Source organism: Argopecten irradians, chromosome 2 (genome assembly GCF_041381155.1).
Source record: "Argopecten irradians isolate NY chromosome 2, Ai_NY, whole genome shotgun sequence".
In the NCBI taxonomy this organism is placed as follows: Eukaryota; Metazoa; Mollusca; class Bivalvia; order Pectinida; family Pectinidae; genus Argopecten; species Argopecten irradians.
Window position 1 is genome coordinate 4,857,668 of NC_091135.1, and position 129,070 is coordinate 4,986,737.

The 129,070-nt window shown below is 34.4% G+C and overlaps 6 protein-coding genes across 16 annotated transcripts; 3 read left to right on the top strand and 3 right to left on the bottom strand.

The window, feature by feature from the left end:
• Positions 1–5,287: 5,287 nt before the first annotated feature.
• Positions 5,288–12,235, top strand: LOC138314209 (uncharacterized). 2 transcript variants are annotated; one of them, XM_069254421.1, is made up of 5 exons: positions 5,288–5,851; positions 6,941–7,500; positions 7,810–8,004; positions 8,894–8,992; positions 9,262–12,235. In XM_069254421.1, the coding sequence occupies exons 2-5, from the start codon at positions 7,084–7,086 to the stop codon at positions 9,544–9,546; spliced, it is 996 nt and encodes a 331-aa protein (XP_069110522.1). In that variant the 5' UTR covers positions 5,288–5,851; positions 6,941–7,083; the 3' UTR covers positions 9,547–12,235. The 2 variants fall into 2 exon arrangements, with proteins under 2 accessions (XP_069110522.1, XP_069110523.1); XM_069254422.1 differs by lacking the exon at positions 5,288–5,851 and having other exon boundaries at positions 6,689–7,500.
• LOC138314208 (uncharacterized) lies at positions 11,825–29,612 on the bottom strand. 2 transcript variants are annotated; one of them, XM_069254420.1, is made up of 4 exons: positions 29,375–29,612; positions 16,918–17,387; positions 16,200–16,394; positions 11,825–14,756 (listed from the first exon to the last, which is right to left on the bottom strand). In XM_069254420.1, exons 2-4 carry the CDS (start codon positions 17,347–17,349, stop codon positions 14,373–14,375), a joined length of 1,011 nt encoding a protein of 336 aa, XP_069110521.1. In that variant the 5' UTR covers positions 17,350–17,387; positions 29,375–29,612; the 3' UTR covers positions 11,825–14,372. The 2 variants fall into 2 exon arrangements, with proteins under 2 accessions (XP_069110521.1, XP_069110520.1); XM_069254419.1 differs by lacking the exon at positions 29,375–29,612 and adding an exon at positions 22,701–23,100.
• Positions 29,613–34,556: 4,944 nt separating this feature from the next.
• LOC138314210 (uncharacterized) lies at positions 34,557–46,534 on the bottom strand. Of its 2 annotated transcripts, XR_011207346.1 has the most exons (5): positions 46,475–46,534; positions 44,286–44,855; positions 42,855–43,049; positions 36,958–39,805; positions 34,557–36,882 (listed from the first exon to the last, which is right to left on the bottom strand). XR_011207346.1 is itself a non-coding variant. In XM_069254423.1 (4 exons), the coding sequence occupies exons 2-4, from the start codon at positions 44,700–44,702 to the stop codon at positions 39,422–39,424; spliced, it is 996 nt and encodes a 331-aa protein (XP_069110524.1). In that variant the 5' UTR covers positions 44,703–44,855; positions 46,475–46,534; the 3' UTR covers positions 34,557–39,421. The 2 variants fall into 2 exon arrangements, 1 of the variants encoding a protein (XP_069110524.1); XM_069254423.1 differs by having other exon boundaries at positions 34,557–39,805.
• A 4,158-nt stretch (positions 46,535–50,692) lies between these two features.
• On the top strand, positions 50,693–77,294 carry LOC138314211 (sterol regulatory element-binding protein cleavage-activating protein-like). The gene is made up of 24 exons (XM_069254424.1): positions 50,693–50,808; positions 53,953–54,127; positions 54,723–54,864; positions 55,086–55,246; positions 56,216–56,353; positions 57,311–57,390; positions 58,114–58,228; positions 58,513–58,694; positions 59,295–59,421; positions 60,254–60,366; positions 61,101–61,195; positions 61,822–61,920; positions 62,299–62,589; positions 63,390–63,703; positions 64,066–64,507; positions 64,968–65,094; positions 65,523–66,092; positions 66,603–66,739; positions 67,297–67,382; positions 67,663–68,026; positions 68,335–68,415; positions 69,150–69,362; positions 69,908–69,970; positions 70,292–77,294. Exons 2-24 carry the CDS (start codon positions 54,018–54,020, stop codon positions 70,472–70,474), a joined length of 4,233 nt encoding a protein of 1,410 aa, XP_069110525.1. The 5' UTR covers positions 50,693–50,808; positions 53,953–54,017; the 3' UTR covers positions 70,475–77,294.
• A 1,180-nt stretch (positions 77,295–78,474) lies between these two features.
• LOC138314212 (zinc finger CW-type PWWP domain protein 1-like) lies at positions 78,475–88,566 on the bottom strand. Of its 6 annotated transcripts, none has more exons than XM_069254428.1 (13): positions 88,518–88,566; positions 87,296–87,372; positions 86,708–86,832; positions 86,100–86,359; positions 84,986–85,160; positions 84,249–84,438; positions 83,590–83,900; positions 82,896–83,051; positions 82,356–82,462; positions 81,521–81,681; positions 80,405–80,512; positions 79,863–79,991; positions 78,475–79,495 (listed from the first exon to the last, which is right to left on the bottom strand). In XM_069254428.1, the coding sequence occupies exons 2-13, from the start codon at positions 87,345–87,347 to the stop codon at positions 79,356–79,358; spliced, it is 1,914 nt and encodes a 637-aa protein (XP_069110529.1). In that variant the 5' UTR covers positions 87,348–87,372; positions 88,518–88,566; the 3' UTR covers positions 78,475–79,355. The 6 variants fall into 6 exon arrangements, with proteins under 6 accessions (XP_069110529.1, XP_069110531.1, XP_069110530.1 ...); XM_069254430.1 differs by having other exon boundaries at positions 80,405–80,488; positions 84,249–84,441; XM_069254429.1 differs by having other exon boundaries at positions 79,863–79,985; positions 84,249–84,441.
• Positions 88,567–88,782: 216 nt separating this feature from the next.
• Positions 88,783–116,436, top strand: LOC138314214 (transmembrane protein 98-like). 3 transcript variants are annotated; one of them, XM_069254431.1, is made up of 6 exons: positions 88,783–88,937; positions 107,664–107,876; positions 112,617–112,745; positions 113,155–113,364; positions 113,724–113,844; positions 114,201–116,435. In XM_069254431.1, the coding sequence occupies exons 2-6, from the start codon at positions 107,731–107,733 to the stop codon at positions 114,324–114,326; spliced, it is 732 nt and encodes a 243-aa protein (XP_069110532.1). In that variant the 5' UTR covers positions 88,783–88,937; positions 107,664–107,730; the 3' UTR covers positions 114,327–116,435. The 3 variants fall into 3 exon arrangements, with proteins under 3 accessions (XP_069110532.1, XP_069110534.1, XP_069110533.1); XM_069254433.1 differs by lacking the exon at positions 88,783–88,937 and adding an exon at positions 102,817–102,837 and having other exon boundaries at positions 114,201–116,436; XM_069254432.1 differs by lacking the exon at positions 88,783–88,937 and adding an exon at positions 102,906–103,050 and having other exon boundaries at positions 114,201–116,436.
• The last annotated feature ends 12,634 nt before the right edge of the window (positions 116,437–129,070 follow it).

The window sequence follows — 129,070 nt, forward strand, 5'->3', positions numbered from 1 at the left end:
AGTGTGTTCGTTCTTGTTAACTAACAATGGTATATATGACTACTTTATTGTCGTCAGCACATAGCAAAAATGTCATTAATAAATATATTGAGATGGAGGGGACCTAATTTTGAACCTTAAGTAACCCCATAAAGATACTACACCAGTTGCTTCAGTTGGAAACGTCTGTTACCGTTAGTTGGTTGGCTAGTCTTAATGTTCAACAACCACGGCTAAGGACGGTCTACTTTGTATGAAATGTGTAATGTGTGTGGATGTCTGCATGTTTTGGGATACTGGGGTATATTCGTGTTGTCGCCTTGAAATAGTGGGACTTTTGCCCATTTCATGCTGAGCGGCAAGCAGAACAAAAAATACTACTGTTCTTTACTAAGCTTATGATGTGATTCGGCCAGGAAACCCAGACCCTTCCCCAGGTCGTGTGAAAGGCAGTCAAAGGACCTGATCAAGTTATTGAGTATCAAAGCAACGGTAACATTCATGTCGATCCAGAGGACAACAGGAAGAATGCACCAAGAACGTAAAAGCGGCGGAGATGGAGAGCCAGGGAGCTTGAAATCGGTTAGAGACTTAAGAGGAAACTAGTCTGGAAATTCACTCCCATGTACGCTTCAGTTAATCCCGAGGGCTATATATGATGTCTTGTCACCAGAAACAAATCTACATAGATGGGGACTGGTTGACGACCAGATATGCCAGCAGAGTGACAAGACTAGAAGTCTAGGAGTAATAGAATCTTACATGGGTCTGTCAAGTGGACAGGGATATCTCAACCCGAGTGAAAGATTTTGGCTGGTCAACCCGGGGCTTGCCGAGGGTTGACGGCCAATATCTTTCACGAGGGTTGAGATATCCCTGTCCACTTGACAGGCCCATGTTTGATTCTTTTTCTCCCATACTTAGTAGAAAGGACACGAAATTCCTGTTTGATTCCAGCTGTTTCGTTGCGCCATTATGCAGGAACGTCGTTATGCGCCAAAATTGATGACGTCACCTACAATGCACGCCGCGGTTACGACGCATGTATTGATGACGTAACGTCATTGTATAGCGCGTGTGAGCTGTCTTACACCCCCCTGTGTAAGACAGAGTTATCTTTTCCCTAGCAACCGCGGGATATCCCTGTGAAGTATGGGAGAATACACCATTTGTTCGTGTGAAGTGACACTGGCTAAAGGGCATTCCACATGGAAGTATGATCAGGTGCGTAGGTAACTACATCCTGAAGAGGATGTAAGGAAGGTGTACATTCAGAGGGAGTGGCAATGCAACAATGAACACGAATCTGGACATTTTGGGTCGTTCAGATGACTGGGAGATACGCGTGGTTCTCGGAGGGAGACAGCAAGTCTTCCCAGAGATGGCAAATACCACACTATGACCGGATATAGTGATGTTATCTCCTAGTAAGAGAGAACTGGTAATGCGTCCTGTGAGACGAGATGTGAATCTGCCCACGAGCAAAAGAAGACAAATATGCTTAGTTGACTTGTGAATGTGGAAGGAAGGACTGATAGGCATGGACCTTCCCTGTGGAAGTTTGCTTCCGAGGATTTCTCAACCAGTCATACTGGACTAGAGAATTTTCGGAGCACTTGGCATCACAGGAAGTGCAAATAGGAAGACGTCAATACGAGGGTTGGGGAAGGAGCCAGAGAAGTTAACTCAGTGGGTGTGATAGAAGTCGGATGCTTACCATCTAAGAGTAAGGCCTTTTCACACTTACTGTCACGTCACCCGGATAAAATAAGGGTTGGAACCCTCGAAGATAGATGGATCTGGCTGACGTCGACAACGAAGGTTGCTCAGCAATGCCAACAGCTGTATTCGGGTACTAGGTAATCCATAGTGATACTTGTATGAGCATTCCCCTATCTTTTTAAAGCAACAGTTTGAACTAGGCTTGTTTCTACATCAAGTAGGCTGATATTTTAGAGCAGTTTAAGCTACACATTAGCCAAAGTGGTCTTTATATACAGGTAAATTGTGGTATAAGTGACCATTTGGGACCATTGTTCTTTTTCTATGAACGATATGCCTGAACCATACCAATCAAAATTCTTGTATTTTGAATGGTTGAGTGATTACATTAACGTCCTAGTATTAACAGCCAAAGTCGATTAAGGACAGTCACATGTATGCGACGTGTGGCATGTTTGATGTGCGTGTGTATTTTGAGAGGCTGCGATATATTTGGTGAGTCGTTTTGTTAAAGTAGAGCTATTGCCCTTTTTTAGAGTGTTATCTTACTGAAGTACGCCCACAAAGACACCGAACTAGCACATCCCACTCTAGACTGGCCACCAGTCTCTAGAATATCAAAAAAAAAATCACTAAAATTTGATTTGATTATTTTTGTCTCTATTGCATGTCTGATTCTGAATTAAGTTTTAAACTAGGGGGGAGACAATCTAGTAAAGAAGTCTTATCAGCAACTAAGGGTCTGGTGGCCAGTCTAATCCCACTCAGTCACATGATACTTAATTATAACCGGGCGAAATAGTCGCCCGCCCCCTTTATGCTGAACGCTCAGCCGGAGCAGAAACTACCACTTTCATAGCTGACAAGTGTGTCTCGGCTAACTGAATAGGTTAAGAAGAAGAAAGAAAAGACGGCAGAAAAGAAAAAAACATAATAACAAAAATAGTCGCCTTTTAAGATAATGCAATAGGGGAAGTAGGTAAATTCTAACCCCCTTCCTGCAGGGAATTAAAATTCATTAAGCATGCACAGGAATATGTTATTTGTTTGGTATATTAAGATATGTTGATGCATTATGGAGCCTAACAAACCATTCAATATTTTCATAATAACATTTTCGAATACTGATTGAACTATTTTATGGTCCTTATAACTATTGCACATGCTACTGTAGCCAGCATAGTTAAACAACAATTAATCGATAGTCCAACATTACTAAAAAAAGTGGAAAAGGAGGGGCCAAATATTGATCCTCTGGGGAATTCTTGTAAAGATACCATAACAAGTTGCTGCAGTTACTGATACTTATTACGGAGATAGATGCACATATTCCCTACCCAAACCATATGCATTAAGCTGCCTTAGCAACAAGTGCAGAGGCCAGACGAAAGTCGTAGTTATATGGCAGCTTGTTGATCCACATCAATATTCCATGCATCTCAACTTGTGTGTTTGACAGCCAAATCCTTATACAAATGATGAATTATTGCGAAGAAAATTCTGGAATTCTGGAAGTTTGTCAAAGGATGTTGTTTTCTAAAAAAAATTGACATATAGATTAATTTTCTAATGAAATATCTGGAGCCATAGAACGTAGACATTCTAGATATAGAAGAGAGAGTGCGGACCTAATTCAAACATTTAAGTGTGTGTGAGGTGTGAGGGGGTGTGTGTGTGTGTGTGAGAGAGAGAGAGGTTGAGGGTGGGTGGGTGTGTCATCAATGAGTATAACTTATTAACACCTTTAAGTCACCACTGAGGTAGCCACTGTAATCATTGGATTGGTGATTGTAAGTGTGTGTGTGTTGTGTGTGTGTGTCATCAATCGACTATACACAGTGAAATTAGTTAAATGTGTGATAAAAGTGAATCCACTTATTTCTATTACGTTATTTATAGGATGATAATGGTTTATTCTCACATACTTGACAGGGTTATCCCGCGGTGGCTAGGGAAAGATTACTCTGTCTTTTTCCGGGGTAGGGAAAAAACAGCTCACATGCACTAGATAGTGACGTCATCAATTTTTCACCATTTCTCGTTAAAGTATGGAAGAAAAAGAATCTTACATGGGCCAGTCAGGTGGACAGGGATATCTCAGCCCTTGTGAAAATTTTTGACAAAATCGGCAAGCATCGGGTTGATTAGGCCAAAATCTTTCACTCAGGTTGGGATATCCCTGTCCACTTTACAGACCCATGTAAGATTCTATTACTGATGATTAGGACTCAATACAGGATTAGCACATAAAAAGAAACTAACTAGCTTACAACGGTATCAACTGGCGAGACCTGAGTAAAATCATTTGTGTTCCTCACACCTCTACAGACATAACACTATTTTTCAAACCTACTACAAATCCAGAGAGGAGGGGTATATGACAAAATTGCCGCAATAATGTAGGTCAAAGATAGATACATGTAATGATGTCCTCTGTAAAGTATAGCAGGCTGGGTACGTATATTCGTTCTATTAATAAACCTGCTACAAGATCTTAAATTAAAAAATCAACACCAACGTCTGCACATCCTTCATCTATGCCGTTAAAAATATTTGAGATTATAAGTGATTGTATTTGGTTGATGAAATACTAGAAAGGAAAATCGCAACGGTATGTAATGACCCACTCCGACCATTCATGTACTTTAAGCTTTATCATCAATTCATATTTTGTAGTTGTCATTGCAAATAGAACGCTTTGTTTGATCGAACGAAATTATGTGAATAGTATGGATAGGATTATAGTGTCTTTGTCATTGTAAAAAGAAAATGATTTATGTATTTGCAACATTGCAATTATATTTTTGTTTTCATTTTGGTTGTTTGATTAATCAGCGAGAAACAGCCCGTTTGTTCAAAGTATGATTAGCTTAATCACGTGATTAGCGAAATTTTCATTTCTCATTGACTGCGAAATTGGTGATTGTATTTTCACCCAAATTAACATGCTGGTTAAGAATGAAGTTCTTAAGAATCTTATAAAATTATGCATTTTCAGAAATGATTTTATCTTGATTTGAAAATTGTTGATTAGCCTAATCACCTTTTGAACAACTGGACCTATATCTTCCTTTTGTTGTGTGAAGTCATCGTACCATATGAAATATCACTATCACAGTCTATCACAGTGCTTCGATTGTAATTGAGCTATCAGAGAATATCTTCGTGTATTAAAACACAAAGGAAAATAATATTTCTGCAAATCACCGATTAGTTCTCTACGCTAATGAGTGTTTCAACAACAGAGTCATGATCAGAATATATCCATCAGTTAAAACGATATCTCTGGTACGTTGTCATCCTTCCTTTATCCGATATGCTATTATCAGACAAATGCGTTTTATCACTATCACATAACTGGTCCGTCCAGCCATGCCGTACGGCCATGTCGTAAGCACTACTACGACATCATGTGGTTTCGACGTCATAACATATGACATCACATGATTGTTTCAGTAGACGGAAAAGACACATCCGAGCCGGATTTCTACTGTTTTATATAGAGACAATTTTAAAGTTTTACTAATATGTTTTTTAATAAAAGTTATGTGATAAATAGACTCTTACACTCTTGACTATGTGATATAAAAGGCTCGCCGTACAATATCAAATATTGAACTCATTTAATAAATTTCATATCACATCATCTATGATCCTCTAATTATTGCATCTAATATAATTGCACGAATCAACGATTTCTGATAGCTGAATAACATGATTATGTATTAGAAATACATGTTTTCGTATTCCTCGTGTCGTTTTGGGACGTATTGTGCGTAAATGGTTCTCTTTCTTTACTGATATAGTTATATAGAGATTTTAATGCTACATCCTATCATAGTTATGGTATATACAATACACCAGTAGTCCATAAATGTACACTGGGTAATCAGTTAAAATATCTAGACTACTATAAATACACGTACAGTGACTTGATCAAGCACCTATGTGGGTAGACAAAACATGCTGAGACAAAAGAATAGACGATATATGCTGTCTATAACAACGAGTATTCGATCCGTGACAGTGGGCACGTTATATGGCTTAAATATACACTTGTGTATCGGGTACCATTATACGTTAATACCGTGTAACAATGTGTAGTATGCTACATAAAACCATTGCAGACATTGAGACACAGATATCACAGGTAAAACAACATTGGTTTCAGATTCCATAGTTCATTTCTGTTTCACGACATACGGTCAAATATATGGCATTATTTGATACATTTGAATATTGAAAATGAATTGAGCAGTTTAGTTGCATTTGGGTTTCAAGTGCTGTTAATGTATTTGTTTGACATTAATTTTAAACTGGTGTGATTGAATGTTTATTTGAGGAACAAAAATTATTATATCGATTTAAATACGTTGCATAAGTTTGCTTTTATGTTGTTCTTTAGGTTCAATTTCAAATTATTTGGTTTTTGTGTCGAACACAAAATATTATAGTAAACATACAACACACAGTACATACATGTCCACACATCGGTATAAAATGCTTTCAGCCAGAAACATATTATCACAGTTTCAATAACACCAAATAAAGCTCTTAGTTTGTAAATAGGTCAGTCTGACAATGTTGTAAGCCATTTTCTCCATGAATGGCCGTCCATTTTAAAATAGACATTATTAAGAGCATATATTATACAACATGGATGCATGTTTTTGCATTAAATGTTGCAAAGGAAAAGGTGCGTATGAGGCTGATTCGACAAACTATGATTTCTCCCTTGAAGCATTTTGTCGGTGTATAATATTCCCGCATATATAGGACATTTCACTAGCTATGTTTTTTTTTCATTTTCGGTAGTTTTATAGTTTTTTATACAAAACAGTATTATTTATCATATTACACATTCTGTAATTAATATTCGTGAAATAAATGAATTCTTTTTGTTCGAAGATATATTTTGAAGTTCAACCTTTCACTTGAAAGTCTGATATCACAAATTATTAACAGGGGTACTGTATGTACATTATAAATAACCGATGGATCTTCACAAATATGAAGTAAAACAAATGTGTTTAGCAAATGTCTGGATATACCAAGATTTTTCATTTCTAATACAGTACAAATACACTCTCGGTTTTAATCAGTGTATCAAAGTACTGAACATGGAAAATAACTGTTGACAATACTTCCTTGACCCAAATACTGAAAATAATTGATATATACAGATACGTCTTAGTTTATTTTGCCTATGTGTAATACTACCTCTGTTCATCTATTTCAGACCCTGGGACAAAGTATTGTGTCTCGAAAAACCTGAACACATTTTTCATTTAAAAAAAGATAAAAAAAAATTAACCAATTAATTTACATGTTTCATGGGATTCCTGAATTGAATTGACCAATCAAATAAGACTTTACATAATAATGAAGATTTCCATGCCATCATCGTTGTTTGTGGTCACAGTGGCCTGTGTATTGTCAATTATGACTATAACTTCATTTCTTGTCGACCGCAAAGATATAAACACTATTCAAACAGATGTTATAAAAAACTGGGATAGGTTTTTCCCTTTCTCCCAAGACAAGAAAGTTGCAGTTCAAGCTCAGCCATTCAATGTTTCCACGTTGAAACAACTCTCTAATGCATCCTTCGATTATAAAGTGTCCATGGCAGCTCTCAATGATGCTAAAGTGGACCAAGCAGACCCTAGATTAGTCAAACTAATCAGTAATTATTATATAGAGCCGCCATCTTTGGAACCGTACCACCTGGACCATCCAAATAGACTGGAATATTCCAACGGGCAAACCCCTCTTGTCGACAGCAGGCTTAATTATATGGTGAGTCATCATTACGGCAGACGCATTAATTCTCTGAAAATCGTAGCTCGACCTGGCGATTGGTTGATGTTTTTCACTGGTTTGTACTAGAATTGGTACTATGATGCAATACATTTTAACATTGAGCTTCAATCTTTGCTTTAGGTTACTGATGGGTGTGTATTGTGTTCTTAAGAATGTTGTCTCCTCCTCTTTGTGATGGTTATACCTAAATATGTTGATAAATGAAATCACGAAAAATATTTTCAAACTAAAAGTGAAATACGACTTTGAATCTCTCTAACGTCTTTATGCTTATCTTTTCGACAGGAAGGTGGGTTTTACATTGAATGTGGAGGACTCGATGGCGAAAAGGGTTCCAACACTCTTTTCTTTGAGAAAGTAAGGAAATGGAACGGACTCTTGATCGAAGGAAATCCGTCAAACTACGCCTTGTTGAAGTCCAAACACAGAAAGGCGTTCACCATGAATGCTTGTTTGTATCCACAAACTTATCCAGCTCTGGTAGGTAAACCACACACAGAAAGGCGTTCACCATAAAATGTTGGTTTTTACGTAAACCACACATAGAAAGGCGTTCACCATAAAATGTTGATTTGTACGTAAACTACACACAGAAAGGCATTCACCATAAAATGTTGGTTTGTACGTAAACCAAACACAGAAAGGCGTTCACCATAAAATGCTGGTTTGTACGTAAACCACAGACAAAAAGGCGTTCACCATAAATGCTGGTTTGTACGTAAACTACATACAAAAAGGCGTTTACTATAAATGCTGGTTTGCACGTAAACTACACACAAAAAGGCGTTCACCATAAAATGTTGGTTTGTACGTAAACTACACACAAAAGGCGTTCACCATAAATGCTGGTTTGTACGTGAACCACACTTAGAATGGCGTTCACCATAAATGCTGGTTTGTACGTAAACCACACTTAGAATGGCGTTCACCATAAATGCTGGTTTGTACGTGAACCACACTTAGAATGGCGTTCACCATGGATATTTGTTTGTTATTCTGCTTCTGTCACGTCCCTTTTAATACTCGGCAGCGTAACATTTTGGGAGAATATACCTTCACTATCCATAACGACGATAATTCAAATGCAGCATATTACCTGTTTTTTAAAATGAGCGTTGGCTCCTTTTTATTTTTTATTGATGATTTGAGTAGTTCCATGATTTCAATATTCATGAATTCTTTACTAATTCACCCATTAGAAGCGTACGGTTTCCTGAACATCTAAAATGAAACAGTACAGACTCTTCGAAATCCTTAATATGTTACCATATGTGTCTTGTTCAGTTTACTTTTTAAATTAACATAACTTAAAGAAAACATTCAATATTTTTCTTTCGGAATTTTTTTGGTTATCTTTTTTTGTATTCAGGTGAACTTCCATAAGGCATTCAACATAGGACGAATCATGCACGCAAAGTCAGTAAGCGAATGGAACAAAAAGAACCGCGCTAAGGCTGACCCCGCCGAGGTACCTTATCTTTCTTTCTCCTTCTCTTACTCTTTCTTACTGTCAATGGAATTTCTTATTTGCAGTTATGTGAATTTAAAAAAAAATACTTTGACCCATCTTTAATGAAAGCCGAACATGTAGAAAATGAAAACTGGAGGAAAACTGGTAATTACGAGAAACTATAGCGATGATAATCATTTTACCAGATAATTTTCTCCTCATTACCTTATTACCTTATTAATACCTCGATGTTCTTCCCAATGTAATGTATGCTGTTTATGTTACAGGTGCAATGTTTCCCTATCTATTCCATCCTTCTTGCCATCAATCGTACAACAGTCGACTTTTTCAGTCTTGATATCGAAGGAGACGAACTTGGAGTGCTAAAGACGATTCCATTTAAAAAGGTGAATATCAAAATGTTAGCTGTTGAATACTCTCACGGCAAAAATGGACCAACTGGATTACAACATTTCATGGAACGAAATGGATACGAAACATTGCTAAAAGTGTCACGTGATGACTGGGGCGTTAATGACTTAATATTCCGGAAGAAAGGACTGACACATTGACACACATCATCAATACATGTGTACTAGTATCTGATGTTTTTTTAAAAGAAATTGATTACGTCATCTGTTTTTAAGATTGTCGTCATGAATCTGTGAAACGAAGGCTCAAAAGTATGTAAGAACTTAAGAGTGCCAATGACGATTCCATTTGAATTTAAAAAGGTTAATATCAAAATGTTAGCTATGGAATATTCTAACAGCAGAAATAGACCAACCTCGAACATATTAAATACTTAGTAAATATATGTTTGAGCCATGAACATTATCATCCATATTGTCTATTCAATTTTAATGTGTTCAGCTTATCCCGTTTACTTCACTTAAAGTTATATATGCCGTAACTGGGCGAAAATTTTGGCATGTTGATTTTTCTTCGTTAATCTATTGAAAATCATAAGGTTTGATTATAAGCCGTGAAAATCATTTAAATGGCTTCAAATGCCTTATAAACGTTAGTTACAAGACAGAAATTATGTACTGGAAAATTGTTGTTTTTTATGCCTTATGTATATTTAAATGGAAACTTTCCTGCAGAAATCACTTTATAATTACTAATAACATTGTAAAAATGTGAAATGAAATTGTTGACCACAATTTGGCTTCATGGTCTGACCGTAGGTAGTCATTTCGCTTTACAATAGATGTAAATATAATGATTTTTGGCAGTACTGTTAAAAATCATTTTCTACTCTTATATATAGTTGTGAAATTAAAACCAATGCATTGAAAGTACTGTAATTTTCAAAATGTTAATAACTTTTGGTGCAAGGCGTATACACATGAGGCAAAACATATATTTTATTAAAATTAAAAGATCTTGTGATTTTAAAAATGCTGCACCGCTGACCAAGAGCAAGCGAATTAGTATTTTTCTCCAGTTAAACCAGTCACACACTTTACATCATCTGAACAATAAATGATAAGTATCGTTTATGCTCTGTCGGCGGTGTAGCATCTTTAAAAAAACGTTATTGCTAATTAAGTGTCTTAAAACTACATCAAACAGTGGTCTTTATAAAAAGATCAATTATAAATTTCATTCTTTTTTATTCATTTTAGCTTTTGATATCCATGGAATAACATTGCTTGAACTCTTCACATAGAGACTTGATACATGGCCTGTGTAATAACCAGGCAGTCATGGTTGACAGAACAGAATAATTCATATGTTGTTATACTAAACACCAAATTAAAACCTCAGACTTATGTCAGATCGCCAAATATTAACTTTCATTTTTCATCGCCAACTATTACGACCGCAAAAATTCCCAGCTATACGGTATGATTTAATGAATTCATACACAACAGGATGACAATATATTTACATATGTTAACTTTGGAGAGGGAGAAATAGATGGAGGGAGGAATGAAGGCGGTGGCAGAAAACAGGAAAAGTAAAAGTAACATATACAGAAAGGCGCGGGGGGGGGGGGGGGGGGGGGCGGGGTAGAGAAGGGGAAGGAAGTTTCGTTACCATTTTTTAAAGATATGATTTACTAGAATTACACTCTCCGATGCTGAAAACTGAAGATTATTATATTTTGTTATGTATCTTGGTGTTAACTCTTACAAACTAGAATAATTTATGAAAAGTTGAACTCATTGTTTAATGTCAACATACAGTAGTTAAACTCTATAACACAATTTGCATTTCTACCGAAACTGGTTCTATACAATATAGCAAGGTCAATTTCGATTTGCAATATTAATGAATGTAGAAGCATTTATGTAACGCGTGGTGATAAATCAATAATGTTGTAATAAACGTGTGGGTGGATGGATGTATGCATCTGTGGATCACTTAAAGGCCCACTACCTTTGCGGAACAAATCATAAAGGTTTCTTAAACATCAGAAAAAATATACCGAGGACCTAAGATGAGGTTACAACACCCAACATATGCAAGATTTCTTGCGTTATACAAAAATTTATATGATAACTGTGGAGAGTCATTTCGCTGTTTTGCCGTCTGGCGCAGTGATAGTCAACTACCGGGCGGTATTTAAGCCGACGGCAGGAAACATAAGACGACCCGCGTTATGGAAATTAATATATCTTTTATTTTAATAAAATTGTTCAGGTGATGATACGTGTAGTATTAACGGTAAGTTAAGAACCTTTACGACTACAAAATTATCGATCTCGGTTTTACATTCCCATTTTATAAATTAAAAGCCGTTTCGGAAAGGTAGTGGGCCTTAAATATTTATACTGGTGGCACGCAGTGCCTGGATTGTTTTCTTATCTTGTTTAGTATGATAAATGACAGGGATATCGATTCGAACTTTTTAAGTTTTATTACATTTGACATCGACGATTTTGCATCATGATAATAAAACCCAGAAGCATAAAATTACAATTAACCTATCACAGGTGACATAAAAATGTGACGTTTCCAGTCGCTTTGTTCCAGAACTGTTTAAATGACAGTATTTACATGGTATTGTTGACTAATTATACATACAACATTTTGAAATACAATACAAAAGTACGCTTTTAACACATGTACACAAGTACACATGCTTTACTTTGCCATGTCGCCGTTGCTAATGTAACTAGCACCATATAGTTTATCAAATATCCCTTAGTTACAACTATTACACTGTAGAACTATAACACTGTAGAACTATTTTACGACTAACAAATCAAACCACATGTTCGTTGTTTCTGGTTCTTTTAAACAAATTTTTGCTATCAAGTTCACAGAGGCCTACAAAGTTCATATACCCGGGTTTTCTAACAATAAAGCTGGTCGAAGAAGTAAAACCAGCTAGTGATGTTGTCGATTCAGCTTTCGTCCAAACTATCACGTGGGCTGAATAAATTTCTACACCCAAAGTTCAGAAAAAACAACAAGGCAATACAAATGTGCGATTTGTCAGTAATTGATTTACTGTTATTTCAGATACTATTAGTAATTAAATTGTCGTCATATCTCTCTGCTTTACCTTATCCTGAAACCAGATTTGTTAATGATTAAATCAGGTGTTTGACCTGTCTAATGATTCTATATTCTAATCAACAGGTTAACAGGCGAGAATATTAACCTTAAAAGTGTTTTATAAAGTACGTGCCATATGCAGTAACTTGATAGAATCGTTAATAAGGTTAAATCATTAGATCCATTAAATACTGTATACGTACTTATTATGGTACAACAAAATTTTAGTACAAATCTTATTTTGAACAATTTAGCGAAATGTTGAATTCGCGCATTAGCAGTAGTTGACGGCAAACTGGATATGCTATTAGCGTTGGGAATATACATAATTGTGTAGCGCAAGTGATTTAATGCTAAAACCGCTAAAATAGAATTCTCGCTAAAATAAGTACGTTTTCAGTAGGTAAATTTGACCTTATTTTTTACACAACACAAAACTGTGATTTAATAATAATAATAATCAAACATACAATACAATAATTTATTAATTTCCTTAAATTAAAATTTATTCCTTAGATAGGAATGACCATGAAGCAGTAGCTATGTATTGATTTGTTGAATATAGAAAAATGTTGGAATGGTTTTTATTTTATGTTAAAGACAGGTCGCTCAATTTTCGTTCTTTGAACATTTTTTAAGTTTAATTAAGGAACTCAGTGTAAATATCAAATTTGCAAAATATTTTTCAGTTAAAGAAATGGAGCTTAATTTAACTATTTTTAATATTAAGTATGAAATAGTTCTGGAAAAAATTAGTTATGTAATAAATTTGGTAATAATAATGCGAAGTTCATTATACAACATAGAGAACATACAATTATACATAAATATTATATACCTTGGAATTGAGCGCATATATCCAAGAATCCATTATTAGATGGCCGATTGGTTAATTCCCATTTTCTATACCTTCTAAATCTATCATGTTCTTAAATAACACTAGCTGACCACAGGACGTGAAACCAATCAAACCGAACCAAGTGCTTTTGTATAAAAAGGAATTTCTTTTCTCGTGTAGTCACTTGATTCCTTCTGTCATTGTTTCAGCCAATCAAATGTGACGTTACAAACTATATCATATTTTTTCATATGGGAGGAGAGAGCAATTTGTTATGTCAATGAAGGGAAATTGAAATTCTGTTATGATCGTATGCAATTCGAATGATATCTCTATTATGGCAAATATGATAAGGAATGACAAAAATTATTCATGCTAAGTTGGTTTTTTTACAATATAGTTTCGATGACAAAAATTATTCATGCTAAGTTGGTTTTTTTACAATATAGTTTCGATGACCAATGCATTGTTACACTGTAACTTCCACCTACATTCCTATATCATATCATTAGTAATGTAACAAAAACCTCGATATAAATTGGTCCATATATGACAAAAGTCAACAACGTCAAGAAAATAGATCTCGTGCTTTTGCATGTTTAAAACAGAGATATAGTTAAGAGAAAGGCACTTGACATTTCAAAGAGACTTAGCGTTCGATGAAAATGCCCTGAGTAGTAATATTAGTAATGCTAAAGATGGTTTTCTAATCATGGTCTGGAATTATTGATGGGCGGTATAGGTATCTCATAATCATATATCACTAGGAATTCCGTCTTTGCACATTACAGAGTTACCTCCCTTGCGAGTAGGTATCCATTGTGACGTCATTGTTATGTGAGCGATACTCACGTCGTTTTCTCAGAAAAGTATTACGTTATGCTCGCAAACACATGACGTCATAATCAATACCTACCTGTAGGGGCTGATAACTCTGTGATATGCAATGACGGAATAACAAGGTGTACCATTGTAAACAAAATAACAGCAAACATTCTTATATTTAAATCATATGTAAAATATAATGATAACATTTTGAAATGTTAGTTAATGCGTTAGTCCCTTTTTTCTAAATATAAGGTCGTTAACGCCTCCATCATCTCTGGACACCTTTAGTAGCGTATCATAACCTTTATTCTCCATGAATTTCTGAACAGCATGGCTACCTTGTACGCCGTGCGCTACTTCCACTGTTAGCATTTTTATGTTGACCTTGTCAAACGGAATCGTCTGCAACACATCAAGTTCGTCTCCTTCGATGTCGAGACTGAAGAAGTCGACGGTTGTCTGGTTTATGGCTAGTAGAATGGAATACAATGGAAAACATTGCATTTTAACGATGTCTGGTTTGAGATGTTGCTGGTGCATCCAGGTTTTAACTTTATCAGCGTGTACAGGTCGTCCCCTGTTGAATGCCTTGTTGAAGGAAACCTTAAAAGAGGAGGAAATAAACGAATTTCAAAAAACAGTTAAGCTTTGTGATGTCGAATTTGGATAACTCGATGACATGTTTTCAATGAAAATAACTGTTACGTCATTATTTTGTTAGCGCAATTCACGTCGTTTTCTCCGAAACGTATGACGTTACGCTCGCAAACACGTGGCGTCACAATCAATACCTACTTGCAAGGGCAGATAACTCTGTAATATGCAAATACGGAATAGCTCCTGCTTAACATTATCAAATTTGAAATCCGTTGAAAATTAAAAAAAAAATCATTAGTATGAAATTGTGCAAGTATCCTTGACAAAAACATATAGTATATAGCTAAAGATAGCAATACCAATATTATGTTTGCAAGAGCCTAGATGTTGTACATTATGTATCATATGCCTGAATGCAATGAAACGGGAGAAAATAATATATGAAAGAAAACCATTGAATTATTCGATAGTTTGTTATTCAGGAGATGAATGACGCTATTCCGTCACCATGACCATTTTATCGGGTTTATGAGTCTGATGTCGACCATGTTTTACAGACACAAGTTGAAATTTAGGTAGTTTTTCATATAAGATTGATTTTTGACTAGTGTTGAGCAGGTGTTTGATATGTTTGTAGCCTTTGAATCTGGTCGTGTGATGTTTTACGAGCACTTTTCCGAGGAAAATGATGACACCAGAGATTCTATGTCTATTATTTGTTCGTTAAACCGGAAAATAATAACAATAAAGTCGAGTCAAATACAGAAAATTGATATTAGATTCGCAATATTAAAACCTTTATGGGAATGTCTGTACTTCAATATACGAACAAAATCTTTATATTGCAGAAGAATACATACAGACAACAGGCTAATTTACATAAATCGAATATAAATTTTTACAGTTTTTATCATTGTTGTTGTCGTTCCTTCCACTGACTATAAATCCAAATCTGGGAGACTGGAGAAAGTCCATATTTTAAATTATCCTAGTCTAGTGTCGGAGGCACATGGGTATAAGAATTAGTTATGTACAGTTTATACATGTATGTACGTGTATAGTATTATATTTACATTTACTTGTCACTTCTACTATATAAACTAACCAAGGCAAAGTAAAGTATATGACGGTATAACTGATACTCAAAACGTGACCATTGTGACGTCACTAAAATGGCTGTTCTATCTTGTGGATTAAATCGTCGTTGATAAATGTTTTCGTGGTCTAGCTTTAATAATGTTAATGCAGAGACCCTAAAATGAGTTGATGATATAAATATAAGCATCAAACTCTCTTCTATGGTCTATATACATGCCATAGGAAGATAGTTTAATGCTTAAATACAGAATTCAAATACGCTAAAACGTCACTTCTCGTTATTCTTCATGTTTATAATAACCCTTTTAAAGAGAAAACACTTTCTGTATTCAACTAATAGCAGAGATTTACCTCGGCAGGGTAGGTATGGGGGTACAGACAAGCATTCATGGTGAGTGCCTTTCGGTGTTTGGATTTCAACATGGCGTAGTTCGTTGGGTCTCCTTCAATCAATAACCCGTTCCATTTCCGTACTTTCTCAAAGAAGAATGTGTTCGAACCTTTTTCACCATTCAGTGCTCCACATTCAATGTAAAATCCGCCTTCCTGAAAACAAAAGTTTTAAATGTCATAAAATAAAATCTCGTTTTGTCAAGGCATGCACGAGATTAAGTCTGGTTAACATCGTATCTATTGTTTCTAAATGTTATTTTTGTCTATTTATGAGAAGTCTGCATAACAAATTACCAAGTCGTAAAATGTAGTCTAGTTTTGCATTTTAATGGGCCTAATCTTATTTTTAATGGGCGTGATATTATCTTAATGGGCTTAATCTTATTTTAATGGGCTTAATCTTATTTTAATGGACTTTATCTTATTTTTAATGGACTTCATCCTATTTTAATGGGCTTATTCTTATTTTTAATGGATTTAATCTTATTTTAATGGACTTAATCTTATTTCAATGGGTTTAATCTTATTTTAATGGGTTTAAATCTTCTTTATAAAAACGCCTTAGCTAGTCACCAAGTACTAAGATAATTATTATATATCAACAAATGCAACATATTAAAATCACCTTGAAGTTTAAAGTCTACATTTGTCAATAGTGATTTAGCTCAGTACTTACCATGTAGTTCAATCTGCTATCTACAAAAGGAGTTTGCCCGTTAGAATATTCCAGTCTGTTTGGATTGTCCAGGTGGTACGGTTCCAAAGATGGCGGCTCTATATAATAATCCCGGATGAGTTCCACCAACCGGGGATTGGTTTGGTCCACTTTAGCAGAGTTCAGATCTGCTATTTCTTTTTTATAGTCCACCGACTGGTCTCGATGTGGTGTGAAAGTTAACGGTTGGAATGGTTTCGGTTGTTGACAGTTTCCAGTCGGTAGATTGACTCCGTTGTTTACTCTACTGAGTTTATTAAGATTTGCTGCAAAGTACATGTCAGACACAGGCGATTCCAATGGTATAACATTAGTGAAATAATGTATAAACAGGTAACACACTACAGCACCTAGTACTCCGACCAAAGTCAACGATTTCCAGCTGGCTTTCATAGTTGATATTCTTCAGATCATCGACTCCGGATTTCAAACTGTAGGAAAAGGAAAAGGACCATTTACATATTAGCTGTGATTTATAACAACAACAACTGATTATGTAAAATGTGGCAAATATAGAGAAAGAAGGCGCCTATTATGTAATTAAAGATGTGGATCACTTTCTTTGGAAATCGAAAAGGGTCGGCATATCAGGCCGATAGTGCCAGTAAACAATAGGATTTGTAAACTTTGTTTATCAAATGAGGATGAAGACGAGGTTCACTTTTTAACACAATGTGAGTTTAACAATGATTTACGATGGCCTCTTTTAGTTGATGCTCAAAAATACGTTGATTTTAATAGTATGGATAAATTTCAACCAATTCGAATACCTCATTGATAATTCTCCTCCAAATTTACTATAAAACAACTTAATGCAATGTGGAGAGGAGAAGTAACATTTTGTAAATTTACAATCCTGTAACATAACAATACAATACAATTGAGATATTGAAAAGTAATTTATAGTAAATATCCCGAAAATTGTTCAAATCTCATATTTTCTGACAAAAATCACATGACTGTTAGATATATATTCATCAGTCTATCCACCAAATACAAAAGAATGTATGACAACATTAATTTTCATTGAACTAGTCTCCTGTGCGCAAATCAGGCTTTTCAAACTTCAAACTTTATTAGTCTCTTTACAAAATACATTGTGTAGAGAACATATTTACAACAGTCAAGAAATGCAACATAGAAGGTAGACAAATTATGTGACTTTTTTTTACATAACTTTGATAAATTTACATAAATTTCTCATTATTTTTATATTCTTTGAGTTCAGAAGCTGTGAAAATTTTATGATATTTGGTCTGGTGTAATAGTACTCATTAACATATAATTTCCTTTCTAAGGTCAAAAACGGACACTTTTATAAATAATGGAATTCATCACAAATATCATTGGTATCACAATAAGTACAAATTCTATCTTGATAATTCAAATTAATCCATCTACCAGACTCCACAATGAATTTATGATTACTTGTTCTAAATTTTACACATTAAAATGCTTTCATTATCATTTAATATATCAAAATATTTTTCAAAATTACATTCGTTTTTGTTTGTGCCGTATTTTTCATACTCACGAATCAAGATGAGCTTTTAATATGTTATTCATTACCAAAAGTAACCATCATATTGAGAATAACACTACTTTCAATCCATAGGTTTTTATTTTACAAGCACATATAAGAGGTGAAAATGATTTTTGGCAGTACTGCCAAAAATCATGATATTTACATCTATAGTAATTGAAATGAGTACATACAGTCAGACCATGAAGCCCAATTGTGGTCTACAATTTCATTACACATTTTTACAGTGTTATTAGTAATTGTAAAGTGATATCTGCAGGTATGTTTCTATCTAAACATACATAACGCATAAAATACAACAACTTCACAGTATATAATGTATGTGTTGTAGCTAATATTTATCAGGCATATAAAGTAATTTGAATGACTTTCAAAGCTTAATTCATCAAACCTTGTGGTTTTCAATAGATTAATGAAGAAAAAATAACATGTCAAAATTTTTGTCCAATTACGGCACATATAACTTTAATGTTGTAATACAATACCATTTATTAAAGCGTCAAATGTCAATTACATAAAACGATGAATATGGATCGTTTTAGATATGATTAGATATTAGGGAAGTATGGCTTACGACACATTTTTGTTTGTTTGTTTGAGTTTTACGGCCCATCGACAACTAAGGTCATTTAGGGCCAAATACGAGACATTGATAGTTAGAGTGATATACATATTCAATAAAGGATACGTTTCCTATAAGTAAGTTGACGAAGATAATGTTTATCTGTAAATTTCATGGCTATAATAACTAAGTAAGTCGGGTCCTGCAATTGACTGAAAAAAACGTATTTTAATTGATGTATAGCCAGCAAAAAGCCGGAACTTAAAACAATGAGCCGTTGCGTGTTTAGCAACAAACATGAAACTACACTTCAAGTAGTGACATCCGCTGTTCAGAGATTATACTTTAAAACTCATTCACCCCTGAACACACATTTAGACTCTTCAAAATTAAACACTAGTCCAGTCCATTATGAAAATTCAGGGGTGAATTAGTTAAGATCAATAAAATTTTCAATTTCAAGGAAAACCAGCCTATATTGGTCCCATAAATATTGGAGTCGTCTACGTTGCATGTGATAAGTGACTAGAAGTTGACATATCTGTTTTAAATTCTACCCAGATTCATGAACGTTCTAGTTTAACTGTATTAGATTAAATAGATATGATACTTATATGTATCTACAATGATTATTGTTTTCAAATTATAAGCAATACATAAAGCGCAATCATACTAACAAGTATACTGTGTCTAGAACTACATTCTGCATTTAGTTATCAGTATATATTTTGTTTTAAGGACATGGTAATAAAATGCCTTATAAATTTTATTTTTATCTATATTATTTATTCATTTATTGATTGTCAGATATGTATTTCCGAAACCATTTGTTTACCATTCCGTGATGCGATTGGTCAGTTAGGGTCAGAAAGGTTATTGAAACCCGATTTTGAGATTGGAACAGAAAATGTTCATCTATAATGGTCTACAAACTTGACCTAGGGACAGTGGGACACCATTGGTTTACTGAAGAGAATTTAATTATCAACATTACTCTATTTTATCACGTATGTACTGTCAATGTGGTGTAAAGTACCCATATGCATAACATATATGCAATTGTCACATTAACAAATAACTCTGGCGTTTTCATTGAACCATTTAACGATTTGAGACACATTTTAACAGACCATATATGTGTGTGTTTGAAACAATTATGCAAACTTTTAATACATAATTAACAACTTTAGCCAATATCTCATGTAATGAAACATTTTAAATGATGTAATATTTACCCCCAATTTCATACATGTTAGAACGAATATACGTACCCGGCCTACTATACCTTTCGGTCGGCTACGAATGTGTCGTAGTGGAGCACTGCCTTCGAAAAAATCACTCGGGCACAGTTTTCTATACTTTTTTTGTAGGTTTCCAATCATTTTATGCGTATACATGCATTTACATATTATTTTTGTCCAAAACAAACTATCAACTATCACCGTACCGCTCGTCATATTATTTCTGGACCTTGCCGTAAAAATCCCTTTCAGAAACGACTTCATATGTACTACGTTAAATAAATAATGCCTCGGTGGGAATTTGATAATCTATGTGGTTCAGTTTTATTGCCTAGTAAGTAAGCGATATCGAACAAGTAAGATAAAATGCAAATAAACGTTTTATAACGGTTTGCATTATCATTACTTTGCTCCATTAGCAGTAATAGGGAACAATTGTAGCTCTAAAGACGACACCATTTTCTGTCTAAAAGTCTTTTGAGCTACAATATTGCAGCTACGTACATGTATACAAATGTATAAATGATAATCACGCGGTGTCATACATGATTTAACAACCATTATCAGACTAGGAACGTCCGTGTCAGTGCATGATGATGCAACGACAACATGCTATCATCGGCACTACATTTTATCCCCGCTTTCCCCTGAAGCTAGTAGTACACGTACGTGACATTACTAAAACAATCAACATTGAGATCAATAATTTTGGATTTTTTTATAAGAAATTTTTGATTATTTTAAGTAAAAATTTTTAAAGTAAAATGCTTTAAGAATTCATGAATGTCAAACACGGGTCTGATGACCAGTAAATTCGAGTGCACATATGCATACGATACAAGTGTACGTGATTGCAAGCTGACTAACCACAAACTCGTGTGCATTTCATTCAGTACACAGATAGGGAAGTAATACATATAATTTACAAGCGAAAGACGTTTATCACCGAGACCTGACCTACACATTGCGTGGCTTTGTCCGTCCATTTCTTTCCTAAATCTAGACTCTGCTCAACCAGTACGGGTCTTATAAATATATATATATATCATCATCATTTACATAGATACAGTAAAATGGCACGCATTCCTAACAATTGATCATGTAACATGTTACTAGTGTTCAACTGAACCAGAGTCGTGATCGATTTGCACTTTGGTTATTCACCATATCGTATCCTTCGACCTTTTTTATGATAAATAAGTGTTTTAGCTAGAGCTATATGTATACTTACTACTATATTGAAGGACTACTCAGCATCGAGAGGCCAGCCTATATATTAGGGCAGTCAAGTCCGCCATTCCCCGTGGATTAATATATCACATGTCGAGAGTACATGACACGTACAACAGAGCACTACCCCCAAGGTAATGCACAGGGACTTGGTAATTAGTTATAGCCACAGGCATTCGACTCTATAGATATTTCTCTCAATATACACTGCCCTCCAAAGGTTCTGTTACTTATGTTGCTGTCAATTTCCCTAATGAAAAAAACAATTAATTTAGAGAAGATAAGTAAGTTGATAAATAAAAAAGAATTATATACTAAGTTGATAAATAACATATATATATATACTGTATTAAAAAGGCTTACATATTTTGTACTTTAAGTATATTTGTAAATCTGCACGTGTAACAGAACTTTTGAATACTGACACAGTTTATGATATAGAGAGAAAAATATCCATAGAGCCAAACGCATGTGGTTTGAACTAGGCTTTAGATATCTCAAAGGCCCTTTAGAATAAGATTAGGACATATAGGCATATTCATACAATGTATATCATAATTACACATCGGGACTTGGGAATTAGTTACAGCCTAAACAGACACTGGTATTTGAAATAAGTACAGGGACCTGGCATGAATTTCTAACCAACAGTATATATATTTGTGTGTATTATAGTATCAAGGTATTAACTCTACTGAAGAGAAAAACGGACATATTTAACCCGAGAAACATATATTTATATATACTGTTGGTTAAATTCGTGCCAGGTCCCTGTGATTGTAAGTAGATTACGAAGCGTCTCAAACAGTTTATAAATATTAGGCCAGTGTACATGTCTAAATATAATTCGACTGAGACTAATATCCAGGCCCCTGTGCCATAACACAACCGACACATGTATAACGTTATACACGATGTAATACACACTCCAATGCAACGTTGAAACTACACATGCAGGCAGCATCAATTGAGCGTGTATTCACGTGTATTCACGGATATGGCAGATATTATCGCCAAATTCTGCGTAGCTGTATAATATAAACCTACATGATCTTGACATCTCAGAGATCGATTCGTCCACAACAAAACGAGAAAGAATGTTGTAACATTTGTGTTTTGGGAATTACATATTAACACTAAATTGATAGAAGAACCCGCATATACTTACATATACACTGTAGATATATATCTGTGAGCTCCATTATAACCTATTTCCTTGACAAGCCTCGATTTCCGTTACACGCACATGTATAAATAAAATCTCAGTAATTAGATCGTTGCCATGGAGAATAGACACTGGCCAACCACCATTCATGTGCTATTGACACAAACCGACCGGTGGTCTCCACTGGTCAGTGTATATATGTTGAGCAGGCCGACTGTAACGTTGGTGTGTGTCACGTACTCTCTTTGAGTTGATAATATCCACAGGAATACGTATGTGTGAGCCAGAATATCTATTCACAAGGGGAGGGGCATCCTCGATACGCCAGGGGTTACTATCACTGTCATTAGATATTCACCCCTGGATTATCTCACAGTAAAACTGCAGATAGTTCAGGAGGAACAGATATATACTTCTTCTGGAGATAACAGAGAGAGCGACCACGGGGATCTAAGAATTAGACGCCCATGTAACCTCTAAGCCGCATTCATAGGGGCGTGGTCAGGGTTGAAACAATGTGGATGTAATGTTATTCCTGCCGAATCAAAGCAACTTGTCCCGGAACAGTGGAAACAATCCAGGAAACCGGATCGAATTTCTACGACTCAGCTTTTGATATATTTTACAATGATGCAGTATAAAAAATCCAAATAAATACTAAAATTCAGAATTTCCTGCATTTTGTACACTTTAGTTTTTGTAGACAGGCGTATTCAGAATATAATTTTATTCGTGACTTAAGTTGATCGTAAAGATATAAATGTTTATAACACAATTAAGTATTGTACACTATTTAACAACAGTGATGATAAATACAGTGATGTTTTCAAAATAGTCTATACAACTTCGTTCTACTCATCAGACACCCTCTCTCTGATACTTTCATACGAAACAAAAAGGGACTCCCAAAGAAACAATCGCTTGTAGGTTTCCTATGAGAAGTCGCCTAGTTATACTATGTTAGGGACCTCCGATCCACCCACCGACCACAGGTACCTGGCTCGTTTTTTTATATTGACATGTTATAGTAATATGTACTAGAACATGTCATTTAAAAAAACGAGCCAGGTACCTGTGCGCCGACGTAAGCATACGGGAAGGCCAATTAGGGTAGCTTTGATTACACCTTGGTACGTTATGTACCTGTGTTTGAAAGAAGAAAGAAACATACCACCAGAATTGAACTTCAATATATATAGCAACTAAAATCGATCATTCTAAATATTAAAGATGCTCCACCGCCGACAAAGCATAAATGATATTCATCAGTTGAACAAAAATTGGTGTTTGATCATGTATATATATGTCTAAATTAACACAAAAAAATAATATAAAATAATTGGTGCATGCGCAATCAGTACTTCCTTCCATATAGGATATAGTGACACGGAATTTTTTCGGGATGCAATTAATTATTTTTCATATTTTTAACTTGAAGTAAAAGCTCAAACTTTTCAGTGGTGGTAATGGTGTAAAGTAAGTAACTTTTGTAACGGAAGAAAGATACGAAATCGTCTGCTCCTGTTTTTGAAAGTGAAAGTGTCAGCGGTGGAGCATCTTTAATATTTTTAATACACATATCTTTGCATCTCTGCCCAAAATTAACGTTTAACTATCTAACAACACATTTTGAAGTAAGTTTATAACATTTATAAATTAAACTGGATTTATATCGCCACTTACAAAGTGGAGTTGGGATATTTTTCATTTTATATTATTTCTTTGTGAAAGCAATCCCGGTAACTCTGATTTCTTTCTATTATACCTGTATACCCTTGTGATACTAGTGATTACCTTGATTTACATGTATCATAAACTGTTTCAAGAGGAAAGAGTATCAACGAGATAAATGAACGAATAATTACTCATCAATATACATTTATATAAACCAAAAAGCATTGCATCATGACACACATAAGTCTAATTTGTGAAATATAAATCAGTGATAGACTGATAGTAAAGATGAAAGAACGATTAAATAATACACCAAAGACATCAATGCCCATGATCAACAACAGGGATAATGAATGTGGTTGGTATGTCTGGAACGGTTTGCCAGACATCGGTCGTGAACGCAGAAACCACGAAAGTCTTCGAAATCCTGCTGGAAATCCATCTAAAGGACACCACGTATAGTAGTTACTAATATTAATCATCGATATTTATGGCATAAACTTTGGAAAAGTGGTATTAGAGGGCGATTACTTAATGTAATTTCATCAATTTATGATAATGTACGTTCGTGCGTGAAACTAAATGGTAAACTATCCGCCATGTTCGATTTGCATGTCGGTTTATTACAAGGGGAATCTTTGTCTCCCATGCTATATTCTTTATTTGTAAATGATATGGAAAGTGAATTTATAAACTCGGATTGTCAAAGTTACCCCTTACAGTTACTTAATCTTTTTATGCTAATGTATGCAGATGATACAGTCTTATTTTCCGAAGACGCTACTGACCTCCAGCATATGCTCAACTGTCTACAGACTTACACGGTTAAATGGAATTTAAAAGTAAACACAGATAAAACAAAAATTGTTATATTTAGGAAAAGGAGAAGAATATTACCTGGTGAAAAATGGACTTTCAATGATAAATCTATAGAAATTGTTGATAAGTTTTGTTACCTGGGTTTGGTTTTTAATTTTAATGGAAGATTTGCTGTAGCACAAGATACATTAGCGTCTCAAGGCAGGAAAGCATACTTTCAATTAAAAAGAAAAATGAAAAACTTTAGTCTTAACACAGAAACAAAAATATCCTTATTTGATACATATGTTACATGCATATTAAATTATGGTTGTGAAGTGTGGGGGCAAGATGTTTCGCCCCAAGTTGAAAAAATTCACCTCCTTTTCCTTAAAGACATACTTAATGTTAGAAAAACAGTCAATACATCTATGGTGTTTTTCGAAACGGGTAGATATTCATTGTATGTTCAACGTAAGACAGCTGTTATGAAATATTGGTTAAAACTACTGAAAACAAACAATTGCATTCTGAAATCTTGTTATGATGCACTAGTCGAATTGAATACCAGAAGACCTACTTGTAAAACGAATTGGGTCTATCATATTAAGCACGAACTTTGTAGTTTGGGATTTGGATATGTTTGGAAAAATCAATGTGTTTTAAATGAAAATCATTTTTTGCAAATATACCACCAACGTATTAATGATGTTTTTGTTCAAGAATTATATAGTGCGTTTGATGTATCTCCTAAATGTTATTTGTATAAACATATTGTTGATAATTTTTGTACACAGTTCTATTTAATTAAGCCTGTAAATCATAAATTCAAGAAGTTTTTAAGCCAATTCCGTATGCAATGTCATAGTCTTATTATCGAATCCGGACGTTATAATAATATTCCTAGAAATCAAAGGACTTGTTCATTATGTGATAAAAATGACGTCGAAGATGAAGTACATTTTGTTCTTCTCTGTCCGGCATATTCTGAATTAAGAGAAAAATACATTAACAGATATTTTTATCATAGACCAAGCGTGCATAAGTTTATAGAATTATTCTCTAGTAAAGATGTTAAAATTTTGAATATGTTAGGTAACTTTTTGTTTCGTGCAACAGAGAAAAGAAAAACTCTGCTCACAATTAATTAAATCATAAAATTGCTTTTTATTTGCCGTCAGCATCAACGTAGGTTCTGTTGTGATCACGTCTTTCATACATATGTAGCTTATTAGTATATTGAAATACTGAAATATTGTCCTCCGCCATCTTATACTTGTATACATTGTATGTCATATTATAATGATAATAATTGTACTGTTCCCTATATGCTTGTTATGCATTTGGATGAAAATAAAAACTTAACTTAACTTAACTAATACTTTTGGACCTCAAATGTAATTAACCATTCACAACATATGGACTAGAGGCTGACAAATAAGGGCGAATTCTATAGATAAAAAGTAACCAAGGAAAACAATACAATATAATGTATTCGGGAATACAAGTTCAATAAAACATGTATGGATGATTGGATAATGAAACTTTTTACATGTGTAGATCGATCTGCTATTCCAAGGACCCTGACAGATATATGTTACATTGGATGAGAGAGATCATCAGGGGTTCGAAAGCTGCAGGTGTATGAAGACAATACGAAAATTTAACGAAAAAATTATTAACATGATTTCATCGGAAATCTCTACATATTTTTCTTAGCAGCTCTTAATATATAATCAAATAAAGAATAATTAATTAATGGTATATTTTAGACAAGATTGTCTTGAACAGATAAGAACATCTTTAATAGGCTTCTTTTACTGATGTCGTGGCCAGAAATTTGGTCTTCAGAATTATCAATGATAAAAAAATATTTGGAATTTCGATCCAAAGAAATTTCGATAATGCTAATCTACATATCAATACATATCAATAAAATGCGTATATACACAACATATTTAAACGAGGTGGTGAGACATTACAGATGCCAGACAATATTAGCTTAATACATTTTGACATATCCTTATATTCATGGGGATTGTTAAAGGCCCATTACCTTTCCGGAGCAAAATTTAAAGGTTTCTTAAAAAAAAACATTAATAACATCAGAAAATGCATACCGATGACCTAAAATAAGGTTACGACACCAAACATATACAAGATTCCCTGCGTAATATATGAAAACAGTGGAGAGTCAATTCGTTGTTTTGCCGTCTGGTGCAGTGATAGCCAACTACCGCGCGGTATTTAGGACGACGGCGGGAAACATAATACGACCCGCGTTATGAAAATAAACATTTTATTTATTTTAATCAAATAGTTCAGAATGTGATGATAAATGCAGTATTAAAGGTAAGTTAATAATTTTTAAGACTCTACAAAATTATCGATCTTGTTTTATATTCCCATTTTAAAAATTAAAAGCCGTTTCGGAAAGGTAGTGGGCCTTTAAATAAAAACGGTAAAAAACATACAAATATATGTTAGAAAAGTAAAACTGTAGTTCTACGTTAAAGCAATATTCCCCTCATACCCAAGTACATTGTATCTGTGTGAATAACACATCAGAGCAAAACGACGTTTAAATTAATACATGTAATACTAAATAGGGATAGAAAAATATAACACATCTAGAAATACTATCTCCGTCAAACGGCCAAAATCCGGCAAATAGTTGCCTCCCATTTTTTCGGACATTACTGATTTATATTAACAATATTTAGATGTCAAACGTATTATTAACATTGCAAGCATATTAGTTTGACTTGCACATATCTACTGTTTCACTATAAACAATGGACTGAAATGGGCCATAAAACTAGCCCTACTAAGATCGGCTGCTCCCGGCTTAATTCGTAGATTTTATTTCATTCGGCAAACCTCGACCGATTCCGGTATCCTACATACAAGTATCAATCATTTTGACCAGCCGATTAAGTGAACCGATGATATTATTCATAATCACAACATGGCAGGCAAAACTAATTATTATAATTGCTACCGTTTCAGGAGGGTAACAATATATTTGTAAATTTTCAGATTCCTTAATTCTGTTGATATTCATCGAAGGACCAAACTACATGTACCATGGTCTCATCTGCTGAATACGGTTTTGCTATGATATAGGTCCTAGTCCAGAGATGGAAATCACGGCAGTGATAGTAACCCTTGAATATCGAGGATGAGTAGGGTTGTTGGTGACTACATAAGCTCGAAGTCTATGAAAAAAACATTATAATGAGATTTATTATGTCAGAACATTTTTATTTTATAATTTTTCCTGTAAACTTAATTTCATTTTTTATGTATAGTTAATGAATAAATAATGACACATCTTAATTCTCTGATTAGATAATTGTAATAATAAAAATTATGTAAAATATTACACATATGCCATTTGCATTGGTTTGTAGAGCCCGAATTTCGCAGAGGGACATGGGCATTAGTTACGTACAGTTTAGAAATATTTTGATATATATATTATTTGGTCACACGTAGACCTACTTAATGATGTATGTATGTAACATCAAATAATTAAAAGGATACCAGGATATAAGTTTAATTATTTGTAAACTTTAACATTACTTATCCGTTTGTCACTTGTGGGATTATTGCTGTTTTTTTGTTATTTTTTTCATTTTATCTGTCTTTTGTAAATCTCCCCAATTCCGCTGAACTCTGGGTCGCTCATTTGTATAATATCATGTGGGGCAGTTACCCCGTACCTATAGCAACTGGTAGGTGTTTTTTCACCGGCGAAGGCTTTGCTCAAAAATTTAAATCTGAACTTGGTTCTCAATATGATGTAAAACTAATCAATCAAAACCACATTTTAAAACCTAGGTGGAAACGTACGTACGTGTATATATAAACTAGTGATTTTTGTATGCCCATATGTCACTTCTTAGGTGTAGTTGAACATAACTGAGTTGATATCAAGTCTCTTGAGATATAGATCCGTCACCATGACTCGTAGATTGTTGTGTTGTTTGTAATAATTAGTGTAGGGACATTAACAGGTAAGTTATCATCTTATTTATGCTAAATGAGCGACATCAGCCATTTTACACGTGTATATATACAAGACGTTAACTTTCTGTTTGAATATATTTGCTGAATCAGTCTGATATAATCATTTGAACCAGCTGAGATGTAAACACACATCTGTATAATATAAGGAATTTTTGAAGTGAAACAAAACTTACGCTTCGATATTAGTAATTCCATCCACGTTTTTTGTCCTAAAACTGAAAACTGTTGTTCCTCTTAGTTTGACCTCAGAAACAAAGTGAATCATCAATTCCAATTGTCTTCCCTGATATATAAATGTTTTTGCTATATTTTTGTCCATTGTTGTCAATGCGCACATGCATGTTTGTGTACAGCTCGGCATGAACTATATATTAAGGATATTGTAAGGTCCGGCTTCGCTGTAAAATGTTTCTGTCACTTTTATAAACGTATGCCCTTGGTCCCGACACGGGGATCACTCATGTACAGTACGACGGAATGAGCATACCTTATCGCATAAATTATACGTGCAACATGCTTATACATAAAATCAGTGTTAATAGCATGTATACTGTAGATTAAGAACGAAGACAGTATTCATATAACTACTAGTTCATATTATAAATAAAAAGTGAAATTTTCCAATGCAACTTCAAATTGCCTTCCGTTCATTTTAACAATTCTTGTAACCGCTATAGATATTATCTGACATATTGACAAACGAGTTTACATCTCAGAACGTATATTGAAGGAGTGTCTCAAATTTTATACGCAGGTTCCCCTAGGGCCATATTTATTTTAAAAAAATTAGAAAAAAAAAGAAAGATTTTTATTACTTATAAGAGGGAAATGATACAATAAGTTGCCCTCACACAGGAGGGGATCCATTCAACTAGCAACTTTCATACTTATTTAAATTCAAAAGGCACATTGTAAAATTGCAGGGTTCAAGCAGAAGAAAAAATAAGTAAAAGCAAGAAAACTTAAAACTTCATAATACTGCATTTGTAATATCAGGCCTATTTTTAATTGAGGCATTTTAAGGGCCATAATTGTGCAAATTGCATTTTGAGACTGATGGCTGCCATCTTGGATTTTGATAATTGAAGTTTCAAAATGAGTTTGTCACCACTATTTCTAAGAAAGTACTGAAATAATCTTTCTTTAATTTCAAGTGTAGGTTCCCCTAGGACCCTAGTTATGCGTGTTGCATTTTGAGACTGATCGGTTCACAAGATGGCCGACAATCTGCCATCTTGGATTTTGATAATTGAAGTTTGTTACCACTATTTCTCAGAAAGCGCTGAATGGATCTTTCTTAAATTTCAAGTGTAGGTTCCCCTAGGACCCTAGTTATGCGTGTTGCATTTTGAGACTGATCGGTTCACAAGATGGCCGACAAGCTGCCATCTTGGATTTTGATAATTGAAGTTTGTCACCACTATTTCTCAGAAAGTACTAAAGGGATCTTTCTCAAATTTCAATTGTAGGTTCCCCTAGGACACTAGTTACATACATATTATATTTTGGTACCGATCGGTCGACAGGCCGTCATTTTGGATTTTGGTAGTTGAAGATTGTTACCGTTCTTGTTCAGAAAGTAACGAAGGGATCTGTCTCAAATTTCATTTGTAGGTTCCCTTGGGACCTTCATTGTACATATTTCATTTTGGGACGAATCGGTCGACAAGATGGCCGACAGATTGCCATCTTTGATTTTGATAATTAAAGTTTGTTACCGCTATTTCTCAGAAAATACTGAAGGGATCTTCCTCAAATTTCATTTTTATGTTCCCCTAGGGCTCTAGTTGTGCAAAATTATTGCATTTTGGGACCGATCGGCCGACAAAATGGCCGACAGGCCGCCATCTTGGATTTTGATAATAGAAGTTTGTTACCGCTATTTCTCAGAAAGTACTGAAGGGATCTAGAATAGGCTATGTGATCATGAATTATATTGATAGTTCATCAGGAGGGCAGACATCGTGGGTTACCCACGTAATCAGCCTACACTAGGCTGCGGTCTGATACGCAGCATGGGTAATTACCAAGAAACTAAACACAAAATTGACATGTAAACATGTTTTATTTATCTTTAATGGTCATTTTCAAACATAAAATACCATTACATGTATATGGAAATACAAACTTATTTCTCTACAAAAACACAAAAATGTTCATAAAAAAATTTTACATGCAGTAATAATGAGACAAAAATAATACAGTACAGACCCGACTTTCCTTCCCATCATATTCCATATCCCTACACAGGACATGGCACAACTTTTTAAACTAACAGTATACACATATATATATTATAGTATATGTATACTACTGGTTAAAAAATTTCGTGTCAGGTCCCTGTGATCCCTAGTGCTATATACTTTCTATGTCCAAAACAAACTTGTTAATTTAGTATGGATAAAACAAGTGAGGAGATTAACTTCCATATCTGGAGAAAATGGAAAAGGAAAGCCATGATAAAAGAACAGTCACAATAAGTAAATCATGTTGCATCAATTTGTTTAAAAATCTTTCAAACATTTTAATCTTTTGATTCTCTCTAAATGAATCTCACACAAAAGAGTAACTGGCAAGATATTGTTTGGCATTTAAAATGGCAACAAAAGTGTATATCATGTACATGGCACAAATATGTTACATCCATTATAAATACAATGACTGAATTTGTGTAATACTGTTGATAGTTATAGTGACAAGATTTAATTCTACATCAATACAGTGTATTATCATAAGATAACACATGAATGTCACATATAAATGTTGTTTTTCTAAGAATTCAAGAAAATTGTAAAAATTTTAAACAATCTTAAACAGTTCAAATAGACAAAAAAATCATTACAAACATGCATTTTAAGTGATAATTGTTTTTATACTTAACTAATAAAGTATTATCAGAGTTTCTTTTTAAATTTTTTTATATCTAAATGTATTTACTTATAGGTGTTGAAATCAATATTACTTCAACAGCAACTTAAACACTTATGGTCTTAATAAGTCATTACTCTTTTTTGGAAAAAAAAAATAAAAATCATTGTTTAAAAACCATGAGAATAGCATTAATTGATATTGTTATCACATTGTATGTAAAAATTATTATGCACAGAATACTCAATAGTAATCCATATAAAATTCTTTGATATTAAAGTAAACATGACATACATTGCATGTACTGGGAGAAAAACATACTTGTCAACTTATAAGCATTATATAGCTCTGTGCTCAGTAATGCTTTTGATCAGTTGCATTCAATAGATGAAATTTTTTCTTTTCCTTTAATGTAAATCTTTTTGGAAAGTTTAGAAAAATATTTTGAAGCTTAATTTTATACATTTACTAGCGTACAATACTACATTAAATAATAAGTCTAATTAAAGCGTTAAAACTAAATCATTTTGTCCAAATGCTGTATAGTTCCTTTTATCCACAGGGGAATGATCTTTGCTATAATCACACCCAAGTAAATCTTAGTGAAATATCTGATATTGATAAAAAAATTCAGAAATTTTCTCCTCATGAATCAGTATCAAAGAGGAAATCTCGAAATTTTCTTCCTTTTTTTTTTTTTTTACAAATTTTACAACCATACAGTTTACAGAACAGATCCATTAGTACGCAAGGCACTGTAATGTGTATGTATACAGTCTGTAGATAGCAGGTGCTACATTGTAAATCAAACTGACAGATTAGCACTCAGTAACTTTATACACACCCTCGATACCCCAGGGGTTACTATCACTGACGTAATAATATTAACATCAGTGATAGTAACCCCTAGAGTATCAAGGATAACTGTAACCTAACTCTGCGAAAAATCTTATCTTACCCAGTGTTTTCAAAACTATAACACTTTTCAAGAGTCGTTTGAATTGAAATGCTTCACGAATCCTCTTCTGTTGAAAACAGTCAAGCCTATACATAATCATTTTAAAGGATTCTTAAAGATGCTCCACCGGGGACGGAGCATAAACGATATTCATCAATTTAACAATAATTGGTGATTAATCGCGTATATGTCTAATTAACACAAAAAATAAGATGAAATTATCGATTTTGCTTTTGGTGCATGCGCAATCAGTACTTCATTCCAAATAGGACATAATGTCACGGAATTTTTTTGGGATGTGAATAATTATTTTCAATATTTTTGTCTTGAAGTAACTTAGAAGCTCAAACTGTTCAATTGTGGTAATGGTGTAAAGTAAATAACTTTTGTAACTGAAGAAAAATACTAAATCGTCTGCTCCTGTATTTGATAGCGAAAAATTGCCATTTGTCAGCGGTGGAGCATCTTTAAGATTTTTTTCTCTCCAAATGAAATTTAAAAAGATATGTTGAAATAATTAATAACAGGGGCAAATACTCATATTTATAATAAAAATACCTTAAGTTTGATAAAAGTTTAGTGGTCTCAGCAAATAAAATATAATCTACTTGGAACAAATGTTAAAATCAACAAAGGAAATGTATACTAACTAGAAAACCCATCATCACTAAAAATGGATATTTTACTAAAATACATATATAACAAGTACACATGATAACAACAACGTAAAAAAAATCCATTGTAATCATGCCATAACATATGTTTATCTCTTCATTTACATAGGTAATTTCTACAAAAGAAAATTCCTACTGAATCCTGAAGAAACAGAATTAAAACATGGTGAATTCATTTCGCAGGAAATGTGAAAATGCCTAACGTGACGCTACCCAAATTGGTACACTTTTTGAAGAAAATCGTTAAAATTTTCTTACATGTGCTTGAATCCAGATTTTTCTTTTAACATTCCAAAAATAGATGCCTTCAGCTTTAATTTCATGATTTGTTTACTTGCCAGCAGTGCATATATTTATAGATAGAGAGTTTTGAAGCATGACCGGTCCAGCCCTGTGTTTCAGCATGTTTGAGTACCCAAAATGGTACACCTCCTAAATTTGATATGATTAATAAATGTCTAGACATGATAAAAAATGTTTGAATTCATATCAGGAAAGTTCAAACAATTTTTAATTGATTAAAGCCACGTATCGGTCAAAAAAATTCCATTCAGCAATTGTTTTCTGTGTTTTAAAATATATGGTGTATTTAGGGTTGTCGCACGACGTCGTTCCCCAGATTTTTTAACAATTGCATTATTTTCATTTTTAACTAGAGTTAATATGCAACAGGAAAGAAAATGACATATAAAAATTTTCACAGTTACTGTTAATCACCTTAATTTTTGTTCAGGACAGTTATTGTCAGTTAAGAGTGTAAACTGAAAATTCTGCCTCATATATATCAAAAGTGTACCAATTTGGGTAGCGTACCAATTTGGGTACAATGACGTTATGTATGTTAGTTATATAAACACCCTCTTTCTCCAGAACTAATCTTGGAGACAAATTGGAACTACCTACAACAGTTGAACAATATTCTAATAAAAAAATTCCACTAATACAAGACTAGAAAAAAAAAAAACATGGCACAAAAATGAAATACATCCACTTCGGGAAAGCACCAAAAAGTAGCAAATGTAGACAATTGAAGCTATAGGAGTACAATCAGAAATATTAATGCTGAAATTTCAATGAAAGACTTTAACGCAGATCAAGAAAAACAAATTAATTTATCCCTTTTTGTGATGTGTATATGTATAACAAGTGAAACATATTTTTTAATAATTGTTAATCGGTAGCTACTTAGTTCTTTTTTCTAGTAGTGTTTACAAAATCAGCTGGAGTTAAATCAATTAAATATCGTATAAGTAGGATAATCTGTCATTTGTTTCCCTTCATATTAAGATTTATGAAACAAATTTAGAATTCATCACCATTGGTAAGCCTTTGTCGAGCAAAAAAGAAAATTTCAAAACCTGAATCCAATATGAAGGGAAACAAATGACAGATTCTATTTATCAAATTACTAACATTTACCTTTGTTCTTATTTTACCAATTAAAACTTTTAACCAGCTTACCGATCAACCAATAAATACAGTGCAAATTTTCTTAAAATGCAGTTCGTTATCCTCTTAAAACATGTTTAAGTAATTTATAAATATAGTGGCAAGCATACATGGCAACACACACAACTTTTTATATTGCAACATATTTCATGACATCATAGATTGATGTTTGGAGAGAAATACACTTGTAAACACTCACTTGTGGTTGCATTGAAAACACTGTAGTCATATAATAATCTTATTTTGGTAAGAATCATTAAAATACATGTATATTAAAGTTTTCTACTGCCTGTCAAAGAATGACAGTTGTAAAACTCTAACAGCTATTTTTACACAGTAATATCTCTACTATCTTCATCGAACCAGGAGAAACAACTGAATAATATAAATACATGTATGATATATCCCACACAAACATGCATATACTTATACAAAACACAAGATAATGCTTCATTTTCTTTACACAAATTTGACATATATGAGCAATGTATGGAAATTTACTCGCTCTTTAACAATTGAATAATACAATTATTTTGTTTTCTCATACCAGTCTTTTAAACATGTCCACATGCTAAAGATAATGTTTGATTTTACATTTTAATAGTCACTATAAGTCTTATTACAATAAAATTATCAGCGAAAAATGTCTGACTACTATTACAAAAACAAAATCTTCAAACTACTGTATCTGACTAAAAATTATTATGTAATGTATAAAACTGAATGTCTTGTTTAAAAAAATCTAAAATTCCTTTCAAAAATAATGTTACAGAGAAGAAACAGAGATATGAAATACACTCAATGTATATCATACACATCACAGGGACCTGGCACCAATATCTAACCAACTATAATATTTCATATATACATATAACTACTGTTGGTTAGAATTTCATGCCAGGTCCCTGTGATACACATCAGCCATTCTTGAACCTCAACAAACTATTTAGGATTTCATTTGCCTAAATTTTCCCAATTTCAAAAAGAAAATGTTATAAATACATACACATTTAAATCTCACGAACATAATAATATCACAGTACAATTTTTAAGTGATATTAGTACAGAATCTACAGATATATAATTTTGGCAAGAATATCAATAAATTACACAATGATTTACCTCACACTTAGCTCATCTTCACAGCTGACATGATGATATGGAAATCAACAATTAACCTGTGGAATGTTATATTTGATTAATTACTTCAACCTAGCTAATTAGCTTACATACCTGGTAATCTGCACCGACATTCATTCATTTAAATGTATTTTATCCATTTATCCAAAGTTTTTGCCTTAGTCAAAAAAAAGGAAATCGTGGTTTGCATTTACGCTGTCTCCATATACTTTTTAAGCATAGAAAATCAAAAGGACCTCACTTTTTTTTTTAAATTTTTTAAGGGAACTCCCATCCAATTACCTGGTACATTAGAGGGGTCCATTTTATGTGTGGAGGACTCCATTTATGGAACACCCCGCGCAATCCCTGGTAAATCAATATTAATATTGAAAATTTGTATTTCTTAGTTTGGCAGAATGCAGCTTTACATATATGGGCTACTGTACATGTCTGACCTATGTAAGACTAAACACAGGGGACCAATATAATAATTGAACGCAAAAAAAAAGAAAAAAAAAAAAAATATAGAGGGGAATACTCAATACCCTGGTACTTTTTTGGCGATGAGTTATGTCCCTTTCACATAAACTAAAGCACATACCCAAACTACCTCATAATATTTTGTGTCCTAGGCTCGGTTATAACCGGAACAAGGACGTTAAGCCCCATCAATCAATCAATCAACCTCATAATATTATGAATATTTCACCGAACAGATAGTGGCTTGTAAATATATCACTATAGACAATACCACAGCACAGACTAGTCTGTTTCTCCAAACTACTGTCTGCCTACCCTCATTCTTGCATATGTACTCAGGTATGAGACCTGATACCCATTGGATAAACTCTCTACATCATACCCTGTGTGTTAATCTCATGAAAACTAGAACAAATTCTACGCCGATACAGATCTAATATTTTAGCAAAAAACAATACCGGTATACATGTATAGTACATCATCAGATGACAGTATAAAAAAAAAGTTGATATAATCAGAGGTGTAGGCTTTCGGTCAATGACTAATAATTAAAAACAACATTATAATTATAAACAACAAAGTTTTTCAACCCCAGCACCTTATTATCATGTTAACTCATTGTACAAAAAATATTACAGACACAGAAACTGAAAACCATAAACCAACTAGGATAGCCTTCAAGTAACAAGCGTGACTGTTAACCTACATATGTGTATGATATCACACTCAACAAACACATATGGTTGTTAGGGGATATCCTGGGAAATACAGACAGTTCAATTACACTAGGGCTGGATCAATATATTGATATAACGATATGTATCGGTTTTCAGCAGTGTATCAAATACCGATACGCAAACTTGCTGTATATCGCTGTATCTTTTTAACAACTCACCCTACTGTTTGCGTTGCAGAAATAGGGATATCCAGGGAAATACAGACAGTTCAATTACACATGAACCATTCTATTCAAATTATGTCCATGCTAGATGAAGATCAATCTCAGTGTTTGGTTGCCTGTCTTTGTGTTTGCCTAGTATCTGTTTTTTAAGGATCTTTTCTTGTGAAGTTCTCCTTGTGGGAACGAATCTGTGTCAGGGGAGGTAACTCCTGGTTTGTTGCCAAATGACGTAAACTCGCATAGAAAAATATCAAATTTTTTATTTTATTTATGTCCTCTTTCATTAATAAAATACTTAAAATATCTGTAACGAATGCATACTTCTTTTTTTCTTCTTGTGCTATTATAATTTACAACATGCCGTCCGTCGGTCTATGTAAACACGTAAATAGCCTTTGCAAATGTAGGATTTTGCGTGATGTCATACGAGGACTTTGCGATGCATCTGAAAAAATTTTATTTTCAGAAACAAACCCGAAAAAATACCAAAGCAACTAATTGATACATCAATGTAGGTTAATTTTGCTGCATGCCGTATTGATAGTTCAGTACTGCGTGGAAATTAGGATGGCAGTGGGAAACATAAGACGACCCGCGTTATCAGAAATTTGATTCATCTATTTTAAGTTGATTGTAAGTATTGTTTTAACTGTAAGCTATTAACTTTTGGGACTCTATCAAAATGATTTTGCAGTTCTATTTTAAAAATTCAAAGCTATTTCGGTTAAGGTAGGTACAAAACCTATAATATCAAAACACAAATATTTTTACAAAGTTTGACTTAAAGTACCTGGCAAATAAATTGTGGAAAAACATACCACATGGATACTAAAATTTGATCAATGGACGGTAACAGATAGAAATCCTCACACATACATTATCTCAATCAGGATTTTCCTCATCAAAATCAATCGCCTTGTCCTCTTCAAAACTGATCAGTAGCTAAAATAATATTTTCAGGAATATTTGTCATTAACATGCATTCGTAAGAATAAGCAATCAAGTTTTTCTTCTTCATCTAATATATTATTACATTGTGTATTATAATGGTTTAAATATGATACCGGGACACTCATGAATGTGGCACTTAGGAATCTTGATGTTACATTATTTAGTCTTAATATACCAGTAAAGGATCACAGTCAGAAACTTTCAACTGTTACTAAATGTCCTTAAAGAGTAAAGAATATTTCATATCATAAACTATGGAGAGATAAGTGGTCAGCCAAGTAACCATAAAATATTCTTGTTCATGTAAATACATCATAAATAATGACTTTAGTCACAAGTACCTTAAGTTTTACACTGAATACTATGGTACATCTGATCGATTCAGATGAAGTTGTCTCCCTTGGGGACAAAAAAAGAAATATATCTCACAGCTCTGCATCAAAACCTTTTATAGTCTGCATGGCTGCAGAGAATCATCTTTAACTACTTCTTCTTGCAAACATTTACCATACTCCATAAGAAAACTTGTAATTGCCATTGATAAAATTAATTTGAGAAATGGATCTTCTTGAAAAGAGGTTATACTCAGGCAATCCTATTACTGCCGAGTGATTTCAGCATCCCGTTTTGAATATATGAAGAAATAATACATTATAATCTAGAGAACTATTTTCCCATGAATGACACATGATGTCTAACTTGCTAAGATCATGTTTGTGTGATGTTTTATGCAATGGTGCAGCATAATGCAGAAAGGGATAAGATCGCTCGTGTGTAAAAACTTAATGAAACACTCCTTTCTTTCTAAAAATGATTCTTAATGAAACAACCCTTTCTTTCTAAAAATAATATCATTTACTGAACCATCATCCCTTTGCATTCTGAGAAGGGTTTCGTACCCCTTCCCTTCCATATATGACTGCAACTGTGAAAATCGACCAGTGTCATGGACATACTCCACCGTTAACATCTTGATGTTAACTTTGTCGAAGGGAATGGTCTTGAGCACGTTCAGTTCGTCCCCCTCGACGTCCAGGCTGAAGAAGTCCACCGTAGTCTGGTTAAGGGCCAGAAGGATGGAGTAGAGTGGCAAACACTGTACTTGGACTGGGTTAGACTCGATGTTTTGTTTCTTGATCCAATTTCTCGCCTCCTGATCATGGACTACCCTTCCTCTATTGAAGGCTTTGTTGAATGTCATCTACAAAATTTACAACGTTAAACCTTCCATTAAATCATTAATGGAGACGACGAGAAGGATGATAAGACAACCATTGTGATATTGCGATATGACCTATATAATCATGATGAACAAGAGGCCCAGAGGGCCTGTATTGCTCACCTGGTTTGTAATGCCAAGTAATATTCTGGATACAGGTTCATTGTTTATTTTCTGAAGAAATTTGAATATTTACCTCTAATTCCCCTATTGGGCCCCACCATTCCTGCCCCCTGGGGGTCAGAGCCAAAATTTATACAAGCTCTGTTCCCCTTCCCCCAAGGATGTTTGTGGCCAAATTTGGTTACAATCCATGCAGAACTCTATGACAAGTAGCGATTTATAGGATTTACCTTTATTTCCCCTATTGGGCCCCGCCCCTCCTGCCCCTGGGGGGTCAGAGCCAAAATTTATACAAGTTCTGTTCCCCTTTTCCCAAGGATGTTTGTGGCCAAATTTGGTTACAATCCATGCAGAACTCTAGGACAAGTAGCGATTTATAGGATTTACCTTTATTTCCCCTATTGGGCCCCGCCCCTCCTGCCCCCGGGGGGTCAGAGCCAAAATTTATACAAGTTCTGTTCCCCTTCCCCAAAGAATGTTTGTGGCTAAATTTGGTTACAATCCATGCAGAATTCTATGACTAGTAGCGATTTATAGGATTTACCTTTATTTCCCCTATTGGGCCCCGCCCCTCCTGCCCCCGGGGGGTCAGAGCCAAAATTTATACAAGTTCTGTTCCCCTTCTCCCAAGGATGTTTGTGGCCAAATTTGGTCACAATCCATGCAGAACTCTAGGACAAGTAGCGATTTATAGGATTTACCTTTATTTCCCCTATTGGGCCCCGCCCCTCCTGCCCCCAGGGGGTCAGAGCCAAAATTTATACAAGTTCTGTTCCCCTTCCCCAAAGGATGTTTGTGGCCAAATTTGGTTACAATCCATGCAGAATTCTATGACTAGTAGCGATTTATAGGATTTACCTTTATTTCCCCTATTGGGCCCCGCCCCTCCTGCCCCCGGGGGGTCAGAGCCAAAATTTATACAAGTTCTGTTCCCCTTCTCCAAAGGATGTTTATGGCCAAATTTGGTCACAATCCATGCAGAACTCTAGGACAAGTAGCTTTTTATAGGATTTACCTTTATTTCCCATATTGGGCCCCGCCCCTCCTGCCCCCGGGGGGTCAGAGTCAAAATTTAAACAGGTTCTGTTCCCCTTCCCCAAAGAATGTTTGTGGTCAAATTTGGTTACAATCCATGCAGAACTCTATGACTAGTAGTGATTTATAGGATTTACCTTTATTTCCCCTATTGGGCTCCGCCCCTCCTGCCCCCAGGGGCTCAGAGCCAAAATTTATACAAGTTCTGTTCACCTTCTCCTAAGGATGTTTGTGGCCAAATTTGGTCACAATCCATGCAGAACTCTAGGACAAGTAGTGATTTATAGGATTTACCTTTATTTCCCCTATTGGGCCCCGCCCCTCCTGCCCCCGGGGGCTCAGAGCCAAAATTTATACAAGTTCTGTTCCCCTTCCCCCAAGGATGCTTGTGGCCAAATTTGGTTACAATCCATGCAGAACTCTATGACTAGTAGCGATTTATAGGATTTACCTTTATTTCCCCTATTGGGCCCCGCCCCTCCTGCCCCCGGGGGGTCAGAGCCAAATTTTATACAAGTTCTGTTCCCCTTCCCCAAAGAATGTTTGTGGCCAAATTTGGTTACAATCCATGAAGAACTCTATGACTAGTAGCGATTTATAGGATTTACCTTTATTTCCCCTATTGGGCCCCGCCCCTCCTGCCCCCAGGGGGTCAGAGCCAAAATTTATACAAGTTCTGTTCCCCTTCTCCTAAGGATGTTTGTGGCCAAATTTGGTCACAATCCATGAAGAACTCTAGGACAAGTAGCGATTTATAGGATTTACCTTTATTTCCCCTATTAGGCCCCGCCCCTCCTGCCCCCGGGGGCTCAGAGCCAAAATTTATACAAGTTCTGTTCCCCTTCCCCCAAGGATGTTTGTGGCCAAATTTGGTTACAATCCATGCAGAACTCTATGACTAGTAGCAATTCATAGGATTTACCTTTATTTCCTATATTGGGCCCCGCCCCTCCTGCCCCCAGGGGGTCAGAGCCAAAATTTATACAAGTTCTGTTCCCCTTCTCCTAAGGATGTTTGTGGCCAAATTTGGTCACAATCCATGCAGAACTCTAGGACAAGTAGCGATTTATAGGATTTACCTTTATTTCCCCTATTGGGCCCCGCCCCTCCTGCCCCCGGGGGCTCAGAGCCAAAATTTATACAAGTTCTGTTCCCCTTCCCCCAAGGATGCTTGTGGCCAAATTTGGTTACAATCCATGCAGAACTCTATGACTAGTAGCGATTTATAGGATTTACCTTTATTTCCCCTATTGGGCCCCGCCCCTCCTGCCCCCAGGGGCTCAGAGCCAAAATTTATACAAGTTCTGTTCCCCTTCCCCCAAGGATGTTTGTGGCCAAATTTGGTCACAATCCATGCAGAACTCTATGACTAGTAGCGATTTAAAGGAAATGTTGACGGACAGACAGACGGACGGACGGACGGACGGACGACGGACGACGGACGCCGCGCCATGGCATAAGCTCACGGGCCCTTCGGGCCAGGTGAGCTAAAAATTAAACCTTATTAATTAGTAAGTGACACAATTTTTAATGTCGTAGATGAAACTTTACAAATTCCGTCATGCAGTTGCCAAAAAATCAATCTTTCGAACTGATTTCAAAATCTTTAGGACATGTTACAAAATTTTGTTAGGACATTCTCTATTGGAATGATTAAAGATTTTCAAAGACATTAGGACATTTTGAAAGAGTACTGGCAAAATGGCCTAAATTTAGCCCCAATTTGAATCACTGAATAGTCATCACATGAATTTCTACAAAAAGCCCTTTTCTTTGTAGAAATTGTAGTGAATCATAAACATACTGGTCAGATATGTGTCATAAGATGCACAGCTCTTACCAGTCACCCTAGGTATTATAATCAAAGACTTACAACGTCAGGGTAAGGCTTAGGGTTGAGACAGGCATGCATTGTGAAAGCTTTCCGGTGTTTTTTCATCAAGGCGTCATAGTTAGATGGATCAGCCTCTATTAGTAGACCGTTCCATTTCCTCACTTTCTCAAAAAATAAACTGTTGGATCCTTGCTCCCCGTTTAGAGCTCCACATTCAACATAGAATCCTCCTTCCTGTGAAAATATCACATAGTAGCACAAATAATTATTTTTGTCAGTATTGTCAATAATAATTAATACATATAGTAATTGCAGGTTAATGATTACCGTTAAAAGAAACTACATATCTCAACATTCTACAGCTCGTACAGATATATAGGTCTCTATGTCAACTAATGGTCAGATTCAAAATTGATCCCTTGTGGCCATGAGGCAGTTATGAGGTACGGTAAAAGTTAGAAGGTTACTGCATCGATAGAAAACTTCCCCAGAGAAATCTAGCTTTCCATCATAAAGGATAATGCAATATAAAACAACACTAATGATTTGTCATCCACCAGTCTATTACAAAAAATACATTAAAGGTTTGATGAACAGTAGAAATATAACATATATTTCAATTCTCCTAGGCTTCAAAACTGTGATCATGTAAATATGTAGCTATAGATATAGAAAGTAGATGCATTCATGATCATGTTAAATGTGCAACTGATACTGTTCTGTAAAATTACCTGTTTCAGTTCCAATTTTTTTTCAAATGTTTTCCCCCTAATTTTTCAAATTTGTCTTTTATTGTTTTTTTCCATATATATATTTTTTTAACTTTCCCATTAATTTATTGAATTTTTTGCCATTCTTTGTGAGAAAAACAAGAGGCCCATGTGCCTTAACGGTCATCTGACTATTAGCACAACACAATGTTAGTTGTTTAAAGATTTTAGCATAATTGACCTCTGTGACCTTGAATGAAGATCAAGGTCATTCATTTGAACAAACTTGGTAGCCCTTCATCCCAGCATGTCACAGGCCCAATATCAGGTCTCTAGGCCTCCTAGTTATTCTCAAGAAGTCATTTATAGATTAACTTTTTTTGACCCCTGTGACCTTGAATGAAGGGCAAGGTCATTCATTTGAACAAACTTGCGTGCTGCAGGCCCAATATGAGTATCCTGGGCCATTTGGTTCTTGAGAAGAAGTCGTTGGAATGAAAAGTTTATGCACGGCGCACGACGACGGACGGTACATGATGACAATAGGTCATCCTGACCCTTCGGGTCAGATGACCTCAAAAAACAGACAAAAATTTTATTTCACTGAGCTTTCAAAGTTAGCTTTTAATTAAAACTATTTAATTTGATTACATTTATCAAATTTGCCTTTCTAATAATACAACAATATAATATCTCTTTTTAGACACATTTTAAATGCTAGACAATTTTTCATTTGGATTGTTACTGGTTTAATACTTACAATATAGTTTAAACGGCTGTCGATGAAAGGTGTCTGCCCATTGGAATATTCCAATCTGTCAGGGTTCTTAAGGTTGTATGTCTCTTTCGATGGAGGACTGATGAAATGATTTCTGATAATTTCGATAAGTTTAGGGTCATCCATTGCAGCATGATCGGCGTTTAGCTTGCCTAGCACTTCTTTGTAGTCGTAAGATTCATTTCGTCTCTGGACCATTTCTCGGGGCTGGAATTCTTGTGCACCAACCACATGTTTGCGTTGTTCGTTAAAAGGAAGACTGAAATCCTTATTAGAGTTATCATTGATAACAATAATTGGTGGACCAGATGACCTTTGACCCACGGTATGCAACATCAGTAAAATTATAATTACAATCCCTACCAAACTAACAACCATAAATGACAAGGAAAAACGCATGTTGAAAATGTTGTCGTATGTCTCTCTTCAGAAATGTTTCAATATCAAACTGTAATTCAGTATAATACAGTTGTTATTATGAATGTGCTGCCATTTGTATCCAAGGAAGTCTTTAAAATGCAATCCGATGTGCTTAATTTGTTTTCTGTATACCTGCAAAACAGAAATTATATAATTATAGATATAATCTTATAGTTGTATTTTACTCATTAATATTCCATCTTTAAATTTGCATATTACAGAGTTAGCTCCCTTGTGGGTAGATATCCATTGTGACATCATTATTGTTGTGAGCGCAATTCACATTGTTTTTTCCAAACAATATGACATAACGCTTGCAAACACATGAGGTCATAATGTAATCAATACGTATCCGAAAGTGCAGATAACTCTGTGATATGAAAATGCAAAATAAAACAAAACAAAATATATATACAGTACTATTTAAGGATTAACTTGAATATATTTTTTATGTTATGGAGATATAACACAAAAATCTGAGTGTACTCTAAATAAACCGCGAAGCGGTTTATGATGAGAGTACACTCAGATTTTTGGGTTATATCTCCATAACATAAAAAATATATTCAAATTAATCCTAATAATTCAATTTTCTAAAGATAATCTTTTCAATATTCAAAAATCATTTTGGGACTCTTTTGTCTATGAAATCATTACGCCTTCATCTTAACCAATCAGAAGCAACGTTATAAACGGCGACGCCATTTTTTCCTTAATGGGCTGATAAAGTAAATTTTTAAGCCAATGAAAATGCTCGTAACAAGCAAAATTGAATTATTTTTAGATACCGGTTATAGAAATATTATTATTATGAAGCAATGTATATATATATATTTATATATTTCGGTTTACATCCTTATAGCCACCACGGTCATATAAGGACGTGCAAAGTGGAAGGATGCCAATGCTACTTAGAACCTAATACACCTGGGAACTGCCCATGTATGATTTGAACTGGAAACCTAGAGATGGGGGGGTGGGGGGGCTGGCTTATAATTATATATTGTCTGGAACACATTATCTATTGCCATCATGGAAACCCAATAGGCCAAGTATATAAATTGATTGGCAATATCTCTCTACTTCGCCACTTTTCAACATCTTTATCAATGACTTTAAGTAAAATCAAATATTAAACCTAAACCTTCAAAATCTACGCAAAGTCACAGATGTTAAATGATATTCATAATCATGTAGAACAAAAAACATTTTTTAGGTCATCTGACCCAAAGATGCAGTGATGCACCGTCCGTCGTCTGCCATGCGTAACTTTTTATTCAAACAACTGCTTCTCAATAACTGCAAGGCTCAAAGTATTCATATTTGGCTTGTAGCTTGCTGGGATGAAGGGCTACCACAGCTGTGAAAATGAATAACCTTGACCTACTTTCAAGGTCACAGGGGTCAAATAGACTCAAATCTTTGAACGACTTCTTCTAACTAACCAAAAGGTCCTGGATTGCACAACACTACGCTACTCTTATCGCGTGATAAGTGTAGCGTACTTGTAGCGCTATCAATCGTGGATCAACGACGATGGACTTTTATTCATGATCAGTGTCATTGTACGTCAGAACATGCATTTTTGTGTAACGTTAGGCCTACTGTAACATGTGATGTGATGCCGGATGCGATGCAAATGTGATCCGAACCGGTGTGTCGGCAATTTGTACGTGCACTATTCGACCAAGTATCAGTTATGCAGTCTTATCAATACAAAAACATTACCATAGTCAAGAAGCGATGCTTACCAGTGTTTTGCAGTCCACTCTTCAGATGCAGCTCATCTAGATAAGTACGCATCCGGTTTGCGCGCGCATCATGCATTGAAAAACGAAAGTTATATCATATCAAAGTACTGAGAGTTCTGAGGTAATGTTGCCCATCCCGAGAGTCGTCTTACAAATGCATAGGTTTACTCAGGAATTAGCCTTTCATAACATTCAAACACTATTAAACATCTGACTTGTTTTACGAAAAATGATATTAATTTGATATATTTTTGGATCAAAACCCTGGTGTACTCCTTTCCGAAAAGGCTTTTAATTTTTAAAATGGGAATGTAAAACAAGATCGATAATTTTGTAGAATCACAAAAGTTATTAATTTACCGTTAATACTACACGTATCATCACCTTCTGAACAATTCAAATAAAATAAATAAAACTATGATTTTCATAACGCGGGTCGTCTTATGTTTCCCGCCATCGTCCTAAATACCGCGCGGTACGCAAAACAGCGAAATGACTCTCCACTGTTATCATTTATTACGCAGGAAATCTTGCATATGTTTGGCGTTGTAAGCTCATCTTAGGTCATCAGTATATATTTTCTGATGTTATCAATCTTTAAAGAAACCTTAATGTTTTACCCCGGAAAGGTAGTGGGCCATTGATAATTACACATGTAGCAATTAATAAAACTTATTAAGGTACGTGTATCTTACATATAGTACTACAAAAGGCCCCTGTTATTTGTTTGTGGGCAAAATTCCATGGTAGCTGTAACAGGTCCTTTCAGTTCTCTTGGGGGATTCAAGATCTTTTTTTTATTTCAATGAAATAGTTGCACAGACATTTCAGTAAATCAGTAGTGGATTTTCAAACGGTGACGTCATTGTTTTGTTATGAGATGATCGTATATTTCTTAAAGTCATATATATGGTGATACCCAGAGCAGGTTCAACAATTGTTCATAACATTAGAACAAAGTCTCTGGCGACATTTTAGCATTAAAGATGAGTTTCCGCATAATTGTGTAAAGTTCTATTTTTTCAAGATCATATTTCGTTTTCTGTATATTCCCTAATAGGGTTTTTAAAAGTACAACTCGAAGTATTTATAATATGTATACTATTTTTCTCTCAGAATTATCTCAAACTTATTTTAATACCAAATAATTGCTTAAAATGATTAAATGTGTAAATCCGTGGTTAAATACTTCTGTTTTCAATCAACGTGCTATTAGAATACACAGCGAAGAATCAATGAACGTGGACCAAATAGAAAATTAATACATGTATATAGCTCTTGCGTTTGTTTTTCTTCAGGAGCATAATTATTAAACCTATATATTTCTTCGTGGATTAAAATTGATTCATAATACGTAGTCACGAGTGTAAGATTCTTTTTATCACATAACTACATTGTACAATTTTTTTCAACGACAACTTTTTTCAATTAATTTCGTTTGCATATTCCGTATTTGCGTTCGTTTCGCTCACAAAATAATGACGTCACAATAGATACTTACCCGCAAGGGAGGTACATGTGACTCTGAAATTTGCAAAGACGGAATAAGACATGTGACGTTTCCGTTTATTTTGCGACGTTATAAATGTTGATTATGACGTCTGAATTACTTGTGACATCAAAAAAGTTACATTTATGATGTTGCCGTATGGTATGAGGCAGTCCTGAAAAGTGAGGTTAAAACAAGAGTTCAAACGTTCGAGTTTGACATTTCAGTAAATCAGAGATGGCTTTACAAACGGTGACGTCATTGTTTTGTTATGAGATGATCTATATTTTTTAAAGTCAATGGAAATGTTCTTTACAAAGAAAATTAAAATACTATGTCAGTGCATAAAACGTCCATGGTACATGTATTATATAATCATAGTAAAACTGTTCTTTACAAAGAAAATTAAAATATTATGTCAGTGCATAAAACGTCCATATTGTACATGTATGTGATCATCATACAAAATCACTTGAAAAGAGATAATAGGACAGGTACAGTGTACTTCTGATCAAGGATTTTAAGTTTCCCAAAATAGATCCTAGTTCGGGGGTTCTGGTGCATATTCGGGAAAACGTCAATTCAAGTTTCTTAGTTTGTCTGAAGCTATATTTCCGTATATAATTCTAAATACAATGTACCTTTTATATCAAATAAATGATGAAACAGCTACCCCTTGTCTAACCCCTGGTTGACAAGTTTTATTCACATTATATGGTGATACCCAGAGCAGGTTAAACAATTGTTCATAACATTAGAACAAAGTCTCTGGCGACATTTTAGCATTAAAGATGAGTTTCCGCATAATTGTGTAAAGTTCTATTTTTTCAAGATCATATTTCGTTTTCTGTATATTCCCTAATAGGGTTTTTAAAAGTACAACTCGAAGTATTTATAATATGTATACTATTTTTCTCTCAGAATTATCTCAAACTTATTTTAATACCAAATAATTGCTTAAAATGATTAAATGTGTAAATCCGTGGTTAAATACTTCTGTTTTCAATCAACGTGCTATTAGAATACACATTGAAGAATACTTCTGTTTTCAATCAACGTGCTATTAGAATACACATCGAAGAATCAATGAACGTGGACCAAATAGAAAATTAATACATGTATATAGCTCTTGCGTTTGTTTTTCTTCAGGAGCATAATTATTAAACCTATATATTTCTTCGTGGATTAAAATTGATTCATAATACGTAGTCACGAGTGTAAGATTCTTTTTATCACATAACTACATTGTACAATTTTTTTCAACGACAACTTTTTCAATTAATTTCGTTTGCATATTCCGTATTTGCGTTCGTTTCGCTCACAAAATAATGACGTCACAATATAAACTTACCCGCAAGGGAGGTACATGTGACTCTGAAATTTGCAAAGACGGAATAAGACATGTGACGTTTCCGTTTATTTTGCGACGTTATAAATGTTGATAATGACGTCTGCATTACTTGTGACATCACAGAGTTACTTTTATGATGTTGCCGTATGGTATGAGGCAGTCCTGAAAAGTGAGGTTAAAACAAGAGTTCAAACGTTCGAGTTTGACACCAGACTAAGGGCCAGAGTATTTCGGGCTACATGTTTGTTTGTGTATTTTTACGTCCTATTAACAGCAAGGGTCATGTAAGGACATGCCAGGTTTGTTGGTGGAGGAAAGCCGGAGTACCCGGAGAAAAACCACCGACAGCGGTCAGTACCTAGCAACTGCCCCACACGGGATTCGAACCCGCATCCCAGAGGTGTAGGGCATGTGGTAATATGTCGGGACATCTTAACCACTCGGCCACATTTGATGTAGCTTGCGTGTGCTAGGTTTAATTACCGTTTTCTTTTCTGAAGCGGATCGTCATTTCATGAGATCTCGTATTTTTTTAAGGATAGAAATATGTTTAAGACATTTCTTCTAAATCTGCCGTCCTAAACGAATGACTAGAAATCGTGAAATTGATTAAGCCTTTTTTGGCGGGAAACATAAAACGACCCGCGTTATGTAATATTCAGAATGTAATTATATATATATATATGTGAATGTAGAGTGAACGGTTAATTTAAGCTGATATTTTTGCGACTCTACAAAATACAAGTAGCTTAATTAGTCTCGTTTTATTTTAAAAATTACATTGTAAATGCCGTTTCGGAAATGCCTTTAAAGGCCCGCTACTTTCCCCAAACGACTTCTATTTTTAAAATGGGAATTTAAAATTCAACGAGATTGATAATGTTGTAGGGTCGTTGTAAAGTCGCAAAAGTTATAAGCGTACCCGCTTAAATAGTACCCTTATTGCATTTTGAAATAGGTTAAATGTTTGTTTGCCGCCGTCGTCCTAATTAAGTTAATTACGTATCACTGCACCGGACGATAAAACAGCGAAATTAATCATCGCTGGTTACATAATATTATGCACGGATTCTAGCACCTGTTTGGTGTTTTAATCTCCTCGTTACGCCATCGACATAATTTTTATTGTTTATATGAAACTTTTATCTTTTGTTTCGGAAAGTTATATAATTAGAATCTAGTGGGCCTTTAAATGCATATTAATTAATATGGAAAAAACTATCCACTATTACAACAAATGGAAATCCATCAAAGTGTATTTTTAGAATAAAAACATGGTACGATCCCGGCCTATGCGTCATCGTATTTTTTAACCAATGCGCTCAAACTTTTCAACCAATCAACTGCAGCCTTTGAAATGTTCGCCGTATGACCGGAAATAGAGATAAGTCCACTTCCTATCACATTGTTTTGCAAGCAAACAAATTCAGAAGTGATGTTTCTGTGTGAGAGAGCATACTATCTGGTCCATTAAGAAAAGGATTATTGCAAAGCGTATGTATATTTAGGCTTCATAACGGCGATCAGATAATAAGAATAAAAATATTCACTCATAAAATGACTATTTACATTGACGGTATTTGGACTCTTCGGCCCCCGAGACCGAAATCAACGCCTCGCATCTTTGATTTCTGCATCGTATGTTCTAATCCCCCATGGTACAATAGTGGGTTCCAATTGTGATTTTTACCATACGTTTTCGCTGAATTGTGAAGTTAGAGCCCTTATCATCTAGTGAAATTCTGTCTTATTTTTCCAAAGCGAGACAAACTTTTTTTTCGGTCAGAAAAAAAGTAAAAGGCCCAAAAGTAAAGATTCATGATCATAGTCCGAATTTACTGTCGATTTTTATATGAAAATATATATATATAACGTAAGAATTAACATCAGAATCACATAGATTATACATAATAAAATATATATATATATGTTCACACTATTTATAATTCATTTTGTGACAAATCACAATCTGATTCCAGGGCTTTTTCTCACTGCTTTGAGAATGGGGCCTGTGGGTTTGAATTTGGGAAAATGGAGTGCCAAAACCAAGATTTGGGAAAATTATGATATATGAAATAAAGCATAACAATTAATATTTTTTATTTCCAGTGTAGTTTTATATACTTTTTTGAAGCCAATTCACAAATATTTAAAGCCTCAAATAACCATCTATGTTCATGCAATATTTTTGAATAGTTTTCAAGAAACTTTGATTTTGGGAAATTTTAAGGTTGAATTGGGAAAAATTTAGAGGTTTTGCCATTGGGAATGTGGCTGATTTTCGGCCCCAAATCATGCTGAAAAAAAGCCCTGGATTCTATGGCATTCCTCTTCAGTTGCTCCCAATGAAAGTCACTTGAAGGGATCTTCTCATTTCATAAATAGGATAATTCCTTTATTGCAATTTATGGCTGATTAGAAAAAATATGCATGGTTTTGGATTGTCTTGGATTTTGACATTTGTAGTTTGCTGCAGTGCTGTATGTAGACTTTATGTGTAGTTTCCATGTATCAAATGCTTCAAAGGAAGAACGCATATAAAGATGTACGTAACATGCCAAGGCCGGGGCCCAAACCAACGGAACGGTTACCCATCCAATAGTGGGCAATGCTTACAGTTGCTTAACTATCATACAAAGTACAGACACTCATCCACACAGCCCTAAAATCTAGCACAGCTGAAATGCACATATCCATGTATCGTCATAATAGATGTTTCAGTAACCATTAATTATGCAATATTAATACGTTCACAGTTACGTATACATCCACTAGTGATGCCATTGCACTGCAAAAAGACCTAGACATTCTCGCCAGTTGGGAAAGCAGATGGAGAATGGCGTTTCATCCTGATAAGTGCCAAGTTCTGTCCATACATAAATCCCGCAATCCCATACTACATCATTCCCAGCTTCACGGCCAGGTGCTTAAGCATGTAGACCAGGCTTAGTACTTGGGCGTCACGATTACCTCTGACCTGAAGTGGGGGGCACATGTTGGTAATATTACTAACTGTGCGAACATTTCCCTTGGTTTTCTGAGGCGTAACTTGAAAATCTTCCCCACCAAGATCAAGGAAAAGGCCTACTTAGCCCTGGTCCGCCCGAAGCTGGAATACGCAAGTTCAGTATGGGACCCACATTTAAAAAAGGACATAGATCAGGTTGAGATGGTGCAGCGCCGGGCTGCCAGATTTGTAACCAGTCGCCACAGGAATACATCCAGTGTTGGCAACCTGCTGGACCATTTGCTATGATTCTCGTCTGACAACCATGTTTAAAATAGTTCATAAACAGATAGCCATCCACACATCAGACCTAAAACTACTCAATCGACTATCCAGACACTCTCACCCACTCTCTTTCCAAACTCTAGATCTCTCCTGTAAAACCTCCACTCGTAAAGAATCTTTTTTCCCACGCACCATATCCAACTGGAATTCTCTCCCTCTCGAATTAGCAACAAGTGCTACCCTCTCCTCCTTCAAGACTGGACTATCAAAATACAAATACAATTAATCTTTCACACACAAGCCTTGCCACACCCAACTTGCACAATCTTCATTCTGTTGAAGTAGGCAAGAACATGGTAGAACTAGAACTAGAACAATTCATGGTAATAACGGAGCCGAATTTTCTGTTTATTTTTTATTCATATATTCACACCTCACACCCTTATTTGAGAAGGAAATCCACATAAGAAAAGGAAGAAATTATTATTTCTGTAACAGATAATTCGTTTTTGGCCAGCTGATTATATTGGAATGTAGTCCGCTAAACCTGCCTATATAATTAGGCTTTTTTAATTTTTTTTTTGCCTAATATATATTAGGCAAAAAAAAAAAAAAAATTAAAAAGCCTTATAATATAGGCAGGTTTAGCGGACTAATTGGAATGTTGTCTATCACTTGAACGCTTGCAAATAAAGAGCAATAGGCATAGCACTGAGCTTCTGCAAGATGAAGATTATGTTTGTCTGATCATTAAAGTGTTTGAACTGCTTGATTATATAACGAGCTGACTTCAAAGCACCACATTCACGCTGATGGGATTTTTTACAGTGGGGAAAAAATGGGGGCTGCAAGTTGAAGCTGTCGGTGTATAGGATTGAATCTGAAAGATTGTGTTTTTCTTATATTTTCATGTATGTGTCACCTTAGAAGTGCTTCACACTTTGTGCACACGAAGGGCAGCGCCCTTATTACCCCCCTGATGGACTATGCGGCTGAAATGCCCGTGTCCATGTATCATCACAAGGGAAAAGCAGAGAAAAAAATCTTTTCCTTTGAATAACATATGATATAGTATATCTTTATGTAATCGTGTTTGTTTTGTATGTCTTGATAAAGGGGCAGATCGCCTCAATAATTTGACAAATTATTTTTTGTCCACACGGTTGGAATTACTTCCTTGTCCCATATAATATATTATCAATATATAATGTTGGATGCCCCCTTTGTTGTCAACAATAACAAGTCAATTCATGGTAATTCATGAAAAGTTACATAGTAAATAAACATTGTTTTGAATAAAATGATTCTAATAGGATGTTTGTTTGAGCATAATTTCATTTGCAGAAAAAATATTTGGGGTTGTGATTCTGGTGAGAGGTTAAAAAATAACGACCATTTATTTACAGGGATTGGAGATGTGAAGCTGTGAAGTAGTGTCTGAGGATTATATGGTTGGCGGTGATCTGCTGCCATGTCCCTACAGGATCGAGTGGGGCGGATATACTACACTCATGGCTTGTTCTGCGCCAGTCATCCCTACTCCATCCTCTGTCTTGTCATCAGTCTCATGCTTTTCACATTGTAAGTAAACATGATTATTAACACACACAGACAGGTCTGGTGATTTACAGGACACGCCTAGACGAATCTTGGACGCATGATTCCTGTGTGACTCACCAAAACATTTCGAACTGTCTATATTTTAAACATCTATATTTGTTTAGATGGTTTCTTTACTATGTATTTTACGGGAAGGGGAAATGTTTCTGTTTGAGAAATTACGGATACAGGTAATTAATGAATTTATATAGCAGTTTGAGCTATCCAGGGTTTTGTTAGTCATTAGGGAAACGGTCAGGACCATGCGATCACTTTGATGAGTGGGGGATTATTCAAGGAATATTGAGTTCGCATTGGAGGGATTATACTAGACATACACTTACATGAGTAAACGCCAATTATTGTTCAAATGATGAGTATCGAAACATGCTCTAGCTGTCAACAGTGGAGCATTATTAAATTAGTACACATATGATCTTTAAGACAAGTGAAAAGAATCTTGCTAAAGGTAACAGGTTTAGAAAATTGTACTCTGTCACACTTTCAAAATGCAAACTATTGGATGTATTCAATGATTAGATTACATGTAAATAAGGTTAATATTTCTAAATTGCAGCCTTCCCCTACTGTATGTACCGTTGCCAGGAAATGTACCGTTGGAGTACAGTGTGCCCCTGAGGGAAGATATTTCAACTGTCGATTCTGTACCTCCTAACATTAAAGACAACAACAATGAGGGAGAGCTGAAACCTAGATGGGTAAGATAAAGTATTTTAGATGCGGGTATAGGGTTAGGGGAAATGTATTATTGAATTTGAGTGGACATTTTACAACTAGTGAGTTAATGTTTGCTTGAAGTAATTCAAGTTTGCCTTATGGCAACATAGCTCAGCATGAAATCAATAAATTGTATCAATAACTGCATTGCTATGAGGATAAAAGTCCTTTTGTTGCAAACTCTACCATTCCACTTCTACAGCTGAGAGGACCACCTGTTGGCTATGTACAGCAAATTACTGTCCGAGCTGCGGTGTATCCATGGGCGTCTGACTTTCTTGCTCCGATGGATGCTTTTCGTACTCCACTGAGCAAGGTGTTTGATGTCATACAACAGCTGGACAGCTTCATTTTCTCTGACAAGTAAGAACATGAGACAACAATTTACATGAAGATGTCCTGGAATCATAAAAATAAAATATCTCTTGCTAGGTCTTGAATTCATGATAGATCTTTACATAACAGCCATGCTGCCCATCCTGCTGCTTAGGACAGCAAGTTACTAGTTTTCCAGAAAAGGCAATAATTGATCTTGTTGAATCACATTAATAAGAAATTAAGACTTCTCTGAAGTTGAATGTCAGTAAACATTATTTCGATTTTGAAGATTGTTTGAAAGATGTTGCACACTTTAAAATGCCATCCTAACTAGATAATAAAAGACATATACAGTATATTCATACATATTGCAATTGATTTAAGAAAGTTTTTCACATCAGCAAATGCTTTTAATTTAATAGTAAAGGACTAGATATGGCAATGGCTCTTTTTGGCCCCAAATCTACAAAATTTCAAATTAAGTATTTAGAAAATTAAGTTGCTGCATTTGAAATATTGAATACGCCCCTCATAAAAACTTAATGATATTTTTGTTGAAAGAAAGTATGTTTTTGCTATATAACCATGGAAACTTTGCATAAATTATGCAAATTTGAAAATTTGGTCAGTTTTGGCATATTTTTTCTATTAAAAGCAATAGAGCACAACCTAGAACAAACTTTATATTTTAAGGGAATTACCAGACACGAAGAATACATCATTTTGAGAAATATAAAGTTTGTTCTAGAATGCGCTCTATGTTAACTAGATGAAAAACTACATAAAAAGGCCAATTTTGATGAAATTTTCACATTTTGCATAATTTATGTATAATAAAAATGGTTGCCGTGGCAACTAGAACTGCTATATTACCAAATAGCACTATCAAATATGTCAGGTATGTAGTTAATATTTGAAATGCAAGATTAACATCTTAAAATAACATACTTAAAAAATAGCAGATTTTGGGCCCACAAAAGTAAATTTGGCAAACATAATCATATATTATTTCAGTGGCAAAGACGTGTCATTGGCTGATGTGTGTCTCCGTGTATCAGAGACAGTAAAAAGCAAGAAAGTCAAAGAGATTCTGCCAGAATATGCATGCCTGGAGGTGTCGCCTGCCAACTTCTGGGGGCGTAACAAGGAAAAGTGAGTATAAATTCCCTGAATATACTGGTCTAAAATATGTCACCTGCAAGCTTTTTGTGATAGCAGGGAACTGTGAGAAGTAAACCAGAGAAGTTACATGTAATTGTCTGAATATGTCAATTAGGATGCAGATTACTTCAGATTATAGTGTAGACAAAGAGAAAAATGAAATTATTTCTCGACAATCTGCTATTTAAAACAAAGGAGACATTTAAGGCAATTGCTAAAATGCTACATTTTCTGCTCTTTAGTCCAATATACAAAATGTATGGATTGTTCTAGAAACTTTTTTATATGCTTTGTATCTTGTTGATAAGTCTTTCGTTGCTTGACTATTTAGTACAGATAGATATTGGTGAAGAAACAATTTTCTCACATAGCTAGCCATGTTAGATAGAGTTGTCCCATGAAAGACAGCTATGTAAGATAAATCTATCATACATAGCTGTGATGGCACAATTGAAAAACAATGAGATGACGTCATATCAGGCAAAGTTAATGTCATTTTTCTTCTTTTTCGATTGATTTGCCAGATTTCTTTACCATTTCATTTGTTTAATTTGCATTTCAAACCGATTTACCTCAGATTTCTTGTTTATATTTTTTAATATAAACCAAACTTTGATGGGCTCTTTTGAATGGCGTTCTTATTTTTAAAATCGATTAATTATTCAAGAAGTTTAGATTTTGTCACAAAATGGCTGCCTCACCTTTCGTGTAAGTAATTCGACAAGCAATGTGAGAAAATAACTCTTTCATATGTAAATTATGTAGGATAGGACGATTCCACCCTCGGGTACAGAACTTTGGGTCAGAAACCTCGGCAAGCCTCAGTTCTGACCAAAAAATCTGTACCCTTGGGTGGAATAGTTCTATCCTACATATGTAAATATGAAAGAGTCATATATTATCTATTTTGTGTATTGTTAATAAATCTTTCGTTTGCTTGACTTACAGGTTTATGTCTGATGGGGACATCTTAAGAACAATTTTCCAGAAACGAGGAGAAACACTCAATACCTCACCTTATCTAAGAGGTTTGTAACAGAGCATCTATACCAACTAATGTTGACTGCATCAACTGTTTATCGATTTTTTGCTAGTTTTGGAATTTGTTATATAAGAGAGCATGATGTTCGATTTTTAGCCATTGAACTGATTAATAATGATAATTAGAATCTTTTGATTAATGGCATTACTGGCGCTTTAAATTCGTAGGGGTCTATATTTTGTGGTTTTGATAACAGAACGTATTCGCGAGGGATTAATTTTGCGATAATTGATTCTTCTAGAAGCAATAATTACAGATCAATTGATTGATAAGTTTTAATAGTTTTAACATTGATAGTAATGTTTTCTTTGTAATTAATTCATAATCGTTTGACAGTGGGACCATCTTGGATTGGATGCACAGTTGCCAATTGTTGAACAATGTTTTGCATAACGGTAACATAATGATAAATGTTTTTCTAGTGTTTAGAATTCGTGGATTTCAGTAGAGCTGCGAATATAGCAAAAATGGAACTTAATAGAAATTTACCCACTTTACAGCATTACATTTAAATAATTTGAATTATTAAAATTTCTTTTAGATGACCAAATTACTGATCTTTTAACATGTACAGTTTATTCCTTGGAACGATTTAGAATTTATTTAGAGATCAGATAAGGCATTATTTGTCTGATTATATTTTAGATAAGATCATAAACATTATGTGTAACACTTTATTTCCTCCCACAGTAAATTTCTTCCATTACAGATATTTTATTGGGAGTACCATACAAGAATACTGGGGTGTCACGATATTTCATCCGTAACCAACAAAGAACAATATCATTTGCTGTCACCATTGTACTGAAGAAAAATGATCAAAAGTAAGCTTAAACCAATTTTTGTTTAAATCACACACATAATTTTTTTGTAAATCACATTTAAACCTCATTTTCTCACATTTGATTAATTTGAAATCCCCAGTCTGTTTTGATGTAAAACTTAAATATTTTAATTAAAGTGAAGATGAGCCTTGTGGTATCTATACCTTTCGTACCTGTGATTTATGTTGTATATAGCATTGTGTCTAAACTCAACTTCTTACTTAGATTGGGGCATTTCATATCAAACAGAATGCAGCTGATTATTTACTTTCTCTTTTAACCAGGTTTATTGATGCCTTGAAGAACAAACTAGTGCTGGCGTTCACAGACACTGTGAAGAATGTGAACAATACTAACCCAGAACAGCTAGTACATGTACACTACAAGGAGAACCGAATCCTCCTGGAGTATAAACCTCTTATCCTTACCTACATTGCCCTGGCTATGTACCTCTACTTCTCTGTCCGTGAGTATGCAATCTTTTTATATTACAGACTTACCTCCCTTTGCGGGTAGATAACCCTTTTACATCATTGTTTTGTGAGCGAAACATGCGTATTTTTTCCTGAAAAGTATGATGTTGTGCTCGCAAACACATGATATTTACGATACTTACCTGCAAGGGAGGTAACTCTGTAATCGGCAAAGACGGAATAAAAACATTGAAATGAAACTCAAGGTCATCCATTGGAACTCACAAGACTTTGTTCAATTGATTGAATCCTTTTGACCATATTTGGTGAAGAACTTATTTCTTCTTTAATAGTGAAATGGAGATTGCCCACTATTAAATCGAAACAATGTTTACTCACTGGAAACTTTATAGGATATCTATAGCATAACAGCTGTTAAGAAAAACTTTCTTGAATAAAGGAAAATTTCCTAAAGTTCTTTGATGCTTAAATCCTTTGGACAGGTCTAAAGATTTTTCTTAAGTTAAAGAACTTTGTTGAAACTTGGCCCTGGTATGATCGTTGCATTTACACGACAAATTTTACACACTAATATGGATGAAAGACACTTATCAAGGATTCTTTTTATTAAAGTAATTGTTTGTACGTTCCAGGAAAGATTGAGATGGTGAAGTCTAAGTGGGGCTTGGCTCTCAGTGCTGTTGTAACCATTGTATCGTCTCTCCTTAGTTCTGTCAGTATCTGTACTGTATTTGGTCTGACACCAACACTAAACGGAGGGTATGTATACCATACTTATAGGATATTAAATGAGCGTCATTTCATAAAAACTCCTATAAAACGAACACAAATTTAAGATGTTTTTTATCAAATAACTCCGACAACCTACATTTGGAAGAAGTCAAAATGTTTTGAGAAAATCCAGGGAAGGCTGTCATTTTATCTGGCTGTCCTCAAAATCTTGGCGTCACATCATTTTTCCTGATGTCATTTTATTGTTTTAGTTATAACGTCACAATAAAAATTGCTCTAGGTCATATTACACTAGTGACCTTTGCAAAAGTATGACACGGGCAAAATCACTGGATATCAGGCGGTTATGTGTGTATGAACATACCGCATTGTGTTAATAAGATTTTATATGGATCGGTCAAGCGGACAGGGATATCTCAATGTGAGTGTAAGATTTTGTCTAGCTGAGTGTTGACCAGTCTGTATCTTACACTCAGGTTGAGATATCTATCCACTTGACTGTCCTAAGTTGGATTAATTTTCTTCCGTACTTGAAAAAATCTGAATCAAATTTCATGCCATCATCACAGGAACGTTATTTTGCATTAAAGTTGACGACATCATTGACAATGTATGCTGTGGTTTCACTGCATGTAGTGGTGACCTTATGTGTCTAGGGAGTATAAACTTCCCTCTGTAAGAAAGATAATATTTCCTTAACATCCACAAGATAATTGAAGTGTTGGAGAAAGTCTGGTTTTTTTCTGATAAAAAGCTTATGATCGGGCAGTTCCTTTTTAGAGAAAAATAATGATATATTTGATGATATACACTTATATTACCCTATCATTTGTCTGATACATTTGATGATGTTTTACAGGGAGATTTTCCCCTACCTGGTTGTACTGATCGGTGTTGAGAATGTGATGGTCATTACCAAATCTGTTGTGTCTACTCCTGTCGACCTGGAGGTCAAACATCGGATAGCCCAAGGTAAGTTTTTGCTTATAATTCATAACGGTACGAAGTGTCTAACATTTTACCACTTGTTTATAGTGGTAAGGTCATCCAACATTCTACCACTAGTTTATGTTGGTAAGTTCATCTGGTATTCTACACTAGCTCTGCACCTCTATATGCGGCTAACACATTTAAATATCTGAAGATTATATGTGATAGAGTTTTCCTGCATGCTAATGGTTCCTGAGGCTAAACCGGACTCAATTTGCCCTCTTCAGCTTCTAGAATACAACTTCCAATTACTCAATTTGTGGATCTTCTACTTCTGGAAGCTCTTTCATCTATGAGGTGGAAGATCTTCTGCGAAGACTTCTCTTAGAAGAGCACAAATCGGGTTGGCATCAGCACACATCAGCTGGATACTAAACTGTATGCAAGGGATTGAACAATCAAGTTAGGGTACACTACTGTATCTGCAATCAGATCAGTACCAGAGTGGATGTTTCTAGAATTCATTCTGTTACTGTTGACCTGTTCGTGTCCTAAGAAGTCTAAAATCAGTCAGCATTAACTAAATTCTTGAAGCTTTCACTTTGAAGCTGTTATGACTGCAGTAACAGTGATATACCCTGATTTTATATCTGAATGTGTGTGGTATAATTCTCTGAATATCCAAAGTAATGTTATATCTGGGGTCACGTCTGTGGTCTGACTTGGTCTGGCACTTACAAGTTAAATGTTACGTAGCAGTTGAACTTGTTTTACAGGTATCAGTAAGGAAGGATGGTCCATTACTAAGAACCTGGCAACAGAACTCATCATCGTCATTTGTGGCTTTTTCACCTTTGTGCCAGAAATACAGGTGAGACGATCCTAAAACAAAATATATACCTGGTACACGATTTAATCAAGATATGATTTTTATCAATGTTTGACTCTTCCCATGAAATAAATTCCTTATAAAATGTTTGTTTGTCTATTAGTCATACCACACTGACCATTTCAATACAAGGAATTAAAAAAAAAAATGGTGTACATGTACAGAAAAACTGGAATTATTGTATAACAACAAGCTTGTCAAGCAAATTACTTGTTATAGTAATATCTATTGTGTGAATCAGATGGGTAAGTGAAGTTCTTGTATATATAAGAGCAGAAACATATATACATATTATAAGAGTGAGAGTTAACATGTTGATAGTTATGATAATTTGTAAATTGCAATGATGAAAAACCTGAATAAAAAGAAAATTATAAAAAAGTCTGTCAAGCAAATAGTTTTAAAGCATATAGATATACAGTGCACAGATTGAAAGTTGAGGGTGTCCATGTTTTCAGTATATGATCTACTCTTTTTAAATGATTTTCTTTGAAGTATACATGATACCATTGACAATACTATAATTCTTGCATTATTTGTCTGTTGTACAAACAATTCTTTGATATAAATTGTTATAACATGTTCCTTGTATGGTGCCTCTGTTTTAGGAATTTGCTTTGTTTGCCTTGGTGGGTCTTCTCACGGATTTCTTTCTCCAGATCGTTTTCTTTGTGACCGTGTTGTCAGTGGACATCAGAAGGATGGAGGTAAGCAACTAGTAATACCAGGAAATGAAGCCATAAAAGGTTTAGGTTATTTGGAGTTGGAACTTTTAAAAGTTCATGTATGTCAAAAATTTCTTGAGTTTCAAATTTATATTTACTGGACTCAATTTCGAACATTTAACCTTCAAATGTTTTTCTGAAAATCAATAAATTTTGAAATATCAGCAAGTTTATATGGGTTGAAATAAATGATGAGAATAAAGTTTAACTTGAATTAGTGAAAAAAAAACCAATAACATTTCCATATTGCTAGAATTTCTTAAAAAAAATCATTTTATAATTGTAAATTTGATAATTTCCATTTGCTTTATAAATTCTGAAAAATAAAACAAATACAATAATATTTTGATTACATTGCAGCTGTCAGACTTAAATAAACAGCCGCTGAACTCGTCTGTGAGTACTATAGAGAATGAACAGTATGAACCCCTGATCCGGTGCCCAGTGAAGGCCTATATGGGTGACACAAGAAACCCACACATACAGAGGACACCAAGTACTTCCTCTATACAGGATGTGCCCAGGTCCCCTGCCACCACCCCCAGGGAAATCGACCAGTTCTTTGAAAATGCAGCCATTAACATCCAGTCTCGCCGACTCCGACTGCTGTACTTCTGGGCGAGCACCAGAATGGTCCAGAGAATGATCATGGTGAGACTTAAATTGAAAGCAAGGCCGTTTTCGATTATGCGGTTTGACTGGTTGGACCAAGTTGTTGGTTTATTAATTAAAGACGGACCTGGTGATTTTATATTGTTTTTAGACGAGCCTTGACAAAACCCTCAAAGGCCTGTATCAAAAAATGCAGGTCCGTCAGGATTTATACTTTAGATAATGACTTTAACCAACGGTCGAACCAGTTGTTCCGAATAAACGAAAACGTCCCTAGATATCCATATTTCTGTTACAGATTATGGTCTGTCATTCCATATGCTGTAGAGTTATCTCCCTTGCAGGTAGGTATCCATTGTGATGACATTTTTTTGTGGGCGAAATTTATGTCATATTCTCTGAAAAGTATGATGTGACTCTCGCATGTACATGACATCACAATTTATACTTACTCCCAAGGGCAGATAACTCTGAAATATGGACATACATAATTCCAATATTATCGTTTTTACTTTACTTGGAAACTACTCTTTGTTGAATTGTCTTATTCTTTCAAGAGCTTAAATGCCTGTGTTTGCCATACAGATATTGAAATTAATTGGATTTGGCTGAATATTCTTATTCTTCCAAGACCTCACACACCTGAGGTTTTCCTTAAGATATTTATGCACAGGTCAAATAATGTTTGAATGAGTCATTTAGTACCCGACAAAAGTGGTCATATTAGGCAGATGGTCGTTATATAGAGGCAGTCTTGATATAAAGTTGGTCACTAAGGCAGATTTTCCTCTAACTACTACATTTTGTTTCGCTTTGTGACATGTTCTTTGATATTGTAGGTTTGCACTATTATCTGGATCTCCCTCATCGTCTATAAATCTGGTCTAGTGGAACACCTCACCAACTCAACATCGGTTATCAACTTAACATCAGCACCTTTTGAAAATCTGGATAAAGGGAGATTACCCAGTCAACACAATCCACAACAAAATGGCCACCAAAGGGATGATGCTGGGATAGGGTGGTCATGGCGACCAGGCGAGGAGGAGGATTCTCGACCTGTAGAACACACACAGTTTGACCTGTGGAGACAGTTGAATTATAAACATTGGCCTACTCTATTTAGTTACTACAACATTACACTGTATGGAAAGTAAGTAATTTTCTAAATCAGATATTGATGTTTATGTTAGAAAAGTTATATAATATTGTTTATCGCAGATTAATCAGCATTTGGAATGTCATATAATTGTATTGAGAAATCCTCCTTCAACTTCCTGTTACAGTTAGAGTATTTTCAATCTTTAATCGATAAAAGTTCACTAAGATGAATCTGGATATAAAATTAAATATTGTCCATAAGTGTGGTTAACTTGTAAGGAAACTAATAATTATTTAGGACAAAACTTATTCTCTTCAGTATATATTTGCCTGTATCTAGCTAGAACAGATTTTGCATGAGCTTCTGTGATAACCTTGTTTGAAATTAATATCTCTGAGTACTTCCTTTTCCAGATTCATCAGCATCTTACCCACAATCCACCTTTCGATGATAGTTGACCCACAGGAAGCCCTTGATAAGCGTCATCCATCAGAACAAGATGGCAGCCCATCTAAGTCCATCATTCCACAATTTGACAAATTTCAGGAATCATCTTCTTTACCTGTAGATAAAAATGAGGTTCCAGACGAACTCTCTGCCTGGTATTTACATAATTACGCCGATCCAGAAAACATCAAACAACTGTATCCTAAATCTTATCGTGAAGTTGTCATCACAGTCTTCATCGTACTTCTTGGCTTCATCTGCATCAGTTACTTCATCGCTGCGTGTTATCACAAACTATGTCCTCGGGACTACGGGCGCCGTAAGTCTAAGAGCAAGCACAGAAAGAAAGGAATGTACTATAAACAGATTAAGGAGTCCGTCCCTAAGGTTCTACATGGACACGTACAGGTAAAACACAAAGTCTCAAAGCAGTTCAAAACTTAAAAAATTTGCGGTCCATTCCAAATATCGATACCCTACTCAACTTTATCCTTCGATAGAACCACCAGAAAGAGACTTTAATCATTAATTACGTCATTATTTTGTGAGCGCCATTCACGTCATTTTCTCCGATACGTATGACGTTACGCTCGCAAAGACATGACGTCACAATCAATACCTACCCACAAGTGCAGATAACTCTATATTATGCTAATTCGGAATAACAGTCAAAGCTTGTTCTATTGCGGTCGACAGCACCATGGTAGATTTTTGATGAATTTTTTTAGTAGTCTGCATTTAAGATATAATTGTAATGACAATTCATTTGGACCCAACAAACTGCATTGTACTGTGACTTTAGCAGGGTTGACTTATATGAGTGAGGTATTAAAAATTTCAGCTGCACTATGTACTTGTCATTTTGTAGGAGATCGAGTGCGTTGTGACTGACGGCCACTTCATCATCAGCTCCTGTTTGGGTGGTCAGATCCGGGTATGGGACTCCGTATCTGGTGACTGTCTCATGTCTATCATCAGGAAAAGGTGGGTATCACATTGTAATGCTGAAAGCTTTCATTGTAGATGTAGTGTAAGTACAGTAGAGTTAAAAACGATATTTCATTATATCATGTGTAGTGCAGATTTGTAATTGCATTAGAAATTGTACTTTTCGAATACAACTCCCCATATCGTGTTTGTGCACCAGCAAAAATGGATCAGTTGGCAGTGTTTGTAATTTAGACATTATTTAATTATTAATTAAAAATTGTGTATCATATATATGGATGATATATATCAACTTTTTCTTTAATATGAAATGAATTATATTTTTTGAATTATTTCTTTTGCCATGTTTTGATGATTTTTATTCACTATGTCCTACAGATTCATCACTATGTCCTACAGTGCTACTCATAGCTCACAGCTTAAATTCACTATGCTACATGCATGGACTCGAGAAAGAACCACTGCCTCGTGCAACCGATAAAAAGAAAGCCTTGTGTTGGCCGTAACATTGAGGACAGTGACGCAGATTTATACGACGAATACCATGGTGACAGCAGTGCAGTATCCACGGACACATCTCTTTATCAACAGGATGGAGGGGACATTGGCGGAGGTCCACGTCACCGTGGGCGTAGTAATGCCAAACAACCAGGCGATGTGTGCCGTAGAAATATCTTCAGTTTTGAACCTGATTTGAACAGCACTATAGATACAAACTTTTCAGCATTAAACTCGCCAGAAAATACACATAGACAGTCCTCCTTGCCAAAGGGAGATAACTCTAATTTAAGTTCTGGTAGTTTGTCATCTGTGTCTTCTCTCCGAAGTCCCAGTAGTTCCTCCCCACTGATTCCTGGAGGTGATGCCCCTGTGTATACCCCGTCCCCTGGGGGCGGAGTGAACACTCCTCAGGCGTTTGACTTCAGTAGTAGATTTGATCCAGTCTACAGGGACCATAGACAGTTAGTGATGGAGAGTCGTTCAGGGATGGCAGCCAACAACTCTTCTATGTATGAGGACAGCAGAGCACGGAGCTGGAGTGCAGGTAATACATTTCTGAATTAATGACAAGTGTTAATTAGTCTAAGAAATAACATGCATGCTGTCTGTTTGATATGGCATCCTACCACATATTTACAGAAGTATAACTGCCACTTAGTGTTGTGATTTTGATTTCCAAGCCATAAAATATTTGTCACATTGTTTCCAATTTCTGCTGTGTCACATCAGCACCAGATTTCACATTGAAGCACAAGCATTTAGATCTAAATTTTTGGTCTTACATGTTTTCAATCTTACATAATCTAATATATTTGTGGTCATTATGTATTTCATCATTCATGTTTTACGGGAGAAGACGGACTATAAGTTATTCAACTTGTGTCTGATCCCATTTGTATATATGCAAATAAAATATGTTTAAATCAATCAATCTTATGTTGTTGGAGATAGAATTTAGTTCATGTCATTTTTCACGATAACATTTTATCCATTATCTCAGAGTCTATGGAACATAAGAATTTATGCCATGTTAACCTCTGACCTTTGTCCCCAGGTGACCTGCCCCTGACTCAGCAGCATGATGCCAGTCTGTTTGACTCTGGTTTCCAGGACAACCAGGCTCCTTCTGTGTGGTGTATGACCTGTCATGACGGCCTTATCATCGCTGGCTGTGGCAACGGAAGGATAGAGGTCAGAAACAGGGGGTCAAAGTGGAAAGGGTTAAAGGGCAAAGGGTTAAAAAGCTAAAGGTCAAATTTTATAGTACAGATCAGTTGTGTTCAATATCTTCAGTACAATTTTGGTGTGTAAATAGGAGTGAAAGGATAAAATCATAGACAAGTAGTGAAAGTCAGTTATCGGAAAGCTATCGGGGGCATGTCAAGAATTTACCTGTTGAAAGATTGACAACCATTGCTTCTGAACAATCATGTAGAGATGCTTTGCTGCTTTCAAGAGCGCATTTACCTACTTTGGTAGCAAATTGTGATTTTTTACAATTTGAATGCAGTTATAAAAGATACGGTAAAATGCACTTTGATGCCACTAATGGCCCAATTGTTCATTCAAGAAATCGGAAATGAACAGATCATGATTATGGCATTGAATAGAACAAACATATTTTGGAAGGAAATACTTAGCAAGAAGCATGAAAGAAAACAACATATTCTGTATTAGAATTTGCAGTTGAGGATGGTTATTATTACACTCAAGTGACCGTTTTAAAAGAATTCTAATCCTTGTTACAGTTTTGGGATGGAGGATCAGGAACTCTCAAGTGTCTGTATGGTGACAGCAAGGAGGGAGTCATAGCACTCTGTTTCATCAGGAACCGGTATGTCAGTTAAAAATATTCATATTTAATCTAGAAAATCATTCTAAATGTTATAGTGAACATAATTCTAAATTTTATGTAAGCTTGTACATACAAATTATATTAAAGTTAAAAAAAATGTAATGGTGAATATACTTGTAAAATTTATGTAAGCATGTATATACAAATAATGCGGAAGTTTATGTATTTATGTATAAAGATAACTTTTGAAGTCACACTTCTTCTGACACCTTTATAATTACCAATATGCATTGACCTGATTTAACTCATACAACACCAGGGTTGTTGCCGCGAGGCTGGACGGTACTCTTGACTTCCTCGAGATGGAAACATTCCACAACCCTGTCCAGCCACCTCATGTGCCTCCGCCAAGCAGCCCTGCTAAAGGACACGTCCGGAATTACAGCCAATCTCATATAAACCCTAGTCCCACTAAGAAATCTGGACACGTCCGTAATCATAGTCACACCTTCGCCCCTCCCACCACCGGCCACATACTCCCTGTACCCACCAGTATGAGAAAATGGGAGGAAATCATTCATGTCACACAAATCCAAAGAATCAAAGCCCACCAACAACCAATAGTCTCGCTACAGTCTCAAGGAGGGAGAGTGGTGTCAGCAAGCTCAGACCATACACTCAAGGTATTTAACCATACATCTATAAAAAATTGTTTGTCCTGTATAGAATGCAGATCCCTGTAATTTTATATTTGACAGAAAAAAATCATGGTCTTTCAAAATATAAATGCACTGCTTTATCTCAAATTAACATAAGTAAAAGAGCTCACACATTCTATTAGTTACTATGTAAGAAACTTTAAAATGACATATTTACATACCATATAAGAATTTTTGCATTCGGATAAAAAAAATGGTCACAATCCAATCAGTTTTAAAATGCTATGGTGCTATTAGATGCGTGATAAGGTGAATTTTGTTATATTTAACAGGTGTTCAAGTTGGAAAATTGTCTAACCCTCTACACACTGCATGGACATGAGGAGAAAATTACAGTGTTATACCTTGATAAGGTAAAACTTTTATCCATCATTTATAGTCTGCTTGATATCATAGGTAAATGTTTGTAGGGATTAACCGCACTGACATGCAGGAATAATATCAAGGTCATCACAGTCTTTGTGTTGTCTATCATATATATAGTCAGTATATGCTTTAGTGATCTGCTCTTGTGGGTAGGTACACTAATGTAATGCCATTCGTTTGTGTGTAAAATTAGGCCAAAAAAAAAAAAAAAATCTGTTTAGGGTTACCAAACCGACCCTAATTTTTTACCCCCATCCCCAATTTTTTTCCCCACTTTCCTACGAAAAAAAACATTAAAAGTCAGGATTTTGATCTCGGACTCTGGTTCCGGCCATTATTTCAGAGTGAAAGACATTAAAAAAAGAAAAAAAATCCTCCCGACCTAACCTTAAACAGACATATTTTTCTTTTGGCCTTATGTTGTTTTCTCTGAGATGACAGATCATCAAAATGAAAACAATTGCAAGAATAGGTCACTGCGTAATTTAGGGAACAAAGAAATATCTTTATTATTTCAGAATTATCCTGTTTAGAGCCTAAAAAATTGAAAATTTGTATTTGTGCTTAAAAGAATCAAAGAGGTCCATTGAGATTGATAGAAAAAAATCAGAAGTGTTTGGTATCTTAACTGAAAATGTATTTATTATTTCATTCTTACTTTGGCTGAAAAAATGTGTCTTAAATCTTTCGGAAGATTAATTTCATTTAAATTTTCCTACAGTTACCTCCATATGCAGCAGCCAGTGGAGATGCAGACGGCACTGTCCGACTTTGGGACCTTCCTACAGGGTCATGTATACACAAGGTCAAAGGTCACGAAGGAAGTGTTGTGGCCTTGACCTGTACAACTAAATATGTGATAAGTTCTGCGTTGGATGATACCTTGATCATCTGGGACCGTAGCAAAGGAAACATTCTACACAGTCTCAATATGGTGAGATTGATTTTTAATAATATGATTCTCAGTATAAACATTCATCTGTACAGCTATCTAAAAGTTCCTGTATTTTTTGGCTTTACAATGTTAGGTACTGTAATTAAAAAAAAAACCCTATTTTCTGGCCACTTACTTTTGTGTTTCATGCCCATGGCAGTTCATAGCTGTTGTGATTTACAGGTAAATATCTGTTGTACCCATGGTACTTAATTGTAGTAGAAATTTTTCCAGAAATTTATTTTCATAAATCTTAATTGCACATGAAATACATGAACATAAATTGCATGCAGAAAAAGTTGGTTTGCAGCACTTCAGTTTACAGTAGTTCAGTCAAAGTAACATTCCTTGTGTACAATACATGTTTTAGGCTTAATCTCTCTAAAGATTGTGGAAACTTAGCTTGAGTAGTTTGGTTTTCAAAATATGTATGAAATGTGACAGATTGTTTTGTGATGAAAATATTCCTGAGATATGTAATTGTGTTCAGCTACAAACAAGAAGGTGATAAGAGTACAATGTTTTTCTCGCTTTCTTTGTGACAGGACCCTTGTGGTAACAACAGTTTATCTCTCTTGAACAACAACCTACTGGTGACAGGGGGCCAGGTAAGTACAGTGTTAGTGGTGTAGAGTTATCTAGTGTAGTAGAATATATATACCTTTATTTAATGATTTGAATTAAGAAAGTAGAAAAAGGAAAGTACAGGTATTACATGATATATATTTATCGATGTTGAAAAGGGAATGCAAATCCGGATGCAATAAATTCAAATGTAAATTTCAATATTTATTGGCTTAAAAAAAAGATTTTTTCACTAATGGTTCATTAATCTTAATTTTAATTGCTCAAATAGTTATGTTAGTGTCATTAAGAACATGATCATAGTAAGTTCTAACAAGTTCATTAAATTTTCCATTGATTTCCAGGGCTGCATAAATCTTATAGATGTTGGTAAAGGCGAGATTCTCCGTACAGTTTATCTTAGTGACTCAGAAAGAATGGCGTTTGTGAATCAAATAAAGGTAGTTGACAACACAGTGATTGTGTGTGATTACGCCAGCGAGATGAAGGTTATACATTTCCCTACGGTTTTAGAGAAGGCAGAATAGAAGTGGACGGTCACGTACAGCAAGTTAACCACACCATCTTTGTATTACAAGGCAGCCAAAATCATGTATCCATTTTGAAAAGAAATCATTTTTTATTACTATTGATATTTATGCATATTTTTACAATTTCTGTAGAATATTCATACCTCCTCAGGGATCAATCTAGCTTTGATTTATTACGGTTTATGGGTAAATTTCCCCTCAAGGAATGAATTCCCCTCTGGCCTAAAATTCCCCTGAAAATTCTCCATTCGAAGCTAAAAAATGACCGTTTTTGTAACACAATTTCCCCTGTGACTTATTTATCATTAATTTTTTTAGAATTTTGTTTGCAAATTTCTTCATATTTATCATACAGCCACTGCATATTTTATGATAAACTCAAATTTTTCATTAATGAGCTTAAAATGTTGCTTTACTAAACCTTAAAATAAAATTATTTGTTTTACAGTACTTTGTCAAAATGAATATAATTTTGGACCAAAATAAGAAGATTTAAATTTCCCTATATTTCGCCAAACTTTTCCCCTATTCTGAAAAAGGGTAGTTTCCCCCAAAACCTAGATTGATCCCTGCTCCTGCAACTTTACCAAGATATACAGGAATCTGTCTCTTGTTCATAAGTCTTGTTTGAGTAAGTTCTCTTAACTTGGTGAACCAATTTAAATTATAAATTAGGAATGAAAGGGACCATGTGTGGATGTGCAAGTTTTTTTAAAAGTTCAATTAATACCATGGTAACCGGTGCATTACAAATAGATGACCATATCTGTCACCTTACCGAACATACAATGGTAATTTTTGAGGAAGGGGACGCTGAAGTGGTGCATACTAACTTAGGTTTGTCAGTAAATTTGTCTACCGTAATACTAAATAACAAAGTTTAATGGAAAAGTTTGATTGACTATAAATTTTTGTGTATTTCTGTGAGAAAATTCCAACAAATGTTAAACAAAAAACCTTAAACATAAACAAGGAAGAAATTAAATGACTTGACGCCTATCAAATATTTTGTTGGTCAGAAGTTTTGACTACGACTCCTTATTAATAAATGCCATTTGAGAGGATGTTACATGTTTTGGTGACAAATGTAATTTTTTTTTTTAATTTCCTCTGAAAAATTATGTTACGTAGAATGGGGAATACATGCTTTTATACAATGCCAATATCAATTACTTTTATACGTACATATTATGAGCTTTAGATCCAAATTCTGAATCTTCCGTTGTAACATGGTGAAGTGTCCCCTTAAAGAAGTGTGGAGTATTATGGTCTAAGAATTCCATTGAAATCTGTATTGACATTTTGTTAGATATTCATAAACTGTACATAATCAATTATTAATATTTTTTTTACCCACTGGAATGTCATGTACATACCTGTGTATAACTGTAAATAGATTTGAAACAAAGCTAAAACAGCTTTCTGTGGCTACTAACAATTGATAAATTTTGGTGGTACCTTTAGTACTTGATTGATGTATAGATTGAAAGTATTTCCTTTCTCTATTAACTTTGATGTCTGAGACATTGATGAAGAGCTATTTAGTTGAAACATCTCGGCAACCTTATAAACCTTAAATATGATAAAAGTTTTTGAAGAGAATCCACATATAGGAGATTCCAGAAAAGATGGCGATGACGTCACACAAAGGTACATTCGGGCGCTCAAAGGTACAACTCCGTATATAACATGGTGGGAACACAGCCGCTTGCGATGTTTGTTTACATTTTATTGTAATAAATAGTACGGCAACCCGAGAATTGTTGCTTTATCTTAATTTCAAAAGGCGTAAATAAAAAATATGTAACAATAATATATAGATATAAACATATGGTATTAATATAATTTACGGTGTTTATACTCCATTTTCGACCGCCACGAGAAAAAACACGATCGCCATTATGTACAAGTGTGTGTGACAGAATATTGCAAATATCAGCTTGAAATTACAAATTAAATTCCAAGTTCCACAAATATCGTACAGAAATTTTAATAAGCGATTACCGTTTTCTTAGTCTTACTCAGTAAAACACCTTACAATGTGTGATTATGACCAAATTAAAGTCTGCTTTCGTAGATTACCCCAAGCACACGGCAGCCATTATGTACAGTACTGCAGATATCTCGAATTTCGTCCTTTTTCAGAGTCACAAAATTACGTTTGGCGTCAGAAATTTTGGAATTTAGTTTATGACATACAAATGAGTCAGTTTATATTTACTTTTTATCATATTTTCAAACAAAACTTTTGAGTTATTTAGGATTTTCGAAGCCGTGCACAATGTGTCCTGGTCGGCATTTACGACAGTACTACTACGATCTGTATACCATGTATTCGAATTATTTAAAAGTAATATCACTTCAATTTGAGACTTCACTTAACAGTCCATGGAACAAAAGCGACTGAAATTAAAAAAAAACTCTACAGCATTAAAACTGAACGATTTCACCTTTTTATTTTTCGAGATATCGGCATCGATACGTACACATGTACATTTCGTAAATCTGCATGTAAGTGTAACACAGTGGTTTATATCATTCCTTTAAAACAAGATATACATGGTAAAGAACAAAATCTATCTCTTTTACAAGATTTTTATTGAGATATGTGTTGGTATTTACGTATTTATATTATTAAATTCCCAAATATGGGCTGTGGCCTGATCATGACGGGTAGTGACGACCCAATACCGCTTCGCAAGCTGGCTTCAACACTAAATCTACACAAATATATTTAGCAATAAACAATTGTAAATATAAAAATATAAATGTCTGTCACCTCTGAAACAATAAAAAAACCATTTTAAAATCAGAATTTGCAAGTATGAAAGTGTATACTTTTGTCAAAGAATTGATAGTGTAGCAGGGATGTACGTATCCGCTATTGTTTTCATTACTCGCCATACTGTGTTTGTACCTTTGAGGACCCGGATGTAAACTTTCTGTGATGTCACGCCATCTTTTCTGAAATCTCCTATTAGGAGTACAAACTAGAATGGACACAAGTCATGAATATCATGAATTACATACTTATATTAGAAACTACATAAAAGTAGTGAAAAATTACAATGTCATTTGGAATAAGAGTTATCTGCCCTTACAGGAAGGTATTGATTATGTTCATATTTTTCGTAGAACACAACTTTAGTTTCTTGCACAAATAATGACGTCTTAATTGATACCTTCCTGTAAGGGAGATAACTGCAATATACAAAGATGGAAAAGAAGATGCTGAATGAAAAATCTCTGGATATCGATGAGAATGAATAGATAAAAAATCTACCATATTTTTTTCATATTTTAAGTCGCACCTTAGTATGAAGGTCTTTTTCGCGATTTGTTCAGTTTTAAGGTAGCCTCGGAAAGCTGGTGTAACTTGTCCGGTGCTGCTAGACCACTAGGTAGTCTAAGAGTTTACACACATAGAGTGATATTAGTAGAGTATGAAGTAATTTTGTTTTTTGTTTAGCTATTGTTTGAATGTTAACTTATGTAGTAGTCACTTGGCCGTCCTTCAAGATCAAATATCAAATGATTCCCTTTTCCCTATATTTCGTACATATCTATGTATACCTGTTAAAGTGCATATGTTAACCTTATTGATAATAAAACATTGTGCTATGGAATGTGCAATTTTGAGATCAAATCAGTGACATGATGTGTATAATCGTTAGAACAGTCCGTTTCTGTTTTCAATCTATTCTTGAATCACTGCAAATTTTTTTATGATGGACAAGTGATCCTTGGTGTATTAATATGTGAATAGTGCTAGTTTACATATTATCTAGTTTTCCTGTCATCTGTAAGTTTTCTTTTTGTTATTCCAAGGGCCAATATGTAATGCAATATTTCTTTACATAGTTTTATCAAAAAAAAAAAAAAAATGTTAGAAAGAAAGTTCTATATTTTCATGATATTTTCATGATATTTTCATACGGTAAATGACATCATTTGTTCTCCAGTTGTCAGGTTAAGATTTCAATACATTTCCTTTGAGTTTTGGATTTACTCTTGACATCAACTCTTTCATTAAAATCTTGTATGATGTGACACATGTTGTTAAATCATTCTTGTTTCCCTCATTTTCCTGAGATTATAAAAATATGCACTTCAAAAAGCGGTATCATGGAAGTGATCTATTTTCTATGTGTTATGAATTGAAGGTCACAGGCAGCTATGCGAGATTTTTTTTTTTCATATTCTAAATTAATTTTGTTTTTATTTGCCTTAACATAATTTATATATAGTATTAAAACAAATTATAATCATAAATTACAATTGAAACGAACTTATAATCTAAACCCTACCCGGTATACTTATTATTAATGATAAATATTATACAAATGACATGTAGATCTTAAAGATACAGAACAATTTTATTTTCCAACAGCAGCGTTATTCTTGTACATGTTAAAATGTTGGTTTGATTTTACTTGATTGTGTACATGTGTACATGGCGGTTGTTATCTGTTTAAATGTTTTCTGTTAATTGTGTTTTGTGAAGGTTAATGTTACTGACGATTCCTGTTCATGTTGAATTGTGTTTGTTAAGTCCTTTTATCATTACTAAGTTATAAAAAAACACCACTTGTGTTTTTTATAGTCGTTACAAAGTTCTGAACAATAAGCGTAAATCATCATAAAATATTCAAGATTTTGTACTGTTACTGGTAGATGAAAATAAAGATTGAAATTATCATTATGCAGACCCACCAAATTTCTGATTATATTCTATTAAAAGTAACTATTATAAGGTTTTACAGATTTCATTTTTGGTCAAGGTTTTTTTAATTTTATTATTGATTGATAGAATTAATATTCAAAGAATGCTTTTGTCAATTGTATGAGAAAGCCTAATAAGCTGACTAATTTCTTTGAAAAAAAAAATGTTGAAAAATATCAATTAGAATGAAATATAAAGAACCATTTTTTGCAACATTGAATGTTACCTGGTATTTCAAAGTATTTATATATCATTACCGGATCAAGATATTGTTAAGTATTCAAAATGTTCAATATCAATGATGTATTTTATTTGATAGTTTTTCTTTATGTAGAGTCTAAAAATGATGAAATCATAAATAACCTAGGATTATAATTATGTAGTTTATGAATGTGAGTGTATACATTGTACAAGGTTTTTTTTCTTCATTTTTTTAAATTTTGGTAGGTAGTTTGTGAATACCCACCTTGTTTCAAACACTAAACGAATTCACAGTTCTAATGATTCACTATTTCTATGGAGGAAAACAGTCAACCGAGAAATGGAAAAAAGATGTGAATTGTTATACCCCTATACAATCGTTTCTATATAAACTCTATTGACAAAAATGCCTATAAATGAACAGTTCCGTCGAGTGGTCCAAAGAACTGTTAAAATGTGCAGTTGGACTGGAGTGACGTCACACATACAATTTGTGACGTCAATGCATTGTTTTGAGTCAGTGGGATTAACAAAACAGTTATCGACTGGGTTTTCTGGCAACAGATGATTTGTTGGACCCTCACACAAACTGTTGCTCTCAGCCTTCGACCTCGGGCAACAGTTTGGCTTCGGGTCCAAAAATTCATCTATTGCTATCAATCCCAGTCAACAACTGTATAATGTCACTTCGGTGTAAAATTTTAAATACAGTAAACAATAAAGTATTTACAATAGCTGTGTCCACAGGGACCTGGCACGAAAAATTTTAACCAACAGTATACATATATATATATATTATAGATACTATAATATATATATGTATACTGTTAGTTAAAAAAAATCGTGCCAGGTTCCTGTGGCTGTGTCCACATCTGACAAAGATATAATGGTAGCATCTAAACATAAAGTTCAGCTTAGCTTACATTTTTGTATTGTAGCATCTGGAGCATATTTCCAAAATAAAGCAATAAATCCATGCCAGATTTTTATTACAAGATACATTGCCAAAGAAATGGAAAAACTGAGGTTTTAGCATGTTAAAGATCTAAAGGATTAGTGTATTTCTTTTGTAATCAGGCTTCAACGTTTTATATTTTTGTGGTTGTGAATAGAAACATGAAATACATAGTTATATTATTTTGTATTTTCCCATCAATGGCTTTTAAACATTTTGCATATAACACAAACTTAATATCTTCTCTTAAGGCTTTTGTGAAGTAGCCAAATGCAGCAAAGACATTAGTACGACTGAGACTAGTAAGAAATATGATGCATTATTTTGATACCAAATTAAATTTGATTATAAGATTTATCAAAACTCATTTATTCAAACATAATTAACCCCAAGACTTCATTTAAATCAAAAGCATTTTGTTAGCCCCAGTCAAGCTTGATAACAAAAATAAGAATTCACTCTGAATGTTGTTATACCCCTATAAATTAGTTTCTATATAAACTCTATTGACAAAGACGGAGATTACCGGTAATTACTATTCAACTTCTCAGCCCACCTATTGAATTTATTCCATGATATAGAAACCACTACATAAATCATCTCTTTACTGTCAGTAACAAGCTTTATATCACTTGTACACAGGGTTTCCATTTTCTACAGTATTGACATATAAAGTATTTAGTTAGCTTTAATAAACTATTTTCATCAGTCATCTAACATTATCAATGCAATGCGGAAATAGAGGAGTATTTCAGTAGTGTTTTTGATTGTCGATACATGTACCTTATAATTTATATCAGTGATTGTAACTCTAACATCATGAGATGATGTGTATAATTTATTTTTGTGTAACTAACAGATTGTTTTGATGTCCTAATTATCACGTTAGACTAAGTTCACACTACGGTGGAAATAATAAATTGTGCTTATGACATGCATGAATTGTGTTTTCTTTTTAATTTCTTTAGATACATCCTGTTCTTTTGAAAAGACTGCATACACATGCCAAAAAGTGTGTGTTTTAAAATTTTCCTACCTTGGTTATTAGAATGACAGGTGACAGATCATATAATTTAAATTTCCGATGTTACACTTATTTCTATTGGCTAGAACTTTGATGTTATATTTCGGTAGAATGAAAGAAGTGTATACATCGAGTATTATGATATCATATATACAGAACGTTTTCGCGGGATATTTTAAAAGTAACACAGTCATTGGCCAAAGTGAACTACATGTATTCCATAAGATATCAATGCGCCACAGCTCAATTTGATTTATTGTAAAAAGGACGTAAAATCACGGAATCAATGCCTCATTAGTACCTTATTGAGTTATTCAAATTAAATTATCAGCATTATTCTCTGACAGTAACTGTTTGGTTTATGAAGTCGTAGACAAAAAATGAACGGACATTGTTTCCATGTCTATAAACTATTAAAAGTCCTTTCGTTTTTTGTCTATGACTTCAAAAGCCCAAAAGATATTGAGAATAATTCTTAAATAAATAATTGACCCAATTAACCTTGATCCTGGACAGGAAACATTTGCTAAAGGATGTACTGTCAAGTGAGGAGCTGGTACGTGTGTCAAAGTTATCTCCCCCTCATATCCAACTTATAGCAAAGAACCTTCATCATGATCTACTTGGGTAATCTTCCAAGTTTTCATGTTTTGTAGAGTTAAACATAGTTACAGTTCAACCCAGTTATACAAATTCCTGGGGATCTTTTAAATATTTTCGTATTATGCGGGTTTCCTACTATTTGGGTTAAAATTTTTAATTGAAAACTTTATCCCCTTTGGGTGGATTACTCCCTCTGTACCTATAATTGGAATACATGTTTGACACAAGGCAGTAATGAATTACCAAAACTTACCTGGTTTTGACACCTCAAAATTATGGGGGCTAAAAATGTATGTCTCATATAAATAACCCAGGTATTACACAGGCTTTGTGTAAGCTAGCTTGTACTTAACGGCTAATATATACACAGATGTTGAATTCAATTTTATTTGCATAAAACAGGATTTTGTACTATTCAAGTTTGAATTACTAAGTAAGTGGGTTGGACTGTATAAAATAAATGAAAAATCAAAACACATTTTGTTTTTTGCAATAAAATTTATGAATAACAGGGTAATTGGTACTGGTAATTTGACTTCAAATAGGGTATATGTATACGTTATTTCATAATCAAGAAACTAAAGATCGATAAGTTGTGATACAAAATATGCTGCATAATGTCTTGAAAAGAGAAATAAAAAACAAATAAACAACAACAGAAAACCAATTAATAAGTAAACAACCAGTACTGATAATCTAATAAAAATAACACAATGCCATCATGTATACAAGATTAAGATATCAGTCAACTTAAACAACAACTAATTATTGTGAAATCAGTAAAACATATTTTTGAATACCCATTAAACAATAAACACTATTTATATGTAAATGTGTAAAACTTAACACAAATATGAAAAAAAGGATACTGAATTAATAGCTGAAATATATATAGTCCAATAATGTAACCAAATGGGATATGGTAGCACTTTTAAATCGATTACATTTTGTACCTCTTGTTCAATCCTATGTATTGGTTATTTCATTGTTGATCAAATTCTATAGATCAGCACATTTAGTCATTTGATTGTTTGTGTCTTGTCTGACATTTATCAATCCTAGTTAAACAAAACAGATGATAATGAATGCAAATGAATCACTAGATTAGATACTACAGGCATATACAATATGTATCAATATACTCTAGATATTGAACAAATAATGCAAGCAGTACACAATACGATATTTGACTAATGTTTAGTCCAAAAATGTAACCAACTGGGATATGGTAGCATTTTTTGAGATGGAAAAATAGGAAAATGTGCATTTGTAAATTCTGAACATTCATGCAATGTTGTCTAATCGAGTGACCAATCCAACTCTAAGCTGGTATTAAGATATCACAGGTGATATATTCTACAGTTCCTTGTCATCAGAGAAAGTCTGCCATTTCCTGTTCTAACTGCTGGAACTCATCGTCCAGGACTAGCAGTTCCTGTAGGATCTGATCACTGTGACTAGGGTTATCACTGTCCATACTGGGCTGAGTGGGTACCATCTGGGCTTCTTCCTCTGTCGACACACAATGTGTACTGTCAATATTCATCATTAGGAAGGTTCACATATATTAACTTAAATACAATTATTCAATAATTTTTAGTCTATTTTTTCAGCTGTTAAGTTCATCTTACAGCATTGTTACATCTGATAATGAGTGCGCTATGAGTATTTAGATATCCTAAAGAGAAAATGAAATAGGGTACTGTACAAAAAATTAATTTGACACTGGCTTAATGATGATGCACCAGGTATTACCAATGTTTTAAATGGATCATCCAACAATTACACTTAAAGTGACATGGAATGATGACAGCTTGCTATAGAATGATATGTTTACAAGCTTGGCCAGTATGGTTTCAGAAAAAATAACAACACTTACCTGGGAGAAGAGAAAGGCCAAACTCTGAAGCAGTGTCGGCTAGTTTGATTCCTGGAGAGAAAAAACTTCCAGAGGAATCATCATGGAATGTGATGTCTATCCCCAAGCGCTTCTGTGCAGCATCTACATCTGGCAAAAACAGATAAAATATTCAATGATAACATTTTACCTTCCACTCTAATTTTGTGGTTAATCAGTCCTTAAGAAAAAAAAAAAAAAAAAATGGCAGATCAAAGTAGTTTGAATTTTGTCTTAGTATTGAAGATTTTTTTTCCATATCAAAATGAGCAAATGCCAGGTGATTTAATCTTATAACTAGAAAATAAATGTAGAAAATTTCCCCTGTTGGGTGCCATTTCAAGATCAAAAGGATGTATGTTTCTTACCCAATCTATTAATCTGCAATTTTAAAGAACGATAATATTAAGACAGTTGAGAGGTTTAATATTTAATAACTAAATGTTCTGATGAATTGACCTTGATCTATACCCTAAACCAAGGTCATGCTGATCTAATCCATGATAACATGTTTTACAACCTACCGTCCTCAAGTTGACAAATGTCACTGTAAGCCTCTAGTTGAGTGAGCATAGCTTCCAAATCCACATCCTCCTCTATATCATCTTCTAAATGTATACCATTTTCATTATTTGCAAAGTATAAAATGTACACTTAAATGAAGATGACATTGAGCTAGGTACAAACGATCTATACACATAGAATCTGGGTTAAAGAAATAATATCAATGGACCAATCATATAACACTGAATCCTTATAAATGTAACAGGGGAGGAGAGAATGTAGCAGCCAGACCGGGATTAGAACCTGGGACCCTAGTGGACCCCCAGAACACTAGCCGAGTGCTCTACCGACTGAGCTACCTAGTCACCGATGATCGACCCAGTCCAATCCCGCTACACTCCTCCCTCCTTTCTCGAAGTCTTTGCTCTCGAAGACATACGAGACCCATCCAAACACCACCACCGTGGGTTATTTAGTTGGGTGCCAATTCTGTAACAGGAGAGGAAAAAATGTAGAGGCCAGACCGGGATTCGAACCTGGGACCCTCAGAACACTAGCAGAGTGCTCTACCGACTGAGCTACCTGGTCACCGATGATCGACCCAGTCCAATCGCGCTACATAAACATGATGTACTTTATAGGATACAAATTACTTGAAACAGTAAATATGGAGTAAAGAAGTAATTCAATCCAACAGTGTCAACAAAGTATTGTAGACATGTGCACATAGAATCAGTAAAGACTTAAGAGGAGTCTGATCATTATCGCTGCCATATTTCTTCTGTACTGTACGTTCCAGTGTTGTTGATGAATTTCCTGTTTAAACCATTGGGTATATCGAGTGGATGTCAGAACTTGTTGGTGATGTTCAAAGTTGTGTTTGTGAACATACATTATTGTTTGTGACTAGGTATTCACATAGCTCAATTTAAGTTTGCCTGATGAAAAATGCTATTGAGCTCAATTACAATTTTTTTTTACAATTCAAAGGATCTTGAGCTTCCAAACCAAAGTCTATATAGTCACTAATTTATATACATTAAAGTAGTACATTATGTACATCCAAATTTTAATTACATACAGTCCTATCAATGTAAGTCATTAATAAAAACAATTTCTCAAAAAGAAAATCTTACCATCAACAGAGAGATGATCAGATGAATGTCCATCACTCTCTGGAACTATCGAAGCTGCAGAGGCCTGGCTAGGTTTCTTATCTTTAGTGGTGTTCTTAATATTGTTCAGAGCAGTTTGGTAGTCTCCCCCAGTGACATACAACTCATATGGATACAAGTTTCTAAAATATAAAAAATCAATTATTATTAATTTTTTTAACATCCATTTGTCAATTCCATATATTCTTTATGAAAAACTGTTATCTATCAATTTAAAGCAGGATGTGAAAGGATGTGACTCGACAGTAAAGGACAAGATGTTAATGTAGGTTAATAACACTCTCCTCAACCTCATCCCCATCCTCGATACACCAGGGGCTCCGATCACTTACGATCTCTACACCCCTGGACTATCTCATAGTGAAATTGAAGGCAGCTCAGTGGAAAATATTTGACCAATTACAGGCCAGCAAAAATTTCCTTTGAAGACTACAGAGAGAGCGACGCCTAACATCAAAGCCACACAGTCAACCACAGTGTACCGTTATATGGCTCTTTTGATGCACATCAAAGGACTAAAATACCTATTCTGTTCTGTTGCCTCCAGTTTTATTATGAGATAGTCCAGGGGTGTAGAGATTTAAAATTCATCTTCTGTTTTATATTTTTCAACCTGTCCTAATACAATCTAAAATTATGTCACCTGTAGGAAAAAGCTCAATTCATTCAGATGCAAATTTTATCTAGGATAACTGATAAACTTGAAAGTTTGTTTGTTTGATTAGTTTAACGTCCTATTAACAGCCAGGGTCATGAAAGAGACACTTTAATAAAATCACTGACGGTTGATAATGACCTTTGGTAGTATTTCTTTGCTATACTTCCAGCAGAGGCATTGCCAGCATGTACAGGAAGCTCTGTCAACTCTTTGTAGACAGATGACCAACTCCTTGATACACAAACCTAGCAAAAATGGAATCATATATATTTCTACACAGTTTATTGAGGCAGGCATCCATTTCTCACCATCGCGTATGGATTTGAATAATTAAACACAGGTATTTATGAAAAACATTATCTTCTCATAGAAAATGCTGCTATATGCAGGTTTTTAAAAAAATATGATTATAAAAAACATAAAGAATGGCGAGACTATAGGTACTGGTACTTGCCAATCGGTCACCGACCAGTAAAAAAAATTAAATGATAATAATAATAAAAAAAACAAACAAACTTGTTTTTAAACTGTTGGCAATAAGAAATAGATCACTTCAAGAGTCTAATGTTTATGATCTGTAGCTTTTAAAACATCAACTAGTGCAGAACAAGAAAATAATACTCCAGAATGTATGCAACAACAAAGCTAGCCTTGTTTTTATTCATTTTCATAAGTTACCTTTTTGAAGCCTCCTCGCTCAAACACTGACAAAAACAATTGGAAGAGTCCTATGGGTACTCGCTGCCACACAGGGATCTTCCTTACTGTTACCTTGTTTCTATCCATGAATCTACGAAGGTCATGGTCAAATGCCTTCTCATTCCTTTTATACATCTGTAATATCAGAGAGCACTTCAGAGTATATAAAGTTATAAATGAATGACCACAAAAATGAACCATGATATAAAATCATTTCTTTTCAATCTGAAAGGACTGCTTATTTTTTTCAATTGATTGGTAAGGGTGGAAAGCCATTGCCAGTTGCATTATGATGGCTAAAGAACTGCATATGAATTAAAAATAAAATGTGAAGAACTGCAAAAAAAACCCCATCTGCATTCTACTTTGACATGCCAGGTTATCAAATTCTATTTTTGATTTGATGTATAGAAAGATATATAATGACCAGTTTTCTCTTTGCTAGTGAAAGTAAAATTTGATTCACACATAATTATAATATTTTTATAATATATACAATGGGATTGAGCACAGGTTTTCCCACTTATATCTGAATGCCCCTAAGATTCTGTCGTACTTGAGTAATTAATGTACATGTTATTCTTTGTTATCACATCCTGGCATATTCTTTTAATTCCTAAGAAATAATTCAATAACATTATGTGGAAAGTAATACAATACAATGAAGATCTACCTCAACATCAATTCTGAATTTCTCTTCTTTACTTTTGTCCACAAGAGTACTTTTGAATTTTAAATTTTCAAATTGGAACTTGTCACTTTGACTGTGAATTTCATTGTCTGTGTCATCAGTTGGTCCATTTTGTGAGCTGGGTACTACGGCATATGCTTGTTGTAAAATGGCAGCATGATTTTTCTGTTTTTTGAATGATTTGCCTTGATTTTTCTTATTCTGAGTGCCACCACCGCCACACAGCTGACAGCAACTCTGCTTGGGGTCCTTCTTGTTTCTTGTTCTACTGTCAGTTATTTTAATCTGAGATTCTAAAATAAAAGTCATTCATTAAAACAAAATCATCAGTGATTCATATCAACTGTCTTAACAGAATATACAATTTTATTTTTTGTAAACTTTTGGTTATTGATAAGTCATTTTAAGACAGCTATTGCTTTTTTCAATTTAAATCAGTAACATAAAATGTAGATTTCAGTCCTTCTTGTAAACATGCAAAAATCGTGGTCTATCATTCAGGCATATATATGCTACAACATGTGTGATAAAATTAAATGATGAACATGCATGCACTAAAAACAGCAGAAGCTCAATAACAAGTAGTAGGTTTTTAAAACTAGAGACAGACCTCTCATTTGTGAACACAATCTTACATGTACCTGTTTGCTTTATATCCTCAACTTTTTTGCTGAATTTAAATGTACATAGAGTCAAGCGCTGCTCTTCACTAATACGGAGTAACTTGTCTGCCTCAATGATAGCTAGATCAACTGGGACTCTGTTGTATTTTCTCCTCTGTATCTTTATTGAAGCCTTGTTTAGTGCCATCTGTTTTGTCCGGCATTTTCTCTGCTTTCAATAGAAATGATAGGTCATGATCATAAACCAGTTACCTAAATTTAGTTCCTGAACATATAATTTATGTTAATGAATTAAAACAAAAGTTCATGATATCATGTACATGAACTATTCATGAATAGTTCATGAAAACTTCATGAACACTTCATGAACCAATGTATAGAAAAAATAAATGAACAATTCATGAACATTTGTATGGAAAAAAATTAATAAAAAATTCATGAACATTTACAGAAAGTTCATGAACAGTCATTAACAATTCATGGTTCATGAAAGTTCAAGAACTTCAATTCATAGGGTTGTATGTCACTTTGAAATACATAAAGCAAATCATCAATGAATGATTCAAATTGATATTATAGGAGACTTAGGTACAAACTCAACTTAGGACTATGAATGTCATAATACAAGAAATGGTTACTTTCAGAAAATTAGAACGATTTTTTTTTTTCTGTGACATTTTTGGTTAGGCCAATTTCCCCCCTATTTGCCTATAACTGTAACATTGTGCTACTATTGGTATTTGTTAACAGTCTACCTGTTGCAGGTTTTCCTCCTCTTTATGACCATAGCGGGTTAATTTGTCGGCTTTGATCCAGCCATGGCTGTGTTTTGTTCCAAGGAACTCCACATGATAGACCTGTGGCTCGCCTTCACTGTCCCATTCACAAGACATGCCACAGGCTGGGTCCCTTTTTACAAGAGCTGGCCATCTGAAAATGAGCATTTTAGTAATGAGAGTTTTTAAAAGTGACTTGGGAAGAATTTGTTACCTCATAATGGTAAGAAAATTCCAGAAAGAATCGAGAATGCTTTATTATAAGTGAAAGAGCTGCTGATAATTACAAGACTAGAACAGTGATTCAGCTTGGGGCTAAATTTAGGCCATTTTGCTAGTACTTAACCCAAATTTTCTCAAGATTTTGAAAATCATTAATCATTCTAATAGAGATTGTGCTAACAAATTTTGAAACCAAAATGAAACACTGTTAGAATCTAATTTTTCCATTTGGGCAACTCATATGAACACCCAACATCATTACTTTTGCTCCAGTTTCATTTTTGTTTATCCGATTATCCATATACAGTACATTACCGTAAAAACGTGAGTAATTTGCGCACCAGTGTACTTTGCACAGGTACTTTTTGGGGCTGAAATTGAAAATACTTAAAAAACTCTATTATCGGTATATTTTGTGCATAAATTTTTTTGGGGAAAAACGATGTCAAGGGAGCCACAAAATCAATGTATAAAAGTGGCAATTTCAATGCAAAACAATCCTATTAAATGCTTGACAACTTGCACAATCAAGTGTTGAATTTAGAAGAAATAATATACTAAAATTGCATTGTGTTTTGTTTTCTTTTATCATATAATATCAAATAATTTACTAAAATTGCATTGTGTTTGTTTTTCTTTTAGGCTACTATAAACAAAGCGGTACCTCAACATTCATAGATCGTCAGCCCCTCAGAATGGACAGATTTTTTCACCGTAAAATTTTCAAACCTCCTCTATCAATGAAACTTGCGCATCCCCAACTTCAGATTTTATTTTTGCACAGAAAAAATGAGCATTTTACACAAGTTTTTACGGTATTTAAATGGTTATTGAATGGTTTTAAAAGTATATCTACAATTGAGTATCTTACCTGCAGTAGCCAGTCATTTTGGCCCAGACGAGGGTGCCTTCAGCCAACTGAGACATGACGTAATTGAGTCCCAGCTTGCGTGCCAGCTTATCGTAAGCCCGGTGATCCTCCTCTGGGGCAGCACAGCTGTTGTACTTGGGATCAGTACCCATGTGACAGTACCAATCCTTCTGACTAAGATCCTTGCTCTCACTTACTGGTAGTCTTCTCCATTTCTGGCAATCAACATCATCACACTGTACCCAGGTAAAGTCATTTATCTGTAATAAAAATAACCATAATATACCACACATCGAATAAAAATAATCTAATCAACATCATTATTGCCATTATCTTTCTAATTAATTCACCCCTGGAATTCTAAAATGGACTATTTCAGCCTTTAAACTATAGAATATGATGGAAAAGAACATGACAGGAATCATTGTTCACTATTATGTGTCTCCCAATATAATGATAGGGTATACAAATTTCTTTAGACTCACCAAGCATTAAAAGTTGAATATTTCTTCTTTTTACGGTACCCTATCCATACTACTGATTATAATTAACATGAAGATCAATGCATTGCATTTGAACCAATAATGCAATATATGTAAAAGTAAAACCTGTTTTTCAAGTTGTTCTCTATCTTCTTTCTGAGATGGTGTAGTTTCCTGAGATAAGGTCATAATGTCATCAAACAAATTCTGGCTCATTTGTTCCATTTCTGTAACTTTTTCACCAATTTGATCTAGAATAAAAACATTTTGCTGTTTGATATACATTTAAACCTTTCCATACATATTTCACTTCTCTGTTAATTAAACAAAATAAAATGATTGAAAAGGAAAATTTATTACTTTACAGATTAAAATCATGAAAATTGTAATTAATTTTAAGTGTTTATTCATTTGTAAAATTAATGGACAGCTAGGCAATGTGTTACATACTAGCTTTTTGTAGATATTGTTTTCTTGAAATAATTTTCTTAATAACAAATTGGAAACACAAACAGTAAGAATAACATGTTATGCACAACTCTTATGATTTTGATGCCTAACTTTACCTTTCAGTTTCATTTTTCTGCAAACCTTCCAATTACCATTTTCACTGTTTAATAGATTTCCTTAAAGTTTACTGGTGATATAATGCCAACAAATCAGAGAGGCCTAATGTTGGTGTAAAGATCATAAATACTTGTGATAGCTTATTACCATTATGGTGTTTTTTCTTGCTGTTCCTGGTGTTGTACTGGTGATTCTCCATAACACCTGTGCTCAGATCTCAGTACCTGTGATGGGTAAAAAGTGAAAATAGTTTTTGAAAATAATGTTTAATGAATTTAATTTTCTATCGACTACAATTAATAATCAAAATATGAAAACAATAGAAATTATTTCCTAGAGAAAAAAAAAAAAAAACTCACAGTATTTCCTAGAATTGTCCATAAGATATTTTTATTTCTCACTTCAGTATACAAATGTAACAAATAATGTTTGTGCATCATTTTTTTTTTATCAAAAGACCACCATATGTGTGTCATGCACGGATAATCTGCGAGGTGTAGTGGGACTAGGTTTATCGTCAGTATAACTAGGAAGCTCAATCGGTAGAGCATCTGGCTAGTATTCGGAGGTACTGGTTCAAGCTCCGGTCTGGTTGCTACATTTTCTCCATTTCTGTTTCACCTGCAGCATCCTCGACAATCCATGGGTTTCTATCACTAAAGTCATTTCCACCCCTGGACTATCTCTTAGTAAAAATGGAGGCAGCTCAGGTGAAAAAATCTGACCAATCACAGGCCTGCAGAGACTTCCTTTGAAGACTACAGAGAGAGAGAGAAAGATGTCCAACTTCAAAGCAGCACAGTCAACCAGAAGGATAAAATTACCTGTGTTTTCAGTTCCCTCCAGTTTTACTAAGGTATAGGCCAGGGGTAGATATACTCCTATAATGTTAGAGGTTTAACATGACAAGATACTTTTTAATCTTGCGTATCCAACCAATGTAACCAGGGTGGAATAAGGCCATACATACATGTGGGAGTAAGGTAACCCCATGGAGTATCTAGGATGCACCAGCTGTCAATTGAATTACACACTCAAAGGGTTTGCATGTATTTTAAAATACAGTTGATCATTAAAAAAGCTAATTGAAATCGATGTATTGGTCTACTATAATCATGAAATCGTTTTAGGCATATATACTTTACAATGGCTATGATGCAGTCCACTGTGACTGTCTGAGCATGGGTGCTTGGTTGACATTGTCATTGATTTTCGTTTTTTGGGTAAACGTCTACTGTACAGAACTATATCGAGATTAATTAATCCTAATTACTTGATTATTACTGTTTTCTAAATATCCTTAACAAAATCGCATTTGATGATATAAGGTAGGTTCCTATGCACTTGTCGATAAGTTCATAATCTTCACCTCTTGTAACTTCGAAAGCAGACGAATGTTTGGTCTTGGTCACATGATCAGTAAACTCTAGATACAGGAGCTCTGGATACATTCAATGTCGATAAGCATTATCATTTATAAATCATTTACCAGATTGTAAATATACAATTTCTTTTGAATAAAATTATTCATCTAAAATTTGAAAACAACTTCATTTTAATGATATACACCGAAACATTTACATTATTTAGAGATTATACACACATACTCAATCACATTTACGCTTTGTTTACACGACCTGTCGCGTATAACTCAAACGTCCCGGTGACCTCAATTCACCTGCGGCATTTGTATTGATATCGACAGGTTGTTGTGATATTTTCCGGAAGTTTACAGGTGTGCCTTTATTGTGGATATTTTCATGGAATGACAACTGTGATCAACGAAAAAGTAAGTTGAATTATTTTTAAATGTTTAGTTGTTTCCACAACAATGTCACCGAGAGTCACGCTTGTAGCCACAGGCACATGACACCGTTATCAGAAAGCTTCAAGTTGTGTTACTCTGTTTAAACTGTACTGTACAGCCAGCTTCACTGTTAGGTCTAATGTTGACAAATATGTCTGTATTTCTATTTAAATTACTTATCAGTGCATGTGTTACACATACAGATAAATAAACACATTGACAAGAAACGCATTTCTCAGGTTCAAACAAAGGGTAACATAGTTTTACCTGTAGTAATTAATTACAGGTGTGTATTGGATTGTCAGCTGATCTTAACTGTAGTTAATTCATTCTGTTGTATTTAAAAAAATGTAAATATAAGATACTGTAATAGGAGAGGAGAAAATGTAGCAGCTAGACCGGGATTCGAACCCGGGACCCTCCGAACACTAGCCGAGTGCTGTACCGACTGCGCCACCTGATCACCGATGATCGACCCAGTCCAATCCCGATACAATACAAATTAAAAAAATAATCCTGTGTCTTCTTGATTTTCCTGAAATACACTATTTGTGTATTAAATTTTCTGTTTCAGTATTTTTTCTTTACTGAGTAGTATTTCAATAGCGCATTCATCAGTTGAAAGATACTCAACAGATTGTTGGTAATGAGATGGGAGACATGCCAGGCCCTTATTAAATCCATGAAGTGATCAATGTTCAAGGCATATAATTGTCTGTGGGGCACCATCAGCTTTTCTGTCCTTTATTTTATTCACAATCAATATTAACTTATTGCTTTTTTGTAAGTATTATTTGTATTGTTATGGTTACATTTAAGTAAGCCTGCTGCTACTTCAAAGGAGGTGCAGATGTTTCCTCTGCTCCTGCAGGCTTCACTTTTTATTATAAAAGGTGCTAGCTATTTTGTCTTAATTGTCTTGTATGCAGTTCCCTTCTTAGTAGGAGCACCTCCTTTCCTTTTTTTACATGATTTTTTGGGGAGAAACCCAGTTATTTTCCTATCATTGATTGGTAATTATTTTCATTCATATTTTCTTTCTAAGTGAACTAGACTAGACAAATGTTAAGTTTAATGATTAAGATAAACAATTTCAATGTTATGGATTACAAATATGACATACTAATGGGTATTCAGAAGTGCTTTATCCCTACTGTATTAATTCATCTGATGGCCGGTTATAATAGATACTGGTAACTGTCAGAATGTCTCCTGTTAGTCTCCCAATAAGCAGAGTGTGACCGCCAGATGTCAAAATACCAGGTATAGAAAAAAAGCGATGTCACCTGAAACAATCCATTTGTTTATACCTTATCTATACGTATAAATGTGTGTGATACAAGGCATATTCTGTATAGTGATAGTAAATGTATGGTACCAGGTGCTCTGCCTAAACTTCTATTCAATTCTTTTTAACAATTACCTTGTTTTTCTTTCTTATTACAGTAAAACCTAAAACGAATAAAACATGTTCACTATACGCTACTACTGTACCTACAATATATCCGTTGAAAAGTGTACATATAAATGAATATAAGCAAACTATCCATACCATTTAATATCTGCATATTGCAAATTCAATGAAATGCACAATTTTTTATGGCGTTAGATCAATCCAAATCCCCACCCCTCAGGGGATGTGGGATGGGCCTAAAGGGTTCAAATTGACTAAAAGTGAATTTTAATTTTAAAAATCTCAGATATTTCCTTTGGACAGGGGTAGGGGGGGATAAATTTACTATATAGTTTAGAAAAACACATGTTTGAGCATTATTTATGTTTCAACTTTCATAGGAAATGAGTTAAACATGGCTAGAATTATTAGCGTGAGATAGCATTCTTACATCATGTTCAAATCGGTTCTGGCTGATATGATGACCCCAAGAGGCCTGAAGGATGGGGTCAAATTGACTATTTAAAGTTTCAAAAATCTTCTTCTCAACTCCCATCATGTTATGGATTCAAATGATCCTTAAATGCTCTTTGCATTAATTGTAATATTATGAACAAAGTTTATTATAATATCATCCTGATATGAATGTCATGAAACATCATTCCGTATTCGACCCAATAAGCGCCCATGTCCCTAATTTAAAAGCACCCCTACCCATTTTTGAGACCTTGATTTCAATTGCTCAGGCATAAATAAAGACTAAAAACTGTATATATTTGCAATAATTTCGTCTTATTAGCACTTTTTCAATTTTTTAAACACCCTGGGCGCTTATTGGGTCAAATTTAGTAGTAGGTAACGTAAGGTTTTACATGCCAGTCTGACATGCAAATATTGGCATACACACTCTGTATTACACCAACGGATACAACTAGTGAATTATAACCAAAACAAGATATTACATCACAAACAGATACACCCAGAGTCGGCTTGAATCAGTTTGGTTGTGAGACGTACAGTACAGTTTTTTTTTATATTCATTATGAGATGTCTTGTTTTTTCATCTAATGCAGTGATTTTCAGGGTATTTTGGAAAAAAAAGTTTTTGTAACAAATTGGGAATTTTTAATCGCAAAAAAAGAGCAGTTTTGGGAAAAAGTTACCCATTACTGAACATGGTATATATAGGTGATTAGATATTGTAAAACTGTAAACTGTTTCATTTTATCAAAAGGTGATAGCATCACAACATTTTCAGAGTAGTTTGTTTATAGATTAAAGAAGGAGGGGTGAGATTTCCCAGTTTTATCTGTTTTTCAGCGATTTGATTTGGGAATTTTTCATTGTAATTGGGAAGAAAATAGGGGGGGGGGGTTGGCATTGGGAATGGGGTCGTTTATCAACCCCAGTTATATAAGGAGAAAAATTACTGTAATGTAGCCAATTTCTCTAGTTAAATGGATTGATAACATCATGATTAAAAAGAAACTTTTGGCATTTTAGTAAAATGATCAGTGTTACAACATGCAACAGTTGAAGTGCTAAACATCAGGATTTTAATGACCCTTATCTGGGTTATGTGTTTAAATGTTCAGTGGTTTTCCAGTAGATGTATTATTATGTAAATGATTACAAATTAATATTCATACTAGTAGTTTTTATACAAATTGTCTCAAAGTATATTTATCAGCACTATATCATTTATTTATATATTCATTTATTATACAAGATTCACAAAATTTATGCAAAACCTTTCCAGAAGACTTACATTTATAAGGTAATTCCTTAAAATTTTCTCCATAATTTTTGTCTGAGAGTATTTTATGATACCATAATGATCAATTTGTATTTCACAAGTTTGATGTATATAGGTTTATCACTGATTACAGTACTGATTATCTTAATTACAGTATGTTTTCTCAAGTTTGAAAAGGAGTTATAGTTAATGTTATACACTTAATTAATGTTGCAGTAATTACTAATTAGTGAATGTATGTTGTGTTAGAGATATATGGCCAAGTGGTTAAGGTGTTTGACATTATTGTACTGGACTTGCACACGCATCAAGTTCTCAGTTCAGTGCCAGTTTGAAGCCGTATTGGCAATACTGTATTCGCTGTAATTAGCGCCCATTTTCCCAATAAGCGCCCCTCTCTTTTCTAGAGAAGAGCTGAAGTTATATAAACACCTCCGTCCCAGTTGAAGGACCCATGGAATTCACAATGTTTTTACAACATCTGATGTCTCTTACATCAGCATTACCCGGTTTATATATAACATGAACTTGAAAGTCTCTTACATGTGAATCATGATATGATAATGCGTTTCAAAGGATAAAAGGCATATACAAGTTTACTGTAACAGATTAATGAACCATGAGTACAGAAAGATTTTTTAATATCCACAACTTACATTTTGGTTCATTAAGAAGCGTCCCCAGTTGTTACAATTATTTAAGCATCCTTGGCGCTAATTACGGCAAATACAGTAGTTATAAAACCAGATTTTTTTCTAAGGAACTCCTGTCGGCCTAAAAACCTACATCTTCACAAAAAACTGACACATTCTAGCTGAAAGGACCATGCATATTTGTTAAAATAAACAGGATGTTCAACTCGATAGAAGTGTATGCGATTTTATGATACATTCAAACAAATTTATTGGTTTATATTTGCATAAAAGAAAAACAATAAAGAGAAGGATGATTGATACTTTATTAATTTAAATTTAAAAGGAAGTTATCAATATGAATTATTTATCAGATTACATTAAAACAACGACCTCATTACATTGCCTCCTTTTGTGTTCGTAAATTGAATTCTGTTGCACATGCACAACTTGTATGTCTGTCAGGTGTACGATTTTGAGATTGTGATTTGTCTGGAATCCAGGCCTAGGTCTTTTGCACCAGGATTATTTAATCACATTGAACTGACTATGACATCCTTCGTGTTAATTTGAGGTAACGTTGCTTAAAATCAGTAAATAGAACGTAACACTACATTGATTGTGACACAATATTATTACGCCTCGCGATCACCACTCAATATTAATACTGTATTTGTGCCTATACCCTCTTTATCGAAATGTCAGTTACCAAGAGACATGACATGCACTGCGTCATCCTCGATACTCCAGGGGTTCCGATCACTTACAATCTCTACACCCCTGGACTATCTCATAGTAAAACTGGAGGCAACAGAATAGAACAGGTAATTTAGTCCTTTGATGAACATCAAAAGAGCCGTATAACGGTACACTGTGGTTGACTGTGTGGCTTTGATGTTAGGCGTCGCTCTCTCTGTAGTCTTCAAAGGAAATTTTTGCTAGCCTGTGATTGGTCAAATGTTTTCCACTGAGCTGCCTTCAATTTCACTATGAGATAGTCCAGGGGTGTAGAGATCGTAAGTGATCGGAACCCCTGGAGTATAGAGGATGGCACTGCGAGTACATGAAATTTATATAAAGAATCACTTAGAACTATAGGCTAGACAGGTGTTCATGCCTGGTTCATAAAAATTTGACATAGAGAAAAACTTTGCTAGCTTGATATCCAGATGACATCATTTAAAGATGCTCCACCGCTTACAAATGATATTTTTTTCTCTATCAAAAACAGGATCAGACGATTTAGTATTTGTCTTCAGCTACAAAAGTTACTTACTTTACACCATTACCATCACTGAAAGTTTGAGCCTCTAATTTTACTTCAAGATAAAATATTAAAAAAAAGTAACTATATTCCGAAAAAAATTCTGTTGTACTATGTCCTATATATAGAATACAGTACTGATTGCGCATGCACTGAAAGCAAAAGAAATCATTTAAAATTATTTTTTGTGTAAATTAGACATATACATACACGATTGAACACCAATTATTGTAATGATGGGTATCATTAATGCTCTGTCGGCGGTGGAGCATCTTTAATTATAGAAATTATGTCATTCATTCATTGATAGCTAGGTCACAGGATGTATTAGTGAATTAATAAACTTAATTGGTTTAAAAAGAAATTGAAGATTTTAGGAAAGTTTTAGGTTTATAATGATCACCTATAGATCTGAATATTTATGAATTTAAATTATCCTGGGATATCTTAAATGCTGTGCTACTATCACTACACAATACGGGGGTTTCAAGATCCCAAAACTACACAGGTAAAGTACTATTTACTGTCGATTAGTCCCACCTTCCGGTGATTATGACGTCATCATTTGACGTGATTTTTGTGACGTCATAATCACCGGAAGGTGGGACTAATCAAAGGTAAACAGTACTTTAACCACGTCATTTTGGGACCTCGAAACCCCCGTATTTGCTTCCCAAATGGAACGAAATTGTGCAAAATGAGTGTTACAGCAGATCAAGAAGTTTATACTTTAGGAACTTCTGGTCCTGTTGTACGATAAAGAGAGGAAACTCTTGGTGTCATCGTACATCAATCTGGCATCTGCTTCAGTTTTATAGTAAAGGTCTTGGCAGCGATTTCTGTCATATATTAGTTTTTAGCTCACCTGGTCCGATAGGACCGAGGTGAGCTTAATGGGATACCGCAGCGTCCGGCGTCCGTCGTCCGTCGTCCGTCGTCCGGCGTCCGTCGTCCGTCGTCCGTCGTCCGTCAACAATCGACTTCTTCTCCATAACCGCTGGTCGGATTTCAACAAAATTTGACTGGTAGCATCCTTATGGGCTACTAACTAAAAATTGTACAAATGATGAGGCTGACCCCCCAGGGGGCTGAGGGGCGGGGCCAAAAAGGGGTCAATTTGACTATTTCCATATAAACGACTTCTTCTCTGAAACCAAGCATGGGATAGCACCCATAATGCAATGGTAGCATCTTTATAGGGTGGGGATTCAAAATTGTACAAATGATGGGGCTGACCCCCCAGGGGGCTGAGGGGCGGGGCCAAAAGGGGTCAATTTGACTATTTCCATATATAAACAACTTCTTCTCTGAAACCAAGCATGGGATAGCACCCATAATGCAATGGTAGCATCCTTATAGGGTGGGGATTCAAAATTGTAAAAAAAAAGGGGGCTGACCCCCGGGGGCCTGAGGGGCGGGGTCAAAAGGGGTCAATTTGGCTATTTCCATATAAACAACTTCTTCTCTGAAACCAAACATGGGATAGCACCCATAATGCAATGGTAGCATCCTTATAGGGTGGGGATTCAAAATTGTACAAATGATGGGGCTGACCCCCCGGGGGCCTGAGGGGCGGGGTCAAAAGGGGTCAATTGGCTATTTCCATATAAACGACTTCTTCTCTGAAACCAAGCATGGGATAGCACCCATAATGCAATGGTAGCATCCTTATAGGGTGGGGATTCAAAATTGTAAAAAAAAAAGGGGCTGACCCCCGGGGGCCTGAGGGGCGGGGTCAAAAGGGGTCAATTTGGCTATTTCCATATAAACAACTTCTTCTCTGAAACCAAAACATGGGATAGCACCCATAATGCAATGGTAGCATCCTTATAGGGTGGGGATTCAAAATTGTACAAATGATGGGGCTGACCCCCGGGGGCCTGAGGGGCGGGGTCAAAAGGGGTCAATTTGGCTATTTCCATATAAACGACTTCTTCTCTGAAACCAAGCATGAGATAGCACTCATAATGCAATGGTAGTATCGTTATAGGGTGGGGATTAAAAATTGTACAAATGATAGGGCTGACCCCCGGGGGGCCTGAGGGGCGGGGTCAAAAGGGGTCAATTTGGCTATTTCCATATAAACGACTTCTTCTCTGAAACCAAGCATGAGACAGCATTCATAATGCAATGGTAGAATCGTTATAGGGTGGGGATTCAAAATTGTACAAATGATGGGGCTGACCCCCCGGGGGCCTGAAGGGTGGGGTCAAAGGGGTCGATTTGGCTTTTTTCCATATAAATGACTTCTTGTCTGCAACTAAGCATGGGATAGCACCCATAATGCAATGGTAGCATCCTTATAGGGTGGGTATTCCAAATTGTGCAAATGATAGGACTGACCCCCCGGGGGGCCTGAGGGGCGTGGTCAAAAGTGGTCAATTTCCATATTAATGACTTCTTCTCTGCAACTTAACATGGGATTACGCTCATAATGCAATGGTTACATCCTTAAAGGGTTTGGATTCAAAATTTTGCAAATGAAGGGGCTGACCCCCCGGGGGCCTGAAGGGTGGGGGTCAAAAGGGGTCAATTTAGCTATTTCCATATAAACGACTTCTTCTCTGCACCTAAGCATGGAAGAGAACTCATAATGCAATGGTAGCATCCTTACAGGGTTGGAATATGAAATTGTACAAATGATAGGGCTGATCCCCGGGGCCTTAGACGGCAGTAGATGCGGGGTCAAAAGGTCAATTAGGCTACTATTTTCATATATATTACTTTGTCTCTGAACCTATGTATTGGATAGCATATTTGTATGGTATCAATAGCATCATTTTAAGGTTGTGATTCAAAATTAAACTTTGGGAGTCAATTTTGCTAATTTTTCTAATGATTGTCAGTCTTTGTGATAATTACTAAAAAAAAACCAGGTGAGCGATACAGGCCCTCTGGGCCTCTTGTTTTTGTATCAGATTATAATTATAAGTACATGGTTTTGGATATAACAATCATTGTATGGAGAGAAAGATTTTATGAATTTCAAGAGGTTTGATTATGCCAAAATATACTCGGTCGATTTATGCTTTAATGCATTTTTATGATAGGTTTGGGTTTATGCTGTCCATGTGCCAATTATTTTATAAGGAAGTGAAAACTTAATGAAAATTTCACAAGTTCCGATGGACCAAAATATTCTTATCAAGATTTATATATTATTATTTATATAAACTTTATTTATTTTACATCGATTGTGAAACAAGTTATACAACTTATACAAATAACTTTGGATGGCCCGGATGAAAGTGTGCGAGGGGTCTTAGAAAGGGAGGAAACCAGAGTGCCCGGTGAAAACTCACATGATCAGGCTGCAGGTGACCCCTGACTGTTTCACATTCGTGCCAGGGATCAAACCCCGGCCGGCTAGGTGAAAGGCGAGTGGCCATGGCTTAACCACTACACCACCTGATCACTCATATCTTGTTATAGAATAAAGGCTACATGTTCTTGAACAGGTAACTTAATTTCTTTCAAGCATGAATCTGTAATAACAGAATAAAGGTTTAATTTTTTGTTTACTAGCTGATGGTAATATTAATAAAAGAAAAAGTCAAGGGTTGAGAAATAAATATAAATTTTAAACGCTGTATTGCGTAAGAAGAAATAAGTATACGTGTATCAAGGTAACCTAATTCATACTTAGCAAGAGAAATATCATCCAACATATCTTGATACGTTGATGTGAACGTAATCCTTTGATTTATGAGATGACTGAATATTAATTACATTTTTATTAGATGTGTAAAATCATTTGAATAATATTCAGATTTGCCACCTGACATTGTTTCAAAGTTGATAAATCATTTGTGGCATTCAGGCAATTAGTTTTATGTGGCAAAAAGAAGGAATAGGCTTTAAAACATGAATAAATAGGCTACATATAATTGTTATTGTACATAAATGTTAAAAAATTGAGCTTTGCAGATTACTAGAGTTCCATCTATGGAATGGGGCAATGACATCTTTCAAATTGGTAGTTACCGTATTCAACCTTATAAGCACACTGGGTGCTTAACAAAAAATTGAAAAATAAGGGGCGCTCAATAGAACCAAAGTTGGCCTAGCCTTTCACAGAATTATTTTACAAAGTAGAAGTAATTTGGGAAAGATTTTAATCAAATAAAGAAACGTACCTGTATGATTTTCATATTTTCAGACGGCATTTAATTTGAGATAACTGGTAAGTGAAAATGTGGCTTCAAAAAGGGGAAGAGGTGTTTAGAAGGATGAGGGTGCTGTTTGGATCAAATATGGTACCTTATATCTACACGATATGTATTAAAGCATGTAACGTAGTTGTTAAGTCTGATATTTTCTCTGGGAAATCCACGAAAACCTGTCATGTATATTATAAACAGCATCTTTACCTCATTAATCATATCAATGACAGTTAGCTTGGTATATCAAACAAGACAAGGTTATGATTTAAATCTGTATAGAATCTGGCCTCTTGTTTTTTTTCCTTCCCATGTACAAATTTTAATGACAACTTTAAATATTCAGCAAAATATAAATGCATTTTTAGATACTATATAATAGGGTTTTTATTCTATAATAAGGTTTTGATTACAATATGCATTATAATGATCATGATATTTCCATGTAATGTCCGTTATTGCTGTCCCACCAAAATATAATGACGTTGGAAAAGATGGGAAGTTAAAATATCTTTTAGGATATTGGTGCTTTTTGGGAAAGGTTAAAATATATCTAAGTGTTTTATTTGAAATGTCAATTGTATTGCTTCCTTTCAGATCATGAGGATAATAAAACCTATTTTTGAAGTTATTGGATCATGAAGTTTAACAATAGCATTCACATGAAATGAATCACTCTGTGTCAACTTTGTGGTCAAATCATGGGGCAAGGTCATCGGAATTTCATTTAAATAATGAATTATAAAATAACATCACTCACTTACACTTCCTGTGTTAAGGCACTTTATAGTCAATGGAATTTGTTTTTCCTTTGTATATTGCAGTTAAAATTGAATCTTACTACATATACTTAATTAAATGTGGACTAGCAGGGATATTTTACCTAAGGTTGAAAATGAGAAAAAAATTTGACTTTGACCTTGCTCCTCTCGTACATGTTGACTTTCCATTCATTAGGGGTTGATCCTTAATCCTTTTGACAGACTCTTAATTTGTTCTCCCATATTGACATGGGGGTTGTCTGCAAATAAGACCCCCACTACTTTTGACCTTTATTTCTTTTGGGGGTGGTGGTCTTATGTGTGATATGAAATATGTTAAGACACTTTGCAGGTTAAACTGTATGTACTTATCAATGATGTCTTTTATATAGATTAGTAATTAATTACTAATTAATTAGTATATAGTGTATTAAACAGTATCTAAAATTTATCTTATTCTTAGTAACAGGTTTTACATTGTATCCTATTTCTAAACTATACAGTTGCTAAGGCGTGAAGTGGGTACCGTATAAATGGCAGACAATAGCTGTATTTCAGGGTAGAACCAGATATGTAAATTACATATACCATATTCCACCCAATAAGCGCCCTGGTATTTAAAAAAATGAATAAATGAAAAGGTGCATATAAGATGACATTGTTGCAAATCTATACAGTTTTGTGTAGTTATGGTCTTTATTTATGCCTGGGCAATTGAAATCGAGGCCTCGAAAATGGTGAAGAGAGCTTATAGGGACATTAAGGCACTTATTGGGTAGAACAGGGTATTGAGAAAATTAATCACAATTGTATTATTTCCCTATACAGTAAACATGGCTATATATCGAACCTTCGGGGACCAACAAAATAACTGCGTTATACACATAGTCTGTTATACATCTTATACTAGGAACCTTGATGGAGAATGAAAATTACGCATTGAAGTCACTATTTTTTAATTTCATCAGGGTATGAAAGAAATTTCGTTTGCAAACTGTACGCGGATTCTCACAAAAGTTTGCAAACAAAATTTATTTATTTATTTATAATTAATTTTCCAGGCTAGATCTACTGTAAATTATAACATGAAATACGTTTACACGTATGACTCCATTGATTTTTCCAAGGGATTATTTTTGCCAAATCAATACGCAATATAAATGTTTCTATTATGACGTCACAATAACATCGGATTTCCGCGCCATTCCTGGATTTTTTTCATCGTGGAATGCAAAAAATGTATAGTCCAATCAGAAAGCCAGAAACAAAGAAAAATTAACTATTATGTTATAAATATAAATTCGCTGTAAGCACATTTGTTATAAACATGTTTTACTGTATTTAGCTAGTATATCGTTTATTAATTTTTGCTCACCACTTACCAGTTCCTTAACCTCATTGGTTATATATCTTTCTACCACAATAGCCAGTGTTATTCAACTCTCAGGGTATCAAATAAACGATGCAGATGTTGATTAACAATTTGTTTATACCACACGTGGTATAAACTCTGTACGCATTTTGATTGGCTGATACGGTGAACTTTGACCGAACTACGTCTTTCTGAGTGATCGCCGCTTGACACCAAAACTGCTGTTGGATAGCGTACTTATCCCTGTCGTATTTCTATCGGCTAAAAGCGCATTTAATTGTGGTAGAAACAGGTTACACAAAGAGTGGTTGTTGGATATGGAATTTATTCCACACTCGTAAGTTATTTTTTAAAGGTTAAAAAAGACACTCGCTAAAGCTCGTGTTTTTGTAACTTTTAAAAAATAACTCACTCGTGTGGAATAAATTCCATATCCAACAGCCACTCGTTGTGTAACCTCTATATATCAAGTAATGCTGAATTGAAATGGTGTCATCTTATAAACATTTTGGTGTTGGTGTACATGTCCTAACCAAAACTTTGATTTTCAGGGTAAATTTTTTAAAGGTTTAAAACTACATGTATCAGTCTATACATATTCACCCATACCACATGTATTTAATAAAGGTTTAGGAGTGATGTTATGGCAAAATTACCATTGTGAAGTTTCTGTTGTTTTACCAAGCTACCATTGTATTGTGTATTCCGTCTTTGCATATTACAGAGTTAGCTCCCTTGCGGGTAAGTATCGATTGCAACGTCATTGTTTTGTGAGCGCAATTCACATCGTTTTCTACAAAAAGTATGACGTTATGCTCGCAAATACATGACGTCAAAATCAATACCTACCCGCAAATGCATATAACTCTGTAATATGCAAATTCAGAATATGTTGGGTGTAATCAGATTATCATTGAGGTTAAACAGAGAAAATCAAGGACAATTTATACTTAAGTTGCTTAAAAATATAGACAAGTAAAGATTTCCATGCCAACCAATTAAACAATACACTTCTTATTGCTAAATAACATGGTAGATATATTTACATTTATTTGTCACTTCTACTATATAAAATAACCAAGGCAAAGTGAAGTATATGACAGGATAATTAACACACAAAACGTGACCATTATGACATCACTAATGTTGACATGGTGACGTCATTACTGATCACTGTCAAAATAGCTGTTCCATCTCGTAGATTAAATCGTTTTTCGTTGTTGATAAACGATTTTCCGGGTCTAGTTTAAACAATGTTAATGCAGAGACCCTTAAATGAATTGATAATGTAAATATCAGCATTAAACTATCTTCCTATGGCATCTATGGTCTATATAGATGCCAAAGTTTTGCAGACAATCATCTCATAATACTAGCGCATTATGAAGATCGTCTGCAAAGCTCTGACATCTATATAAACCATAGATGCCATAAGAAGATAGTTTAATGCTTAAATGTATATTTATTATAGGCCTACATCTGTAATGATATCAATGTATTTTTGTCAGACTTGATGGTTATAGTATATCTACCATGCATACAATAACACATGAATAACCTGATCAGCTCTTATTATGATAACACGCTGTATTATAAACATGTACACAAACAGATAGTGAACAGTTGTAATGTAAGTATATAGGGCTATCTGTGGTTTATTAACTAAACAAACCCTAATCAAAGTAGGTCAAGTTGTACAGATCTGGTTACAAACTATAGTACTTATGGGTATAAGGACGTGTAGGAGGGCTGGATTGTAGTAACTATTTGTAAATCTTTTCATTCATTGATGTCTATAGGACAAATCCGATCTTACACCCTTGTATTAGTGGTTATTTTAAGATTAGATATATAAATTTGTTATTGATATTAATGAAGTTGGTTTCTAGATCAGGTTTTCTTGCCTGAATAAGTATGCATATTCCTATTGCTATGCAGATACAACATCTATATATGTATAATATACAGAGAATTAAATTCATTGTTAATTCTTACAAGATGTACCTGGTAGTCCGGGTATAATAAAGTGATTTCCTTTGTCTCCAGAGATTCATTATAACCCACTGTTTTATTGTATCATGTATATTAGAAATTATGAATTAATTTTCATTTATCAATTTATCAGTGATCGTGGTGACATTTAACACATGTAAGAGGGTGAGAGTAGTGAGCTGTGAACCGGGCTCCAACAATATGATATCAAAAATATGTCAGTCATTAAGTTAAAAAAATTTCCATGGACTGCATGCAGTTCTGATGATTCAAACACCATCGGTATTCAAAAGGGATAGAGGGAACCGGGAATTCCATTGTTTCGAACTTTTTATTTTGAAAACAAATAAGTGGACTGGACTCCGTAGAGAATTCAGATACCTCTAACTCAGTATGTATTTACCATTACGCCAGCAAACTACCTGGTACTAAAGCGCAATTCGATAATTTCAAAATTGCTGAAGCATTACAACGCTGCTGGACTTGATTGAAGTTGGCTTGTAGTACTGAGGTGGTAGTAACCTTAGACAAGCTAACGGTCCTGACCAACAGGTAAACCATTGCTTAGATGCAATATAATGTACTGACAAGGTTTTCATAATATATTCCTGATCAGACTAAAGTTCTCTCTATAGTATTAGGCATGTGATGACTTTTTACCTGGTTGTGCTGTGTGTTAGCATAAAAACCAGGATGACACGATCTATATTGATGTTAAATTCTGTTGATTATGACTCCGGATTAAGGAAGCAGGCTGTCATCCAGGTTTGTTTATTGTCGTCTTTAAGTTAATGTTGGTTTTACATTTGCCATTTGACATGCATTTGAAGTTTATGATTTTTAATGTTAGATAGACACGTAAGGTAGGGTGAATATGGCCAGTGTTTTAACGGTAATAGACCACCAGGCACAACAATGGAGGTGCTATATGCTGTAGTGTACAAGTGTGTTTTTGTGAGTTGATTATACACTAACTGAGTAGCGGTTATATAAACTTTATGCAGAGTGTAGTGACGGATGGGTTTTTATATACACTGAATTACAATACATAATACCTACGGTAGTTGTAATCTGATGATGTCTGAATATAATAGGATTGTATATCAGATTCAATGCAACAGATTTTTTTTTCTTTTTGTGCACATGTCTTACATCATGTTTACTGTATCAAATTTATGTTTACTTATACACAACTGAATAATGTTCTGATAATTAAGTTGCCATTTTACATGTGTGTATGTATATATATATATACACATAATGAGAATTTTAGCTGATGGAGTACATGCATTGTTAACCACATTGATTAACATATTATAACAAGATTTTGTTGAATACTAGTCTGGAGTAAAATAAAAAAAATGCTAACTTCCTTCTGGTTTTAGAAAGAAGCTGAATAATCATGGTGGTTGAAGCTTAGAAGTTATAATGGTGGTTGACTTTCATTGGTATTAGGAAGAAGCTAAAGTAATAATGGTGGTTGACTCTCACTAGTATTATGAAGAAGCTAAAGTTATAATGGTGGTTGACTTTCACTAGTATTAGGAAGAAGCTAAAGTTATAATGGTGGTTGACTTTCACTGGTATTAGGAAGAAGCTAAAGTAATAATGGTGGTTGACTCTCACTAGCATTATGAAGAAGCTAAAGTTATAATGGTGATTGACTCTCACTAGCATTAGGAAGAAGCTAAAGTATTAATGGTGGTTGACTTTCACTAGCATTAGGAAGAAGCTAAAGTAATAATGGTGGTTGACTCTCACTAGTATTATGAAGAAGCTAAATTTATAATGGTGGTTGACTTTCACTGGTATTAGGAAGAAGCTAAAGTATTAATGGTGGTTGACTCTCACTAGTATTATGAAGAAGCTAAAGTTATAATGGTGGTTGACTTTCACTAGTATTAGGAAGAAGCTAAAGTAATAATGGTGGTTGACTTTCACTAGTGTTAGGAAGAAGCTAAAGTTATAATGGTGGTTGACTCTCACTAGTATTAGGAAGAAGCTAAAGTATTAATGGTGGTTGACTTTCACTAGCATTAGAAAGAAGCTAAAGTATATAATGGTGGTTGACTTTCACTAGTGTTAGGAAGAAGCTAAAGTATTAATGGTGGTTGACTTTCACTAGTGTTAGGAAGAAGCTAAAGTATTAATGGTGACTCTCACTAGTGTTAGGAAGAAGCTAAAGTATTAATGGTGGTTGACTCTAACTGGTATTAGGAAGGAGCTAAAGTAATAATGGTGGTTCACTCTCACTAGTATTAGGAGGAAGCTAAAGTTATAATGGTGGTTGACTCTAACTGGTGTTAGAAAGAAGCTAAAGTTATAATGGTGGTTGACTTTCATTGGCATTAGGAAGAAGCTAAAGTGTTAATGGTGGTTGATTGACTGGTTACCTAACTAGCTAACTGTATCTGTGGAATACATAGTTACTTGGTATGTAGAATTTTGTGTTCACTGTTGGGGTGTTTTTTTCCGGGAGAGAAAAAAAATTCACATTTATCATTTTGACATCCCGAAACCATCTCAAATGGAGGAATACAATAATATTGGTGCATGTACCATTCAAATAATTTGTTTTATGAATTCTGTTAGACATAATCTTGACAGTGCTACAATAGAGTTTCTATATAAATAGGTTTATGGCTGATTTGGGCGGTTATAAAGTGTAAACCGATTGCACTGAGAGCAATTAGGATTTGACAACTTAATGATGAAATGAATGCAATCTACCTAAAAATATTGATCGTTTATCACGAGAGAAAATGGCTGGAGCTCCTGATCAAATTCAATGGATCGTTGTGAGAAGGGTGGACACTATACAGCTAGCTGAGGACGCTGTTTATATTACCATGCTTAATTCCCAGCTAATTAAGCTGGGCTAGATTCAGAGGCTAATTACTGCTAAATATATACAGGTAAAAGTGGGACAGTTGGGTCTGTCGATGACTAAGATAACCTTAATCTCTATATACTCAGTGTATACGTGTAGTTCTTTTATAGTACATTACCGTATTCAACCCAATAAGCGCCCATGTCCCTATTAGCGCCCCTCCCCCTTTTGATTCCTTAATTTCAATTGCCCGGTTGTAAATAGAGACTTAAACTATTAAAACTGTATAGGTTTGCACTTTGCTTTTGCAATAATTTGACTTAGTAAGCATCTTTTCACTTTTCAATTTTCTGAACGCCCTAGGCGCTTATTGGGTTGACTACAGTATACATAAATGCTATACATTTAATAGGCTGTATGTGTTGTCTAATGTATCTACCTAATATTTCCCGGATACGGCAACTCTTCTATTGTAAAAAAAAGTTACCGACATACAGGTCTTTGTAAAATACCAACTTATAAGGGTTTAACATGATTTTGACGTTAAATTATATATGTATATCAGTTTATACTATTACAGTTGTAATTTCACAGGGAGAATATTTCATGCCATTTTCTCTTTGACGCAAAGAAACAGGGAGATGACTCTATAGAGCTAATTGTATGTCAATTGAAAATTTTAAACAGTACTTAAAGCGATATAGATTATATGTCTTGTTATTTGTTTCATTTTACTCCGTTGGGTGTTTAGCTCATAAACGGTAATTTGACTGACAAAAAATTGACGAAAAATTATGATAACATCTTCAATAAATAAATTATAAAAGCAGTTAACAATCACCTCTGTACAAAGGACAGGTCACTTGCTTATTTAGACCAATTTCTTAGGATCCCAAATGGCTATTTATTACACAATTTGACCTGTATATAAAGATTATTTGTCTAATATAGAGACCACTTTTCCCTTGTCCCTTGGGTGGACTTATATAGACAGGTCTGACTCTACCTCGATATATATAAAATATATGTTACAATCTGATCATCTTGTCATTGTTTGTTTCTTATACACATCTGAATGCATGCATTCATGATCATATGTCATGGTGACCCCCAAAGATTTATCATTGGTACGTCTGGGTATTATGTCGGTTGCTGTCACCTCTGAAGCTAAAAAATACCCAGCAAAATGTAACCAATATTATCATAATTTTTTTCAAATGTAGAAATCGAAAGATGTGAACCAGAATGAGGTTTTGTGGTGATTGGTGAATTGTATAAAGTCTTTTTAGGTCATCTGATTGTCCATCTTTATCCACCAAGTGCCATCCGTTGTACGTCATGCATAAATAATTTTTGTTCAAACAACTTCTTTTCAATAAGAGAAAGGCCCTTGGTACTGATACTTGATATGTAGTATGTTAAGGAATGAAGAGCTGGCAAGTTTGTTCTAATTAATGACCTTGACTAGCTAACCTTGACCTTCATTCAAGGTCACAGGGGTCAATTAGTCTTAAATCTTTAAACAAATTCACCAAGAGGCCTAGAGACCTTATATTAAGTCTATAGCATGCTGGCATGAAGGGCTATCAAGTTTGATCAAATACAGTAGATTACCTTGATTTTCATTCTAGGTCACAAGGGTAAAATAGTCTAAAATCTTTTAAACGACTTCACCAAGAGGCCTTAGCATGCTGGCATGAAGGGCTATCAAGTTTGATCAAATACAGTAGATTACCTTGATTTTCATTCTAGGTCACAAGGGTAAAATAGTCTAAAATCTTTAAACGACTTCACCAAGAGGCCTTAAGAGACCTTAAATTAGATTATAGCATGCCGGCTTGAAGGGCTATCAAGTTTGATCAAATACAGTAGATTACCTTGATTTTCATTCAAGGTCACATGGGTCAAATAGGCTAGAATCGTAAAATGACTTCTTCTGAATAACCAAGAGGTCTATAGTGACATAATATTGGGCCTGTGGAAATCTGACATGAAGCAGGGGTTTCAATATCAGGCGGTACGTACCCTGTACTTTTTGCCGGTTAAACCTGGTTATGGTACCGTCTGATTAGATAATGAAACCCCTGCATGAAAGGTTACCAAATTTGTTAAAATGAATAACCTTGGCCTTCATTCAAGTCCCAGGGGTCAAATAGGCTAAAATCCTTAAATAACTTATTGTGAATAACTAAGACGTCTTAAGAGACCTCATATTGCATTTGGGCCTATAGCATGCTGGGAAGCAATACCATAATTGTAAGTCAAAGAGAAGGATTCAGCATTTTCAGTCTATTTGAATCTTTTGTATCGATCTGAAGATTTTTGCCACTTCTGTATTGACTGTGTTTAATTATATGCCAATAGTCATATGACCACAATAAGGTCCATAGGCCTCTTGTTATTAATTTGACAAACACATACATTTAGATATTTTTATAAGTGTGAAATATACTAATAAATATCACTGTGTTGATGGAATAGTACAATATATACAGCTATAAGTAAATTTGACACAATACATAATCTGAACGTTTCTCTTTTTTTTCAGGCGAGTCAGAATGTAGGACAATGAACGTTTGTGACTCAGCCAGACCCCAACCAGGACGGTTCCCCTGATGGAAACCATGGATACGGTGGTCGCTGTAGCGATTGGTGTTTTGACAACAATCTTTCTGGCATCTCTTGTGGGACTTTTTGTTGTGTGTAAATACAGGTGTAAAAAAAGTACAGATCTCATCTCATCACAACACAAGGACACAAGGTAGGTCACACAAGGGCAGAGTTATGAGATAGGTCACTAAAGGTCACAAGGTCAAAGTTACAAGATTCTAAGGTCACTCAAGGTCACAAGGTCAAAAGCTGCTGTATTGACCGGCTTTCCTCCATCAACAAACCTGTCATGTAGTTACATGACCCTAGCTGTTGATAGGACGTTAAACTAATAAAACATAAAACATGTCTGATTCACAAGGTTAAATTTTGAAATCAGTATATCAAATAAGGTTAAAAGGTCAAATGTCAAGTTTGTGTATATGTATGTGTCACTCAGATTCAGAAGCTAAATTTCTCGTACCTGTAAGAAATTAAATTCAATTAAATTACCAGAGGATCAAAGCTTAAAATACTAGTTGATAATAATAATAATAGTTCGGATTGTAAAATTGAATATGATTATATTGTGTGTCAAGTCAGTTTCAACCACAAAAAGTATTAAGCTGCATCCATTAAATTCAATATTATTTAACAAGCAGATCGAGTCATTTACAATAATTGGAAATTTTAGGGCACCATCAACAATGAAATGTAAAGAAATTTCCTGGGCCAAGGGTCATGAAACAGTCTTAACCAATCACAAATGATGTTACAAAAAGTTACATCATTTTTGATTGGCTTAGCATAAATTAAGTATAAGACTGTTTCATGATTCTGGGACCTGAAATATAAGATCTATTTGTTGAAAAGTTTGAAGCTAGTATATTTGCTGATGCTCTTCCCTTCCCAGTTAAAAAAAATTAAGATTGCTTATGTTAACTTGGTCCTCAAATTTCACTAGGATTTTTTTGCTAGAAGACAATGGTGTTGCAAGGAATTTACAGTGATCATATTAAGGTATGATTATAGTAATATTTTTGATAGTTGTTTAATATCGATTGCTCTTGTTAGGATCATGCATAAGTCGTTCAGAAGTTGACTCGGAACAGTTTTTTCTAAAAAAAATACCTGTAAGACTGACCCAGACAGGTTGTCACCAATTACCAGGTGTCGCTTGATGGATTTCATTATTTACGTGATTACCACCAGCCTGGCGTTGTTTGGAAATTGTTAACTTTGTCCTAATTTTAGCATAATGCGTTAATAGAAGGTGTTTTCATTAAATCATGATTGCTGTTCAGACGTCAAATACAATCGTTTTGAATGTAATTTGAAATGTCCAAATGTCGCTCAGATGCTTTTCATCTTTGCACAATGCTCTTGCATGTTTTGACGTGACTTCGCGTATCAGGTGATGTCTGGCTTTTTTTTCTATCAAGGTTAAACATCATGCAATGAAGGTCAAATTACCTCTCTGGCAGATAGCCATCCAGACTTTTGGAGTAGCTAAGTGCTTTTAGCTCTTAAATCTTACCTAAACAATGTAAAATTGTCTGTCCGACAGGCAATGTAATCAGCCAATGTAAGACCTTCAATTACTTGGGATGTTTCTCGGCATTGAAAATATAACACGATATGTCATAGTTTATCTTACCCGTAATCATTAATTTTTTTTGTCTTTTTTTTTTCTCTGATCTATTTATAGTATATGAATTTATTTTCTATTTTGAATTTTTCTTCGTATTGCTAAATTAATTGTAGTTCTGATGACGGTTGGCCTAGCCATCTGAAACATGTAAACTAATAAATACCCACAAATTCACAGAATCTTTGGTATTGATGCTCCATCCTTCTTCATACTTGTATTTCTACACCGTCTATGGAGTGCTGTTAGAATACTCCGGTATTCACCTTTGATCCTGCTGCCGATACATCTTACCATTATGAAATACCTACAGGACGTTGGAAACCTCCGCCTTCTTTTTAATTTTGCTGAATTAATTGTAATACTGAAACTGCTTGTAAATTTGAATGTTACAGAACATGTACCATGTATATATTTCAGGCAAATTTCGCGGTATGACATTTCACGATTTCCTTGTAGACTGTGATCACAATTAAGATACATGTTTAGAATTTTGCAATAAAGTTCATACATGTACAAAATATTACACGCAGGGGAAATTTTGTGATGAATTAAAAGCGACCTTTGTGTAATTAGCCTGAATTTTCGCGTTTACAGTATATTATCTAAGAAAAAAAATTTAATGAAGTTTTCTTAAAGTTGATAATCTTTTATTATATCAAAGTCAGTTTTATGAAATGAAATTAAGTATAACTAATTATCAAAATGTTGGATTATTTCAATTTGCCCAATATAAACAGCAAACTATTTCTATATAAAAAAATTGAATTCCCAGGTCCGTAACAATTTTTTACAATAGTTCAAAATTTCGCTGATTAAATGTTAACATTCTCTCGCCAAATTGTGAGAGTAAAATATCAATCAGCTAATGTGATAAAAGATTTCCCCATTGCTTTTGAAATAGACATTTATGGTATTTTAAATTCAAGAGAAGAGCAGAAAAAATGCAGTTTTACAGAAAATCATACAAAACCAATTCAATCTAACCAAAAAATATACTTTACAGCACATTATAGAGTTTATGGATATGACACTATATAATTTAAAAGTTCAGATATATGTCACAAATATACCCGACAAGAATTTAACAGATCACTACACAAGTTCAAGTGGATATCAAACAGATTTGTTTATTCTATGGTCAAACTGTTTAAATAGCAATAATGATTCTGATGGATTTAAAATGTTAATGCTAACATCAAAGAGTAAGACTTGTGTTTTAAACTCGAGGTACAGTAAAGGTAGTTAATTTTGTCATGAATTTACATTATTGGCTGTCTTAAAGTAAAGAAAAGTGTTGTGGAATCCTCCAGTATTGTAAGGGGGGTGCAATGGCCAAGTGGTTAAGGTGTTTTATGATACATTATCACTAGACCTTAACCTTATCCGCCAAATGAACTGTGTATATTGATTAATAATTTTGGCTTTAATCAAATATAATAAAGTTTAAAGATCTAATGAACTCTACTAACATAAAAACACTGAAGAAATTATGTACGTTTATTAGGATTATTAACAATTTCATTTGCTTTCTTTGGCTAATGTTATTCATATAAACAATTACTACTGTAATAATTACCTTTATTGAACAGTAATGATTGTTTATAATATTGTATGTTTTTTTATGCAATATGAAAAAGAGAATAAAAATGAATTTTAATTTGAAAATATAAATTAACCTTTGGGTTGATAGTTCAAACCCCATTATGGGGAAGAAGTTGTCAGGTCCAAACCTAACACATTCTGATAAATGACCCAGCTAATAGGATATTATACAAAAAAAAAAAAACAACACTACGTTGTGCTTTATTTTGTATGTTTATATGCAAACAAATAATTATTAACCTATCAAAGAAAGAAACTTAAACAGCTATAATATCATTGTGAAAACTTACGTTCTAGTAATTGTCTTAAGTAGGGACGCAGGTGAAAAAAATATCCACAATTAACAACCATTGTACGTATATTTGTAAACAATGCTAATTGTTAAGTTAAATAATGACCGTCTGGATTTAATGCTAAAACAAACCAGCCTTATATAGTAAGTTGTATTTTAGTGATAAATGAAGTGCCAGTGAAAAGGTTAATGGATACATCATACATATAGATCTGTGTTATACATGATACAGTAGCAGTGTGTAAATGTCCTCACAACTTCTTCCACTTTGTTTACTGGTTACAGTTTCTATACTTAATGCCCACTTCCTGTCATTTCCACAGTTTATGCCTGAGTATCAATGGCTAATTGATTTTTTTTTCTATTGATAATGTCCGTTGCGAATATAATGGAGGAAACATATTCAATTTGTAAGTTATAATGTTACTGAGGGGATAACATCGCCGTTAATGTATTTTATAGGCGTGGTGTTGGATGTAGCACTTATAAGGTAAATTATCTATTATAAACGTGCAGAAAAATGTTTCTAACTTTGTATATGGATGATTTATTTTGAAAACTCAAGGTGATAGTGTGGAAGGTCTTAATATATAAAGTATATCAGATGTTTGTTTATCTGGTACATGTAGGATGTTTTGATTGATTTAAAGCAATAAAAATGGATGCTGGCCTTTTAGCCGGTGCTTTTATTGTCAAGATAAATGCTTTAAATAAAATCATTGGTAGCATTTAAATTATTCTTATTTAATGTGATATATATATCTAAGTGGATATAATTCAGTTTGACATGAGCAAAACGCTGACTGACTGGGTGCATTGTCGTCTGATTGACATCAATACAATATATATATGGATTCTGTCTGGGTTTTGTGAAGTTCAAGGCTAAAGAAATAAATATTGTATTGTACTGTAAATGTACTGATTTTGGTACAATAAGATTTAGGGCAAAGGTGATTTTTAACAGTTTAGCTTATTTTTTTTTTAGAATCGTTCTATTACAATAAATGGCTATAAAAAAGGGATACATGCAGTTCTTGCAGACTTATTTTAGTGCAGCATTGCTAGCACGAAAAGAGCTGATGGGGTAGATAAAATTACCGCTAAAGTGTGTACCTGTATACTTCCTGTATATGCTTACTCGCTCTCCAGTCCGTTAATGAATATGTTTATACAGATAAAGATAGTTCACAAACAAAGCCTTGAGAATGACCAAATTAGGATATTAGTATTCCTTAGTTAAGTTCTAATATTCTAGATTATCTCTCCCTTGTTTGAAATATGGTATAGTTCAGACACAGCAATAATACTGTATCTCTAATATAACTATTTATGTTGTTTCAAGTTTCTGTTTTTCTTCTGTTGTTCAGACCAGATATCCAGTTAATACAAGATAGTCCCCAGGGGCAGATAACTGATGTAGAACTAGACGACGTCAGGATAAACAATCCTAGACTGGAAGCCATCCTTCAGGATGAAAACTGGGTAGATGACGCAACGTAAGTTATATTTGGAATTACAATATACTGTATTCGACCCAATAAGCGCCCATGTCCCTATAAGCGCCCCTCCCCCTATTTGAGGCCTCAATTTCAATTACCCATGCATAAATAAGGACCAGAATTACATAAAACGGTACAGATTTGCAATAACTTCGACATATTAGCACCTTTTCATTTTTATCAATCTTTTAAGTTCCCTGGGCACTTATTGGGTCTAATATGGTAATTTCTTTTCTGATATTCTTTAATCCAACTTCAAGAACTTACTGTACTTTATCTAGTTTTAACCATGAATATCATGACTATCCTCTTCTTTAAATATGCACAACTAAATTTTAAATCTGCTGGATCACCATAATGTTCTGATAATGCTATACAACAGCTGAAATTCTTGTATAATTGACAGGGGTTTGATGCCACACTGCATCTCAATACTGAAGACCTGTCATCAACTGACAGAGAGGCTGGTTGCCATGACAATGGGGAACTCACAGATGATTCAGACGCAGGAACTGCTAACTGACATCATAGCTGTGGCCAAAAGAATAAATCCACGAGTGGATGAGGTTGTCAGTTCTATGTATCCCCCTCTGGACCCTCGTTTACTTGAGGCAAGGTATGTACTCCTCTGTAGACCCTATCTTACTCAAGGCAAGGTCGTACCCCATTTGGAAGTCACTTCCTGAGGCAATGTTACAGCAACACCTCCTTATATAGCAACCCAAGTTGACCATTCCTTATGACTTAAGGCGAGCTTATCGACCACCTCCCAGTGTGAACCTGTATTACTAGTAGGACATTCCCTTACTTAAAAAAATAGGAAATGACAAAAAAATGGACTTGATATAGGTTTTCTGTTGAGTCTATTCTTGCCTCTGATATTAGATTTATTACTTGCATTATTTTTCAGTATTCTGAGTAACGCCATTTTAGTCTGTGAAATATCTAGCATTAACATTAATCTGCCTGTTTCAGATGTACAGCCCTAGTGCTATCAGTCAGCCATCTCGTCCTAGTCACCAAACATGCTTGCCGTATGAACGGAGGCGTGGACTGGATCGACCAGTCATTAGCTAATGTAGAAGAACATTTAAGGGTATGTATACATGTCTCTTAATCTGTAACAGTACTGTATTTAAGTTGTTAAATTTTGCAGCTGTAAACTTTCGCGATATACTGTTGCGAAGTTTTCCGTGTGGGCTTATTTCACAAATTATATTTATAGTCTTTGAAATCATCATTCACACGACAGGCTTTGAAGTATATAAATTTTCACATATTTGGATGCATCTACGAATTTGGCAAAATTAAAACCTCCGCAAGTATTAGGAACTTTACAATATATGATTCAAACAGTACCAACCTTTTTCTTTGTTTCTCTGAAAATAAATGGATAAACAGTTGTATTAGATTCAGGTTAATTTATAAATGATATAAACTTGATGTCTGCAGTTCTTAAGAGAGGCAAGCCTTTGTTCGGAGTGGACTAGTCGACTTCCATCCTGTGATTCGGAGGAGGAGACAGAACAAGACACAGCCAATCAAATCACCCCTTCCAACCAGTCATCAATGGTTTAGACCAATCAAAACATTTCTTGCATATCATTAAGGACAAAACGTCTTCTGATTTCATAAATGACATTGCTTAAATTGGTGTTATGTGACTTAAAATGCATCAAATGTAAGTATGAAATGATATATTATTGAAAGCAATATTTTTAAAATATGATAAACCTACCCATATGCTAATTATTGGTTCATATCACTATTGTTGTTAGAATTATTAAAAAAAAAAATCTTATGTGTTGTGCCTTATATTGACGACGTGCTTTCATTGTTAAAGTGGAGTCACAAAATATATTTTATTTGTTATGATGTTTCACTGTTTATGGAATTGATGAAGGAAACCCCACACAATATTTAAGTGGGTAACAAAATAGCATTCAAGCATATTATGTTAAAAAGCTTTGTAATCAAAATAGCACAACTGTGCTTGCGAAGCTCAGTGGCAGATCCAGAGAACCATTTTTGGCTCTGTGAAACCTCCCCCATCTTTTTCTTTAAAAAAAAAAGATATTTTTCACATCATTTTTCTCAATTTTTACTTTATGGAAACCATATTCCGTCTTTGCATATTACAGAGTTACTTCCCTTGCGGGTAGGTATCGATTGTTATGTCATTATTTTGTAAGCGCAATTCACGTCATTTTTAGCTCACCTGGCCCGAAGGGCCGGTGAGCTTATGTCATGGCGCGGCGTCCGTCGTCCGTCCGTCCGTCCGTCCGTCCGTCCGTCGTCCGTCCGTCGTCCGTCCGTCCGTCAACATTTCCTTTAAATCGCTACTAGTCATAGAGTTCTGCATGGATTGTAACCAAATTTGGCCACAAACATCCTTGGGGGAAGGGGAACAGAACTTGTATAAATTTTGGCTCTGTCCCCCCCGGGGCAGGAGGGGCGGGGCCCAATAGGGGAAATAGAGGTAAATCCTTTAAATCGCTACTTGTCCTAGAGTTCTGCATGGATTGTAACCAAAATTAGCCACAAACATCCTTGGGGGAAGGGGAACAGAACTTGTATAAATTTTGACTCTGGTCCCCAGGGGGCAGGAGGGGCGGGGCCCAATAGGGGAAATAGAGGTAAATCCTTTAAATCGCTACTAGTCATAGAGTTCTGAATGGAATGTAACCAAATTTGGCCACAAACATCCTTGGGGGAAGGGGAACAGAACTTGTATAAATTTTGGCTCTGATCCCCCGGGGGCAGGAGGGGCGGGGCCCAATAGGGGTAATAGAGGTAAATCCTTAAAGTCGCTACTAGTCATAAAGTTTTGAATGGAATGTAACCAAATTTGGCCACAAACATCCTTGAGGGAGGGGGAACAGACCTTGTATAAATTTTGGCTCTGACCCCCTGGGGGCAGGAGGGGCGGGGCCCAATAGGGGAAATAGAGGTAAATCCTTTAAATCTCTACTTGTCCTAGAGCTCTACATGAATTGTAACCAAATTTGGCCACAAACATCCTTGGGGGAAGGGGAACAGAACTTGTATAAATTTTGGCTCTGATCCCCCAGGGGCAGGAGGGGCGGGGCCCAATAGGGGAAATAGAGGTAAATCCTTTAAATCACTACTTGTCATAGAGTTCTGAATGGAATGTAACCAAATTTGGCCACAAACATCCTTTGGGGAAGGGGAACAGAACTTGTATAAATTTTAGCTCTGCTCCCCCAGGGGCAGGAGGGGCGGGGCCCAATAGGGGTAATAGAGGTAAATCCTTTAAATCGCTACTAGTCATAGAGTTCTGAATGGAATGTAACCAAATTTGGCCACAAACATCCTTGGGGGAAGGGGAACAGAACTTGTATAAATTTTGACTCTGGCCCCCCGAGGGCAGGACGGGTGGGGCCCAATAGGGGAAATAGAGGTAAATCCTATAAATCACTTCTTGTCCTAGAGTTTTGTTTGGATTGTGACCAAATTTGGCCATAAACATCCTTGGAAGAAGGGGAACAGAACTAGTATAAATTTTGGCTCTGACCCCCTGGGGGCGGGAGGGGTGGGGCCCAATAGGGGATTTAGAGGTTAATATTAAAATTCCTTCAGAAAAGAAACAATGAACCTGTATTCAGAACATTACTTGGCATTACAAACCAGGTGAGCGATACAGGCCCTCTGGGCCTCTTGTTTTCATTTTCTCCGAAAAGTATGATGTTATGCTCGCAAAAACATGACATCATAATCAATACCTACCCGCAAGTGCAGATAACTCTGTTATATGAAATCTGGAATAGGAAATTAGGAAACCGCATGAATTAGTTCTCTGGATCCGCCACTGGTACTTATTACCAGACAGATGGTCCTTACCATTTAGGCTGAGCTTATTGTTAAACTATATGCATTATAGCACTACAGTTTGAAGTATCAAGTTTAAAATTCCTACTATGAACAGCCGTAGCATTTGTTTGAGGTTTTGATTACCATTAAGGTAGATACTCGTCACCCAGATAAAACTCTCTTAAATTCCTGTGATATACAGAAAGGCAGCCATTTTTCCTTTGAATATAAAAAGAAATTAAATAATGTAGATTCATTAGCTTAGTTTGGAGTCTGGTAGCTTCTCCAATGTTTCTCTTGAGTAGTCCAAATTTCAGTGAAAAGATAAGATTTGTCAATAGATGCATGTGGAGGTATAATTTTATAATTTGCATGACAAACTAAGCCATTCCATATTCACTCTTGATAAGCACAATTATGCAGTTTGTTCAGAACATTTTTCTGTCTCTGCATATTGCAGAGTTATCTCCCTTGTGGATAGGTATTGGTTGTGACATCGTTACTTCATGAGAAAACCTTTTCTCTCCGAAAAATTTAATGTTACACTCATAAAAAGATATGACATAACAAGCAGTACCTACACACAAGGACAGATAACTCTGTATAGGACATGTTATATGGAAATACAAAATAGATATATAATTGGCAGCATTTGGTAATATCAGCAACATATATACACAGAGATTGGAAACTCCTTCTTTGTCTTTGTTGACAGGCAGTGGTTCCTCTGGTTTATTGGCATTTCCCCTTGGCTAACTTCTTTTAAGTTTTTTCTTTTAAACATTACATTTTTGCATCAACTCAAAGTTTAAACATTATAGCATGGTTTGATGTGACCAGTTTTCCCGATTGACGTTTTTTAATATGATATTTGAAAGCATGAAAATCAGCAATTTTACCTGGTTTTTCAAAAATCAGACATTCAAAACAGGAAGTGCATTTTATTTTATTAAAATACAAGTTAAAATATTTTTTTTTCTATCCAAAATCTACTCAAACCATCTGAAAGTTACTTAGGTAAATTTTATAACATATCAAATTTATTTTGTTGTATTTAACTGTTTAAGAGTTATCTAAAAAATCCTAAGCACATACAGGGATACATCTGCTGATCGTGAAAATGGCGGAGTTGCAAATCTCTATGTATATATGTTTCTGGTAATATATACCAAACTATGGGATTAAGATGACCTGTACTACAGATCAACAACAGTGGGAAATCTAAATGTTGTTTTATTTTTTCCGATTGTTAATTTTAAGATCAATATTTCATGTATAATTTTTTTAAGAATCCTTTAATTAAGTATGCTTCTATGTGCATTATATTAACGCATATATCAAATGTCGCTTAATGTTTGATATCATGCGAAGTAGATGAAATGTTGATGCTGCACAAACAAAGTTTTTAGTGCGTGTTTGTTGCATATATACCTTAAACAAATTAAGATATTTTAACAATATATATATTACTATGAAATACATATTGTTTTTTCTGTGTACCAAATGAGTGGTGTACCGCATATATGACTTGAGCAATACTCTATGCTACTATGTAGTGCTTAAAGTGCCTTTGATTAACCATTCACCCCTAAAGACACATTTAGATTCTTCCAATTCAAAGGCTGGTAGAGTCCATTTAGGAATATCGTGGATGAATGAGTTAAAGGCAATTCTAAAATGTCTAGACCATGCAATTATTGATATTGATGATAAATATGTTTCTAAATATTGGATCAAAACTGAATTAGCCGTCATCAGCTCTGAACACAACTGTATAATGTAATTAAAATCTTGGTGTATCCCCTTTTCCTTATTTACTCCATCTGTGCATTGTTTTCCTCCATAGTTGTTTTTGTTGTTGTTCTGCCAGCTTGCATGACCTTTACTGGTGCATAAGTGAAAAACCCCTTATACAGCAGATTTACTTTGTATTTATATATTAGTTTGCTGAGGTTGTACTTGTTATTATTCCGATGTATGATATTTTAGTCAGTAAAACCGGAAACTATGTAAAGCAGGCTGAATTTATCCATCTTAAATGTCGTAGAATAATTAATTATAATGATAATTGAGAATATAGTGCAGTAATTACTGCAAGGGGTGTTTATAACTTTCAGTGCAGACAATATATGCTTGCTAAAATGTTTTATTCATAAACAAAAATAATTAATATTTTATGAACCTTTTTTTACCATATTTTACCGAAGGTTTTGCACATTTTTATGCGTTTTTTATTAAAATGAACAAAATAGATTTGAAATATTGAAATAAACTGAACTGTTGAGATTAAGCACATATGAAGAAGTAGATTAATGGTCGTGTAGTTCTAGAACAATTGATATTTACCTACATTATATTTCCTAGAGATGTAATATTTGAGAGTCAGAAAATAACTAGTGTATAAAATTCACTGTAAGTTTTAATTCAGTTTTTTTTACAACTTAGACTGCTTTTATCGTAACGATGGAAAAAAAATAATACCTTTTTTTTTAAAACTCCTCTACTACGCATAGTGAATTACATGCCCTAAGTTTAGGAACACATTGCCATGATTAATTTATTTTATAGAAATACTTACTGTAAACTGATATTAATAAATGTACAAATCCATTGGATTAGCTTATTCCAAAGATTTAGCAATATTTTGCAAACTTTTGTAAGATAATAAAATTATGAACCTTATTTCGATTACTGCATTGACTTTTGTATAATGAAACATACCTTCCATGGATATTTAATTATCCAATTATATAACATAATTGACTGTGGTAACTCATTTTGTATTGTTTCAGCTTGAATGTGAACCATTTACAGAATATGATATTGTGATTATTTGCATTTGTTTATATTTGTTTATATGCTTCATATATAGCTATATGCCATATTCAACCGAAATAAGAGCTATTAATTAAGGTGTTCTTTTACTTATAAATCTGGAAGATTGGGAGACGCTACTAATTAACGGAACCCAATTTTGACACTTCACAATTTTTATGAATTATTTTTTAGTAAGTAAGCAACAAATCAATTTGTAAAAGAAATAAGGAATATGTAATATTAGTATTGATTTTTCAGTTTGCATGTTTAATGAAGATTTAAATTCAAGTTTTGTGAGTTTGAGGCCATGCAAAGTGTCGGAGGCACTTACATAGGGACACGGGTCTTTATTGGGACAGACACTGTTGTCATATATCCATGTACCCCCGTACATGTATCTGTATATATCAAATAAATTCATTTATTGATTCACTTTTAAAACCTTATGAAAGTACAGGTGTGAACTTTATAATAAAATTCCATAAGATGCTTGGCTTTCATTTAAAGATGCTCCACCGCTGACAGAGCATAATGATATTAATCTCTTGAACAAAAATTGGTGTTTAATTGTGTATATATATGTTTATTTAACACAAAAAATAATATAAAATTAATTATTTTGCACTTAGTGCATGCGCAATCAGTACTTAATTTCATATAGGATATAGTGCCACGGAATTTTTTCGGGATGCAATTAATTATTTTTTGTAACTTTAACTTGAAGTAAAATTAGAAGCTCAAACTTTTCAATGGTGGTAATGGTGTAAAGTAAGTAACTTTTGTAACTGAAGAAAAATACTAAATCGTCTGCTCGTGTTTTTGATAGTGAAAAAATATCATTTGTCAGCGGTGGAGCATCTTTAATATCACAAATTTATTTTAATTTGGCCTTTTCAATTGCAGCATTCCAATATTAAGGTGCCTTTCCAATTCAAAACATTCCATTTTAAAAAAACAAAGCAATATTGCTACATTTTATTTGATACTATCAATTAATTCCATTTTAACTTGTAAATATGTGGCTTTAAGCCTACAATGTTATGTACTTGTTTAGTTTTAGAATTACATGTATGCCAAATATTGAAAATATGTTTTTAAGTCAATATTTTAATTTTTATTGAATTTTAAAATTTCTAATTTGTTATTGAATGATTATGATATGCTTTCCGATCAAGAAAGCAGAATGTGTATTGTTTGAGTAATTAATGATGTGATCATTTACATACATGTACTAGCTAGCTTAAGGCTATATTAATTGGTGACAAGAACATTACTTGGTAATTAATCACCCTGTCTGCGAGCTTATCAAGTGTAATTAAGGTGACATTTTTGCTATGAATGATATATTGTATACATAGGAACTCGGCCAACTCATACTAGCTTTCAGTAAGTGAAAATAAACAAGGTTTCATATTTGTATGTTCTGTTCATATTTGGATTGATAAAAAAGTAAAAAGTACAGTTCATTTTGTCAAAAAAATATCACCATGTAAAGTTTGAATTAAATGAAACAGTACAATCCATCATTAAAATCCAATGGTTGTTCATGTCTACTGATATCAGTTGTTCATCAGTGAGAAATTTCGAAATTTATTTCGAAATGAAATTTCAACTACCAATGCTTGTTTCCGATTGGGAAAAAATTAATATTTTAATTTAAAATTATGCATTTAGCAAATTTTTGAAATTTACTGGTATGACGAGTTGGATATGAGGAGATACTAAATCTAGACTCGTAGTTGATACAGCTTTCTATACAATTAACAACAGCTTTGAGGCTTAATACAGCTGGTCCGTTTCTAACTTAAAACCCTTGGATCTTAAAGATGGATCATATACTAAATATACATGTAAATATCATGTGCTTTAGGACATCTGTTTTTGAAATGTTGCTTATCTAGCTTCAATGAGATTTTATATTGATGTTCATTACAGAAGTTTTGAGATTTTTTTCATTGTATATCTACTGTACCAAAATCTTATAGTAATTGGTGTTTTATGAAGAATTTCAATTTTTGCGTATGTGAAACATTTGCTGTTTCAATTGTTAATCAAAATGATAATTGTGGAATATGGCGGATATTCCAACATCCCAGTGATATTTTTCTTCTAATACAATATACTCACCACATTTCATTACTTCAATGCAATGTTTTTAGCACTTGCTTTTAACTAATACCACCCATAATTGATTTATCTTTAACAAATCTGCTGAGCTCAGTGAATACAAGAATACAAACCTTAGAGATAGGATAACAACCTCTCTGCTTTTTGCAGATTTTGAATACAGATTGTCTGCACTGAATACCCAATTTTGTTAAAATTATGCAATATGCAGCCGAAATTGTAATGTATAAAAATCCTTGTCAGGAGTACACTGTTCAGAACTATAATGGTAACTCAATGACAAGCTGTTTTTATAGACAATCAGTACTGTTCTTATAATTCTAAAAAATGACTTTTGTCAACCCTTGCTTGTGGTGGGTACAATCTAGTTAGTGATAAAAAATGGCCCCTGTGACCTGTAGGGGTCGAGACAGAGGACTGACAGTCTGTTACGTGTACTCTAACTGAACACAGGAGAGCTCCTCTGTGGTGGGGACAATAGTCACAACACGTCGGCCATACAGTCCCTGTACTATCTAACCACCCAGCTTATCAGATCATAGGACATATCTGTCATTTGACACCAATTAAATTAGTTTAAATGTTGCGCTGGCCCAGAATTAATTGAAATATCACATGACATCTTATCTGTAAATCTTCAAGCCAAATGAATATAAACCTATACTTGCTCACGCCTGATTGGTTTTTCACACCGATACATCTGCCTGTTGATCGCTCAGTGACAATTGTCTGTGTTTTTTCTTTTGTTTGTGATAGAGTTATCTGACCTTAGTTCTGATGGTCACAGATAGGATGTCAGTTTTGAATTAGCAGAGCTCCTTACAATCTTCCAGATATGGTTAATTAAGACGGCACAATTAGTACATGCACATAAAACAAGGGTGACACAATCATTTTTTTTACCTCGTTAGGAATCCATTAGCATGGCTGAATAAAAAGTTAGAGAATTTTAGTATTAAAAGAGAGAGAAAAAAATTAGTGTTTTCTTCAATTTTTGCTCTTCAACAGCTAGGCATCAGTATTGAATCAAATTGAGTTTTTCAAAGCTAAATTTTAGTTTCTAAAATGTAAGTTAATTCCTGTTCCCCTGACCTTACCCAACTCTCCAGTTTCCATTACCCCCCCCCCCCCCCCCCCATCCCATACTCCTAGTTTTGGTGGTTTATTATCTTTTAATAGATATTGAATTTCTTGTACCTTAACTTTCAGATTTACAGAATTTAGCATCAATCGAAATGCCATTAATTCATTTTCGATTCTACAGGCCAAATAAACTGACCTTGGAAATGATAGTGGCAGTACCAGGAAAATAAACTTGTTTTCTACAGGACAGGTGCCATTTTGTGATCACCACAATTTTATGATCGTTGAAATGGTTTCATTTAATAAATCAACTTTTAATAATAATGTTTTTATGTTCTACCGAAAATTTCATCTTTGAGAGAAAGTTGAAAGTTGCGCATGGGACATATTTTTGTGGACTAAACAAATACATTAAACCGGTTTAATTCATATAACTTAGTATAGTCTTATATTCCCCACCTACTGCTTGGTTTGAGTGACATGTTGTGGAAGCCATTATGTTCATATTTTTCTACGCGTATAAATGTTTTTAATGCTTTTCTATATTTGATATTAATTATTAGTCTGCTATTAATAGCATATGCACCAATCCTGTTATGAATTACCTCCCTTAGTTCTCTTCTATCTGCTTGGCTGCTAGGAATACATGTATATAATTATGTACAGTTATATGTTCATTTTACAGAGAAGCCAATCAAAGAAAGGAAAAACTATGGCAGGCAATAAAGTATGCTGCACAAATTAAAACCCTACCTTTATAATTAAGTGTGTTTATGACATTTGTTTTCATAATTTTTTGTTTGATATGTATGGTACATGTAATTACATTAATGTAGATCAAAACTTTCTTGATAATGTGACGTCAACATCTCCAAAATCATCCTGATCTTTTTCAGGTCATCTTTTTAAAAAGATTTATTGTCTAGTTTATAACTACAGCAATATCTTAAGCAATTAAAACACTTCCAAATGATTCTTTCTATAATGTACATGTATATCTTTTTTTAGCATACATTTTATGTTTCTATATTGTTTAATATATATCTAATTAAACTATCATGGTTTTTTTTTTAAAAGTTGTTTAAAAGATAAAGGAGAGATATTATAATAAAATGAATATTTACTGCTCATTAGCTTTGGAGCAAGATATATATGAAGAAATGTTGTACACGAAATTGCAAAGACATGAAGTCAAATTGTAATAAGATTTGCTATAATAATTGTAATGCCAGTCTCTTTTCTGTGACATAATCTATTTCATTGGTATCACCAGCTAAATAGTGAATTATTTCCCACCCCCCAGGGAGCTATGGGAGGGGCCAAAAGGGGTAAAATTGACTAAAATTTCATAAAATCTTCTTCTCCACTCACAGATGTGATGGAATTAAATAATCTTCATAGATAGAAAGGTCATAAGGTCCTTTACAAAAATTGTGAATTATTGACCCTGGGGTCTCAGGTTTCCCCCTGGGGAGGGGGTTAAGTTTACTATAGTTTATATATGGGAAAACACCATTTTGGAGTATTATTTGATAGTCAAATATTGTCAGGAATTATCAGTATGAGATTGCCATTGAATCCTAATTAACCATATTTCCATGACTGAGCCCCACAAGTGCCTTTGGGGGCGGGCCCCCGGGTCAAAAGGGGTCCAAATAGGGCTATAATCTTCAAAATCTTCTTCTGAAAATTCTGGAAATGGTAGAATCACATTCTCTTTCATAGATGGAAAGGTCTTGAGGTCCTTTACCAAAATTGTGGAATTATATCGACCCTGGGGTCTCATGTTTCCCCTGGGGAGGGGGTCAAGTTAAACTATAGTTTAAAGAGGAAAAACACATTTATGAGCATTTTTTGCTCAATTTTAATACGAAATGAGTCAAAATGAGTTCAAACTTGTTTAGAAATTATAAGCATGAGATAACATTTTAATATCAATATCTATATTGGTCCTGGTCAAACCCCTCGGGGCAGTGGGGCGGGGCCAAAAAGGGGCAAATAGGCTAAAAAAAAAACTTTAAAAATATTCTTCTTAAATACTGGAAATGGTAGAATCAAAATACTCTCTTCATAGATGGACAGGTCTTAAGGTGTTTTATGAAAATTGTGAAATTATATGACCCTTGGGTCTCAGGTTTCCCCCTAGGGAGGGGGTTAAGTTTACTATTATATAAGTTTATATATGGAAAACACATTTTTGAGCATTATTTAGTCATTATAATAGGAAATTAGTCAATTGTAGTCAGTATTATCCCTATGTGATGGCCATTGGATCTTATTACCAAATTTTCCATGACTGATCCCCAGGGGCCTTAGGGGTGGGGCCAAAACGGGTCAAATTAGGCTATAACTTCAAAAATCTTCTTCTGAAATTCTGGAACTGGTAGAATCAAATACTCTGCATAGATGGAAAGGTCTTAAAGTCCTTTACAAAAATTGTGAATAATATGACCTGGGGTCTCATGTTTCCCCTGGGGAGGGGGTCAAGTTTACTTTAGTTTATATAGGGGAAAAACACATTTATGAACATTATTTGCCTATTTTTCATAGGAAATTAGTCAAACTGGGTTTGAATTATTAGCCTGAAATAGCATTTTAACATCATATCCATACTGGTCATGGCTGACCCCCAGGGGCCAGAGGGGGGGAGCCAAAAGGGGTCAAAATGGTAATTTCAAAAATCTTCTTTTTGAATTCACAGATTTGATGGAACCAGATACTCTTGATAGATTGGAAGGTCTTAAGGCCCTTTACAAAAATTTGTGAATTTCATGGCCCTGGGATCTCAGATTTTCCCCTAGAGGAGGGGGTCAAATGTTACTATAGTTATATATAGGAAAACACATTTAGGAACATTATTGCTTAGTTTTCATAGGAAATTAGTCAATCTGGGTTAGAATTATTAGCCTGAGATAGCAATTTAACATTCATATTCCATATTGGTCCTGGCGACCCCCAGGGCGCGAGAGGGGTGGGGCCAAAAAAGGGGTCAAAATGGATAAACATTTCAAAAAATCTTTCTCCTAGCTGAATTCACAGGATTTGTTGGAACCAAATAATCTTCATAGATTAAAAATTTATAAAATCCACTGGACTGACTTCAAGGGCCATGATGGGCCCAAATTAAATATTTATAGTGTTTATATGCATGTCCTTTGTTCATTCTGTGTCTGAACTCTGGGTGACCGCTAAGGCCCATGGGCCTCTTGTTTTATGAAATAGAAAAGTAAAATTTTCCCCATCCAAAATCGCTCCGACTGATTTATGTTATAGGTAATCCTAAAAACCATCCTCCTGCTAGCATATGTCCGTGTTGACATTTTTTCCCACCCAACCTCGCTTTCCTATCCCCCTTTTTGATACAGCATTGTAAGCTTTATCATAATGTTATAAGTAGCTATACTCCTTAATATACAGCAATGCCCTATCCCCCTTAAATACAAATACATACAGAAATGAATGCTTATACAGCCCCCTTAGATACAGCAATGCTATCCCCCTTAAATACATCAATGATATCCCCCTTAAATACAGCAATGCTATCCCCCTTAAATACAGCAATAATGCTATCCTCCTTAAATACAACAATGATATCCAACTTAAATACAACAATGTTATTGAATGTGCAGGCTCTATATATATCATAACCCCTTAATCACTGCACTGGCAAATCTGTTTCATTGTGTATGTACATATTCCCTACCCCTTTAAATTCCCCAATGCTATTCAAAGTGTAGATATCATACATACCCCCTTAATCACACTGACAAATCTGATATGTCATTGTGAAACTTACACACACATGTCCCATACCCCCATAAATACACATGTCCCATACCCCCATAAATACATTGTTGATGATATTATGTACACCCTTCACCATACCCCCTAACCACGTCCGTCACATGGCTGTGCTTTTTTCACTTTGTACACAGCTATAGATGCCTTCAAATCACATTTTGTCATGCTAAGGCTGTGTATACAATGCCCTGTTTTTGTATGTGTTTTTGTTGTAAAATGGTTGTGAGTACCAAAACTGCTTTATCTGGATTAAAGATAAAATAAAAATCTCGGCTTTGTTGTTTATAAATTATTGTCGGTTACTGACGTTAATCAGCCGAATGGAGTGTAGTGAGTTTAGACACTAGTTTTCAGAGGAGTGTTCATTATTATACACACAGTGCATATGAAATTCTTGGATGATGATTATGTTAACATTTAATATATTCAACCTACCATATTCAAACTAATAAGCGCCCAGGGCATTTAAAAAATTTGAAAAAAATGAAAAAGGAGGCTTACTAAGACGAAATTAATTGCAAAGCAAAGTACAAACCTATACAGTTTTAATAGTTTTAGGTTTTATGTCTGCAATTGAAATTTAGGCCTCAAAAAATGGGAGATGGGAGCTTATAGGGGCATGGTTGCTAATTGGGTTGAATACGGTAATGTATATATGGCTGCTTACACAACAGACAACTGAAAGGCACATGTTTGTAATGGGAGAGACCTATCTCACAATTACTGCACAAAGTAAGCTACGAGTCAAATTGTGAAAGTCAGGAAATGATAAGAAACAATACGGTAGTCACGTTTTTTTGTGCAATTTATTAAAGAGATTTTATTCAAACTCCTTGAAAGAGAGAAGAGGCACATGGGTTCATATAATACAGTACAAAACTACCAGTATAGTTAGGTAACTCTTTTATTTGACTATACAAACTCTAAAGAGTGTTAGACTTCAAGCTGCAAGTAAGATGTGACCAGGTAGCAAAAAAAAATGGCATTTTACTGATCAACCAGGTTAAATATTATTACAAAAAAGATTATTAAATGACGGAAGCCATAATCAAGACATCACTAAAGATTGTCAGATTTGTCTATCACAAATAAACGATTGGCTTAGTATGTCGTAATAACGACTTACCTATGTCGTTATTATAACGACTTAGTATCTCGTAATAACGACTTACCTATATGTCGTAATAACGACTTAGTATCTCGTAATAACGACTTACCTATGTCGTAATAACGACTTACCCTATGTCGTTATAACGACTTACCTATGTCGTTATCATTATAACGACTTACCTATGTCGTTATAACGACTTAGTATGCGTCGTTATTACGACTTTAGTTTGTCGTAATAACGACTTAAATATGTCGTAATAACGACTTAGTATGTCGTTATAACGACATAACTAAGTCGTTATTACGACATACGTAAGTTGTTATTACGAGATACTAAAGTCGTTATTACAACATACTAAGTCGTTATTACGAGATACTAAGTCGTTATTACGACATACTAAGTCGTTATTACGAGATACTAAAGTCGTTATTACGACATACTAAGTCGTTATTACGAGATACTTAGTCGTTATAACGAGATAACTAAGTCGTTATAACGACATACTAAGTCGTTATTACGAGATACTATGTCGTTATAACGACATAGGTAAGTCGTTATTACAAGATACTAAGTCGTTATTACGAGATACTATGTCATTATTACGACATACGTAAGTTGTTATTACGAGATACTAAGTCGTTATTACAACATACTAAGTCGTTATTACGAGATACTAAGTCGTTATTACGACATACTAAGTCGTTATTACGAGATACTTAGTCGTATATAACGAGATAACTAAGTCGTTATAACGACATACTAAGTCGTTATTACGAGATACTATGTCGTTATAACGACATAGGTAAGTCGTTATTACAAGATACTAAGTCGTTATTACAAGATACTATGTCGTTATTACAAGATACTAAGTCGTTATTACGAGATACTAAGTCGTTATAACGACATAGGTAAGACGTTACTACGACATACTAAGTCGTTATAACGACATAGGGTAAGTCGTTATAACGACATAGTAATAGTCTTAAAAAAAAACGTTATTACGACATACTAAGTCGTTATAACGACATAAAATTTTTTTTCATGTGACCAGGTAACAGTCTTCCGTATTTAACACTGATCATACACAGCAATATTACTTCATGTGAATTTCACTTTTTCGCCCCATTTGACGTGAAGAAATAGACAAATAGAAATAGATCACGATTTAAAATGCTAATTTTCATGATACAGGTGTAGTCTTATGTTTCTGACAACTGCTAAGGTAGTTACTCACTATACTGCATGGCAAACCAATGAAATGAAAACCTTCATTCAAATTGCTAAAAATATATTTACGCAAGAAATGCTTTGGTGTAAAGTTGTAACTTCATTTTATTAACTTCATAAATGCAGATGTTCTAACATTATAATTGTTATTGATCAACTTTTAATTCTTGTTTCTGAAATTCATGTGCCTTTTAAATGGTGTTGAGGGACCCAAATCAATACATGATGCAGACATTTAGATATTACCACAGGCACTGTGTATAAATCTTCAAAAACCAACCTTACAACACTGATAATGTTTTAGACATTTTATTAATCATCACTC

Excerpts from the sequence above, each read along its gene's own strand:
- LOC138314209 (XM_069254421.1), top strand. The coding sequence starts at position 7,084 with ATGAAGATTTCCATGCCATCATCGTTGTTTGTGGTCACAGTGGCCTGT. Across the intron at positions 7,501-7,809 it reads ACAGCAGGCTTAATTATATG|GAAGGTGGGTTTTACATTGA; the intron begins GTGAGTCATCAT and ends TCTTTTCGACAG. Across the intron at positions 8,993-9,261 it reads CTAAGGCTGACCCCGCCGAG|GTGCAATGTTTCCCTATCTA; the intron begins GTACCTTATCTT and ends TTTATGTTACAG.
- LOC138314208 (XM_069254420.1), bottom strand. The coding sequence starts at position 17,349 with ATGAAAGCCAGCTGGAAATCGTTGACTTTGGTCGGAGTACTAGGTGCT. Across the intron at positions 16,395-16,917 it reads ATAGCAGATTGAACTACATG|GAAGGCGGATTTTACATTGA; the intron begins GTAAGTACTGAG and ends TTTTGTTTTCAG. Across the intron at positions 14,757-16,199 it reads CCCATACCTACCCTGCCGAG|GTTTCCTTCAACAAGGCATT; the intron begins GTAAATCTCTGC and ends TCCTCTTTTAAG.
- LOC138314210 (XM_069254423.1), bottom strand. The coding sequence starts at position 44,702 with ATGCGTTTTTCCTTGTCATTTATGGTTGTTAGTTTGGTAGGGATTGTA. Across the intron at positions 43,050-44,285 it reads ACAGCCGTTTAAACTATATT|GAAGGAGGATTCTATGTTGA; the intron begins GTAAGTATTAAA and ends ATATTTTCACAG. Across the intron at positions 39,806-42,854 it reads CTAAGCCTTACCCTGACGTT|ATGACATTCAACAAAGCCTT; the intron begins GTAAGTCTTTGA and ends TAAATTTTGTAG.
- LOC138314211 (XM_069254424.1), top strand. The coding sequence starts at position 54,018 with ATGTCCCTACAGGATCGAGTGGGGCGGATATACTACACTCATGGCTTG. Across the intron at positions 55,247-56,215 it reads AGCTTCATTTTCTCTGACAA|TGGCAAAGACGTGTCATTGG; the intron begins GTAAGAACATGA and ends ATATTATTTCAG. Across the intron at positions 63,704-64,065 it reads AACATTACACTGTATGGAAA|ATTCATCAGCATCTTACCCA; the intron begins GTAAGTAATTTT and ends TTCCTTTTCCAG.
- LOC138314212 (XM_069254425.1), bottom strand. The coding sequence starts at position 87,347 with ATGGAGAATCACCAGTACAACACCAGGAACAGCAAGAAAAAACACCAT. Across the intron at positions 79,992-80,404 it reads CATTTGTCAACTTGAGGACG|ATGTAGATGCTGCACAGAAG; the intron begins GTAGGTTGTAAA and ends TGTTTTTGCCAG. Across the intron at positions 79,496-79,862 it reads TGGCCTTTCTCTTCTCCCAG|AGGAAGAAGCCCAGATGGTA; the intron begins GTAAGTGTTGTT and ends GTGTGTCGACAG.
- LOC138314214 (XM_069254431.1), top strand. The coding sequence starts at position 107,731 with ATGGAAACCATGGATACGGTGGTCGCTGTAGCGATTGGTGTTTTGACA. Across the intron at positions 112,746-113,154 it reads AACTGGGTAGATGACGCAAC|GGGTTTGATGCCACACTGCA; the intron begins GTAAGTTATATT and ends TATAATTGACAG. Across the intron at positions 113,845-114,200 it reads ATGTAGAAGAACATTTAAGG|TTCTTAAGAGAGGCAAGCCT; the intron begins GTATGTATACAT and ends TGATGTCTGCAG.